The following is a 144,179-nucleotide window of genomic DNA, read 5'->3' as shown; positions in this document are numbered from 1 at the left end:
ATACTCAACTTTCTGCACATTCCAATAGCAGACAGAGTTTTGTCACTGGTCTGTCATATACACCAGTCTTCGTTCTGATCTTCACTGTTCTCACAAGCCCTTTGGAGTCTGGTAGAACATCTTCAATTCTTCCCAGAACCCAGGATCCACGGTGGGCTGTGCTGTCCACTACCATCACAATGTCTCCTATTGCGAATCCTCTTCTCACTCTTGTCCAATGTGGGACTACCACACTTCTGGATTGCAGCATTGCATGTGGCTGAACTCTTCACCTCAAGGTCATCTTCTGAAAGTGACAATGACTGTAATGGGTTCTGCGGCCACTCACCCTCTGATGTCCAAAGGAATTCTGGTCCATTCAGCCACTCTCTGCATTTCACAAAGGTGGTTGCCTTCACTCCTCTGCTTGCAACATCAGCCGGGTTCAGTTTAGTTCCAATGTATCTCCATTGCGAGATGTCTGTATTCTCTCTTATAACAGCAATTCTATTGGCTACAAATGTTCGAAATTTTGTTTTTTGGTTTGCTATGTATTTCAGCACTGACTGGCTGTCCGTCCAGAATGTTGAGCTGTTCAGCTCCATCTCCAATTCTCTTCTGAGCATCATGTCCACTCTCACTGCTACAACTGCTGCCACCAGCTCCATGCGAGGTATGGTCATCTGCTTCAGTGGCGCCACCCTGGCCTTGCCGAGCATGAAGGCGATGTTCACAGTGTGGGTCTCTGAATGTAGGCGCAGGTAACTGACTGTACCATAGCCTTGCTCACTTGCGTCTGAGAAGTGATGGAGTTCAACCTCCACAGACGTTCCAGCTTCACTTGGCTTCACACAGCGTGCCACTCTGAAGTCTTTCAGCTCATCCAGACCAGCCACCCATCTTCTCCATCTCTCCACACACGCCTGGGGTATTGGATGGTCCCAGCTGCACTTCAGTCTGCAAAGCTCCTGCAGGAGCAACTTGGCAGGCAGAGTTAGAGGAGACAGGAAACCCAGAGGGTCATATATAGAACTGACCATTGACAGTATGTTTCTCCTTGTGGGTGCTTTGTCAGGGATGGAGATATTAAACTTGAATGTGTCACTTTCCACACACCACAGCAAGCCTAATGCTCTTTCTGTGGGCAATTTGTCTCCGTCCAAATCCAGCTCTTTCATTTCAGTGGCTCTATCTTCTTTGGGTACATGTGCAAGTACAGTGCGGCTGTTACTCACCCACTTGGTAAGGTGAAATCCTCCCTTGTGGCAGACACAGGTAAGTTCTCTCATCAGCTCCACTGCTTGTTCTTCTGTTTCAAGAGACTTCAAACAGTCATCAACATAAAAATTTGATTCAATTGTGCTCACCACATCTGGACTACAAGTGCCTCTGTTGTCTTTAGCTGTCTGTCTTAGTGCAAAGTTTGCACAGCTTGGAGACACTGCTCCAAAGATATGCACAGTCATGCGGTACTCAACAGGGGGCAGAGATACGTCACCTTTAGGCCACCAGAGGAAGCGAAGAAAGTCAACATCACCTCTTGACACTCTGACTTGGTGAAACATTGACTTAATGTCAGCCATCAAGGCTACTGGATGTTGTCTGAATCTTGTAAGCACACCAATGAGAGTGCTTGTCAGATCTGGGCCTTGGAGGAGTGCAGCATTGAGAGATGTTCCATGGTATGTGGCGCCACAGTCAAACACCACTCTGATGGTGCCTTTCTTTGGATGGAAAACACCGTGATGTGGGACATACCAGAGCCTTCCAGCTTGTGGTACCACTTCTGCATGTCCATTGCTTATCACATTTTCCATGAACTCTGTGTAATCAAGTCTGAATTGTTCATTTCTTTTGAATTTCCTTTTGAGGCTCATTAGCCGTTGTTCTGCAACTTGGTAGTTGTTCGGCATCACTGGACAGTCACTTCGAAAAGGTAAGTCTATGCTGTAATGACCATTTTGCAGCTTGACTGACTGTTCAGCAATTTTCACAAACTTTCTGTCTTCCATTGACATTTCTTTGTCATCCACTGTTTCATTAAAATCATGATTGTACTGCTGTACAAGTAAGTTCTCCAATTTCTCAACAGATATTCTGTTTACACTCACAGCATGACACTCACCAGCATCTGCAGTGGGCGTGGCTTCTAGGGGACCGTTGATAACCCACCCCAGTAGGGTTTTCACTGCATAAGGTCCTTTTCCACAGCTGTTGATTACGTTCCATGGTTCTAGAGCCTTAGGAGCATTGTTTCCAATCAATAGCTCCACTTCAGCATTCACTGTTGGAATTTGCACTTCGTTTAGGTAAGTCCATTTTCTTAGTTCCTCAGTTTTAGGTATGTTTGTTGTATCCACAGGCATGGAGGATTGGGTGTATGTTTCTGGGAGTGCAATGAAGTTGTTCTCCTTTAACGCACTGACCTCCAGTCCTTTTACCAGGTAAGTATCAACAGGTTTTTCTTGGTTCATTGTTTTTAGCAGTATATTGGTCCTTTTTCCAGGGATGTTCAATTTGTGCATTAGATTCTCTGTGCAAAATGTTGCAGAGCTGCCAGGATCTAAGAAGGCATAGGTGTTGATGACTCTGCTATCCTTGTTGCACTTGACCTGCACAGGTACAATTGACATGGCACAGTTCGATGTTTTGTGTGCGCTACCGGCCCCAATATGCTCACCCACATCAGATGAAGACTTGATGGTACTGGCAAATGTCTGTTCTGATGTTGACACTGCGGATTTGATGTGTAATGCACTGGGGTGTCGCTTGTTGCAAATTGAGCAGGTAAGGCGCTTTGCACAGTCTTTGCTAATATGACCGGCTTTGGTCAGGCATCCAAAACAAATTCCACTCTGCTTGAGGAATGTGATTTTGTCCCTGTGTGGCTTTGTGTCAAACTGTGTGCATGTCTCCAGGTTATGCTCACCAGTGCAGAACAGACATGTGGTGGTTGATGGTACTGCAGTTGACGTCACATCCACTTTTGTAGCAAAGCTTCCTTTGGCAGGTGGTTTCACTGGCATTTTGGGTTTCATTTTAGTGCTTGAATCTTGGATGTCACCAAACACTGGGTCAGAAATAATGGTGGCTTGTTTTTCAATGAAGTTGACCAAGTCCTTCATTCTGACTCGGATATTCTGTTCTTGAATTTTGCATGCTTCCACACGCCACCTTTCTCTCCATCTATAGGGTAACTTTAGCAAAATGCTTTTCATGTTTGAGATGGTGTCCAGCTCCTCCATGTATTCCACATTTTCCATGGCATTACAGCAACTCCTCAAGAACAATGCAAAGTCCTGCAGAGCTTTCACATCTTCTGTTTTAACTGTGGGCCGTGAGAGTGCCTTTTCAATATAGGCGCATGAGATCCTGTACTCATTCCCAAAGTGCTGGTCTAACAGCTTTCTGGCCTTCCTGTAGGCTCTGCTGGCATCATCAATCAGCTGGCAACTTTTGACGAGCTCTTGTGCTTTCCCCCTAGTGTACTGAATAAGGTACAGCAGCCTGTCATGGTTATTGTCAGTTTTGACCTCAATGATGTGATCAAACCAGTGAATGAATGACTTGTACTGTAATATGTCACCATTAAAGTTCTCAATGTTGCCTTTGGGTAGAGTAGTCAATGTTTGCTGCTTTATGAGCAGACTGGTTAGCCAGTTTTGCATTTCCATAACTCTGGTGATGGCATCAGTGCCCTGGTTTCCTCCTGGTCGCTCTAGCGGCGTTTGAGGGAATGGGGTTCGGGGTGCTGGCCCATATAGCCTACCACCACCAATGGCTATAGGTGCAGCTGGTGTTCTGGCGGTTGCAGATGGGATTCTACTTGCTGTTCTAGCTGCTGCAGGGGTAAATGGGAACTGGACAGTTACATTTTCCTTGAGTCTCACTGTACTTTGTTCAAGGTATTCATTCATTGCATCTCCTGCACTGTCACCAAATGGTTTTACTTCAGCATCTTTAAGATATTGCAATTTGGCTGAGTTTGCATTTAATTCTGCTTCCATGTCAAGTTTTTCTTTCTTTTTCCTTAATTCATCTTTTTGCAGCTGCATTTGCACTTGTAATTGTGCTTCTTCATTTTCAATGCTGTGTCTTTTTTCTAAGGCTTTGGCCTTTTCAAGTAACGCAACCTGTTCAGCTTCAGCAACAACGCGCGCCGACTTTGTGGAGGACTGGCTGCGTGCAGAAGTTCGACTGCGCATTGAAGCTACAGAACTTCTGTCTTCGTCATCTAAGACGGCACCTGTTTGCAGTTCTAAAGGCAACACAGTCTCTGAGCTGGTTACATTGCTTTCCACAGCATAGATCCATTTAGACACGTTTTCCATAAACAGATTAATTTCCTCTATTCGCGGATTGTACCAGGCCTTTGTGTCGTCGGTTTTGTCCTTTGCGCTTAAAGTGTGTTGGAATGAGACATGCAATTCTTTGAATTCTACCAGCTGCTGATTAAACTTGATCATATTTTCTTTTACTTCATCTAAACCGTCTCTGTCAGCCATCAAAGTATCAACTATTCCCATTCGTCTCGTCAGGTGAGACATTTTGCCTTGGCGAGACAAGCGCATCTTTGCTGACGTATACTTCATTTCCAAATTTTCTTCCTCTAGCTCCAAATCCGCCATTTCGATTGCAAACAATTACTTTTTCGTTAAGGCAAAAATAATAAATCAAAAATGGGTCGCTAGTTTTCAACAAAACGTGTCCATCAAACTCAAAAATCCTTTTCAAAAAGTTTCAGAAAGGTATAATGGCGTTTTCTTCTCGAGCCGTCAAGTCAAACCAAAAGCGGAGCTTAAAACAAAAATATAGGCCTACTCCTTAATTCAAAACTCAAAAGTTTGTCCGTAAAAGGGTATTCAAAAGTTCAATATGTCTTCTTTAAAGTCCGACAGTTCAATTAACTCAAAGTTTCCATACCTTCGAAGGGGCTTTGCTTTTAAAATGTTTGTTCTCCGCTTTTTCCTTTGTTCTTCAAGTTTGCGCTTTCCAAGTCCAGCGAGTTCCTTTCCACATAAATCCAAAGAATGTTCAGTGTTCCACGAAGCAGTTCTTCTTGCGTTCATCAAAGACTATTGTATTGTCCAAACCTTGGTGTTATTTTGGTGTCCCATTGACCTTTGTTTGTTTGACAATTCCTGGGGTTCGGTGTGATGATCACTGACTCGTGTTAAACAGTCGAGGAGTCGAAAATAAAGTTGATTGTGGTTTATTAACAGAAATAATATAAATTACACACTTCAAGGGTTCAAGTGTCTTTGTAAGTTTCTAATGTTCTGGATTCCAATGTCCATTCATTCTTCCTCTCTTTGCCACGGTCTTTGATGGTGTGCGCATCACCGAACCCTCCTATTGGCATCCGGATGGCACACCTATATACCTGTCGGCATATTTCCCCCTTTGCCTGTAGAGGGCGTACTCATTCATTCACACTCACTCACTCACACATACTCAAAACAGGAATTATATTAGATGTAGAGAAACAAATGAAGTTCTGAATGTAAAAAAATGGAATTTGTAAATGATAATATTTAAAGACAATAAATGATAAACATAAACTATTCAAATGGCTCCTACATACTGCATACTACATACTGATCGATCAGACAGTATGCAGAGCGCTTACCCACAATGCATTTCGCTCCTGCCCGAGCTGAAATCAGCCGGCCTGAAGCTGATTTCTCTTAAGCTCTAAACTCTGTAAACTTTAGCAACATTTGAAACATTTTCAGGTGAGAAAGTAGTCGTTTAGATCCCCAACGGGTTGAAAATCTGACAAAATACCGGCTGTTTACAATTTACTTCCGAAGAATTCGGCGCTACTAAAGCTAGCCGCAGTGAGCAACGCACTTCCGGTTATTTTCACAAAATAAAATACCCGTTGCCTTTTATCATAGGGAAAGCCATTACCATACAATTGGTGCTTTTGTTTTGGAAACAGGAAGTGAACCCACCCTCGTTGTAGCTAACTTGAAACTGCCGTTTTGACAGGAAATGACGATCGGCGACGTCACGTTACGTTGCATATTGGGTAGTTTGAGTATGAGTAGTAACCTCATGATGCATACCCAACATTTCGGAGAATCTAGTATGCATCCGGGAACTTAAAAAAAGTTAAAGTTAGTAGAAGTAGTGGGAGTAGTAGGAGAAGTATGTGTTTTCGAACACAGCCAATGACTCATTTCTGATGTTGAAGCTTGAGAAAAATGTTGGTCAAACAGAGTTCTACCTCTGGATAAATCAACCAACAGCGGCAGGTCCAATCTGGAGAACATTACAGGAGAGCAGCATGTTCAGTTTAGAGTACAACAGAATCTATATTGATGGGCTAACCACTCCAGATGCTGGAGGTGAACCAGATGGTGTCTATCAACTACAGCGAGACACTGTATGATAGCTGTGGGTCTTTTAACTGATCAACACATTTTGGTTGCTCATATTGAATGACAACGTTTCTATTTTAGCTTTTAATCACTGAACTAAAGCATGGACTGTTAGCTTTGTGTAACGTCTACAATCTGCTGCACAACTTTCCTGAAACTGTGCTGAAAGAAACACGCCCGAGGCAAAAAGAGGGATTTATTTGTCCGAGCTGAAAATACGGGACCCAGATCATTCATGTGTGTCAGCTGGTTGGTTCGTCTTATGATCTTGTTCAAGCTTAAAATCTCATCAACACTAATGAATAACATAAAACAGGTTTGCCTGTTAGCCTGCAGCGCTTCCAACGCTGTGGTTCCACCCACAGACACCAGTTAAATTGATGCTTGAATGTTCCTTCTTAGTTTCAGGAATAATTCAGACAAACTAGTTCACAAAACTCCGGCTGTCATGTGAAAACCTTGTGTACCCAAAACATTAAATTATATGCAGTGGTGTGCTGAAGAATCATGTCTTTATATTTAGCTTCCGAGCAGCCAGACTTTCTTGTAATATTTTAAAGTGGTCATGAGCAATAGTTCTCCAGGCTTTCTGAAGGTCTTCTTTGGAAATTCAAGCATCATAAAATAGTCAAAAGTATCTTCAGGCACACAGACACATCATTAGTTCCCATTTCTTTAGCTGCATGTGTGAAAAACAGCAAAGATAACACAGTCTGACAGACAGAAAACAGGATTTCTGCAGCAACAAGGTGATTCCCAAAGAGCTGTTAGCTGAAAACTTGGCATATCTCAGCATGGTGTGCAGTGTGTCCTTAAAACATTTGAGGAAACTGGACAAGTGGAGGACAAAAGAAGAAGTGTCAGGCCTAAAGAACTATCTCCAGCAGATGAACAGGATCTGAAAGTGATGTCCTTAAGAAAGAGGAAAACATCCAGCAAAGACCTGACACAGGAGCTGAGAGATGCATCTGGACCTTCAGCTGATCCATCTGCTGTTGGCCCAAGCCTCATCAGAAATGGGCTCCATGGAAGGGTGGCTGTCAGGAAGCCGTTCTTAAGGAAGGGAAACAGGGAGAAAAGGCTGAGCTGTGCCAAAGGACACAAGAAGTGGGCTGAAAATCAGCGGCAGCAGGTCTGATGGAGGGATGAATCCTCCCCAGAGCCCGGAGCTCAACATTACTGAAGCAGTGTGGGATCATGTTGGCAGAGAACGGAACAAAAGGCAGCCCACATCCAAAGAAGAGCTTTGGGATGTCCTTCAAGAAGCCTGGAGAACTATTCCTGAAGACTCCTTAAAGAAAGGACAGAAAGCTGTCTGAGAGGGTTCAGGCTGTGCTGGAGGAGAAAGCAGCTCAGAGCAAATATTCACTTTAAAGCTGCTCAGAACTACGGAAGCCCAGAGCGGACGTGGGACATAAAAACTTTTTTCTGATGGTTTTCTCGAGATAACGAGATAATTTACAGATGGTTTTCGAGGCCACTTTTTCTCCCCAGTCCGCCCCTGTTTATATGTGTTTACATGTATTTCTGGCAAGGTTTTTACCCATCTTTACCCCCTTTCATTCCCCGTTATCACGGGGAAACGGAGGAAAATTATCTCGTTATCACGGGAATTTTTCACAGCAGAATTGTTACACAAACGCTCCACATTCCATGTTTGACTCATAGGCTACTTTAGGCTATTCAGTTTTCATTGAAAGGGGGTAAAAATGGGTAAAAACCTTTGCCAGAAACACATATAAACAAATATAAACAGGGGCGGACTGGGGAGAAAAAGTGGCCTCAAAAACCGCCGGTAAATTATCTCGTTATCTCGAGAAAACGAAAGAAAATTATCTCGTTATCACGGGGAAACGGAGGAAAATTATCTCGTTATCGGGAAAACGGATGGAATAAAATGTATGTACCTATGGCTGTTTAGGGCTTCCGTATAGAACTGAACTAAATGTAAAACAAAGCACTTCACATGTGAACAGTGCCGCTGCCTGTCCTGTAGGGGGCGTAACTCAAAGGAGGGAGTCCTGCTGATTTTCTGAAGCTGCCCGAGACCCTTCCCATCCCCCCCATCATCAGACGGAGGAGTGTGGGTGGTGTCTGGCCTCCCATCCGCACTAACTGTGGGCAGCATCTTGTTCTGGAGTCTCCACAATGTGACCGAACTGATTTATCTCCTCACAACATCATAATTACGCCCCCCCCCCCCCCTGCATAGTGTCTGTAGTGGTCCACAGATTACACTCCTGCTGTTTTCAGTGATTAATTAGCAGCTGCTTCCATTATTGATGCTGTGTTTGTGGGCAGCACAGAAAGCTTGCTGACGGTGCTGCTGCAGCTCGCAGGGAGTTAGGTGGAGAGGACGGGGGGGGGGCAACGATGGAAGGGGTCAAATTAGGAAGGGGGCAGCAGAGGAACGAAAGGTCGTGGGAAAGAAGTCGTGTTCCTCTTTATTTACTTTGCAAACAGAATGTGTCACTTCTGTCTGATTGAGATTCTTCTTGGTATTCGGTGGCTGGTTCAAAGACGTATTGCTGAGTCGATCCAAATATTAGAAAAGGACGATAATTAACACCTCCATGGATTACCATTTACTGATGGAGGAAAAAAGGAGTGGAGCCGAACCCCCCAAAGCCTTTTAAAGCCACCAGAGCTTTCTGAAATGTTTAATTTAAGGAAGTTTTTTAAGGGATTATTAACTTCTGCAGGGCTCTTACAGTCCTTTCCTATCAACAGCAATTAATTCAGGCATGGGTGAGGCCATTAAAGACAATAAAATAAGAGCTGGACTGGAGTTTAATTACACTCAGAGCTGCAGCAGACAAGCAGCTGACAGTTCAATGACACGCAGCCATCAGCAGAAAACAAAGTGTTACTGCATGAGAAGCCTGTTTGTCTGGTAAGCCCTGTGGTCAGATGCCGGTGAAGAGATTCAGCAAAGGTCCGAAGATCCAAAAAGGGTGTTTGAAAATCATCCAGGAACATTAAATCCTCGTATTAACTCTCAGCTCAAGCCAGAAAAGGAAAATTAACATGGTTTCCCTGAAGAAAAGACTAGACCAGGATGGTGCCTTGTGTTATTCCGACATTTCCTCAAATCAATTCAAAGAGAAAACAGCTTTGTTAGCCTGACAGCTGTGGCCTGCTTCTGCCAAAGCCGCCAACAATCTAATTTATCAAGTCTGACAGAGAGAATGAGAGTTCATCTGTGGAGAAAAGGCTCATTATGAGCTGCAGAGAAACCCTTTAAGGACAGTTTCCCCCACTACTCTGGGCTCAGTGCTCACTCTGATGTGAATCAGCAGGGTGTTGTCCCACCGGTTCACCGAGTGTTCACCAGTCCTCCAAATTAAGCTGGTTTCTCTTCTTGTTCACGACTTAGTGGGATGCAGCTCTAACGAGCTGACGTGGCCGTTTGATTTAGTGCTGGAAGCCTCCCAGCTAACTGCTACTGAAGGGTGGACACAGGTGACTCAGGTGTCTCCGTCCCTTTTTCTCACGAGGAGAAGCTCACAAAAGCCGCATTCAGACAGAGCAGTTCTAAGAATGATCCTCCTCGAATTTCGTTCTAATAGCTGCCCTTCTCCAGGGGAACGGTTTCAGTTTGCATTCCCACATAAGTCGGACCTGATAGGGACTGATGCGGCACAAACGTCTGCGACAGAGACGTGTTACTTTAGCACCACATTCAACAACAAAACAAAACAAAACAAAACAAAAAAAAGTAAGGAGAGAAGAAAAAACACCACCAAGAAGCTAACATGGAGAGCGGGGAGGCCACCATGATGGGGATATTAATCATGGACAATCACATCGGGCGTCTAACATGGAGGCTGGAAGAGCTCACAGAGAGAGTCAAGAGACGAAGGATCCGTGTCGTATGAGGAAACATTTCAGCCTGACAACATGACAAGGGGCGGAGCTACCGACCACCAAATACCTCCGTCAGATGTGTTGCTATGGAAACCAGAACAGACCCAGCTGAGGAGAAGGAGCTGAAATGGTTCCAGGAACTGAGGGCCGTGGTCCCTAGTTCCTGTATGTGCGAATGCAGGAAAAAACGGCCTCGTTCCTGAAAAGGTTCTAGGAACTGCAGAAGGTTCCTACAGGGGGAATGTGGCCATTCACTCTCTAGTCTTTTCCCCATGTTTTTAGTTTTATGTTTTATCATGTTTTAGGTTGTGTAATTTCTTGGTTTGTTTAGTTTTAGTTTTGCCATTGTCTTCCCCAAAGTTTCTGTTTGCTCATCCACCTTCATTCACTCCACCTGTAGTTTTCTCCTCAGCTGCACTCACTCACCAATCACCCTCCTCAGTATTTAGTTTCCAGGTTTCCCCGTGCACTTGGTCAGATCCTTGCACCTTGACCCCTCCATGCCACGCTAACTCAACTCAAGCCAAGCTAAGTCCTTTTGTTGTTATGTCAAGTCTTTTGTTTTTTTTGGTATCCGGCTCAGCCACGCTTTGTTTTGACCTTGTTTTAAATGAATAAATCAAGTTTGTTTTTTTGAAAGTCCGCACCCACCCATACATTCCCCACTGAGCTCACTCCCTGTTGTTATCTGAACTACTAAGCAATCCAACAAATCAAGGATATCCATTGGTTAATCTGGCTTAAAGTGACCATCCGGGATTTTGGACACAGGACCTCATTTCCAAGTCAGCAAGGGTGTAAGAAATGTGTCCAGGTGGTTTTTTTTGCATTCCATGCAGTCCTTGTGAAATCTCGTGTTCCTGTTGCTAAGCTAGCGCAAGTGAACGGCTATGCTCTAGCCTGCCCCGAAAACACTCTAAACCTATTTATTTAACACTGAAAGCAACTCAATTATCATGGCAGGTTATCGATGCAAATATATGTGTTGATGGGGGCGTTTAGGAAGTTAACCAACCTTGCAATTGTGTTTGATCACCATCAATCTCTCTTGCGGCTCCCTGTTGATGACAGTGTGGTTACATCACAACTGAAGACAGCGAGGTAAAATTCCGCTGACCTCGAGAAAATAGTCCCTCAACATTCTAAAATCCAGGCAGTGCTAGGTCGGTTTTATTTCAAACCTCATTATATGAAGACAAACATTTACATTCGGAGCCTGGCATAATTACGGTTTTGTTTTGAATGTTGTTTAAACTGGATAAGACTGTTTTTGGGACAGGCTAGAGCATAGCCGTTCACTTTCGCTAGCTTAGCAACAGGGATATGGGATTTCACAAGGACTGCATGGAATACAACAAAAAACCTTCTGGACACATTTCTTACACCCTGGCTGACTCGGAAATGAGGTCCTGTGTCCAAAATCCCGGATGGTCACTTTAACTAAACCTAAAAATCAGGATCAGCCCTGCAACACGATCCAACAAGGTTGGAAAAGAAAGCTTTAAATCACTTTGTGGTGATGCCAACAAACATCTGCCAGCATCCAATGAGATGTGCTGTAGTAACAGGGGACAGGCCAGTCCAGCACCGTCCTCTTCCTCAGCCAAGCTTTGGGATGTGTGGAGAATGTGGTTTTACAGCGTCTGCTTGAACAATACATGGACGTCCCTGGAAAATTTGTGGTCTTGAAGGCAGCATGTGTTGCTTTTCTGCATTGATGATGCCGTCAAACAAGTGGAAATGAGCTTTAAGGCTGATTTATGGTCGCCTACGGAGATGCTCTCCGTCGCTTGCGTGCGTCGGCCAAAGTTCCTATATATCTATCCGTTGAGGCGACAGAGACCACAAGGGTTGTGATTGGTCGGCTAACAACATCATTTCCGGAATCACTTTTCCGGTTTAGCTCCTTCCTCTCAGAACAACAACACCGCCATTTTTGAAAGAGTTTACTGTGTGTCGGTCAACATTTGGTCAAATTTATTTGCATTTCAACATCAACAAGCTCCAACTCCAACAACAGTCTTTCTCTCTCGGTCGCAATCGTTCACTGTGAGGAGTGGAATGGAGCCGGAAGGTGAACAACCAATCAAACACTTTCACGGTAGACGGCGCAAGATTGGGTCGTTTAACGTAGCGCCGCCTACTGATCGGGAGGTGAACTGCCTTGGGTATCCGACATCCCGACGGAGAACTTCGAAAGGACGGAGAGCTGACGGAGAAGCATACTGAGGCCTTTACCAGGAACACTGATGCAGCCTCGTACCATCCCAGAGCCTGGCTGCAGGGACTGCTCGCTGACAGCAGTCTGGATGCTCCTTCTGCTTGGCCAAATTACAATCAGACTGAGTTATTAAGTTCATGTAGACACCTTAATCTGACAAGAAATTGGATCAGATTAAGACCCCGAGATAACTGGGTTGAAAGTCAAATTAAACCTGCTTGTAGACGCTGAAGCACGTGGTGAATCAGACTTTGCGTTCTGCGCATGCTCCAGATGTTTTCCCGGGGTCGTGACCCGGAAGTCAAAGGAGACGATATTCCTGTTGTTGTCGCCGTCAGAAAGAAACAAACAACGCGATGGAGAACGCTCCGTTGGGCATCGAGTTTGTGCAACAAGCAGCTCACCACAGACCAAATGTAGAGGGACATAGCGTCATCTTGCTCTGCGTTCTCCATCTTTCTCCAATGCCTGAGTTTGTTGTTGTTGGTGGTGGTGAAGAGGTCAACAGGAAGCGGCTCTATTAGCAACAGTTGGAATGGGTACAGCGCCACCTATCATACCGGGGTATGACACGCTTTGTGCCTCTGATCCCATTCATTCACCGCCATATATCCAAGGAGAATCACCCTTGCTCAAATAAGGAGCATAACCCAACTATAGCTATAATCTAATTCCTCCAGATTCCTTGAATGCTTTCATGATATTCTGCTCTGTAGGATTACATCTGGATACATCTGTTAACAAACTGGAGACCCTCTGCCCATCTTTGCCCCCCAAAGACTCTTCAGCCTTTCATGGATGCTGCTTTTGTATCAAATCACAATTATAAGACAGAAAGTATTCTGGCGTCAGACTGTCTGTGACAACGTAAAGATTTAAGCAAATGGAAGAATCGGTGCAATTTATTTTAATTTGGATCATCTATGACATCACATTTTCTGACCTGGTGTCGGACTAAGCTTTTAAATGTGACCATCATTCAGACACAAGTAAATTTAACCGTAATAACAGTCGTTTGTTCTGTTCAGTTTTATTTTGCAGACTTTTTTTCAGACGCGGCCACAGCTGTGCTGAAAAGCAACAAAGAGCAAACATAAATCAATTCAAACACAAACTGTACGTGCATCTGGCAAAGTGATGAATGCGTGTTGTGAAGCAATTTGACAAAACCAAACTGAAACTGGAGCAAGAGTATGAGAGAACAGCGAGGAAATCTTTTTATCTTTTTATGTCCGCTCGGACCTGATGTAACCTGGTTCCAGCGTTCAGAGGGGGTCAGAAAAACCACTTACAGGTATTATCTTTGATTTGATCAGAAAATAGGTGAATTTAGGTGAGCAAAAAGGTTTTGAAGTTTTAGTTTAAGTCTGAAAATGGAACGAACGAAGGATTCGTGGAGTGGGTTACAACAGCAGCTGACAGTATGAGGTAACTACCACAGGTCTGATCCATAAATCAATACTGTGCCCATCAGCCGAGCCGTTTCTCAGCTGCTGTGGCTGTATTTATGGTCGATGTTAGCGATGATAGACATACGACACGTGTAAAAATATGCTTCATTACAGCACAAAAGGCTGCGTTCAACGACGTTACAAAACTATCACCACTTGGTGAGGTGACTCCCGCACTAAAGCAGCCACGAAGCGCGTCACAGAGTGCACGTGAAATGCAGGAGTGGCTGTTTTAATGGCTCTCTGAAAGATTTCCCCTTTGATGTGACATCGCAGAGTCGCATTGATCCTCAGATAAAAGCTCCACTGAAGTTATGTCATTGCATAACTTCACAAATAAGCAGTCTGATCTGTGTGCTCATGCATGTGCACATACATGGCAACGTGCACGTGCGTACCACTCAGATACTTTAACAAACAGCAACTACAGTCCTGAAGATAGTTAGTTCGATTCCACTGTTATTTTGGTACAAACTGGTTGATTTGAAATGATTTCAAGAATCTTTATTGTCACTATGCAGGCAAAATGAAATTTAGTTCAGGAGCTCTTGGCTTTGGATACACAAAAGATATAAGGCACACAGTATAAAGATATCTAAATAATATTAAAAATAGTAAAAGTTAAAGTAAAAAGTTTTATGACTATATTGCAGCATAAGTAAGTCATAGAAAGGGCAGTGTTTTTGTGTATTTGTTCTGTTCCGGTGTCAAAAAGAGAAAAACATAAAGGAGGAAGAGGTCCTTTAACCGGTAAGGTCACTTGTGTTTTATTTTACAGATGAATGTTCAGTTTAGACAGAAATTATTATCATAATTAGCCAAAATAGGAACACACCAGTCAGACTTTAAAACACCGGGAAATCGTTATTGGCCAAGCGAACTGCAGCCGGTGCAGCTTTGATGTTCAGACATGCTTATTTTGCTTTTCTTCTGTCACTTCCACATCTCTTCTGCAATTTTTCTCTGCAGCCTGACCATTTAGCTTCATTTCAATGTTAAGAGTCCCACACAAAAACCGTGCTAAATGTAAATGTACTTTATTTATACAGCCCTTTACAGACAATCCTTACGATGTACCAAAGTGCTTTACAGCAGGTAATAAATAAAGAGAAGAATAAGTAAAAACGAATAAAAGAACAGTGAAAGCAATCAAATACAACAAAATCGAATGAGATAAAAGTGTCATCATACTACTGGGTATTGAAAGCCATCCTAAATAAGTAGGTTTTTAGCCTAGATTTGTTGACCTCAGAGCTCTACCAGGACTGGTAAAAGCTCAGATAAATACGATGGGGTGAGGCCGTTAAGAGCTTTAAAAACAAACATTAAAAGTTTAAAATCCGTTCTATAAAGGACAGGAAGCCGATGGAGGGAGTTAAGAAAGCCACCGGTGTGTGTGTAATATCTGTAATAAGGCAGGAGAACGTGTAAAATGTGGCTCATAAAGACAAAAAAGATCATTTTGAAGCATTGCCTGGACCTTTTCAACGTTTTGACCTCCAGCTGTTTGCCGCCGCTGCCTCCTTCCCTCGGTTTAAATTAGGCGTGTTAGCAACTCCAACAAACCATTTTAGGACAACCAGAGGATGAATTCAGAAACGCTTCGTGTTTACGTGTCAAAAAGGTATTCCAGACATGCGAGTGAGCTTTGATTTGCAGTTTGTATCGAGGCTGTTAACCGGATCAAAGAGTCTCTGTTTAAGTGCTCATCATGGGAACTTGGAAGCCGCGAGAGAGACAAAGTGTTTCTCCTTCATGTTTCCCTGTCAGCCTTCCAGTCCAACGCCTGCTTCTTATCAAACTCATGTCCACATGCACTCTGGACTTCCAGGAACTCGCGGCCCATTCTTAGTTATGGCTTGATTACGTTTCATTTGTCTGCCTGCTAATAAAAGCTCAAGAGTTCGTAGAATTTACGAGCTCGCGGAGGAGAGACCGAAACAACAACACGGAAATCGCCAAAGTAAAAACACGAAGCTCTTAGATAAGAGTCTGAAGCCACGTGAAGTTACTTTAGAGCACAAACGGTTTTTATTCGTTGGAATTGGCCGTATCGTTCATCTGAATTAAAGTGGAAATTTTGCTTAGATTTACAAATGAGAGAACATTTAAGCTTAAGTGCCGTAAGAAACCCGGGTTTCTGAATGCCAAATCAATCTAAATCTAAATCTAAATGATAGATAGTCATTTAAAAAGGAGCACCTAAGAGAAGCAGAGTCTCTGAGACGACTAAAGAGGAGAGGGACCATTAGTGCATCAACCTGCACATCTGGAAAGGCTCCATCAATGGTGAAAGGCTTTTAGAGAAACATCGGCTCCCATGGAATGACATATTTTTGTTTATATTAGGGCTGGGCGAGTTAACTCGTTATTGTCGCGTTGACTTGTTAATTATTTAACGGCGATAAATATTTTATGGCGCATTAACGCAGGTTTTATCATTGTAAAAGTCTGTTGAATGCATCACATTCACACAGTTACAGCAAACACCACGAAGCATGGAGTGATAAAATAAAGATAAACTAGCAGGTAACATCACCGCTACAGGTGCTCCTCGGTCTCTGTGTGAAGCTCACGGAGCTAACCGTCGCTACTTCCTGTTTTACTTGTTTCAACATAAAAGCACGTATTTCAAACTAAATTTTTTTTTAAACTCCTGCATTTACAGCCAAGTTGAATTGTCTTCTCAGCGTAGTAGTTCCAGTCTAAAATATCACTTAAAGGCAAAACACACAACTGATAGCAGCAAGTCATTCAAGGAAACAGACAGTGGAGCGAGGCTTCTACATAAAAACTACAGAAAGATGCTGATGTTAAAAGTGTGTTTGCACAACAAATGTTATGAAACTTTCATCCATATGGCAGCACATTCAAAATAAAGCTAAATGCTAAAAGCTATACGCTACTTTTGGATTCATTTTTGGATTTTGCATACAAATGCGATTAATCGTGATTAATCAGGGAAATCATGTGATTAATTAGACTGAAAATGTTAATCGTTGCTCAGGGCTAATCTAATTCTAAATAACAGATTTCGATTAGCGTATCACTGCCTGCTGTGTAGACCGAGCAGCAAACACCGTAACAGGCGCGACTGTCAGCAGGCGGGAGCATGCAGTGATACGAAGGGAGAGAAAATAGGGCCAAGCCATTGTGAGGTCTGACTTTTTCCTGGAGAATGATTTTGTGATGCAAATGTATTACTCTTTTGAACGCATATTGTTTTTTAAACCCCAGCCAACTAGCCGGACTACCTTCATCAACACCAAAACGAGGCTGGAACTCTGCTCACAGGACGCAGCAGGGGGTAAGAAGATGTTCATAAATGATGTTGCTAATATGGGATGTCATACAGCTTCATGTCAAAAAAGACGAACTATCCCTTTAATGCGCATCATACAGAAAATAAGGAAATATTACATCGATTATGCATTCATCGTGATGATCAAACAGGTTCAGCACAGCTTTGTCTGCACAGCACACACGGACCTGAGATAACGTCCAGTTCATGGGACGAGAATCTTAATTCAGGTTTCATCCGAGCAAAAAATCTGAAAATGGAAAACAGCAAACTTTGGTGGTTCTTTCACCATAAAGAGAGCTGTGAAACGAACACAACTGAAGGCTAAAAAGTGTAAGTGAGAAAGCCACGGAGAGCCAGAGTGACTGAGGGAGCTGCAGGAGAATGACAGGAAGTGAGGATAAACAGCAGAAAGGGAAGCTGAGGAATTCCAGCGTTCTCCATCAGAGCTCTGACCAAACACTGATAAAAACTGGGCTGCACTGATCAGATTTAAAGATCTATGGAGTGAAACCATTTCTGTATCCAGAGTCAGAAATGTCCAAAGTTAGTTCAGCTGTTAACCTGTTTGCTGGAAATTCTACGACCGACTTCGGCTCAGAATTAATGATGCTCGATGTGTCGTGGTGATGAAATGATGTTATCTGTCCTGCTGGTGTTAACTCTCCAGAAGCCGTGGTTGGTGCCTGAACGGTGTGGACGCAGTGATCGTTGTGTTTTATAGATGCATTCATTTTGTACCCGATGGGCCACAAAGAAAAAAGATTTTTCTGCTTTATGAACACATAACTGCTTAATACAAAAAGCCGTCTCAATGCACTTTAAACTGTTCCAGCAACTACAAGAAGAACTAAAGGAAATCACTTCATATACCTCTTATAAAGAGAAATATGACGCAGCATTGTCTTGGGATTTCAAAGCTTGTGTGATGTCATCAGGAAGGAGGTCCCACACTGGAAAAAAATCAAAGTCTTACCAAGTATATTTGTTTAATTTCTAGTCAAAATATCTCATTACACTTAATATAAGACACAACTGCCTAACAAGTACCATTTCAGCCAGATATAGGGACTTGTTGGAAGACAATACATCTGGAATATCTTGTTAAATGAAAAAGTCTTGAAAACAAATTGTTTTGAGTCGGATTTCACACGAAACAAGCTTTTTTTGACATTTGAAGAGGTTTCGGAGCTAATTTCAAGATCACTTTTTATCTCAAAAGTCCTAAATATCACATCTTATTTCAAGAAATCTTGACAAGCCGATTTTCACTAGTTCCATTGGCAGATTTATTTTGCTTATTTCAAGCAAAAACGTCTTTTATTTGTTGTTTTTTTTACTTATTTTTGGAGGGGCATTATTTCCTGTGGTAAATGGGGAAAAAAAAAGAAGAACATGAAACATTTTGGATGTTTTGTGCTTGAAAAGGCTCCTGTTGGTTTCCAGCACATTAGCTGTCCACTCAATACCTCGTTCCTGTGGAGATGACTCACCGAGGGACGGGGCAGCCAGCTGTGGAAGGATGTTTTTGATTGTAGTGGCGATTCAAAATGATTATGCGTCGCATAAATACAACAAGCTGGAACAACACTGAGATAATATCTTATGACGTGTAAACCAAAAGTTTCAGTCCACTTCTTGTGTCATTTGGTCACAGCTTTCTGTCCTTTCTTTAAGGAGTCTTCAGGAATAGTTCTCCAGGCTTCTTGAAGGACATCCCAAAGCTCTTCTTTGGATGAGGGCTGCCTTTTGTTCCGTTCTCTGCCAACATGATCCCACACTGCTTCTCTCAGCTCCTGTGTCAGGTCTTTGCTGGATGTTTTCCTCTTTCTTAAGGACATCACTTTCAGATCCTGTTCATCTGCTGGAGATAGTTCTTTAGGCCTGACACTTCTTCTTTTGTCCTCCACTTGTCCAGTTTCCTCAAATGTTTTAAGGACACACTGCACACCATGCTGAGAGATGCCAAGTTTTCAGCTAGCTGCTCTTTGGGAATCACCTTGTTGCTGCAGAAATCCTGTTTTCTGTCTGTCACACTGTGTTATCTTTGCTGTTTTTCACAGAAATGGGAACAAATGATGCGTCTGTGTGCCTGAAGATACTTTTGATTCTTTATGATGCTTAAATTTGTAAAGAAGACCTTCAGAAAGCCTGGAGAACTATTGCTCCTGACCACCTTAAAAGAGAAAGTCTGGCTGCTGGAAGGAAAATATGTAAAGAAATGAATAATGGAATAAGATTTCTTGTGCACGATTAACTTTTATAGGCCTGACACTTCTTCTTTTGTCCTCCACTTGTACAGTTGGAATTTCATAAAGCATTAAAAAAAATGGCTTCGTAGTGAGCTACATAGAGAGCGAGTGAACACATCCAGTCCTTCTCTTGAATTTACATTCAATTCAATTAATCGATTTTGTTGATTTTATTGCTTTCACTGTTCTTTTATTGTTTTTATTTGTTTTTACTTATTCTTCTCTTTATTTATTACCTGCTGTAAACACCGTAAGGATTGTCTGTAAAGGGCTGTATCAATAAAGTACATTTACATTAAATAGACATATATAGTGAAAAACTAGGTATAGCTAAACATTAAATAGAAGTATCTAAACATAAAATATGCATTTAAAGTAAATAAAGTGCATTGTAAGATGGAGGATTAAGAAGGAGTACATACACCACATGAGATAAAATATTTGTTCTACACACTGGAAAAAATGCCCCTCCAAAAATAAGTAAGAAAAACAACAAATACGAGACGTTTTTGCTTGAAATAAGCAAAAGAATCTGCCAATGGAACTAGTGAAAATCGGCTTGTCAAGATTTCTTGAAATAAGATGTGATATTTAGGACTTTTGCGATAAAAGTGATCTTGAAATTAGCTTAAAAACCTCTTCAAATGTCAAAAAAAGCTTGTTTCATGTGATATGTGACTCAAAACAATTTGTTTTCAAGACTTTTTCATTTAACAAGATATTCCAGATGTATTGTCTTCAAACAAGTCCCTATATCTGGCTGAAATGGTACATGTTAGGCAGTTGTGTCTTACGTATATTAAGTGTAATGAGATATTTTGACTAGAAATTAGACAAATATACTTTTAAGTTTAAGTTAAGACTTTGATTTTTTCCAGTGCATCACAATCATTTTTAGTCCAGATGTCTTTCAGCTCAGGCTATTTTCATGTCATTGCTGTTTACTCTGAATTATGCATTAGAGGCCATGCAGAAAGAGGAGTTCAGCAGCATCTAAAATGGACCAAAGTGGAATTTGTCGATGGGTTTAATGGGCCGCAGCTGAGCAAATAATCGCCCCGTGCTGCCAGCCAAAACTGCAGCACAACCACGTATTCATGTTCGAATACGAGATAAGAACATATAAACATGCCTGTTACGCAGAACTGATGAGAGCAGGGTTAAGGGACTTACACAGCAGAAATATGCTGAAAGCATGAGCGTGCACTTTATTCTCAGTGGGACTTCTCTGTAAAGTCTGCAGAGTTACTGTTTAATGACCTTCAGCATCACAGCAACCCTCCTTGACTCATTATTCACATTCTCAGGCCTGTTTACACGGCTGGAGGCTTTGTGTATACGGTGTATATGCCTCTCTGTACATATATGTACGTCTGTGTGCGAGTCCTCTGGGCTCCAGGCTCATTTCCTCTGCTTCTAAGAATAACTGGCAGCACGAACAGGCTGTTTCCACTCGTTCTCCTTCGTCCTTCTGATGGCAGACAGGACCCCCACCTGCTTATTGCTTAAGTTGCCAAACATGCTGAGCAGCAGCACACACCTGCCAACAGTGCAGCCACTCACAGGACCACACTCCATAAGCATTCATATATATATATATATATATATATATATATATATATATATATATTCAGAATCAGAATGCCTTTATTGTCATTATACATGGTACAACGAAATTTAAAGCCACCAAAAACAGTGCAAAGAGAGTGCGAATATAAAAAATATATAAGTAATGTAAAAAAGGGAAGGGTGTAAGATGCACAGTTTTTTTACGGTAATAAAATACCGTAAAATAAGATTTTACGGGAATAATATATTCCTGAATATTATCCGAATAAATCAACAGTTTTTTCTTTTTAAAATGAAAAATTATCTGTCTTTGGCTTTAAGTCCCAATTATGGGGGAAATTCAAATTAGTCAAGTAGCTAAAAAAAAGTTTTTAATCATTGTAAATATTTAAAAAAAATTTGAGCTACTTGACTAATTTGAATTTCCCCCATTGGGGGATGAATAAAGTATTTTTCTTTTCTATTTCTATTCTATTCTATTAGTAAATGTTTCACGTATTTTAGCTGCAAAAAAACCAAAGCACCACCAAATCTGCTGTCAATTCCTTCTTCTTCTTTTTTTCTTTATCACCAAAACATCTTCTTTCATTGCATATAAAGAGATCTGCAAAGGGTGTCCACCTCAAGCTGTCCAATGAATGACAACCTCAGCATAATTTAAACGTGAAAATAACAGATCAGGACAAGGAAACGGCCCTAAATTTGGTCCATTCTTCCCCCATACATGCCCGCCACGGCTTAATCCATTGGAAACTACACAAATTAGCCAGAATTTACCGGATAATTATTTACGCCTGCAACAAATACAAACAATGTCCTGACAGTCATTTGTTTTGGTTTTGCCCCTGATTGGCAATGTTTTGGAAGTGTTTGGAGGGACTTCTGGTCATGTGATCCTTTCCAATCCATTATCAGCCATATGACCTCCCTTCTGACTGGGGATGGGAATTGTTAAGAATTTAGCAATTCCGGTTCCATTATCGATATCGCGTATCGATTCTGTTCCTTATCGCTTCTCTTATCGCTTCTCATTCTGTTATATATATATATATATATATATATATATATATATATATATATATAGTACAAATAAAGTACAAATAGCTTTGGTTGCAGTAACACTTTAATTTCAAGTATGCACCAACATTATGCATCAAAATATTTCAAATTGAAGATAAAATGAGGATAAAAATGATTCCTGTTTTACACGGTAATCTCACACACAGACAGGATTCTGAAGTTCATTTATGAGTTTTGCATTTTTCCAACTTTGGAACAAGATTTGTGTAAAAATATTAACTTTTCTGTATCCAACTCAACCAGCAGCAGTTGATCCTGAATACTCAAAAACCATAAAAGTCCACGCTTTAATCAAACATGGTCTAAAAACACGAACCAGAGCAGCCGGTTCTACGAACAAAGAACGTACATAAGCAGAGGGTAGTAACGAGTTACATTTACTTATGTTTTTGAAAAAATTGTACTTCTAGGAGTAGTCTAGGCGAGTTAACTTGTTATTATCGTGTTAAAGGTGGGGTATGAGATGTTTTCTGGAGCATTTTTTTATCATATTGTCTGAAAACCTCCTCACGACCCCATTGCACCCACTAAAATAGAATGTTTGGAGAAAAAAATGAATACTTTAGTCCATTGTAGAGGGTGTAGCAAGAGGAAATGTCTGACCAATAGAAGTAATGATGAGAGTTACTTCTATTGGATTCTATAATGCCAATCAACCGTCACCCCCCCTCCCCCCTCCTCCCTGCGCGTTCACAGACTCGTGACTCGTTCATGTGTTTTGAAGACGTGGTTTCGAGGGGTGGGCTGAAGGGAGAGGCAAGGTTGTGTATTTTCAAAAATATAGCTTGCAGGAACCGTTTTTCCAAGATCTCAGACCCCACCTTTAACCCGCCAATTATTTAGCGGCGATAAATATCTTATCGCGCATTAACGCAGGTTTTGGTAGTTATTTTATTATTGTAAAAGTCTGTTGCTCACAGCCTTTTATTTTGTATAAGTCTCTTGCTCACAGGCTTTTATTTTGTATAAGTCTCTTGCTCACAGGCTTTTATTTTGTAAAAGTCTGTTGCTCACAGGCTTTTATTTTGTAAAAGTCTGTTGCTCACAGGCTTTTATTTTGTAAAAGTCTGTTGCTGTCTGCTGAGGAACCGGAAAAGAAAGTAATCGGCGGATCCACCAAACATGGAGAAGGGTACGGAACTTTTACTCGGCCATTTTCATTTTAAAGTTCTTCCAGACGGCGGAGTCGACAGAACCAAAGTCATCTGTAAACACTGCCAAGTTGAATTGTCTTCTCAGCGTAGTAGTTCCAGTCTAAAATATCACTTAAAGGCAAAACACACAACTGATAGCAGCAAGTCATTCAAGGAAACAGACAGTGGAGCGAGACTTCTACATAAAAACTACAGAAAGATGCTGATGTTAAAAGTGTGTTTGCACAACAAATGTTATGGCACTTTCATTCATATGGCAGCACATTTAAAATAAAGCTAAATGCTAAAGCTATACACTACTTTTGGATTCATTTTTGGATTTTGCGTACAAATGCGATTAATCGTGATTAATCAGGGAAATCATGTGATTAATTAGATTAAACATTTTAATCGTTGCCCAGCCCTACTCTAAATGTTTTCTTTTTATTGAAAAAAGTATCGGGTACTTTCCAGAGTGATTTTGTGTCTTCTCACACTGAGCAGAGCACCAGACTTTTTTATAGTAGCACACGGGTGCTTTATGTTCTGCACACCAGTCTGCACAGGGAGTTCATTCCAAGTTCAGTGATACACAGAATGATATATGCACGTTTCCCTGAGTTATATTTAACATTTTAACTGGTGCAAGGTGCATCAGAACCAAAAAGAATGGATTAAGGCTACACTTCGCAGTCATAACTTCCCCTTTCCGTCAAGAAGAAATGAAAGGATTGAACATTTCAAATAAATGTGTCCGCTTTCAAATGACAGATGACTGTTCCAGGGGTTTTCAGGAAACTAAAAAGAAATGTCAAAGTACACTTTGAGACAGTCGATCCGTCTCATTCTGGTAATTCTTGTTTCCAGTGACATCCAGAAATAAGTAAAGAAGTTAAAACTGAATGATGTGTTATTATGAAAGAAATGCTGGGCGAGTCTTTTCCAGGAAAGGTGCCGCACAAAAAGCACATCTACATCACTGCATCCAGGACTGAAGAGCAAATGCTCGCCAACAAGATTACCGTAACCTCATTACAAACGGATAGCTGTATACTGTACTTTCCAGCTGTTACAAAAACACATACGGGACGAAATTAGAACCAGTTACGTGATATAACGAACTGAAAAGCACAGTTTTAGAGGAAAATATAAAAAATGTATCATTACATGAAGATAAAATGAGGATAAAATGATTCCCGTATCAAACTCAACCAGCAGCAGTTGATCCTGAATACTCAAAAACGATAAAAGTCCACGCTTTAATCAAACATGGACTACAAACACGAACCAGAGCAGCCGGGTCTACGAACAAAGACCTTACATAAGCAGAGGGTTTAGCACCGTGACGTCCAGAGGTGGGTAGAAACGAGTTACATTTACTTGAGTAAGTTTTTGAAAACATTATCCTTCCAGGAGTAGTTTTAAATCTTTATACTTTTTACTTTTACTTGAGTAGATGTGTGCAGCAGAAACTGTCCTCTTACTCCGCTACATTAGGCTACAATGAGCTGGTTACTTTTCTTCTTACCTCTTTGGTATTCTACGCCTCATTATTTTTATCCCCCCGCGTACGCCTCATTTTAATGTTTTATTCTGACAGAGAGAGAGGCTGTGTTCGAAACCGCCTACTACATACTACATACTTGAAAACGGCATACTCATCTATCTGACAGTATGCAGAGCGTTTACACACAGTGCACTTCACTCCTGCCCGAGCCGACATCAGCCGGCCTGAAAAGCTGATTTCGCTTAAGCTATAAACTCTGTAAATATATAACTTTAGCAACATTTGAAACATTTTCAGGCGAGAAAGTAGTCATTTAGACCCCCAAGGTGTTGAAAATCTGACAAAATACCGGCTATTTACAATTTTGTTCCCACGAATTCGCCGCTAGTAAACCTAGCCGCTGTGAGCAACGCACTTCCGGTTTCGCCGTTTTGACTGCTCTCGTCCCGTTAACTGAATTTGACCGTTCAAATGGTGATGGACGACGTCACGTTACGTTGCATCTTGGGTAGTTTGAGTGTGACAAGTAACCTCATGATGAATACTCAACATTTCGGCGAATCTAGTATGCATCTAGTGTACATCCGGGAACTTAAAAAAGTATGACTAGTAGGAATAGTAGGAAAAGTAGGCGGTTTCGAACACAGCCAGAGACTTCCGCCAAAGGCTCTACCACCTGACTGTGTTCCACCAATCAGACGCAGCCGTGCAGTCTGGTCACGTGACCATACTCAATCTCAGCGGCGGGACGGGTTAGCTTTAGCATTAGCAGTCGTAGCAAACAAACAAAGAAACAGATGAAAAATGTCAGAACCAACGGTGGGAAATGAAGACGCAGACGAGGCCTCATACTGAAAGCATGTTTACCTTACAAAGAGTGAGAAACAGCAGCTGCATTATGTGTCTTCTGTGTCAACCAAAACAAACGCACATTTCAGCAGAAACTCAACATCTAACTTGAGGAAACATGTAGCGCTAAGTTTCCTAAACTCGTTTTTTCCCCCGTGGATAGGTGAATGTTTGTTTTTTAGGTTACATATGGGTTACATATGTTTTAAACATTTCCTAAGTCTCTCTCTAAAGATGATTATTTAGTATTTTTGTCTGTCTGATTGAATGCTTGTGTTAACAAATAAATCAGACGTTACTCAACAGTTACTCAGTACTTGAGTAGTTTTTTCACCGAACACTTTTTTACTCTTACTCAAGTAATTATTTGGATGACACCTCTGCGAATCACCAGAACTATTGCCCTGTTAGTTCAGAGTTGCCTGCTGTTGTTATCGGGGGCTTTCTACACATGCATTGGCCTTGCCTCGTATTATCTAAATAGCGCCCGAACGACTCTGAGTGACACCAAAATGTTATCAATGAGTAAATAAACGTACAAACAGCTAGAAATAAGGTCCAGGTTTAAAACAACTGAACTTTCCCTTTAAAGTAAATTGGCATAAAGGGGTAGAAATTGCATGAATGTTCATCCTATAAAAATGGTGCCATATGTCTCCTGAAATATCTTTGTTTCTGTTGGGTGTCAGCTCTTTTATCTCACATTCACATTCTCACAAGTTGTAAAAACAGAGTGAGTTTTGCTCTTTATGCCAGCAGAAAGCTCATTTGTGAGCTCTCACATTGGGAAATGACTGCATGTGTGTGAAGGGAAACCAAAGCCAAAAAGTTCCAAGCAAAACACAAAAAAAATCTGATCCACCTCTAACCTTAAACCCCCAGCTCCTGCCTCCTCCCGCTCCCAGTCCTGGTCCAAATTTGGCACTGTTGGCCTCTGTGAACAGGCATTTCCTCTTGGGGACGGAGGCTCTGGATAACTCTCGACTGCGCTGCGAATCTGACAACATTGTGATTTTCCCACAGGAAAATAAAAACATAAACTCTGACATCGCGTGTTTTTGATCAGGGGATCAAAGCTGCGAGGGGGGCAGGCTTCGTGGGATCAGCGGGTGCCACACAACGAACCCAATGAGAAGGAAAAATGCCCTCCATTAGCTCTTAATGGAAATAACTCAGAGATACGATCGCTGACTCGCAAATCGTATCGTCAAGAGTTCACAAATCAGCAGAAAGAATCTGGATTAGTCTCATAAATTCAGGTTTAAACCTGAAGCATGAGCAGAATACAGGCCGAATAAATGAATAAATGATCTGCATGTTACCCAACTGGTGCAAACACCTTTTTCATCGATTCATTTTAGAAAGTTTGGATCAACAACACGACGTGTGTCTGTGACAGAGCTGTAGTACTCGAGTCCGGTCTTGGACTCGAGTCCGGACTCGAGACCGGTTCTTTATGGTCTCGGACTTGTCTCGGACTCGCTGGTATTTGACTTGGACTTGTCTCGGTCTCGGCCACTGGTCTTGCCAAATATGGTTCTTGGTCTCGACCGAGTCCAGGCGTCTTTATTTTGTTACAATATTCAAGGGAAAAGTAACCACTTGATAACCAGTCACACACCAGTTTATTTTCGCGAGCCCTGCATCTGAGCCTTGCCAACGTTCTTATCCTTACCGTTCATTTATTGATTCACACACACAGTGAGAAGATGTTGGCCAAATCCGCTATAGTGAAATTTGGTTTTACTAATCATAAAGAATTTCTCAGCACATCACTGAAAAAAAAAAAAAAACACAGGGCAGATTGCAGATTCTGCAAATCGACTATCTCTGAGACATCTGGGACGACTTCAAACTTCATGAGACACCTGCAGAGGCATCATTCATCTCGGTAAGTTAACTGCAGAGCTAGGCGGTGCTTAGCCTCATAGGCTAGGCTATGTGTTATGCATTAGCTAACATAGCGGAAGAAAAGCCAAGGTAATGTGTTTTTGGACATAGTTATCATCACTTACTGTACGTCTGGTATTACTGGTTTCATGAGATATAAAAAATGAAACGATTGTGAATATGGAATAAGCGATTGGTTGTCGTGAATTACATTTGTGGTTGTGTGTACTGTACTTGTGTTACAAAGGGTAGCAGCTACACGAACGCTCGAGCGTTCACTTTAGGGTAAAATAAACGGTAGGGTAAAGTAAACGTTGCATCAGGTTAAGTCAGCCCTAAAGTTATAAGTTTGATACTGTATGGTGGTAGCTGTGTGTCATATTTGCTTGAAAGGTGGTTCATTTTGGTAATGTTTATAATATCTGACATTGGCAATGATTTCCTCAGTTTTATATTGAGAGGCTTAGCAACAGCCAGCTACTGACATTACTCTAACTAGCAGGAGGCGCAAGCATGCCCTGGCTGCACGTCTCTGAAACGGAGCAAAGTTAATATATATTGCTGAGTTGCTGGTTAATTTATATAACTGAGTATATAACATAACTTTGTTGTTAACATGTTATACTGTGTGATCTGATCGTAATAAACTGTATGTCAGGCCACATGCATTTAATAGAATTTGACTTTTGAGGGAGTGAGAGTGGCTACTGTCATGCATACAACTTGTCCTTTTCTGTCCTGGACTCGGCCTTGACTCGGCCTCGGTCTTGTCTTGGACTTGAACCTATTTGGACTCGGTCTTGACTCGGACTCGGTCTTGTCTTGGACTTGAACCTATTTGGACTCGGTCTTGACTTGGTCTCGACCGGTCCTGGTCTTGGACTTGTCTTGGACTCGACAAAGGTGGCCTTGACTACAGCCCTGGTCTGTGACTCAACTGATGCTGACAATTCAGGTCAGGCTCAACGGTGTCACATCGCCGTTTTTCAATAAGGGTGGGGGGAAATTCCCGATTCATCGCTATTTGGACGTTAACGATTCTGAATCGATTCACAAATTTCGTTTATTTAAATAAAGGCAAGGCAAGTTTATTTGTGCAGCACAATTCAACAACAAGGTGATTCAAAGTGTTTTACAGAGACATTAAAACAGTAGAAATACTTCAAATTGATGATTTAAATTTTAAACAAAAAAGGAAAGAAATAAGAACAATAGATAAAATCAGGAGTTAAAATGTGACTAAGTGAAACTCAAGCTTCAGATTTGGAGCTTTATTCAAATGCAGCTGAAAATAGGTGTGTCTTCAGCCTGGACTTAAACACACTGAGTGTTTCAGCTTATATGAATAAAGTAATACAGATGGTTCTAAAATGCGGAACTAAGAACCGCGGTACGCGTCATCTCCGGGGACACAATGGGGAGCATCAGGAGCGGCACGCCGATTTTTCCCAGTGGCCACTCGTGGTATTGCAACAAAAAATCCCCTGTGGCCCAAAAATCATTTTTCCCATAGATCGCAACAGTAAAAGACATGCCTGTAAAACTGTTAACAGGACGCCTCCAGCTGTACTACATACTACATACTACATACTGCATACTCATCAATCAGACAGTTTGCAGAGCGTTTACCCACAATGCATTGCGCTCCTGCCCGAGCCGAAATCAGCCGGCCTGAAGCTGATTTCGCTTAGGCTCTAAACTCTGTAAACTTTAGCAACATTTGAAACATTTTCAGGCGAGAAAGTAGTCGTTTAGATCCCCAACGTGTTGAAAACCTGACAAAATACCGGCTATTTACTATTTTGTTCCCGACGAATTCGGCGCTACTAAAGCTAGCCGCAGTGAGCAACGCACTTCCGGTTATTTTCACAAAATAAAATACCCGTTGCCTTTTATCATAGGGAAAGCCATTACGATACAATTGGTGCTTTTGTTTTGAAAACAGGAAGTGAACCTACCCTCGTTGTAGCTAGCTTGAAACTGCCGTTTTGACAGGAAATGACGATCGGCGACGTCACGTTACGTTGCATCTTGGGTAGTTTGAGTAGGAGTAGTAACCTCATGATGTAGGAGTAGTATGCGTTTCGAAGATAGCCTTTGTATTCTATATTTTTAAGCCATGGACTTTTTATCTGTCAAAAAGTTTTCTAACGGCCAAAAAAGTCTCTTTTTCCAGTGTGATGTCACCGCTGTGTACGTCCTCATCGCCCCGGGGCATGATGGGAGGCCCCAAAGCATCATGGGGGGTGACTCTACCGCGCATGCTCTATGGGCCGCATGACGCGGAAGTCAGAAACTTTTTCGGCGTATGCGCCAGGCGAGCAACTCCATTGAAATCAACGGCAGCCATTTTGCAGACCCTTATCCAGTTAATATAATACATCCATGAGGAAAACAAACAAGGCTGACCGCAGCTACCCACCTCGCCGTGAGATCCGAACAGCTCTTTCTAATTGAAAAGCAGACGTGTGGAAACACTTCGGCTTCTACAACGTCGGCAGCGCAAGCCAACTGGACAAGAACCACGTTATTATGACGTTTTCAAGGTGTAGTGCGGGGAAATATGATCCTCCGCGAACACGTTGTTTTTTATTTTGTTTCTGCGCGCGACTTCCTGTCCCGCACGATCTGCTCTAAGCTGCTGCGTTGTGCTCCGGCGTTAGAAATAGAAGCTCAATATCTGCTGCCGAGGCTGTGACGCAACACACACACATCTGGTGGAATTTAGGTTAACTCGATTCCACCCGACGTGACTTTCCAGTTTGCACACATTTCCATTAGTTTAATAAAATACATTAACTAGGGCTGGGCAACGATTAAAATGTTTAATCTAATTAATCACATGATTTCCCTGATTAATCTCGATTAATCGCATTTGTACGCAAAATCCAAAAATGAATCCAAAAGTAGTGTATAGCTTTTAGCATTTAGTTTTATTTTAAATGTGCTGCCATATGAATGAAAGTGCCATAACATTTGTTGTGCAAACACACTTTTAACATCAGCATCTTTCTGTAGTTTTTATGTAGAAGCCTCGCTCCACTGTCTGTTTCCTTGAATGACTTGCTGCTATCAGTTGTGTGTTTTGCCTTTAAGTGATATTAAAAAATTACATTTTTTTCCCACTGAATTGTTGTTTTAGATGTTGAATTTTTTACACTGTTGGTTTTTCAAATTCAAAGTCTGATTTTGATGCTGTAAAAATTCAATATTAGAATTTTTTAATATAATGTAGAAGCATCATATCGGGACTCGGTATCATCAGATACTCAAAATCAAATGACTCAGAGGCAAAAAAATCTGATCAGGACATCCCTAATTTTGACCCAAAATGACTGAGTCAGGGCAAAATCCTGGAGCCTGTGGGCGGCGGTGGGGACTGGAGGCTGTTTCCTGGTGCTCATAATGCTGCAGGTGCACAAAAGACAAAGCAAAAAACACTCAGGAGGAGAAAACACTTAAGCTATCTCTAACAGTCGCAGAATATTTCTCTTGGCTCTTCGAGGCCGTGTTACATAATCCCAGCACTGCGAGTCTGTATCAACGCAACAACATTGATGTTGGACCTCTCCATGCAGGTGTTGGAAAAGCTCTGGAAACACGAAACCACTCTGGCTGAACTGCTCCACACTGCGCAGGGTCGTTCATCATGAGCCGAATAAAACTGCGCCGAGGGACACGGTGGAGACTGAACCGGGAGGGGGGGACGGGTTACAGACTTCACTTTAAAAACCACACCTCTCTTTTCACAGGCTTAGTTCTACAGTTTGGCCCCCGACCACCGTTTGAGCTGCAGCTCAAACACAGTTTGGGTCTTACTGGTTCCATAACCCCCCACTTCCACTTAGAAGTGGAAGAAAGGAGTTTCTTTGAAACAGTGGCTGGCACTGACGATCCATGCATCTGATGATAATACCTCCTGAATGTGTTCTTTTTGGAGATTTACTTATTTATTTGAGATTTAGGTGCAGGATCTGAGGTAACGCTCTCTTTCATGTCTGAGGTTTACCGTAACCTTTCCAAAGTATATTTTCTAACAAAGGCCGTGGGTGGCAACAGGTGGTTTTGTTCTTGCACGCACTTCAGAGTTGATTGTTTAAAAAATATATGCAGTTTATTACCGGACATTTGACAAACAAATGTCCGTGTGTTCTTAATTTGTCTAATTAATGGGAGGGTTTAAAAGTTTTGTTTAAATTTTGATTACAAATGAACTAAAGTATATTCTAACTGCCCAAAGAAAACTAAATTGATAGAACTTATGATTTACAAAACATAAATGGCCACAACACCAGTCCTACACTGGAAAAAATTCCCCTCCAAAAATAAGTAAAAAAACAACAAATACGCGACGTTTTTGCTTGAAATAAGCAAAAAAAAATCTGCCAATGGAACTAGTGAAAATCGTCTTGTCAAGATTTCTTGAAATAAAATGTGATATTTAGGACTTTTGAGTCAAAAGTGATCTTGAAATTAGCTTAAAAACCTCTTCAAATGTAAAAAAAGCTTGTTTCATATGATATGTGACTCAAAACAAGATGTTTTCAAGACTTTTTCATTTAACAAGATATTCAAAATGTATTGTATTAAAACAAGTCCCTATATCTGGCTGAAATGGCACTTGTTAGGCAATTGTGTCTTATATCAAGTGTAATGAGATACTCAATGAGACAAATATACTTGGTAAGATTTAGATTTTTTCCAGTGTAACTAGATGATGAAATTAGCTGAAATACAACCTCAGCCTCTTCTCTCTAAAAAGAACATGGCAGCTTAGGTTTGCAAAGCTGCATCTGAACAAACCACAAGACTTCTGGAACAATGTCCTTTGGACAGACCAGACCAAAGTGGAGATGTTTGCTCATAATGCACAGCAGCACGTTTGGAGGAAACCAAACACAGCATATCAGCACAAACACCTCATACCAGCTGTCAAGCACGGTGGTGGAGGGCTGATGATCTGGGCTGGTTCTGCAGCCACAGGACCTGGGCACCTTGCAGCCATTGAGTCCATCATGAACTCCTCTGGATACCAAAGTGTTCTACACTGGAAAAAAATCAAAGTCTTACCAAGTATATTTGTCTCATTTCTAGTCAAAATATCTCATTACACTTAATATAAGACACAACTGCCTAACAAGTACCATTTCAGCCAGATATAGAGACTTGTTTGAAGACAATACATCTGGAATATCTTGTTAAATGAAAAAGTCTTGAAAACAAATTGTTTTGAGTCAGATTTCATTTGAAACAAGCTTTTTTTTTTTTACATTTGAAGAGGTTTTTAAGCTAATTTCAAGATCACTTTTATCTCAAAAGTCCTAGATATCACATTTTATTTCAAGAAATCTTGACAAGCCAATTTTCACTAGTTCCATTGGCAGATTTATTTGCTTATTTCAAGCAAAAACGTCTTGTATTTGTTGTTTTTTTACTTATTTTTGGAGGGGCATTTTTTCCAGTGTACAGATAGATGTGAGGCCGTCTGTCCGACAGCTGAAGCTGGGCTGAAACTGGCTCACCAACAGGACAAAGATCCCAAACACAGCAGCAGATCTACAGCAGAATGTGTGAAGAGGAGAAGAATCAAGGTGTTGCAACGGTCCAGTCAGAGTCCAGACCTCAGCCTGACTGAGATGCATGCAACGAAGTAGTTGCATGGCAACATTTTTGCCTTGTGGGGAAACATTTTAAAAACTAAGAGAATGATTTAACTACACACTCGTGTTAACCTGAGAAAAAAGGGAAGAACTAATCGATGATAATTTGAAACTACAGTTTATTCCTCTCTGAAATCATTCAAACATGCTTGAAAAACACTAAACTGAGAATCTTTTTACGGTTTTGATTGAATGACGTGTCCGTGGCTGCGTGGCGACCGCAGCTCCAACAATAAGATATCATCTGGATTTTCACCGTCAAATAAATCCAAAAAACACAGAAAACAGAACATCGCAGGTTTTTTTTTTTTTTTTTTTAATCAATCAACACCTCCTTATTCACAATAATCTGCAGAAGAGTTTCAGAGTTCAGGTCACATGCAGATTATCACACAGCTCAGCCAGAGTTACAACATTGAAGCCCTTTCATTGAGATTTGGATTCTGCTGTCAGTGCTTTGCGGTGGTTTGTAAGAAGAATCACACAGCTGATTTTTGCTGTCAAGGAAAAGCAAAACCGCACGTAACCGCGGCTGAAACTGGGACCTCTGATCAGCCCGATTGTGCGAGCTCTGATTTCGTCCCCACAGCAGCGACAGAAGGAAGGCAGGCCGGAAGGTTTTCTGCAAGTCATTGTTGATTTTCTGACATGACCTGTGGAAAACAGGAAGTCTTTGTCTTCATTACGTTAGTTGTGCAACAGTGTTAGGATACAAAGACAAGGAGTGCAGTCAGTGCGTTCCTCTCAGTAGCATCACGAGACATAAAACTGAGCCAGACTGAACCAGAATCATGCACACAAAGTCTGCTGGTGGAGCATTTTTCACTGGGGGGGTCAAACATGACGACATTTTGCAGCAAGTTAACATTTTCAGAGCAGATTTTTGTACACAGAAAACATACATAGAAATACGGTGTATGACATCACATGTTGGAGGGTCTCCTGACCTCTGACCCCTGTGGTGAAAACGCATGCACGTGTCTCTATGAGACACCAATTCCTTACATCAACTTTCAGTCGTAATTACACGTAAATGTGACATTTATATCACAGTCCTGGCTGTATATGAGCAGCTGGATGTTTACTGCACGGCGTGTTTTATAACCAAATGTTGACGAGCTGCCGCTGAGAAAAACAACAAGGGATGCAACATGTTCAGGGCGGCCGGCTGAAAGTGCACCATCAGCCGATCTTTGGCAAACAAAGAGAATCACCTTTAATCTGTTCGTATGGCTGAAAAGGTCAATTTAGAAACCTTTTTTTTTAAAGAAAATAAAACTAAAAAACGGTAAAAATCACTTAAATATCGGATATAAGGAGGCGGAAAACACAACCACAGCAGACTTAAAGACAACAAAAACAAAAATCTGGTGTTTCGCTGGAGTTTCAGAAACCATCTGAAATGTTTTCCCAGAAAGGTTCTCCGATTGTGTCGCGTTGCCTTTTTCTGAAATCTCGAGTGTGTTCGAAACCGCATACTTCTCCTACTACTCCTACTAACTTTTTGAGTTAGTATGCGAGTTTGAGTAAGCGAGAAGTTCCCGGATGCATACTAGATTCTCCGAAATGTTGGGTATGCATCATGAGGTTACTACTCATACTCAAACTACCCAAGATGCAACGTAATGTGACGTCGCCGATCGTCATTTCCTGTCAAGACGGCAGTTTCAAGCTAGCTACAACTAGGGTAGGTTCACTTCCTGTTTTCAAAATAAAAGCACCAATTGTATCGTAATGGCTTTCCCTATGATAAAAGGCAAAGGCTATTTTATTTTTGTAAAAAATAACCGGAAGTGCGTTGCTCACTGCGGCTAGCTTTAGTAGCGCCGAATTCGTGGGAACAAAATTGTAAATAGCCGGTATTTTGTCAGGTTTTCAACACGTTGGGGATCTAAACGACTACTTTCTCGCCTGAAAATGTTTCAAATGTTGCTAAAGTTTACAGAGTTTAGAGCCGGCTTCAGGCTGGCTGATTTTGGCTCGGGCAGGAGCGAAATGCATTGTGGGTAAACGCTCTGCATACTGTCTGATCAATGAGTATGCAGTATGCAAGTATGTAGTATGGGGTTTTGAACACACCCATAGTGTTTAAAATGGCACTTTTTGTCCATCGGGGCCATCGTAGGGTTTAATAGTTACCATGTGATCTCATTTCCATCGGCAGTCGTTACCACTTTTATAACCTTTTCGAGTCAACAAGCCTGGCCTAGTTCAACAGATTCAATTCAGTTTAACTTAATGTCATTTATGCAGCATTAAATCATAAGTCAAGTCATCTCGGGGCACTTAACATTGTGATGTCTTCAACTTCCTCTCACAGGGAAATTCTTCAGCTCCCTCTTGAACGGTGTGGAAGAAATGCTCTCACTAACACTTTGTCACGGCAGAGTTCAGATGTCAATCAAGATGTCTCAAAACTCATCTTTTATAGAACAGATGGAAGAAAAAAACAAAGGAAAAGTATCTAAGTGCAGCTAGCTTTGTTGGCTGCAGCTAGCGATGCATCGAAATGCAGCGTTTGTTCTGGTTTAAACTGTCGGTAGGCACAAAAAGTCACAAAATGCCACGACTGGCGACGTCTAAACGGCCGCAGAGCAACAGCAAGGGATATCGTGATGGGCTCAGATTGGTTTCACATGCATCTGACAGCGTTACGGAAAGGATCTCGAGCAAAAATCCTCCTAATTTTTGTTTAATATGAATTCTCCCTGCGTAAGGAAGCAGTGAATAAATAAGACACACATCAAATTCTAACCATAGAGTGCAGAAACTGTCTTTAGTTCAAAGCTTTGCATGCCGTCTTCATGGAAAATACATATTTCAAAAGGTTAAAAAAGCACATCAGATATTAAACTTTTGACCAAATACTGCATTTTACCTTTGACAATATGATTGTAAGGTTCAGCAACGACACCCTCCCAAACCAAGCTATTCCAAAAGTCACCGACAGAGAGTGCACAGAAGTTTTTCTTTAGCCACGTTATCTTCCCATGCAGTTTCTTTTATTTTCCACTTCCTCTTCAACCACAGATGCATCAAAATAAGGAGCAAGACGCTCTTAGAAACGTCACTTTAAACACGACTTTAACAACAAACTTTAAGGTCCTTCAGTGTATGAAAACTTTGACTCAACTTTGAAACCAAAAAGCTGAATCGGTTTCAAGTGCAGCACGTCTCGGCTGCGACGAATCACCTCACACAACAACACTTCCAACAGATTATGACTTACGCTGGGGGTCTGCGGCCATTCTGGGGGCCAAAAATCTTCACAAAGGGCCCAGTGTTACCTTAAGGCGAGACACTACAGGTGAATAGGGTAATATTTTAAAATAATAGATATCACCATGAAACTTCCTCAGTTGATTACTTATACAAGTATGAAAAAAAATGTATTACAAGTTTTAGAAATTTGTACGTTTAATTAAGCAAATTAGGCATGATCTCATTCAATATGCGCACATTTGCACATATTTCTGGAAGATAGATCTGAACATATGATAAAGCCAGGTGCAAAATTCTTTTTTCATTTTGTTTACACACAAAATGGAAAGGATTTCAGGATATCTGCTTTAATTTCCTAGGAAATCAAAATATACTGTCCATAGTCTAAAAAAACATCCATTTTTGCCATATTTTTTTATTATATTGTCACATAAATGAGGTCAGGAATGATTTATCAACAAATCCTTCTGTACATATCTTCAGAATACTGCTAAGTGTATAACTGGATAGTTTGGTGCTAGTAGGTGCTCCATAAGCGATATTGATACTGGAAAAATACAAAAAACTGATTTTGAGAAAACAGATTAAAGATTTAAATAGGGGGGCGAAACGCACTGCTGCGAGTAAACAAAATGTGATGAAATAAAGATTTTCATTTATGTTTTCAACGTTTTCTTTATAGCAGGTTGAAAGAACACATAGAGTAGACTGGCCCAAAATCAAAAAATCTACCACTGCATGAAAAATCACTGTTTTTGCCTGCCGTGTCTCGCCTTAAGATCAAAATTCTTCAGCTTCCGAGGCTGAAAACAAAGACAGGAGCAGAAAAGTTACAATTCTAGTGAAGTTAGTTTTTGCACCGAAGCCGAATCCGAGGATCCTGGCAGACAGCAGATTCATCATCAGCACTGACTGATTATCGTATCTTTAAAAAAAACCAGCACAACGCAGCTCGTGATTTTAAGAATGACTCAAACTATTATCTACATCAAAGGCAAGCAGCTCAGAGGATTAATAAAAAACTGCCAATAAACCTGAGGATGAATGTAACCCAAAAAAAGAATATATCTCTCCAAATAAATACTATTTATTGTTTTCTCTAACAAGGATACAACACCGTCTGCTGGCAGGAAAACTTCCGACATCAGTTTTCCCCGTAGAAAGCAAAAAAAAATCAATTCACGAGTCAACATTTTTCATGTGAACTCCAGACTGTGTAAACATGTTTCCCCACTAAAAACCAACCTCCAAAAGAGAAGAATCCTTCAGAGAAATTAACGTTCACTCACACAGAAGGCCGATTGTCAGGATTGTCAGACGGTTTAAAGGCTGAACCATCTGGAGTTTCCTTCAGTAGCCTCTTTCAAGTCTTAAACTGTTTGTTTTTTTGCAACACTTAATTCTACCCCGAAAGAGACTTTATAGAAGTATCAGTCAGGCTAGAGATCAAATATTTTTTGCTTCTCGTTGGATCAGACAGCGCAGGTCACACTGTGCTTTTCCTTATTATTTATTTTTTGCATCTGGGGTTCTTAAACAAGTGCAGGCAGAAGAGTTCCTTTAATCTTCTGAATCTTTTGACTTCTTTCTTGATCAGAATCAAACTTCTCTACTCCACGTCTTCGGCTCGCAGCCATAAAGCAGCATCCCGCCGCGAGCATCCAAACAAAGTCCCAAGCAGGAACTTTTCCACAAAAAAATCTTCCTTTGAAGTGACCGACAGGCAGCAGCACGGGCACCTCTCTGCCATCCGTGCAGAGGGTCCTCGACACATTTCACCGCAGGACCTTAAAAAGACCCGCGCCATGAGCACCGAATGGATCCGAGTGGCGTCTCACACTTGGCATCGAGTGTCCGTCCGCAGACTGACGGGCGCCGGCGGCTTCTTGGCGTCCGTGCAGTCGAGGCAGGACGGGAACAGCGGGCTGAAGAGGCTGCCGAGACCTTTCCGGAAGACGCTGTTGGACAGGCTGTAGATCAGACAGTTGCAGAAGCTGTTGCTTATGGCCAGCCACGTGGTCAGGAAGGACGCCACCATGTGGTGATACAGTCCGGCGCTTTCCAGCAGGAAGTAGAGGATGTAGGGCATCCACAGCACGTAGAAGACGCTGGTGATGCGGAACAGCACCATGGCGTAGCGCTTGTCCGTGCAGCCCTCGCAGCGCTCGCCCCGCTCGCCCTTCTTGCCCTCCGTCTGCGTGCTGAAGCGGGCGTGGCGCTGCGTGATCTCCCGCGTGTGCTGCCGGCAGATCCGGAAAATACTCCCGTAGGTGAAGCAGACGGTCAGGGCGGCCGGCGCGTAGAGCAGCGCCACGATGAAGGTGCTGAACCCCGGGTTGGTCTTCCACGAGTCGGCGCACCACTGGAAGATGTCGCCGTGGTAACCCGGCTTCCCCCAGCCGAAGAAGGACGGCAGGAAAATCAGAGCGGAGTAAACCCAGATGAGCACGATGCACACCCGCAGCCGGCACGGCGTCACCAGCGTGGCGTAGGACAGCGGGCGGGTGATGGCGATGTAGCGGTCCACGCTGATGCACGCCAGGGACGCCATGGACACGCTCTTCAGCACGGACACCATGTAGCCGAACACCTTGCAGGTGAGCTCCTCGTTCAGGCCGCGCAGGTAGTGCAGCAGGGACAGCGAGGGCACCAGGCAGCTGACGCCCACCAGCAGGTCGGCGTAGGCCATGGTCTGGATGAAGTGGCTGGTGGTGTGGTGGTGCAGCAGCGGCGCGCAGTGGAACACGAAGATCACCACCAGGTTGCCGGCGATGATGAGCACGGTGAGGAAGAGGATGATGGCCACCTCCAGCAGGCAGGTGTCCAGGCTGCGGGGGTAACCCACGGCGCCCAGCAGACAGAACAGGGGGGAGCCGCTTTGGTTCGCATCCGAGGAAGAGTTCATGTTTGGACTGGACATGGGTGGGGGGGGGCGGTTTCAGCTCGACTCGGCCGTCATCTCCTCATCAAAGTCTCTCTTTTACTTATTTATCTTCTAAATCCTCAAGTTGTAGAAAGTGATTTTCACACTCGTTTTCACTCCGCCCCCATCTTTCCTAATTTCCTTGATTTATTTTTTTTTTACTTACGTTTATGCATTTAGCTTTTTATCCAAATGAAGATATAACATTTCAGCTGCTCCAGTAGCAAAGCGGGCCTCCTTTTTCCTCCTTAAATCAGCATCTTTTCCCCCCTCAGCCCGTCCTTAAATTAGCTTTAATCCATGGGTGCGTACCGAATGCAGCCAGGCTCTGCTGCTGCTGCCGGCTGGGACGGATTTGCATGAGTGCAACTGCAAGAGGAAAAAAAAAGAAAAAAGAAAAATGCCCACCATAGAAAAAGAGATGCCAGTCTGATGCTGCAGTGCAACCCGTCCTCCCCTCGCAGCTGCTTCTCATACCCGCCCTCCCTCCCTCCCCTTGTCTACAAATCCTGAGGTAAGCACTCTGCTGCCACCAAAAACACAATAGCCGTCCACTTTCACTCTCCAAATACCAGCCAAAAGGAGGGAAAAACAATTCCCGGCAGCTTCCAATGTTGTCAATTCTTCACGCCGACTGTGACGGCTCCCCCGGCGAACAGAGTCAGGTCAGTCAGACGTCTTCAGACTCCTGGAGAAAGATCCGTTCTGGGGGTGATGGGGAAGCAGAAGCTGGCCGACTTCCAGAGCGCGGGAGCGTGAATTTGTTGGTGTGAATCAGGGAGCAGGAGGCAGACGGTGGAGCGCCTCTCCTCTCTGCTGTAGTGGAGGTGTAGTGATGATGCAGCGCAGCCAGAGCTACTTTCCTCTCCTCCCCCTGCTCGCTCCTTCCTTCCCTCTCTCACACACTCTCTATGCTCCCTCCCCTCCACTAACTCTATAACACACACAAACCCAATTTTACTCCCTTCCCCTTTTGTCCCTTTTCTCTTTCTCACACTCGTTTTCACTCCACCCCCATCTTTCCTAATTTCCTTGATTTTTTTTCTGTTCCACATATGTTCATATATTTAGCAGACGCTTTTTATCCAAAGCGACTTACAAATGAAGATATAACATTACAGTTAACAATAAGCTACATAGAAGGAAACCACCAGAGGTGACAGAGTATCAAATCAAATCAAATTTATTTGTAATGTCATGTACAAAACAATTCAAAGTGCTTCACATAAAATAAAAGCATTGCAGCAGGGAGTGGAAGAAGCATTAAAAATACATAAAAGAATATAAAGAGAAACAAATAAAATAATTTGAATTAATTTAAAAACAGATAAGTTCAAAGATAGCGTGCAGATTTCACATGAGAACAGAAATGTCTTTAACCTGGATGTAAAAATGTCTCCATTTGGTGAAAGTTTAATCTCCACTGGCAGTTTGTTCCACTTGTTTGCAGCATAACAGCTAAATGCTGCTTCTCCATGTTTAGTCTGGACTCTAAATTTGACTTTAACTTTGATTGGACTGGTGGTCCGTCATTTGAACCGGAAGGAAAACACCGCAAGACAAACAGAAACAAACAAACGTGTCACAAACGTGAGAGCTGTGCACTTTATATAACATTTTTATGAACTAATGTTTTGTATAATGTGACCCCCTGGCATTGTATTGTATTATATTATATTACTACCCAATACTTTATCGGGAAACAAAATATCGATATATATATATCGCACTATCGATAAAATTGCTCAGCCCTAGTCTTGAGCGTGGTGTTGGCGTTGCCAGACGTCTCGTAATTGGCACAGGCCAAACAGAGGCAACTCTTCCTCGTGGAACCAGCTAAGGGACGGCAGCACCATTGGTTACGATTGATGCGTCCTTACCGGTCTGCTGAACGATGCGGTGAAGATGGAGGCTCACCATGAGAAGGATGAGAGGACGAGCGGTGTACTTCTTTGTTGTTGGGTTTGGTTGACAGGATACACGGTAGTAACCAAGCATCTGCACAGCAGGGAGAACATTTCATGAACAGAAAGAAGCAACACTTTTTCAAACATCCATTTCTTCTGCTATAATCAAAATAAATCTAAAAAAAAATCTCTTCTCGTACTGTTTAGGTAACAATGTGAGGTAAAGATTATAATAATAATAACACTTAAGTGTTATCAGGCCAATCTCTCATCATTCCGATTACCAAGATTTTAAAGGATTCTGACCATTTGCCTGGAGAGTCTCTCAGCTGATGAGATACTAAGCCTTCATGGGGTCAACTAAGTGCAACTAGCACTTAGTGTGACTTTTTCTTCCAGTGGGCGAAGACGTGAGGTCGACCCTCTTATCAGCTTCAGCCAGCAGCTGCTCATAAAGCCGAACAGCACTGTTAACCATCTGACATTTTTAGCTTTAAATCAGTTGCTTCAGATAGCATCTATGCATGCTGGGATGGTGTCCGACAACAGGAATCCACTTTCGTTTTCTCATGATTACCAAATGGTTAAACTGTTATCACAAGAAAAAATAAGATTTGTTATCCCAGAACGAGATAAGCCACAGCTGGTCTGAGATCACAGAAGAGCTGAATAATTTCAAGCACAGTCATCCCAGAGTGCTGGTGGGGAGAAAAGAAAACAGGGCCGAACACAAATGTAACATTAAACTGCTAATTCCATTGGTTTATTGAAACCATGCTGGGAACAAGTGATACGTTATAGTTACAATAAGAAAGGAAAAGCAGAAAAGGACAGGACACAAGAGGATGAAGCAGTCACTAAAATAAATAAAGATAATTATTTGAGCTTGGCAGTATAGCCACTCAACTTGAGTTTATCGTGTTGGACAAACAGTATGTCACCCCAACTACCCCGCTAGCACGAGCTAGCACGAGCTAGCACGAGCTAGCACGAGCTAGCACGAGCTAGCACGAGCTAGCACGAGCTAGCACGAGCTCACCATGTTCCTTAATCTGTCTCCGCCCATCACAGCAGCTTCTTATCTGATTGTTTTATTAATCGATAGAAGTCTCAATTACCTAAATATTCATTTCCTGCAGCCTTTGCATGTTGTTGCATACATCTAAAAAAAAAAAATTCAACAACGCTGGTCCTCCTTCCGTTTGCTGTACAAATGTGGTTCAAACTCTGTAGTTTTACATGCTGCAGCTGAACCATTTGTTTTTCAAACTGTAGGTAAATATGTGCTCCAGCTCACAAAGTAACTGTCTAAACTAACTGCCTCCAAAACAGAAAGTACCACCACCTCCCCAAACACTTCCATATAAATTTAGAGCAAATATTTCAGTGAAACATTAGAAGTCACCTTTTCTGAATTGGTGGTAAAACAGTGGTACTCACACAGGTACACAGTGGTACTAAAGACCAAGTCCGGAACCTCGGCGTGCTGATAGACTCAGACCTGACCTTCAACAATCATATCAAATCAGTCACCAAATCAGCCTTTTATCAACTTAAGAACATCTCCAGAATTAAGGGTTTCATGTCCCAAACAGATCAGGAGAAGCTGATTCATGCTTTCATCTCCAACAGACTGGACTACTGTAACGGTCTTCTGACTGGACTCCCCCAAAAGAGTCTCAAACAGCTGCAGCTCATTCAGAACGCTGCAGCCCGAGTCTTAACCAGAACAAAGAGATCACATCACATCACCCCAGTTCTCAAGTCTTTACATCGGCTCCCGGTCAGATACAGAATAGATTTTAAAGTTCTGCTACTCGTCCACAAATCACAGAATGGTTTCGGTCCAGAATACATGAATGACATGCTAGCTGAGTATAAACCCAGCAGAGCTCTGAGATCTGCTGACTCAGGTCAGATAGTGGAGCCCAGAGTTCAAACTAGACCCGGTGAAGCAGCTTTTAGCTGTTATGCTGCACACAACTGGAACAAACTACCAGCAGAACTGAAATCAGCCCCAACTGTAAGCACTTTTAAATCCAGGTTAAAAACATTTCTCTTTCCGTGTGCTTATGGTTGAGTTTATATTTTTCTTTTTCCCCTCTTCTTTGATTGCTTTTAACTGTGTTTTTAATTTTTATTCTATTTTTTTTCTCTTTAAATTGCTGCTTTCCTTGTCTTTATGTAAAGCACATTGAGTTGCCTGTGGTATGAAATGCGCTGTATAAATAAAGATGCCTTGCCTTGCCTTGCCTTACTTAAATAACACCCCTTGTTAAAGCTTTTGTGATTTTTCACTTTACTTTACTCCCTTTTATTCTATGCATACATGAAATTAAGTGAGTATAATCTCCCTTTTACTTACTTTTACATCTCTTCTTTACTGCCTGCTTCATAGCAGCTGATTTGGAAAACAAACTAAAGTTGCTGCTTCATGTCAGCACTGTGCCAGCTGACTTCACTGTGTAAGTTCCATTACCAATGCGTTTTGTTGGTATAAATAACAGGGTGTCTGTAAGGTAATTCACAGCAGAGGGCTGCATTAGGATTGGGGGAGCAGGTAGTAAAGGTCTGAAATCCTGCAGGAGCAGATGGGAGCAGGATTAAGAAAACAATCCCATGCAGGGCTCGAATCTCAACACAATTACAGGAGAAACTGGACAGTCTGGTTTGCAACAGTAACACTTCTGATTAACAGGAGAGTTTGTTCATATTTTCATTCTCTGGTGGTAAATTAAACAAAAGTTTATTTCTGCGTCTTTTTCTTTGCCGTCTGAAACATAATTTTGAAAAACCAGACTGGCTGACTTATTCATTTCAGCCTCCATTACGTCCTCTAATCCTTTGTCTTCCCTCATTCTTCTTCATCATTAGCTGTAACTGCACCTCCCACAGGTGCAGTTACAGCTACTCTGCATACTGTCTGATCGAGCAGTATGTAGTATGTAGTATGTAGTATGTAGTATGCGATTTCGAACACAGCCAAAGTCATCTTAAAGCAGAAACTCTTTAAGCTAACACTATGACCTGATCTGCTTAGCTGGTTTAGTTTACATGGATTATAATCTTGCCCTTTTTTTCTCTCTCTCTCAGAGTTTCGTGTAATTCTTTTGACACTATAAAAAAAAAAATGAAGCACAGGCTGTGTTCTGCAATGCGTCATTAGCCAATCATGGTGTCTGCTGATTCACAACATCAAACCACAGCATCTCCTGCGCTGGCTAATGGACGGGCCACATTGAGAGCATCTTCCCTTCCGGGCTTTTGGTGGGAAACAGACGCCCCATTCAGTCTTCGTTCATGCCTGCCTCAGTGCTCACGATATGGCTGCAAAAAAAAAGGAAGGTTCTTTGTCTGCCAAAGCGTGAGAAGTGCCACATGTGCATGACTTATTGGGCTGAACCGTTCAACCAGCCATAAGTTATCTGCCGTTATCAGTCAATTACAGAACCTCCACCACATCAACACCAGCAGCAGGCGGGCCGACAAAAAGCCAACTTGTAGGGGTAGTTGGTGACGTAGTGGGTTAAGCCTGATTCATGGTCGCCTACGGAGAGCCATGGAGATGGAGACTCCCGGAGACCGCAAGGGTTGTGATTGGTCGGCTAACAACATCATTTCCGGTTTAGCTCCTTCCTCTCAGAACAACAACACCGCCATTTTTGAAAGAGTTTACTGTGTGTCGGTCAACATTTGGTCAAAATTATTTGCATTTCAATTTCAACAAGCTCCAACTCCAACAACAGTCTTTCTCTCTCGCTCGCCATCATTCACTGTGAGGAGTGGAACGGAGCCGGAAGGCGAACCATCAGTAAACGACTTTCATGATAGACGTCGCGAGTTTGGGTCGTTTAACGTAGCGACGCCTACTGATCGGGAGGTGAACTGCCTTGCGTATCCGACATCCCGACGGAGAACTTCGAAAGGTTTAATAGCCTCTGCGTGACCACGGAGTCGGATTGACGGATAGCGACAGAGAAGCCTACCGAGGCCTTTAAGCGGACGCCCCTTGTACAGAGGCTATAGTCCTCGCTGCAGCTGGCCCTGGTTCGAGTCCCGCATCGGACGGCTCTTTGCTGCATGTCTTTCCCCCTCTCTCTACCCCCTGCTTCCTGTCTCTCTTGAACTATCCTGTCCATTAAAAGCCCCCAAAAATAATGAAAATTAAAAAAAAAAAGCCAACTTGTGACTGGAAAAGATAGCGTGTGATGGTGAGTCTGCTACGAGGAATTGGAGGACCTGAGGGTCCAAGCTGCTATCCCCACAAAAAGGCTAAATAAAAAGAGCACAAAGACATCAAAGACTGCGACGGTCTCAGTTCATCATGGCAAATGGGCTGAAAATTAGCTTTATTATGCAACATAACCACTATAAGCAGAGCACAACTCCAGTTCCATCACAAGTTTCTAAAAGCTCCCTCACAAAAAAATACTGATATTAAACATATTTCTGCATCACGTCGGCTGTAGTTATTATGTTGCTGCTGTACCACTTACAGCGTTAAAACCCTAATTTATTTGGTGCTGTAATTGATTTCCATTGCAACAGAGCAAGCATAACATTAGCTTTAATTACTGAGAAGTTACCCGTGCATCCATTAGCATAAGCTAACACTAAAGCAGTCAATTACGTCCATCTATACAGAAGCATTTACAGACTAAAGTCGTTTTTTAGACCTCAAAAAGTTTTCCCACAAAGAAAAAGTGGCAGCGCTCACTCTTTATCTGCGACTCAGTAACAACTGGCACACTCAAATGTTTTATAACTTCCATCTAGTCCTTTTTGGGGTTTTCTTTAGCACAGATAATTAGAAATCAACATGGTTCATTCAAGATCCCAAACCAGTGACTCAAAGCCTTTAGTGTTACCGCGGGAAATAAAATACACAATATTAAAACAACATGCCTCACAAAGACACTCTCTGAACTGCATGCACTGCAAAGATGGTTATCATGCTCTTACATCTCATTCTACTGACATTAAGGAATCATGAGTGTAAGACCTCTGTGTGTCCAGGACTGAAGGCATGAAATACTTAAGATGAGAGCTTGCTCTTTCAAACTGATTCAGTGTCAAAGAAACACTTCCAGAAGATAAAAAAAAAAAAAAGACACGCTGTCGCCCCCAAAATGGCCAAACACTCACTTTCAAGGGATATCACTAGGGATGGGATTAGATAAGATTTTTACAATTCCAATTCCCTTATCGATTCTCATTTGGGAGCAAACAGGTCTTTGTACTTAGGGTTGAGAATCTTTGTCATCTCTTTAGAAAAATATAAATTGGGAATGAATGACTGAGTGAAACATTTGGTTAACTTCGAGGAAAACATGCAACTTCGACATTCTCTGACTTAGCATTGAACGCATTCACCTACCGAAAATTCAGGGGCATCTACTGTGGCAAATGGGTGCAAGCCTTTTACCACAAACTTAGTCACTGCTCTGTGGCATTGATCTATCATGGCCTGGGTCATTTAACTCTTCCCTGCTCTGGTGAAAGGAGAAGCTGGAGGTAGAGGTGAACTGGGGGTAGTACCACCAGCCTCTGGCTCTGAGCCAATCAGACTCTGCCTCTCGTCTAAATGTATTACATCTAAATGTAATGCCTGAGAAGGCATTCATTTAACCTTAACCATTACTAACAGCAGGTTTTACAATGACGCAAATGGCGCTAACATGATAGGCAGTGTTTGTTAGTTAGTTACCTGCAGTGTTAGCCGAGGAAATGCTAATGTTGCTAACGTTGCTGCTGCCGCTGGGTTGAAATTCACCAACGTTAGTCCGGAGCGGATCGAAAATGCGACATTCAGTCACAGTTATTGCATGTTGGTAGTATTTCCTCCCTTATTTCCTCCACTATTAACTTTGCAAGTTGCCCTTTTGTCGTCTTTTTTAGGGAAGTGTAACCAAACTTTCGAATGTTTGTACCGCTTGGGCGCCATGTTCACTGTTGACTGCGCTGGACTCGCCACGCAACGTGCGTGGTGACGTCATTCGCGCCCACTGGAATCGATAAGGGAATCGTTTGCCAATTTCCAATAAATTGAAACACTGGGAACCAGATCTCAACAAGAAATATCACCCCGTACAGCATTCTGCACCCAACAGAGACTTCAGCACCGTGCAACCAATAAAACCAGAAACCTGTAACAGGTTGTCAATGAGGTGGAAATAAAACTTTGGAGATGCTCTATCAATGCAGGCATGCATGCTTGGGCTTCATGGTCAGCGAGTTTTAATGCAAGTGGGATGGTTTGCAGGATATACGGTAGACAACTGTCCTTCAACCCTGAACATTGTTCCAATCCACGAAGAACTTTGTAAGACATCTGCTCTGAGGATAGAGGAAGGAACTATAGGAGCACCTGAGCAAGGGAACATAACGCCAACCACAGAGGGAAGTCTTCTTCCAGCTGTTGGAGGCTACATCACAACTCTGCTGCATCGACACGTAACAAATTCCAGGGGACTGACAGTTCAAGTCAGGAAAAATAATCTAATCTAACCTTGAAAACAGGGCAGTTATCATCAGACCACATGATAATTGTACAAGCATTTGTGATAACTAATGATACGGTTGATGTCATATTTTCTTTCACAAAAATAGGAACCATTACTGTATCATTTGTGGATTATTAACAAAATGTCAAGGTTTCCTTTTTAATATCACAATCACCTTCAATAGCACTTTATCACCATACCCCTACTTGAATCTATCCATCCATCCATTGTCACCTGCTTCTCTAAGGTCAGATCATGGAGGCAACAGGTCCAGGAGCGAAACCCAGATCCTGAGGCTGGGTCTGACCTCAGGCCTCCAAAAGGGAGGCGACCAGGAGGCATCCTAATCAGGACCTCTAACCACCTCATCTGACTCCTCTTATTTAACTTATTTTTAGCATAATTCATTTAGCTTTTAGCCAAAAAAACTCAAAATACTGGAGAACACATGACGAAACTGTAGTGAAGCTCACTGGATTGTGTCCTCGCTGCAGCGGGCTCAGGTTGGAATCCAGCCTTCATTTCAGGTGAAGCGCTCTCTTCTGCTTCAGGATCTTCTGGTTGAGCAGATATGCCACACCTGCCCCTCTATCCGGACAAAGAGCTGCATCCAAGTGGCTCCAACCCCAGATGAGGTGCAGAGGGTGTCTGAATTTAGACAGCAGCTGTCTGGCAGACTGAGACATGACTCTGGTGCTTCTGCATGATCAAGTGTCTCTCAATCATTAATGTGCAGGCTGCAGTGAAAAAGCTTCTCTGCATACAATAATAGGAACAACTGAGGATACTGGGGGAACTGTACGAAGAACTGGTTTCTTCTCATTTAAAATTACATTTCATAAAACGTGTTTTTAAAAAAAAAATGCATTTAGCATGATTGTGCTGCTTCTATAGTTTCTATCTCTGTGGAAAGGCCACTGGAACATCCTTCTGAATCAAGTCTATCTGCAATCAAACAGCCTCACACACTGTTACGCTCCCTAAAATAAGCAAAGGATCAAAGGAACCTTAACTCACAAGACCACCACAAAGGGGCAACAATCAAAATAAGTTTAATACAAATAAATGCTTTGCAAACCAAAACCCAGAAGGGAAAAGGGGAACGCCGGCCAAAACCAGTGGGCTGTCGGACCTCCCGCTCCCCTAACAATAAACCCAAAAACTAACCTGAAAGAACCAAAAACTAACCTGAAACCCAAAAACTAACCTGAAAGAACCAAAACTAACCTGAAACCCCAAAAACTAACCTAAAAGAACCAAAAACTAACATGAAGGAACCAAAAACTAACATGAAGGAACCAAAAACTAACATGAAACCCCAAAAACTAACCTAAAAGAACCAAAAACTAACATGAAAGAACCAAAAACTAACCTGAAAGAACCAAAACCTAACCTGAAATAACCAAAAACTAACCTGAAAAACCAAAAACTAATCTGAAAGAACCCAAAAACTAACCTGAAAGAACCAAAAACTAACCTGAAAGAACCAAAAACTAACCTGAAAGAACCAAAAACTAACCTGAAAGAACCAAAAACTAACCTGAAAGAACCAAAAACTAACATGAAGGAACCAAAAACTAACCTGAAAGAACCAAAACCTAACCTGAAATAACCAAAAACTAACCTGAAAAACCAAAAACTAATCTGAAAGAACCCAAAAACTAACCTGAAAGAACCAAAAACTAACATGAAAGAACCAAAAACTAACATGAAGGAACCAAAAACTAACCTGAAAGAACCAAAACCTAACCTGAAATAACCAAAAACTAACCTGAAATAACCAAAAACTAATCTGAAAGAACCCAAAAACTAACATGAAAGAACCAAAAACTAACATGAAGGAACCAAAAACTAACCTGAAAGAACCAAAAACTAACATGAAGGAACCAAAAACTAACCTGAAAGAACCAAAAACTAACCTGAAAGAACCCAAAAACTAACATAAAGGAACCAAAAACTAACCTGAAAGAACCAAAAACTAACCTGAAAGAACCAAAAACTAACCTGAAAGAACCAAAACTAACCTGAAAGAACCAAAAACTAACCTGAAAGAACCAAAACTAACCTGAAAGAACCAAAAACTAACCTGAAACCCAAAAACTAACCTGTAAGAACCAAAAACTAACCTGAAAGAACCAAAAACTAACCTGAAACCCAAAAACTAACCTGTAAGAACCAAAAACTAACCTGAAAAACCAAAAAATAATCTGAAAGAACCAAAAACTAACCTGAAAGAACCAAAAACTAACCTGAAAGAACCAAAAACTAACCTGAAAGAACCAAAAACTAACCTGAAAAACCAAAAAATAATCTGAAAGAACCAAAAACTAACTTGAAAGAACAGAGTGCGTTACATTAATGCACTCTTCTTACAAATGCTTTGCACATATTTTTAATTTTTTTACATTTATTACTTTATTCTATTATTATTATATTTTTTGTTTTGTTCTTATGGCACGAAACAGACCAGGCCAAATTCCTTGTGATGTACAAATTATTTGGCAATAAAACCTTTTCTGATTCTGATTCTGATTCTGATTCTGAAAACTAACATGAAGGAACCAAAAACTATCCTGAAACCCAAAAACTATCCTGAAACCCAAAAACTAACCTGAAACCCAAAAACTATCCTGAAACCCAAAAACTAACCTGAAACCCAAAAACTATCCTGAAACCCAAAAACTAACCTGAACGAACCAAAAACCAAAAACAGAACTACCGGTTCCTCCTGACTCCACTTATAAATAAGCTGGTGATGGAAAGAGGCCAGAGCACTGGCCCCTCTGGCTTTATATACCCATGTGAGCCTATCCAGCTAATCACAAAAGGGGAAGAGGAGAGCCTGGTTAGTCACAGGGAAAGGTGAATTAAACACACCTTGACACACACACACAAACCCAAACAGTGTGCCCAGACAAGTATGCAGCCTGATTAGATCAACCAACAAGTCGCTCCAGATGTCGATGCCGATGCAGTTAGCCGTAATGGCCGTTCACGGTGCTTAGTTTCTGTGTTTACTTTGAAATAAGTGGGTTGAAATGATTCATGTAAAGCTATGATTAACTGGAAAGCCGTCAGAGGCATGTGCAGCTTGCCCCAACGTAAGATGTACCGCACAAGTCCTTCGTTCTCCAACTCGAAGCTAAAGCATCGGGCCCCATTTCTGAGAAATAGAACTCCGTTGGTCTATTTGTTCGGGGGAATTCTTCACGACTTCCGTTTAAAGGAAGTAAAATGCTACCAACGTAATATTTTGAAAATAAACAGCTGATAACTGGGAGAACTATACATTCTCACCATGATGCCTTCATCAGAGTTGCTGAAGGCTTGTTGATGTTTCCACCATCCAACACCGTGACCACAAAAACCAGTGGTTTTAAAAAGAAAGTCCAAGGCTTTATGATACGAGGACGTGATTAATAGATCACCTGCTACTTAGCAGGTCTCAAAATATGGTAAATAACAGAGCAAAGATAAAGTTAGATACATCAAAGGTTGTGTATCACAACCGTTGTCACGGATATTCACCCTAAATTTGATCAGCTGTCGCTAAAAAGCCTGATTTTTTTTTTTCCTTAATGAGAGCCGAACCGTCTCTAATTAGCAAATGGTTAATTAGCATTTGCATTCATATAGCATAACTAAAGCCATTTTTCAACCAATGTTGCAACATTTCTTCAAAAACACTTATTTTTCCTCACATTAAAGGGATAGTTCGCCTCTTTTGACATGAAGCTGTATGACATCCCATATTAGCAACATCATTTATGAACATTTTCTTACCCCCTGCTGCGTCCTGTGAGCCGAGTTCCAGCCTCGTTTTGGCGTTGACGAAAGTAGTCCGGCTAGTTGGCTGGGGTTTAAAAAATAAAGCGTTTTGTTTCTCAAAACAATATGCGTTCAAAAGAGTAATACATTTGCATCACAAAATCGTTCTCCAGGAAAAAGTTAGACCTCACAATCGCTTGGCCCTATTTTCTCTCCCTTTGTATCACTGCCTGCTGCCGCCTGCTGACAGCCGCGCCTGTTATGGTGTTTGCTGCTCGGAAGTAGGGGACTGCTCGGTCTGCACTTCGGTCTGCACGGTCTACACAGCAGGCAGTGATACGAAGGGAGAGAAAATAATAATAATAATTTTTATACCCCAGCCAACTAGCCGGACTACTTTCATCAACGCCAAAACGAGGCTGGAACTCGGCTCACAGGACGCAGCAGGGGGTAAGAAAATGTTCATAAATGATGTTGCTAGTATGGGATGTCATACAGCTTCATGTCAAAAGAGGCGAACTATCCCTTTAATGAAATAAAAGTAATTAATCAAATCACTAAATCAGTGGGACATGATATCGTTTAAGGACCTGTGGTGCTAACTACTCTTTTCTACAGTCCACACATATTCATCACCTTTTATAGCCCAAATAACTATACAATGTACTGTAGGCCAGAGGTTCCAAACCTTTTTTTTTTTTTACACACACACACACTGAAAGAATAATCTCCAGAACTTGATTTCCACCCATTTCAAGAACTAAAAGCCACACTTTTACTTTAATAAAAAAGGTCACTTTGAGCTTGCGGCCTCATGATTTATTTACTGGGACTCGTGTCACCGGCGCCCGCCAGCCTCCCCACATGGCCGGCTGTACATGTTTGATCGTGCACAAAAAAAACATGTGCATTATCAGTGACATATAGATAAAACCACAGGGGGTTGAGAAACGGCTTCAGTGCTGTGTGCATGCATCAATATGCTTATCAGACAGCTACTGTCACAACCCAAGACTGACCCTGACCCTAAATTATTACCTATGGGGACCGGATTTCTGTCCCCACATTCACAGGAAGTCCCCACGAGCTGGCAAGCAGTCGGATGCACACCAGATCAGACATGTGTGATCTATCATATCGCTGTCATGTAAGACCAATGTCTTATATTTTTGGCTCATCGATGACCATCAGCAGCCAGATTCCTGTTCAGGTTGGAGCTTCTAATTTGCACAGCACAGCAGCTCAGCTATAGTTAATATTAGGGCTGGGCGAGTTATCTCGTTATTGTCACGTTAACTCGTTAATTATTTAACGCCGATAAATATTTTATCGCACATTAAAGGGATAATCCGGAGTAAAATGCACTTTAGATCAATTTACGGGATGTTGGGAGTACATACGTTGAGTTGACATCAAAATCATGTCATTCGGATGTGTTTTGAGAAGTTCGATTTGACCGTTTTTAGCCAAAAGTCGTTAGCCTGGAAGTGAATGGGGCAAATCATGTCACCGCTACAAAACGCTATTTTTATACCTCTTCTACAGCTCCAAACAACATAACACTTACGTGGTAGTGTTATGTTGGTTTAAAAAAAAAAAAGACACCTTATTTCCTTATTGTGAATATCTGTCCAATATCCAATATCAAACCAACTTCACCACGGTCTGTAGCGGCAGCTGCAGCAGACACATTTCCGGAAAGGTACTGGCTTGATTAAATTCATTCTGGACTCTCTATCCGACCACACGAAGACCTCGGGACACTTCGGTTTGTCTTTAGGGACCCTCTACTCACTACCACGTAAGTGTTATGTTGTTTGGAGCTGTAGAAGAGGTATAAAAATAGCGTTTTGTAGCGGTGACATGATTTGCCCCATTCACTTCCAGGCTAACGACTTTTGGCTAAAAACGGTCAAATCGAACTTCTCAAAACACATCCGAATGACATGATTTTGATGTCAACTCAACGTATGTACTCCCAACATCCCGTAAATTGATCTAAAGTGGCTTTTACTCCGGATTATCCCTTTAACGCAGGTTTTATATTATTGTAAAAGTCTGTAGTTCACAGGCTTTTATTTTGTAAAAGTCTGTTGCTGTCTGCTGCAGAACCGGAAAAGAAAGTAATCGGAGGATCCACCAAACATGGAGAAGGGTACGGAACTTTTACTCGGCCATTTTCATTTTAAAGTTCTTCCAGACGGCGGAGTCGACACAACCAAAGTCATCTGTAAACACTGCCAAGTTGAATTGTCTTCTCAGCGTAGTAGTTCCAGTCTAAAATATCACTTAAAGGCAAAACACACAACTGATAGCAGCAAGTCATTCAAGGAAACAGACAGTGGAGCGAGGCTTCTACATAAAAACTACAGAAAGATGCTGATGTTAAAAGTGTGTTTGCACAACAAATGTTATGGCACTTTCATTCATATGGCAGCACATTTAAAATAAAACTAAATGCTAAAAGCTATAGACCACTTTTGGATTAATTTCTGGATTTTGCGTACAAATGCGATTAATTGTGATTATTCAGGGAAATCATGTGATTAATTAGTTTAAACATTTTAATCGTTGCCCAGCCCTAGTTAATATTATTAAGGCAGTGACAACGAAAACAAAGAGAGTGGTTAAACCGAGTCAGCACCCCGTATCTATTTCAGCCAAATGGTTTGAGAGAGTGAAAACACATCACTCTTTAACACCACTAAATATTTTGTTTCTGCGATTCAATGGGGCTACAACTCTTCTCCAGAGAAATTATCTCCAGCTGTGAATAATTTTCTCGCATCAGATTAAAGGCTGAGGGGTGGACCGAAGGTAACGTGCAGAGATGACCTACTTTTCTGGTTGCTTTTACAGCTCGTGTGCAGACTGAAAGGTTAAAAAAGCAGCCGAGGGAGAGAGAACGAGGCGCGATCACGTGGGGAATTTAGCCAGAAGATATTTATCAAAACAAAGATGCAAACTGTATTTGATCCAACTAAACGAGTAACCACGGACTCCATACCCTTCCCTGCACCATCTCTGTTTGAAGTCATTCTTTAGATTTAGTTTTTATTCCTTGCTTGTGCTCTTTTTTGGTTTTATAAAGAACTCACGGTTTAATTTGTGTAAAAAAAGCGTTAAATAATGATTTGAATCACTTGATCGAATTGATCAAATCACTTGTGAATCTCAGAAAATGTTTACCGATATATTTTTTTATGGACTGAGATATCACGAGGAGAGTTTGCTACTTCGAAACTGCCTTCAGATCCCATACACTTAACACCACAAATCTTATTATTACAAAAAAAGTGAAAATTCTCAGTTTATGTGTAAAAATATTACAATGTTAAAGGAGAAGTTCGGGTTTTTTTAAACCTGGACCTTATTTCTGGCATGAAATACCTTCATCTATTCACCGATAACAGTTTGGTGAAAGTCGGTGTCCTTCAGAAGATATTTAGATCACTGGAGATCGGCGTATATCCAGATAACGGGAGAGAACAGGGCAGAGACAATACAGCCTCTAAATAAGACATTATCTGTCTTTAGTTCACCAATACTTTAAGACTTTGGCGCTACTAAAGCTAGCCGCAGTGAGCTAACGCACTTCCGGTTATTTTCACAAAAATAAAATACCCGTTGCCTTTTATCATAGGGAAAGCCATTACGATACAATTGGTGCTTTTGTTTTGAAAACAGGAAGTGAACCTACCCTCGTTGTAGCTAGCTTGAAACTGCCGTTTTGACAGGAAATGACGATCGGCGACATCACGTTACGTTGCATCTTGGGTAGTTTGAGTATGAGTAGTAACCTCATGATGCATACCCAACATTTCGGCAAATCTAGTATGCATCCGGGAACTTCTCGCTTACTCAAACTCGCATACTAATTCAAAAAGTTAGTAGGAGAAGTATGCGGTTTCGAACACAGCCTCTGACTAAAGAGTTTACTTTCGGGTTTTGCGGCCCATAGAGCATGCGCAGTAGAGTCACCCCTCATGATGCTTTGGGGCCTCCCACCATGCCCCGGGGCAATGAGGGCGTGCATGTACGTACACATCACAGTGCACGTACACAGCTGTGACGTTGCGCTGGGAAAACAGACTTTTCTGGCCGTTAGAAAACTTTTTGACGGATAAAAAGTCCATGATTTAAAAACATAGAATACAAAGATTAGTAAATAACAGCGGTTACAGCTGGAGGCATCCTGTGAACAGTTTTGGGCCACAGGGAATTTTTTGTTGCAATACCACGAGTTGCCGCTAGGAAAAATCGGCGTGTGTAGAAAATCGCGTGTTAGTCGAGCGGCTACAATAAAAATCGTGCAAATTATGATACAAGCTTGTCAATTGGCAGATATGTGCTCAAGACCAATGCAATCAAATCTACCCGATTTGCTACTTGAAATGGCGGCCATTTTCCAAGATGGCCGCCAAAAAAGACCTCAGAAATTGATTTATTGCACAAAAATGACAAAGCAAATTATGATACAAGCATGAAATTGGACATACATGTGCTCAAGACCAATACAATCAAATCCACCTGATTTGCCAGTTGATATGGCGGCCATTTTCCAAGATGGCCGCCAAAAAAGACCTCAGAAATTGATTTATTGCATAGAATTGACCATGCAAATTATGATACAAGCATGAAATTGGACATACATGTGCTCAAGACCAATACAATGAAACCCACCTGATTTGCCACTTGAAATGGCGGCCATTTTCCAAGATGGCCGCCAAAAAATACCATAGAAATGGATTTTGTTGCACAGAATTGATCAAGCAAGTTATTACACAAGCATGCAATTTGGCATGAATGTGCTAAAAAAAACAATACAATCTAATCAATGTTCACATTCACTACATTTGTGATTCCTTCTATGATGAAGTCATTTTTCATATGGAAATTTAAAGTGGCAGCTCCATTTTTTCCAAAATGGCTGCCAATAAACTGACCTATGGATATGGATATGAATTTTCAAGCAAAAAGGCACATAACTGAGAGTCAGTGTTTCACAAATTACAAATGAACTATGTACAAAGACAACAAACCCTGAAAGAGCTAAATTAATCTCAGAAGCAATGAGGGACATAGAAGAGAGCGAGTGCAACAGAGAACAGCATCAGGACAGACAGAGCCATGCACCAACTTGCCTATCAAAAATCCGACTGTAAAACCAGAGAAGACGATAACAACATTCTGTTTTTTAGTTTTTGTTTTAGTTTTGTTTTGTTTTGTTGTGGGGGTTTTTTTTTGGAACTGTAACAAGGCACAGAACTTGGATGCCAAGAACAACAATATGACAGTAAGTATATCAGCATGGACAAATAATGGTCCGTTTCACAACAAATATGAGCAATTTTTCAATTGTGTTTTTAAGAAAACATCATCAACTTTGGGATAACTAAAGTCACTGTAACTGTTATCTAACTACATACTATTCACATGTGCAACCACATAGTGCTGAGCACAAAAGCCCCAAACGGAAGCACTTGCATCTATGGTTGCAACCTTTTTTGCATGAACACTTTGTAAGTTCTCGACAGCTGGCTGCAATTGGAGGCAAAGTTGTCCAACAAACCTGCCATGTGTCATTACATTTCATCCAACCCCATTGAGCAGGATTATCAATATCTGGCCTGGCGATTGTAGTCTGGCCCCAGATTATTCCAGCCTGATGGGCAGCGCGTTTCGCATGCTCTCTCAAGGCTGCTTGTGTTGGTGGAATCGAGTTGTATGACCTGTTCTTGCGAGCAAACAGATCCAATCTTGCCTCATCCACTGTGCAGGCTGAACTTGATCGGTCATACTTCAGGATAACAAATTTTTCCAGATTTGCCATGTCAGCATCAGTCACAGATTCTGGAACATTACTTAGTAGAGCAAAGGTGTCAGAGATCTCTGTAAAAATGTTCCATGTCTCCCATGCAGTTCTTTTGCCTTTGCCACGGAACGATGACACAACATCACAGCCAGTAAATGCATGGAAATATAGCAACCCCCTGGTTTTTTGGGGTCCAATGCCTGCCAAAATTTCCTCAATGGGAAGCCAGCGTGTACTGGCTGCTTGACCGAATTCAAGCCACATGTTTTGAAGCCCAAGAGATTGCAGTGATGGGAACACGGATATTGCAATTATTAGGATATCCGTATCATTTGCCTTGATAACAAGACATTTGCTTCCATCCATAATTGCATCCTTTGCATGAACAAATATGCGTGTGTCTGCCTCTTCATGGGAACAAGGAGAAACCTTATCCATTGGCTTTTTAGTGTTGCTGACTACATGTTCTCCTTTTGTGACAATGATGGTGCCTATAGTCTGAGCTTCACAAATGTTGTCAGCGAGGAAATGGAACAGCTCATTTTTATTTTTCATCATCACGCAGAAAGCTTTTCCAGTTTGTTGGAAGCCTGCCTGTTTCAGTAACTCTTCTCCTCATTCCTTGTCCCCTTCTCAACCGCCCTCTATTAACATGTTATTAGCATAACATGGCGATATCGAGTGGCATCATCACGCACCGCCCTCCGTTGACATCGAGAACTGGCGTTATTAGCATGTTATCACCATGTTATTAGTGTGTTATAAGGGGCTTATTTGTCACTGGCAAACATCTTTAATATCTGTATCCCTTCATCATCTATGAAAGCATTTTTAAGGAGAGTGAACAATTATTTAGACTACATTTGCAGAATTCTGTACAACAAATCAATTGCTAGGGTCTTTTTTGGCAGCGATCTTGGAAAATGGCCGCCATTTCAAGTGGCAAATCAGGTGGGTTTCATTGTATTGGTCTTGAGCACACTTATGTTGAATTTCATGCTTGTATCATAATTTGCATGGTCAATTCTATGCAATAAATCAATTTCTGAGGTCTTTTTTGGCGGCCATCTTGGAAAATGGCCGCCATATCAACTGGCAAATCAGGTGGATTTGATTGTATTGGTCTTGAGCACACTTATGTTGAATTTCATGCTTGTATCATAATTTGCATTGTCATTTTTGTGCAATAAATCAATTTCTGAGGTCTTTTTTGGCGGCAATCTTGGAAAATGGCCGCCATATCAACTGGCAAATCAGGTGGATTTGATTGTATTGGTCTTGAGCACATGTATGTCCAATTTCATGCTTGTATCATAATTTGCTTTGTCATTTTTGTGCAATAAATCAATTTCTGAGGTCTTTTGGCAGCCATCTTGGAAAATGGCCACCATTTCAAGTGGCAAATCGGGTACATTTGATTGCATTGGTCTTGAGCACATGTATGTCCAATTTCATGCTTGTATCATAATTTGCTTTGTCATTTTTGTGCAATAAATCAATTTCTGAGGTCTTTTTTGGCGGCCATCTTGGAAAATGGCCGCCATATCAACTGGCAAATCGGGTAGATTTGATTGCATTGGTCTTGGGCACATATCTGCCAATTTACACGCTTGTATCATGATTTGCACGATTCTTGCCATATTGGCCTTGTAGCCGCTCTACTATGTGTGGAAAGCTTCCTATAAGCCCCCCGATAGCCCCCAATAACAACAACAGGGCAGCTCTGAGCCAACAGTGCAATAGTACGCGTTCATTCATTCATTCCTCTTAAAGTATTGGTGAAATAAAGACAGATAATGCCTTATTTAGAGGCTGTATTGTCTCTGCCCTGTTCTCTCCTGTTATATGGATATACGCCAATCTCCAGTGATCTAATTATCTTCCGAAGGACGCCGACTTTCACCAAACCGTTATCGGTGAGTAGATGAACGTATTTTATGCCAGAAATAAGGTCCAGTTTTTAAAAAAAACGAACTTCCCCTTTAAGTATTTTCAGCAAATTTCAAGACAAAACATTTTCGTTTTGTTCCGTAGGATTTTGTGAGGAGTACTAACAGATTGACTTTTTAATACAGATAATCATCTTAAGCAGGTTCATTTCGTTTAAAGTTGTAAAGGAGGTTTAGACAGTCTGTATCCCATGAACCTTCTCAGGCCTGCTTACATTCTGCGCTGCAGGATTTAAAGGAAAGCAGAGACAAATGTGGAAAAAAAGCAAATGTGATGCAATTGATTTTGTGTCTCCTCTCATGCTGCAGCGTCACCGTCAACGTGACATTAATGGGCTGCATCCTCCTGGCATTGCATGTGCTACAGCCATGTCCTGCGTTTGTGGGTCTGTTCACGACAAGAACACATTATTAGCCGTGCAGACTCGCACCGTAAAAGCTAATTGCCACTGGCACCAGGCGGGCTTTCCCCCTAATGAACCATGTGCCTGAGGTTAATTCAATTTGGACAGGAGCTCTCGCAGGTCACAGAGTTTTGCTGGAATAAAACGCCCACGAGTGAGCACATGAATGATGTATGAGCACATCCATTATATGTAAACTTGTTGAACACTCAAGGACAGCAGCAACCATTTTTCTACATTTTTTTGAGCTTCACTGCTCTGAGTGTTCACACAGCTGTCCTGTTTTCCTTTTAAAGGAACCATCTGTAACCTCAAAGCAAAATGCTGTCACTTCAAAACTGATTTATGGGTATTCTGAAACCAAACTAACCTTTCAAATAACAACAGATCCTGCTAATCAGGATTCAAGATAATTTTATTTGTCACATACACAATCATACACAGTACAATGTGCAGTGAAATTCTTCCTTTTCCTGCTACCAATAAAAAAATAATTAAAATTAAATATGAAATATGAATACAAATATAAAATAAGAATTAAAAATATATATGTATATATTTTTTATATAATATATATATAAATTATTCCTTGCCCTGCTACCAATAAAAGATAATTAAATGAAATATGAGTAAAAATTAATACAAATATAAAATAAGAGTAAAAAACTATATATATATATAAATTCTTCCTTGTCCTGCTACCAATAAAAGATAATTAAAAGAAATATAAGTAAAAATGAAGAAAAATATTAAATAAGAAGAAAAATTAATTAAAAAAAATATATATATATAAATATAAATACACTTTACTCTCATAGATGTTCATTCATGAAAATAAGCAAATACATATCATTTACATTTAAGTCCAGATGTGGTATATCACAGTCATTCAGTGAAAAGGTTTTAGTGCAAAGCGGCTGAAGTTAATAAGCAGAAAACACTACAATGCAGTCACACAATGGAGTTTTCTTTAAATCTCATTAAGCCGCTTAATTTTTATAAAAAAAAATCTCCTGTTTTGCACAACCAAGAATGAAAGTAGCAAATCCTCATATTCTAAACACTGGTGCCAGCAGATGGCCGGTCATTTTATTGAGCATTTAACTGAAGCCACATGTATAAAATGCTTATTATTGGATTATAGATTTAACAGAGTAGTAACTTTTAATTAGCAATAAATTGTCAGAATTATTATTTTTGTCAATCAAAAAGAGGAGATTTTCTTTGTCTGCTTCGGGTGTTTGAAACTCAGAGACTATCAGAACTTTTTTAAGGCAAACACCCCCCCCCCCCCCCCCATAAAGAGTTAACATCCTGAGTTAAGACGTTTAACAACATCTGCTGACTGTTTTATCTCCCACTTTATTGGCGGCTCTGGAGAGGAATCCAGGCAGTCATACGCATAACTAATCATGTGATCAGGAGTTCAAGAGAATACGTTGGGACATGTACTTTGATGATACATTTTTCTGTGATTTACAGCCGACATTTTTAAGGTGAACTGAGGACAGGCATTTTTCTTTCCATAATTTGATTTTAAAAATATTCAAAGACGCCTCCGTCCAGAGGAGAAAGTACAGAATAAAAAGACGAGTGCACTCTTTCTACGTGTTTAAATGAGCTTCTGCTTTTTGATATTTCTCTGAATGTCAGCACTTGGTTTCACACATAAACACGCCGCTAACATTGTCAACCCGGTGCCGTCATCTCAGCTCGATGTGAAGAGAAACAGTCCGTGACCAAAACTGATTTAGGGATATTTCATCAACAGTTGTTTTCTCTCGCTGGACCAGAACCGACATGTTGTCTTCTCTCACATGGAAGAGGTTGGTTTAAACTCCTTTAACCCTCAGAAAGTCACCAACTTCTTTGGGTCCCAATCTTACAGATAATAATGAATATCTGCTGCGTCCTGTCTGATAATTACAATGATTTCAATCACACAGCAGCTTCCTTCACTAGAAAAAATGCCCCTCCAAAAATAAGTAAGAAAAACAACAAATACAAGATGTTTTTGCTTGAAATAAGCAAAAAAATCTGCCAATGGAACTAGTGAAAATCGGCTTGTCAAGATTTCTTGAAATAAGATGTGATATTTAGGACTTTTGAGATAAAAGTGATCTTGAAATTAGCGAAAAAACCTCTTCAAATGTCAAAAAAAGCTTGTTTCATGTGAAATATGACTCAAAACAATTTGTTTTCAAGACTTTTTCATTTACCAAGATATTCCAGATGTATTGTATTAAAACAAGTCCCTATATCTGGCTGAAATAGTGCTTGTTAGGCAATTGTGTCTTATATCAAGTGTAATGAGATACTCAATGAGAAAAATATACTTGGTAAGACTTTGATGTGATGCCAGAAAAGCTTTGCACTAAATCTGATGCATTTTATTCATTTATCCGCTATCCATGAACTCCTCTGGATACCAAAGTGTTCCAGAGTCAGATGTGAGGCCGTCTGTCCGACAGCTAAAGCTGGGCTGAAACCGGCTCACCAACAAGACAAAGATCCCAAACACAGCAGCAGATCTACAGCAGAATGTGTGAAGAAGAGAAGAATCAAGGTGTTGCAACGGTCCACCCAGAGTCCAGACCTCAGCCTGATTACTTCTACTAAACTGGAAAAAATCAAAGTCTTACCAAGTATATTTGTCTCATTTCTAGCCAACATTTCTCATTACACTTGATATAAGACACAACTGCCTAACAAGTACCATTTCAGCCAGATATAGGGACTTGTTTGAAGACAATACATCTGGAATATCTTGTTAAATGAAAAAGTCTTGAAAACAAATTGTTTTGAGTCGTATTTCACATGAAACAAGCTTTTTTTTTTTACATTTGAAGAGGTTTTTAAGCTAATTTCAAGATCACTTTTATCTCAAAAGTCCCAAATATCACATCTTATTTCAAGAAATCTTGACAAGCTGATTTTCACTAGTTCCATTGGCAGATTTTTTTTGCTTATTTCAAGCAAAAACGTCTTGTATTTCTTGGATTTTTAAACTTATATTTGGAGGGGTATTTTTTCCAGTGTATTCCCTTTCCAACATGAGATAGTTTATCTGATTTAATAAGTAATGAACCACCTGAGAATAATAACCAACTTCAAGAATATCAGAAGAAATGGTATCATCCATCTTAGGGGAGTTTGAGATTGTAAGACCAGCATTTCACTTCGCTGAAATATACGGTCACATTTAGCATTATAAGTAAGAATATATAAATGATTCCACCTCCCAAACCTGTTGTTTTTGCCTCTTTGGAGGGTTAAACCTCCTGTCATACCCCCTTTTAGGCTTCTTCTTCAGAACAGGAGCTTTCCCAACATGGGGGGGAAACCATTTGTGACCTCATCCTAACTAACAAACAGATCTCAGTTGTCATTTGAATCTCCAACGTAGACATCCGAGGCCTAACATGTCGTTCAGAATCCATCTGTACACCATCGTTTGTGGTTGTTTTCCACCAACTTCCATCCACATTTATTATTTAGGCCTCCTGACTAATTTCAGGCTCATCATTCTCGGTGGGACCGAGTTATCTGCTCCTCAAAGGGAGCGAAATAATCTGATAAAGAGATTATTCTACTGCACTTGCAGCTCGTGCTTTACATTTTTTTTTTACATTGCACTACTTCAAATGACATTTGAAGGGAATTCTGTGACTGGTGATTTAATATTTTTCTTGGCAACATGCTGACAACGTGACATTCCAGCGTAATTACCAGACTCATCATCATTTCTTTCTTTTCCTGGAGAAGCTTGTCTTGTGCTCTTTGGAAAAGGTCTCCGTTTTCTCTTTTTCAAAACAAGTTAATCCCTAAATCATGAATAGGGGGGGTAGCATCGAGCTAATATAATGCATTCCAGGTGGTGTGTAATCATATTTAAAGTAAAACATGGCAGAGATGGGGACTCGAGTCGCTGTTTTGATGACTTGTGACTTGACTTGACAAAAAATCAAAGACTTGAGACTCGACTCGGACTTGGAAGTTAAAGACTCGGCACTTGACTTGAGACACGATGACTTGAATGACTTGAGTGTTATTCAGTTCATGTTTTCAGTTAGAATATAAAATCAATAAATTAATTGAAAAATAACATGGATTACCCGGTAGGAGCGCAGGCTGAGAATGGCGTCATGATTGGATCCCTACCCTGTCAATCAGCCATGCCCTCTCTACAAACCTTAAGTGTTTATTGGAGAGAATAAACTCATATCAGATTTGCATCAACACGTCAGCGGGACCGAGATTCGTTGTCTTCGGCTTTCGTAATCACCATTTTGACGGCAAGAGGCAAGGCAAGGCAATTTTATTTATAGAGCACAATTCATACACAGGGCAATTCAAAGTGCTTTACAGCTACATAAAATCACAAGAAGGCAATAAAACCATTAAAAATGAATAAAAAAAATAAAAGAAAGAAATTAAAAAAGAAAGAAATTTAAAACCCATTAAAATAATCATTAAGTAATTAAAAAGTGAAGAGTGCAGATAAAACTCTTTCAGGTGTCATATTCACAGCTAAATAGAACTGTTTTCAGCCTGGATTTAAACATTGTCAGAGTTGAGGCCTGTCTCACATCTTCTGGAAGACTGTTGCAGATTTTAGGAGCATAAAACTGAAACGCAGCCTCACCTTGTTTAGTCCTGACTCTGGGCACCAGCAGGAGACCCCTCCCTGAGGTTCTCAGAGCCCGAGTTGGTTCATATGGCTCTAACATGTCAGAGATGTACTTTGGCGCTTGACCGTGAAGAGACTTGTACACAAGCAGAGCTGTTTTAAAGTCTATTCTCTGAGCGACAGGAAGCCAGTGCAGAGACCTGAGCACTGGACTAATATGGTCGTATTTCCTGGTTCTAGTCAGGACTGGAGCAGCAGCGTTCTGGATGTACTGCAGCTGTCTTACAGCCCATTTAGAGAGCCCAGTGAGCAGGCCGTTACAGTAGTCTAACCTGCTGGAGACAAACGCATGGATCAGTCTCTCTAAGTCTGCTTTAGACACTATTCCTTTGATTCTGGCAATGTTTTTTAGATGGTAAAAAGCTGCTGATGTTACAGATTTAATGTGGCTGTTAAAGGCCCTGTCACACTGTTGCGTATGAGAGAAGCGTATGAGTTGCGTATGAAAATTAATCATACGCACGAAAAGTCCTTGAAAATAAAGAATGACTAGCGTATGAATAGCATATGAACTGCGCATGCCCAGCGTACGTTTCAACGCGCCTATTGAGAATGAGGAGTCACGTGACTCCGGTCGGCCGGTCGGCCATGTTGGCAGAAGACGCTATTGGTTGCCAGGGGCAACGCCATTAACTCAGCAGCCTTTCCACATTGCTCCATTATTGCAGTAGACGACGCGCTATCAACATCTCTCGAGACATTCATCTCGATCATGCCTCCCAAGAAGCAATCGTCGTTTGCCCGGGCCCTGGGCCGAGGAAAAGGCAAAAAAACACAAGAATCATTCTCACCCAAACCTGCTGAAATGCCTGATGCACCTGCGGCTGATGAGTTACATGCTTCTGAGCGATCAAGATCCCCAACTCCTCCTCCTGACCGCTCCCGTGAATCGTCGGTTGCCTGCCGCCTCCATCTCCGCCCGTCTGGCGGAGATGGAGGCGGCAGACGGGCGGAGGCTATAAATACGCTAGCAGTACGGTACACCTTCATGCCAACATATGGCAATTTATGTCCAGCGTTCTCGACCTATCAGTAACGTACCTATATCGTACCTCTAGCGTATTCAGCGTATGCCTATCGTATGCTCAGCGTATTAACCATACTCACAAAAGTTTTGAGCATGTTCAAAAATTTATTCCTGCCTCAGCGTATGCCAACGTATGCCAACGTATGCCAGCGTGCTTGAAACGTATACAACCTATGCCTAACGTTCCCCTGGCGTATGTCAGCGTATACCAGCGTATGAGTGATAATTTTCATACGCTAGTGCCATACGCAACAGTGTGACAGGGCCATAAAGTTCAGGTCTGAGTCCAATATTACCCCGAGATTTCTAACCTGATAATTAGGTTTTAGAGAGAGTCTCAAGGTGACTGATAACACTTTCTCTTTGTTTCTGTGGGCCACAGACAATGATTTCAGTTTTGTCTGAGTTTAGCTGGAGGAAATTGTTTTGCATCCACACACTGATCTGTTCGATGCAGCGACGAACAGCTCAGTGCAAGACATGCGGCGTCAACATCTCAGACAGCCAGACGACAACTTTGAACTTTGTTCGTCATTTGAAGATCCATTCTGACCAGTAAGTGGTCGTCAAATTAGCTAATATTATCCTGTTAGCCTAGTCGGTAGTTAGCTAACATTAGCTTGATATGATACGTGGTGGACAGGTTGGACACATCAGCCAATGATGTTTACTGACAGTTACTTATATCTTTGTGTTTTCACTTTATTAATAAGGTGACTTGACTTTGACTTGCCCAAGAAAAAAATACTTGAGACTTACTTGAGGCTTGCACATGTGTGACCTGGTCCCATCTCTGATGCGTGTACACGTTTAGCAGAGTAAGGTAAAGATGGTCGAAGTAGCTTCTTTTGGCTGACTGGAACAGGCTGTAGGCTCCCCCTACAGCAATGGGATGTAACACCACTGTTGTAAAACCTCCGTCTGACCCCTGCACACGCACAGCCATGTACACCATCTTCCTGGCATAAGACAACACCCGAAGCCACAAAAAATGTCAGGCGACAACGTAGGTTAAAGGCTCTGGAGCCGACAAGAAAAAGACCAAAGCATATTTTTGTACACCATGAAACAAAACAACAAACCAAACCTAAAATATTTACTTTGTTTGTAATAGAGTTAGCTTGTTCTGAGTGTTTGAATGCGTGAAAACTATGATGCAACAAAATTCTATGTGTTACAGTGGCCGACAGCAGAGAGGATTAAGGCTGCAAACTTCAAAGACTTTGGGGTGAAATTTGACCAAACACTTTTACGTGAAACAAAACTTCTCGTGTTGGTCTGAATTGAGCCTGAGGCGGACAAACGAGGCTTCATATGTGAGGCAGAGACAATACCAATAAGGATAGAACACACGGCTTCTTTTAGATGTTATGCGTTTCCCGTTAGCCGTGAGTAAATAAACACATTTTATTGGTTTTATTATAGAAATCGATCAAAGCTTCGATCCCTTCGTTGGTGATGACGTTTCTAAAAACTTCTGACAAGTGATTTGCTGTCGCTAACAGTTCCCGATGTTCACTTGCTGATACGCGGTGCCTCGTTTGGGCAGGTAACAAGCTAGCAGGTGAGTCCACATTTACTGTTGTAAGAAAGTAAGACAGCTGCTTTGTACAAAGTCAACAATCGACCTACATTCATCCCTTTTCGTTAATAGCAACATCCGCTTCTTTTAATGAGAGGCTAACTAGCATGAATGAACCAAAGAAGATATTATAGCGCCCTCTGCAGGCTCACAAGCAAACTACTCTCTGCAGCACTCACAGACCATAATTTTTTCATCTGAAAGTAACAGACGTCCCTTCACATTCATACACATTTGCAAAATTAGAATAAAAAGTCCCAGGGTGGTCCGTGGCGTAGTGGGTGGAGCAGGCACCCCATGTACAAGAGGCTATAGTCCTGGTTCGAGTCCCGCATCGGATGACCCTTTGCTGCATGTTGTTCCCCCTCTCTCTGCCCCCTGCTTCCTGTCTCTCTCCACTGTCCTATCCAATAAAGGCATAAAAAGCCCCAAAAAATACTTTAAAAAAGAATAAAAAGTCCCAGGTCTTCTGGGCGTAACTTTAAAAGTGGGACAGGCAGCTATCTGCACTGGGAAAAGATTTAATCATCTAGTTTTTACAGGTGTACTTGCTTAAAAAATACCAATAAATATAAATACCAGTATCACTGTTATTAGCTGGGAAAAAGTTAAAAAGAGCGTGGAATTCCTCAAGCAGGGAGTTTGTTGCATTTTCTCTTTTTACGACACAGAGCATCTGTTTTCATTTGCAAAACTGCAAAACTGCAAATTCTGCACATCATGTTAAACCCGAGGTTTATGAAGAAAGTATCTGTCCCGTTATCGGGTGCACTGAGAAAAAGGTTATGACTCATCTCGTTTGAGACCAAAACAGCAATCCGTCTTTTAAAGCAGAATTTCATGCGTGTAAAGTCTTCATCTTTGATTCTCCGGCCACAGAAAAAGGGAAGAGGCAGCTGTGAAGTCAGTTAAAACTAAATTATTCTTATTCTTTGACAAAGGAAATAAGAGTAAATGTTAAAGTCAGCGCAGCTCAAAGTGAAAATAACAAAGCACTCAAACTTCATGAGCCCCAGTGAATCATTTGATATGGAAGCATGCAGTGAATGTGTTTAATTCGATTTCATCCAATTGGAGTTTCTCTTCCAACGCAGCTGCTCACTGAACCATCATATTTAACTTAATAATCGTAATTACATTCCATCATTTAAATGGCAGGCTGTAGATTAGATGTCTCCCTGCGGATTAAGCGCACATTTTTCAGAACAAGCGTTTCAGCTAATGGCTCCCAGGAAAAACCGCCGTGTTAAAAATCAGACCTCCATTTACAGAATGCAACACACACACACACACCAACAAAAAAAGCATTCGTTTAAGCTTTTGATTTAATTCACAACCTCTTGAAATCATCTCTGGGTTGGGATCAAAAACAAAGCAGCAGGAAAGAAGCTCAACGTGCTGTCAGACACACCTCAGTCACCGGACCTCACATGAGAGATTTCCTCAGTTAAGGCAGCAGGATGAAGTGGGAATGTGTGTTTCTGGTGACTTCAGACTGCAAACACGCGGCATACTGCATGCAATAAAGTGCGGTTGGTTCAAATGTCTTTAATGTTCACGTATGTGTCAAAATCCCTGAACACAGCTGGAGCTTTCAGCTGCCAATTCTGAAGGTTTCAACCTTAAAGGGATAGTTCGCCTCTTTTGACATGAAGCTGTATGACATCCCATATCAGCAACATCATTTATGAACATTTTCTTACCCCCTGCTGCGTCCTGTGAGCAGAGTTCCAGCCTCGTTTTGGCGTTGATGAAAGTAGTCCGGCTAGTTGGCTGGGGCCACAAAAATGAAGCGTTTTTCTTCTCAAAACAATATGCGTTCAAAAGAGTAATACATTTGCATCACAAAATCGTTCTCCAGGAAAAAGTCAGACCTCATAATCGCTTGGCACTATTTTCTCTCCCTTCGTATCACTGCCTGCTCCCGCCTGCTGACAGCCGCGCCTGTTACGCTGTTTGCTGCTCGGTCTGCACGGTCTACACAGCATGGCTTCTACATAAAAACTACATAAAGATGCTGATGTTAAAAGTGTGTTTGCACAACAAATGTTATGGCACTTTCATTCATATGGCAGCACATTTAAAATAAAACTAAATGCTAAAAGCTATACATTACTTTTGAATTCATTTTTGGATTTTGCGTACAAATGCGATTAATCGTGATTAATCAGGGAAATCATGTGATTAATTAGATTAAATATTTTAATCGTTGCCCAGCCCTAATAGAAATATAACTTAATAAGATGATAAATGTTTTAAAATGTTTAGAATAAAACACAAATCCATAGAAGGTGAAATAAATTATAAATTATTTCCCTGCTTTAATTTCCAACTGCCCTGATTTACTTAATATTCCATTTTATTTATTAATTGGACGTTTTTCAAACCTCCATGTTTTTATATTATCCTCCTTTTCCATTTACTCCCTCCAAATGAACTGTTTTATTTTAATTTCACAATACATTTATAAATCTGAGACCATCATGGTCGGTCCAAAGCAAATCATTTGCAAAGAAGCTTTTTTTTAAGGACTGTTTCAGCTCTGGTCTCGAGTTTAAACTAAAGACAGGCAGAAATAAGCTTAGACTCCTTCTAAACTTTCACTTTTGAACCCAGTTTAGTTGTAGCACAGACATCAGTGGGAATGTACTTCACACAACCCCAACTCTAAGAAAGATACATTCCTTAAAGTTCCATTATTTATAGAATTAAAAGTTAATAGTTGAGATTTAAGGAACATTTTCAATGCTTATCAGACAGATATAATAAAACACAGCGGTAACAAAACAGCAAACACGGGAATTTTAGCTCCAGGGCAGGATCTTTATCTCCTCCGCTCACAACTCAGATGTGACGAACTTTCACACCGTGAACAGTAATAATTACGTTAAAGAAATAAATCTTCCTTACAGTTGACACATCATTTGCTATTTATTGAATTTAAAGAGGATATTTGAGATTCAAGAGACGTTTTCAGTCCTTATCTGACAGAGGTAATAAAAGCACGAGGTGATGAGAGGATGGAGAGGCCGCCAACAGCAACACAACATGCGGGTGATAAAAGGGGGAAATAAAGCCTGCTGAACACATTAAAACGTAGGTGTGTGAGTCTGTGATAATCCAGCCGGAGGTGAGACATGAGAAACACAGAAAACTGACAAATTAAAGGAAAACGTCGGAAAATTTAAATTTTCCTATTTTCCCTGACACCTGTCCTCCAAAATCGATTTCTCACACTGTTTTATATTATTCAACCCATAACCTTGCGCTCCCAGATTTTTTCACTTCTGGCCATGGGCGCAGCCATGTTCAGCCACATCCGGGCATATTTTACGTCAGAAATGCAATTCTACTTGTGCAGCGGAAATAAAATTCTACTTGTGTGGCGGGAGTGTGCTCTAACAAAGTGTAGAGTGTAACTTGGAAATACACAATGATTGAATACTACCTGTATATAGTAGAATTAGAAATTATTTTTATTTCAACATGTATGTTCACATATATCTGTAGTGATAGTCTAACACTGCCTCGTCGGCGTGAAGGAAACCCTTGTAGGTCCCGTCCTGCGACTCATATTTATCCCTGATCGCCCACACCGCACAGGAGGGAATCACTCTTCGGAAGCGCTTCCCAAGTCTCCCATGGAGAAAGTAGGTCACCTGCCGGTAGGCCTGGAAACGGTAAACAAGGTTGGGTATGGGGTCCGGAAACGCCTCACGGCTCGTGGATACAACCGGTGAGTCGTTAGCATTTGGCGGCGGTGCCGCGGCTGCTGCGACAGCCACTTGTCCGTCCTTATTTTTAGCCTTATCCGACCATCTCGGCTGATGGCTATAAGCTAACATAACTTGGATCGAGAGGCTGATCATGATCTGACTCGGACTCAGGCGAAACTTCGCATTCTATCTCCGGGTCCGAGTCAGACCAAGACAGTTCATAAGTGTCTTCCATTGCTGTAGAAAAAAATGTTTGCATTTCTGACGTCATGTTGAGTGAACATGGCGGCGCTAGGGAGGGAGAGCCAGAGCGGTATAACTTGAATTTCAAACATTTGCGAATGTTACTCTCTCGGGCTGACAAATGTAAACAAGGTGAGAAATCGATTTTGGGGAACATGTACAAGGGAAAATAGTAAATTTGAAACTTTCCGGCGTTTTCCTTTGACGCCTGAAACTTCAGCTTGGAGCTGAAAAACCTGTGCGACTCTGGTTCACGCCCCTTACTACCTGTGGGACTCTGGTTCACGCCCCTTACTACCTGTGTGACTCTGGTTCACGCCCCTTACTACCTGTGAGACTCTGGTTCACGCCCCTTACTACCTGTGGGACTCTGGTTCACGCCCCTTACTACCTGTGGGACTCCGGTTCACGCCCCTTACTACCTGTGAGACTCTGGTTCACGCCCCTTACTACCTGTGGGACTCTGGTTCACGCCCCTTACTACCTGTGGGACTCTGGTTCACGCCCCTTACTACCTGTGAGACTCTGGTTCACGCCCCTTACTACCTGTGTGACTCTGGTTCACGCCCCTTACTACCTGTGAGACTCTGGTTCACGCCCCTTACTACCTGTGTGACTCTGGTTCACGCCCCTTACTACCTGTGGGACTCTGGTTCACGCCCCTTACTACCTGTGGGACTCCGGTTCACGCCCCTTACTACCTGTGAGACTCTGGTTCACGCCCCTTACTACCTGTGGGACTCTGGTTCACGCCCCTTACTACCTGTGGGACTCTGGTTCACGCCCCTTACTACCTGTGAGACTCTGGTTCACGCCCCTTACTACCTGTGGGACTCTGGTTCACGCCCCTTACTACCTGTGGGACTCTGGTTTACGCCCCTTACTACCTGTGGGACTCTGGTTCACGCCCCTTACTACCTGTGGGACTCTGGTTTACGCCCCTTACTACCTGTGGGACTCTGGTTCACGCCCCTTACTACCTGTGGGACTCTGGTTCACGCCCCTTACTACCTGTGGGACTCTGGTTCACGCCCCTTACTACCTGTGAGACTCTGGTTCACGCCCCTTACTACCTGTGGGACTCTGGTTCACGCCCCTTACTACCTGTGAGACTCTGGTTCACGCCCCTTACTACCTGTGGGACTCTGGTTCACGCCCCTTACTACCTGTGGGACTCTGGCTCACGCCCCTTACTACCTGTGGGACTCTGGTTCACGCCCCTTACTACCTGTGGGACTCTGGTTCACGCCCTTTACTACCTGTGGGACTCTGGCTCACGCCCCTTACTACCTGTGGGACTCTGGTTCACGCCCCTTACTACCTGTGGGACTCTGGTTCACGCCCCTTACTACCTGTGGGACTCTGGTTCACGCCCTTACTACCTGTGAGACTCTGGTTCACGCCCCTTACTACCTGTGAGACTCTGGTTCACGCCCTTACTACCTGTGAGACTCTGGTTCACGCCCCTCACTACCCGTGAGACTCTGGTTCAAGCACGGGTGTTTTGATGCGTATATGTGTCTCGTGCTCCAATTATGATTGGCAGTCCAGCCACGGCATGAAAGTCCCTCTTAATTTGTACTTGTTGGACAGCGGTGTATGGGAATTTGATGTACCATGGGTGATAAACTGATGAGAGCTTTGATGACCAAGGGGAGCGCATGACTCACAGAGGACTGGGACACCCCCGATCTGTCTCCAATCTCGCTCTGAAAGGTTCCAGTGGCCAAAAATCCAATGGTGGTGAGGACCTGGACGTGTGGTGGAATTGGGTTTGATCGGAGTGTTTTTCTCTGGAGTCGTGGCTCTAGCAAGCTGCATATTTGCAGCAGCACAGTCCTTGGGAATCTTAATCGCGATGTCAGCCATTCGTCTGTCTCCACACGGTCTCTTCCAAGAGCCTGAGGCACTAAGGCATCCAAAAGTAGCAGGACAGCCGCTGGTTACGCTTCCCGTTATATACAAATTCAAATTAACCTTCAATTAGTGCACAATTTAAGTCAAGCAGAATAATGTCAGCATAATTATGGGGTATAATGTATATTTATTTATGTTTTCTTCAAAGTAATTAAATATACAATCCATTAGTCAAGCAAACTTGATTGGAATAACAGCTGACTATTTTAGGAAACTCCTACGACAGGTCTGGATCACTCGTAAATTCTGTTCGTACCTGAAAGAAAACGTAAAATACGAAAAGATTGGCAACTGCTCAAATTCTCTTAAATCCCTCGTACGCACGATTTAAGAACAAATCTGTGCGTACGAACGCTTCTTGCATGAGGCCCATTGTACTTATTCATATTAACACCATGAAGTTGAATATAATGAAACAGATGAGGAATGACTTTCTGCTCCAGCTGAAGTTTTCTCTGGTTTACTTCTGTACATTTACTGGCTCCTCTTGTTTCAAACATTAGTGGGAAGTCAGAAATCGTGTCATTTCCAATTCCCAAGTTCAATATTTAAAGAAAAAAAAAGAAACATGGCTGCCTCCAGGTTGTGTTTTTTGTTATTAACAGAATCTCATCAGCAGTTAGATCAGAAGCCATTGTTCATTGAAGGAAGAAGGGATCTTTAATGCTCTACCAGAAGTTCATCTAATGCTTTACTCGATTAAGATGGCATTTAAAAGGTTTTACATTTACTTGGGAAGCTATTTATTTTAAAATGCAGAAGTCATGGGTGAAAAACATCAGCTTACAGCCAGGAAATCTGATTTATGGTGGAGTTTTCTTTGATTTTTCAGAGTTACTGAACTTATTGCTGTTATTGAATTGTTTTGTCAGATTTTTATAAGCAAATTTATCAGCAGGGACATCTCACACTTCCTGTTTTACTCGAACTCAACCCTTAACAAAAGATGAACATAATTTCATTAATATAACTTAATTTAATGTTTTCAGTGAATCACGAATGCTCACACTGGTATAAAGTTGTTGGTGTTGACGTGTGTCTGTGTTGACTTTGGGAGGAGGGGGATTTTTTTTATTCCTCTGAGGACACACGGCTGATAAAAGTAAAGTCGTTGCCGTGGAGCCGTTCATTTTATCAACAGAGTCACATTTAATCGGTTATGAGCCCGAAGGGGACGACGAGGCCGCGTTAACTGAGGACAGGAGGGACGAGCCCGAGATGAACAAACAACTGAACCAGCTCTGTTTCAGAGGGACTGACTGAGACTAAACTTTTACGACATTCATGTGACAGTTTCAGCTTCTCAGATTTAGATTTCAAATGGAAAACCATGGCAGTCTTTAACCGATTCTGGGGCGTTTTTCTGAGGTTTTCAATCATTTTGACCCCACAAAAAAACAGCGAACTTGGGTCAGATGCTCATGGATGTTGATGAATTGATTGAATTAATGTAATAGAAATTACATTTCACTTTGGTCATTTGAGAATATTTATTTTCTTATCTCAAGCTTGCCTTATTTTTCCCCGAAGTCATCATGTGCTCAGAGGAAGAACTCGGTGCAGACAGACGGAGGAGGCTGCCAGGCTTTAGAACAAAAGCAAACTTCATTCATTTTACAAAACTGCTTCATCCTATTCGGGTCGCAGGTGGGATGCAGCCCACCCTGGACAGACTGCCAGCTCATTACAACATGCCAACACAAAGACCAGAGGTAAAAGTAAAAGTACCGTTACTTCGTAATAATGTGACTCAAGTAAAAGTAAAAAGTAGTAATAATTACTTGAGTAAGAGTAAAAAAGTGCTTGGTGAAAAAACTACTCAAGTACTGAGTAACTGTTGAGTAACGTCTGATTTATTTGTTAACACAAGCATTCAATCAGACAGACAAAAATACTAAATAATCATCTTTAGGCAAATTAGAGTTCATCCAATTGATAAGATAAATTAAAATGAATGAATTAATTACAAAATAGCTTAAATTAAAATAATCCAGGTAAATTCAAGTACTTCAATAAAAAATAAGAGACTTAGGAAATGTTTAAAACATATGTAACCCATATGTAACCTAAAAAACAAACATTCATCTATCCATGGGGGGAAAAACGAGTTTAGGAAACTTACCGCTACATGTTTCCTCAAGTTAGATGTTGAGTTTCTGCTGAAATGTGCGTTTGTTTTGGTTGACACAGAAGACACATAATGTAGCTGCTGTTTCTCACTCTTTGTAAGGTAAACATGCTTTCAGTATGAGGCCTCGTCTGCGTCTTCATTTCCCACCGTTGGTTCTGACATTTTTCATCTGTTTCTTTGTTTGTTTGCTACGACTGCTAATGCTAAAGCTAACCCGTCCCGCCGCTGAGATTGAGTACGGTCACGTGACCAGACTGCACGGCTGCGTCTGATTGGTGGAACACAGTCAGGTGGTAGAGCCTTTGGTGGAAGTCTCTCTCTCTGTCAGAATAAAACATTAAAATGAGGCGTACGCGGGGGGATAAAAATAATGAGGCGTAGAATACCAAAGAGGTAAGAAGAAAAGTAACCAGCTCATTGTAGCCTAATGTAGCGGAGTAAGAGGACAGTTTCTGCTGCACACATCTACTCAAGGAAAAGTAAAAAGTATAGAGATTTAAAACTACTCTTAGAAGTATAATTTTTTCAAAAACTTACTCATGTAAATGTAACTCGTTACTACCCACCTCTGGCAAAGACACAACCAACACCCTGTTGTTGACCTGCAAGTTTCTGGACTGCTGGAGGAGGCCGAAGTATCCGGAGAGAACCAGCACATGCACAGGAAGAACATGCAACTCCACAGAAAAAGGCTCCAGCTGAGATTTAAACAGTGTTAACCACCACATCAAATGAGCTTTAATTATAAAATGAGCCCTCAGGCGCTATGGGGCAGGAAGCTGAGAAAAATCCAACTGAAATCCAAACCAGATTAGTCTTAAAGTTAAAGTAACAAAGCTGAAAAACACAGATGGTGAAGATGAGGAGAACACAAAGGACTGAGCAAACCAGGAGGCATCTGGACTCAGGGAGGAAAAAACTAACGGGAATAAATTTCAGCCAAATGACAGACTTAGTTTGAAAGATAATTTTAAAAAAAAGGTTAATTTCCTTTAAGAGAACAGATACTTTCAAGAAGAAAATACAACATATGCTCAGGGATTCTCACTCAATCCTCCTGTTTGATGAAAATACAGGGACTATGGGGCCATTTGACAAGGAAAGAAGAACCTTATGAGTCACTGGTTGCTTTGGTGATTCAAGCTTTTTCTCCGTAAGGGGGGGGACACACGTCGCACCACAATTTTAAGCCAACAGAGCCAGACTCAGACAAATCTAACAAATTCTTAAATCAAATCTGGTAGAATCTTGCCTAAGACACACAGATGTATTTGTTTTAACATTGTTTTGGTGACTGCAATGACTCATTTTGGGTCAAAGACAACAAAAATGTCTTTGTTTTGATGTTTAAATGACCAAATAAATCTTAAATTCTAAACGGTGATTGTGTAGAAACCACAAAAGATACAAAAATACTCGTTCAGTCTGGTAAAAGTCCAGCTTCCTCTTAACTCATTTAAACTTTGAATGATATTCTTACAGTAAAGGATGAGCTGTGGGGTTTCCTCGCTTGTTTTGGCAAAATCCTTCAGTTTTTTTTAACATTTAAATTTCTGAAACATCATAAGAGGAAGAAGCTCACCGACTGAGCTCTTAAAGCAGCGGGATGCACCAAATCTTTAATGATATATCTATTTATCTTTTAGTAGAATAGCAATAAGTGGGTCAATGTTTTTACATTAGTGCCCTTAATTAGTGAAAATGTGACTGTAATCAACTGAAATCAGGTATGAAGCAAACAGAGAGTAAACAGGACTGAACTTTTAAAGTAAAACAGGGATTAAAGCAGAACAAAACACAACCAAAAGCACAAATCCTGCCACAGATAAAGCTACACACTTGGCTGGACACTGCTGGCTGCAGCCTAGTTAAAACTGGCTCCATCTCCAAACACGACTGGATCAGTACAGTATCACAACCTACTAAAGACACCTTAATCATATTTTCTGTCTGCGTATTGAGTGGAAAAGCAGAAAAACGACAAAGAATCTCAAAATATTGCAAGACTTTATGGAATTAAAAGCAAATGCTGCATAAATCGTGCTCATTTCACCTTCTTTTGCCAGCTCAGGGCTCCGTTCTACATACTCTCGTACAGTTAATGTTCATGTTATACTCCTGTAAGTGGTTAATATTTACCTTTTGATTATTTCTTTTATACTACTGAGTTTGTTTCGGGGTTTTCTTGTCTGTGTGATTTATTTTTTTATTGTGTTTTGGGCTCGCCGCCATCAACAAACCATCCTGACAGATTGGGACTCAGCACGTGTTTTTGTGAGGAACACGTTCAGTCCGTGTTTTTATTGTGCCGAGCATCGATCCGTAAATCCATCGGTTTAACATATACCTTGTTCATCCATCCATTAAAACATCTGCTGATGTCCATCAGATCATCCACCCACTTCACTCCCAGCAGATATAATCCATCCACTGTGGCCTTGACCCGGCTTACACCCCACATGCATCCGCTCGCAGTGGGCAGGTCTTAGAGAGGCAGCTTAGAAATCACAAAACACGGCAGGAACTCGTCTATATTTAGCTGTCGGGGCTCCGTAAAAGCATGCATGTCTCATATGCATGTAAAGAAAACACATTTTCAAAATGTGTTCCTTGCAGAGAACATAGACTGATCTCATTCACTGCAGCCCAGGCAGTTAAAGGGATAGTTTGCCTCTTTTGATCACTGCCTGCTGCCGACAGCCGCGCCTGTTACGGTGTTTGCTGCTCGGTCTGCACAGCAGGCAGTGATATGAAGGGAGAGAAAATAGGGCCAAGTGATTGTGAGGTCTGACTTTTTCCTTGAGAACGATTTTGTGATGGAAATGTCTTACTCTTTTGAATATTGTTTTGAGAAGCAAAACGCTTTATTTTTTAAACCCCAGCCAACTAGCCGGACTACCTTCGTCAACGCCAAAACGAGGCTGGAACTCGGCTCACAGGACATGTTCATAAATGATGTTGCCAATATGGGATGTCATACAGCTTCATGTCAAAAGAGGCGAACTATCCCTTTAAGACCTCCTAAAAAATCTGGCAAAAATCCATCTTTTTATTTTTCCACCCGTGTCCCTTAGGGGGCTCCGTAGTAACAAGATGTGAGAAAGACCGCCTTAAAACAGCCTGGATTGAGTTTTATGGCCACCTTAATGAAACCAAACGACAGAGATCACAGGATTCTTCCTGATTTCATCGTCTTTTTTCATCTTCAACCTTTTTTGAATTGTTTTTGTTGCCATTTTTAAAAAATACAGACCAGTCTTTCTTTAAAACTTGCATTTTTCCTTTGTAAAGCATTCCGAGTTGCATTTTTCCTTTTGAAAATGTGCGATATTCATAAAGATTGATAAATCAAACGGCTTAAGATCCTGAAAAACTCCAGTTTGATGCACAATGTTAAATCGAAGGAACAAGTTAGAATACCCTAAAAATAACCGTGGATAAAAAAAAAAAAAAGCAAATTAAACAGCGACAAGAAGAAATAAAAAGCCGACATAATTCATCTTACTCAGATTATACTGGCCCAAAAAGTGTTTGTCTCACTTTTCAACACTTTGAAATCATTACGACATAAAGCGGTTGATGTATGACCTCCTCCTCCCCGATCTCACTGAAACCACATCCTCACTTCCTGATAAATGAAGCCTCTTATCTTTGTGTGAAGACACGTACTTATGTTGGAACGGTAGGTGTGTTTTTTGTTTTTTTTTCCTTTTCTCAGCCAGAACTGTCAACATGGATGCTTTCAACACAAAGAGATAAACAGTTCATCCCATCTATAAAAAAAACAGTTTGGAGATGTAAAGATGGGGAAAAATGGTGACCCGAAGCAGACAAAACATATGAAATAATAAGAGAAAGCTTAAAGGAACAGATTCATAAACTCTGTATCTTGGTTTCTCTCAGCTTCATATCTGTATATGAAGGTCATGTGTAGTTTCACTTTTAGTACAAAATGCTCATTTATTTGTTTAGATGGATGGAAATGATGGACTGTTAAAAATGTAAAAGCTGAAAACAGAAGAAAACAGCCGGTTGGACAGTGTCCAGAAGAAATAAAAGTCCACATGCTGTACCAGCACCTATAAATCTTATTTGTTTGTCCAAAAGCTGAAAACTAAAAGCCACGACTCACTAGATCTACATATATTACTTCTATTTTGCTCCCAGGAACACACGAGTCACAGAAATGTAACAAACTATTTAGTATAATAAAAAGTCAAAGGACGGAAATCAAAGGAGTTTTAGATCTTCCGCCCATCGTTCCCTTTAGCAGTGTCGGCAATCTGGTGAAGGTGCTCGTATCGTTTCCATGTTCGCGTCTGGTTTTGTTGCTTTGAATTCGGATAATTCTCTCCTCCCTGAAGAGGCGAGTTTTTATGCGTCACTTCTGTTTTAGTACAGAGAAGAAGAAGAAAAAAAAACTACGGCTGGACGAGTTAACTCGTTATTATCGCGTTAATTATTTATCGGGGATAAATTTTCACTACATCTAACAAACTAACATTTTCTTTTGATTCCTAGAAAGGGAAGAAAAAAAAAAAAAGAGAAAATTCCTTCAGTATTTTTTTTTTTAGGACGGCTTAAAATGGAGTAACAGTGACAACTGTGATCCGGAGCACAGCTCAGACTCTAATCCAACAAGAACCAGCTCGTCATGTGACCCCCCCCCCCGGCGCAGACTGATCAAGATGCAGCGTTTGTGTTCTCAGAGGTGCTGATGGGAACGTTATCAGGTCGGTATCAGGTCTTCAGCACAACGAAGTGACAGTCTGAGCTTTGATCCGTTTGGGGTTTTAGTTTTCTTTGCCCCCCGTTGGATCAAAGCTCTTCATCTTCCCAGATGATATGATGGATGTGAACACCTTCCTGGCAGCTGAACTCCTCTCTGAGCCTGATCAAAGCAGCTTTCTGCCCAATAAAGGCAGAAAGCTGCTTTAAGACGGTGAAACTCGGGGAAAAACTGCAGCCAAGCAGCCCAAAGACTTGTCAAGTGACGTTAGAACAGCAACGGATTTATTGACTTAGTGAGGCTTTTCTTCACGGCCTTCTGACCAAACACAGACTGACAAACTTTCATTTTATGCCAAGCTAAGCAACGTTACTGCAATTACTGGCTTTGTTACGCAGGTTTAACAAAAAGACGGACGGACGGTGAGGGTGTTCCTTCATATCAAAAGAGGCGAACTATCCCTTTAAGACCTAAAAAAAAAAAATCTCGCAAAAATCTATCTTTTTTGTTTGTTTTTCCCATCCGTGTCCCTCAGGGGGCTCCGCAGTAACAAGACAGCCTGGATTGAGTTTTATGACCACCTTAATGAAACCAAATGACAGAGATAACAGGATTCTTCCTGATTTCATCGTCTTTTTTTATCTTTAACCTTTTTTGTATTGTTTTGTTGCCATTTAAAAAAAAAAAATAAAAATAAAATACTGACCGATCTTTCTTTAAAACTTGCATTTTTCCTTTGTAAAGCATTCCGAGTTGCATTTTTCCTTTTGAAAATATGCGATATACATGAAGATTGATAAAGCAAACGACTTAAAGGGATAGTTCGCCTCTTTTGACATGAAGCTGTATAACACCCCATATTAGCAATATCATTTATGAACATCTTCTTGCCCCCTGCTGCGTCCTGTGAGCCGAGTTCCAGCCGAGTCCCGGCTGGGGTTTAAAAAATAAAGCGTCTTGCTTCTCAAAACAATATGCGTTCGAAATACATTTGCATCACAAAATCGTCCATACAGAAAAAGTCAGACCTCACATCGCTTGGCGCCATTTCTCTCTACCTTTGTATCACTACGGGCTGTGTAAACTGTGCAGACCGAAGAGCAGACCGAGCAGTAAACACCGTAACAGGCGCAGCTATCGTCAGGCGGCAGCAGGCAGTGATACGAAGGGAGAGAAAATAGTGCCAAGCGATTGTGAGGTCTGACTTTTTCTGGATGAATGATTTTATGATGCACATGTATTACTCTGTTGAACGCATATTGTTCTGAGAAGCAAGACGCTTTATTTTTTAAACCCCAGCCAACTAGCCGGACTACCTTCATCAACACCAAAACGAGGCTGGAACTCTGCTCACAGGACGCAGCAGGGGGTAAGAAGATGTTCATAAATGATGTTGCTAATATGGGATGTCATACAGCTTCATGTCAAAAGAGGTGAACTATCCCTTTAAGATCTTAAAAAAAACTCCAGTTTGATGCACGATGTTAAATCGAAGGAACAAGTTAGAATATCCTAAAGATAACCGTGGATAAAAAAAAATTTAAAAAAAAATTTAAAAAAGCACATGAAACAGCGACAAGAAGAAATAAAAAGCCAACATAATTCATCTTACTCAGATTATTTTTCATATTTTGGCCCAAAAAGTGTTTGTCTCACTTTTCAACACTTTGAAATCATTACAACATAAAGTTATGATTACAACGGACGGACGGCGAGGTTGTTCCGGAGTGGAAGCGACTCTCACAGCTCTCCATTGGAGCAGGCCTGCATGGACGCCATCGTGGCGGGCGTGAAGCCGCTGTACTGTCCGTCCGGGCTGGGGAACTCCTCCCTGATCCTCCACACGCAGCAGCTGGGGATGACGGGATGCGCGTCCTGTGGCGGGACCCCGAACCTCCAGGTGATGTACTGTCTGTAGGCGCAGTGACGCAGGGCGGCGGTCTGAAGCTCCCCGACAGGAAGAGAGAGGGGGTCCCGATACAGGAGAATGGCCTCCAGCAGGGAGCGCCGCAGCGCCAGCTGCTCGAACAGAGGAGACGAAGTGATGCAGACGCCGTCGCTGCGCCTGCAGCACAGCTGCTCCTGCAGGAGAGAAGAAGGAGCGCAGACGCCACATTTACACCAGGCCGGGCGACGAGCTTTGGGGTTCCGATCCGATTTATGGGCGAGGGGCGGCGGAGCGTCGGGATCCACGCTGCCATCCGGCTGCAGGAGACAGAGAACAGCTCTCAGGTGCCCGGCGTCCTCCTGAAATGACGGAAAAACTTCAATAAGCGCATTGGTCCACAGTGTGAGAATGAAGATATATGCACAGAAAACACCTGAAACAGCGAAAAATGTAGAAACACCACGTCTGGAGGACGTTTACTCAGCTTTCTTTATTAAAAATAAATACTAAAAATAATAATAATAAATAAAAACACAGGTATATACAGCTTAAATTCTTCCAGAGAAAATTATTAGAATTGTTGTAAATAATGGTCATTTTTTTGTAGATCAGATCACTTCCCCCATCTGTTCTGACAGCTTAAATTCACGTAGAACTTCTGAATAAAAAAAACTGAATAAAAACAAACAAAAAATAAAAAACAATATTCTTCATAAATCAGGCTCCAACTGCTGACGGATCAGCTCTGCGAGATCGAGCCCCGTCATGGACCTTTCTTCCACCATAAATTTAAACTGGGATCAGATCTCAGATCTGGACTATTTTTGCTGGTCATCTAGTCCAGTGGTTTTCAAAGTGGGGGCCGCCAGGGGGCGCTAGGGGGGCCTCAGAAAATTGGAGTGAAGATAAGAAAGAAAATGCAAAAATAAAAAAATAGAATTCAATTTTTTTAAACATTATAAAAAAAGTCTTTTTTTTTTTTTTTTTTTTTTTAAATCAGTGTTGTAAAATACAATTTATAATAATGTATCATATCGAAATGTTATTTGCCATGCTTGTCTTTCCGATTGGCTGCCAGTCAAAACATCGTAGACCTGGCGGTTTGCGCCTGTTCTCAAGCTGCTCCGCTCCTCAAGCTAGCGTCTAGCGAGCTAGCCAAAATGGACGGATTTTTGACTACGAAGAGACCGAAAGAACTGGCCGACTAAAATCAGAAAGTATGATGCAGCATACATTAAAGCAACACTATGTAACATTTCTACCTTAAAATAACAGCTTGAAAAAAATTGTGCGGCTAGAATGAGTTTTAATATTACGATTGGCCTGTCTCCTATGCCCTTCGGGGGTCTGAGTTGGAAAAACTGCGCTATGTAACTTTGCTGGACCGGCCCGGGAGCTGAGCGGAAGTACTTCGACTTGCTTTCTGGCAGACCTACCGCAAAAACAAATGGACCCCTCTCACGCTCCCAGGTACATTTGATTACTCTTACCTTCTCGATCGACATAGCTTGCACCTTCTGACTCCTCGCCGGTTCGTCAACAAACGTGAAACGTGAAAGCGAAAGGGTGTTGTATTTACGACAGTGTAACCGTACATTACCTCCAAGCCTGTAGGGGGAGCTCCATAGTGGGCTTTTTGAGAAGTTAAATTGTATCGCTTTAAGTTTGGCTTTACAGCCATACAGAAAAATGGCCACGATTGCCCGAAATGCGTCCTCTGTCTGGAGACCCTCTCAAATGAGTGTTTAAAACCTTCGAAACTTCAGCGTCACTTGATACAAAAACATCCGGCAGAGTCCGAAAAAACGGTTGACTTCTTCAGACGTAAAGAAGAGCATTTAGTCAGGCTGCATTCACACAGCGAGCTGCTGTCCGTCAATAAAAGAAAGAAAATACCTTCTAAAAGTTGATGTTTCTTTACATATTTTGTAGCATTGTCTGTGGTTTGCAAAGGGGGTCCCAGGCCAGAAGCTAACACTGTTTGGGGGGCCTTGGCATGGAAACGTTTAGGAACCCCTGATCTACTGTAGTCTATGAGTTTGTTACTTGTAGGTTGGAGCAGTGTGGTTCCTTAATATCAGGATGGCCAAGTATAACTCTAGAAAGTGTCCAGATCATTGCAAATGAAGCCTTTTTTGGCGGAACTTAAAAGAGCTCGTAGTACCATGTTGTCTGAAAACAGAAAGGGAGGCAGAGAGCCTTTAGGATCCTTTCCCGTCGAACCGGCCCCAAGTTTGGTTTCTACTTTTAAGAGGAAGCTAAAAACTTTGACTCAGGTGACCTTGAACCCCCCTTTTATTTATTTATTTATGCTGCTACAGGCTCAGGGTGTTGGGGGACCTTCCATGATCCCTCCTCTACCCTCTTTTAATGTCACAGCCTTTGTCTCCAGTAGTTTTTCTTCCCACTGTCGCCAAATGCTACCCAGAGAAAACTGTCAAGTTTTCTTTTGAGTAAAGTGCCCTGTAGACTTTTTGTTTTTAACTATAGAAATTACATTTTACTGAAGAAAACCTAAAGATTCTGAAGCATCTTTCTTCTCTGTTTGGCTTGTTCTTGAATATCCCGTCGCACTGCAGCAGGGTTACCTTGCGTGGTTGGACATTTATTGTTTTGACGTCTTGTAAACTTTTCTTCTGCGATCTCTTCACCAGTCGAAGCTTCTTCTCATCCACGTAGGAAACACAGAGGATGCACTGCAACGCAGACATTTAAAAAGGATGTTAATCCTAACGCTGTCGTTCAGTTCAAACACCCGTCACATCTACTGTTTTCTTCACCTGCTGACCGTCTCGGACCGACTCCACTTTCCTCTCAGAGTACTTTTGTCCGACGTCTGCAGCGTAGCAGCTGGTTTCGATCAGCCAATCGAGGAACACAGTCGTCTGGAGGTAAAAACAACGTGAGAGAAGGGGCACTCATTTCAAAAGAGACAGTTTATGAGTTCTAAAGCAATATCTGTGTTTTTAATTCCTAATTTCAGTTTAACTTCTGACTTGACATATTTATTAAATTTCTTTAAATAAGCCTTTTTTTCTGATGGCTCATTAATACTCTACGTTAAATACGCAGACGGGGCCTTCTTTCTGTTCATTTTGTGCATATTTTGGTACGTTTTCAGAGGCCTTGCAGATGCGGAGCAGTACCACCGGGAATCGTGGGGGGGGCAGTGTTGCGCAGCATCGCTCACATGCGACCAGCGAAAGGAACAAACAAGAAGAGGACCAAAACGGAAATGGCGGAAACTCCATCCACATGCTGAGATGTATTCAATCACAGACATCCGCTGTGTTCGAAACAGCATACTACTCCTACTAGTATGCATCATGAGGTTACTACTCATACTCAAACTACCCAAGATGCAACGTGACGTCGCCGATCGTCATTTCCTGTCAAAACGGCAGTTTCAAGCTAGCTACAACGAGGGTAGGTTCACTTCCTGTTTTCAAAACAAAAGCACCAATTGTATCGTAATGGCTTTCCCTATGATAAAAAGGCAACGGGTATTTTATTTTGTGAAAATAACAGGAAGTGCGTTGCTCACTGCGGCTAGCTTTAGTAGCACCGAATTCGTCAGAACAAAATTGTATATAGCCGGTATTTTGTCAGGTTTTCAACACGTTGGGGATCTAAACGACTACTTTCTCGCCTGAAAATGTTTCAAATGTTGCTAAAGTTTACGGAGTTTAGAGGTTAAGCGAAATCAGCTTCAGGCCGGCTGATTTCGGCTCGCAAGAGCGAAATGCATTGTGGGTTTCGAACACAGCCATCATCTTTATAATATCTATGTATTCAATGGCCTCACAAACCACCGCTGTCCACTGCGCTGCCTCCTTTAAGGTCTCTTTCATGATCTCCTCCGCCATCACCATGTTTGTTAATGTCTGAGACTGACGTCAGAACTTGGAAGTGAGCTCTGCGCTGCCCTCTGGTGGCTGTATTGCCTAACAATTATGCCAACGTAAAGCACACAACTTTAGAAAAAGACGCACCTATTTACGTATGTAACGGGAGTATAAATGAGCCTTTAGTCTGAATAAAGTTTCTCTTTTACTTTACACTTTAAAAGATCATGCCGTCTGCTGGATGTCATTCAAAGGCAGTGGCTCAGCTACTCTCCCTCTTGTGGCAGAAAAGGGTACTACAATAACAAACAAGCCTAATTTTTATTCTAGTTTAATTTATTCAGTTTTCCTTTCAGGGATCAGAGGGTGAATTTTAAAAAATTTTTGTCAGACTTACAAAAAAAAAAAAAAAGGACGACCACAATTTTTTCCTTCTTCATTTGCCTCTCAGGGCTTCCGTACAATTTCCACAAGTTAAGAAAAAAAAAAAAAAAAAAAAAAAAAATCCAGATCACAACCTGAGAAACTCTGCTGGGTTCTAAAAATATGAAATGTGCAAATCTGAACATGGCGGATTATAAAATAGTCAAAACAAGTAAAACAGCAACAGTGCCATAAACATTTTTACCTTTAAGTTTTTTTAATTAAATGTCCAGGTTACTGATAATGTATGAAATATAACATGTATAAACATGTGTACATTTGTTTAAAACTGCATTTAAATAACAATCGCGATGTTTTTGTTGACTTGGAGAATGAACTTTATATCCTTAACCAGGCTGCCTACTGTAACCCAGAAGGGACAAACCAAACAAGGATGTTTTTCATGGAAATTCTCTTGCTTACAATTTGCAACTCCGCCACTAGATGTCAGCACGTTTTAACCACCGCTCATTTCAAGTGAATTTTTAAGCATTCAGTCATTTTGATGGAGTAAGTCTAATTTATATTCAATAGCATTAAAATTATGAGCTGAATCTTGGCCTTGAACCATGTAAAAACAGTGAGTTTCTTCTATCAGCTGCAGCTGAACTGTATTCAGTTTGTCTGCAGAAGCCTGGATTAAAGCCTGCGTTTTAACACTGAGAGCCACTGTGTTCAGAGGCAGGATGACCGCATGAATGGACACTTGTGTGCGTGGTTCTCTCACCAGAGCGTAGTACGACAGCGTTGAACCGATGTAGATGATGAGCTGAACGAAGCTGAACTTTCCCGCCTGAAAAACAAACCAAAGTGTTGGTCCGATGAGATTCACCGACGCAGAGGTCAGAAGTTCCTCAGGTTGAAGAATGCAGGCAGAAATTAAGTTACTGCTAAAGTACAACTTGTATTGCTAGTCAGTAATTGTATTTTACTAATCATATAAGCCCACATTTATTGAGTCTAAAAATGTTACAATCACACAGATTCATTCTGGTGACATTAGGCGTCTCGATTAAACCATCCTGAAGGAGAATTGATCCTTTTTTATTTATTGAATTTTTCTAATGAAACAACTCGTCTTTTTATGAATCACATCTATGAAACCAGTCAAAAATTTCTAATAAATGCAGCTTTTATCAAACACTGCAATTCCTCAGCATTAACCACACAAATGAGTTAAATTCCACCTCACTTCAATGTTTCACATTTGAATTTTTACATCCCTGAACATTAACACTTTGAAAATATGTATAATTGAGGAGTAAAATGCCAGAAACACAGAATATTCAAGTAACTGTTCGGGGAAGATTCTACATTCAGATTAATTGGTGACGGGTGAGGGTGTCAGGACTGATATAACAGGAGCATCCACCAAAGGTTTGGTCTTTCCAACAAGGATGAGCCATAGCTCACCACTTTGTGTCAAACTCTGTTAGAGAATCAGAATAAGTTAAAAATTAGGGCTGGGCAACGATTAAAATGTTTAATCTAATTAATCGCATTTGTACGCAAAATCCAAAATGAATCCAAAAGTAGTGTATAGCTTTTAGCATGTAGTTTTATTTTAAATGTGCTGCCATATGAATGAAAGTGCCATAACATTTGTTGTGCAAACACACTTTTAACATCAGCATCTTTCTGTAGTTTTTATGTAGAAGCCTCGCTCCACTGTCTGTTTCCTTGAATGACTTGCTGCTATCAGTTGTGTGTTTTGCCTTTAAGTGATATTTTAGACTGGAACTACTACGCTGAGAAGACAATTCAACTTGGCAGTGTTTACAGATGACTTTGGTTCTGTCGACTCCGCCGTCTGGAAGAACTTTAAAATGAAAATGGCCGAGTAAAAGTTCCGTACCCTTCTCCATGTTTGGTGGATCCGCCGATTAGTTTCTTTTCCTGTTCCACAGCAGACGGCAACAGACTTTTACAAAATAAAATAAATCCTGCATTAATGCGCGATAAAATATTTATCGGCGTTAAATAATTAACGAGTTAACTCGCCCAGCCCCATTAAAAATATATATGTCAGAGTAAGACTGAAGAACTTTGTTCTTTCAGCATCTACAGAGCAGAATGTTGTGCAAAGATTCAGGGAGTCTCAGTGGTTAAAGGCCGAGGACAGAAACCTCTGCTGGATGAGGAGCCCTCAGGCAGCGCTGCATGAGAAACCGTCATCACGCCACCATGATCCATACAGCCACATGGGCTCAGGAGGAGCTGAGAGAACCATTTCGGTCCAGAAATGTGAGCTGAAGCTGCACCACACCAGGAAGAAGCCATATATCAGCTCTGAGCAGGAACACGGCCCAGTTCTCTGGACACCAGCTCATCTCAGATGGAAAGAAAGACAGTGGACACGTGTTCTGTGGGCAGAGGAGTCCACATTCATGTTTCAGCTGCTTCAGGGAAAAACTGCTGAGAAAGAGCATCCAGGCTGTTCTCAGAGAAAGGTTTAAAGCCAGCATCTGTGATGGTGTGGGGGGGCATCAGGGTCCATGGCAGGGAGGGCTTCATCTGTGTGAAGGTGCCACTGATGCAGAGCTGGATGTTGGAGTTCTGGAGAGATAGATGCTGCCATCCAGGTGACGTCTTTACCCGGGAGCTCCGTGGTTATTTCAGCAGGACGACGCCAGACCTCATTCTGCTAGACTTCCAGCAGCTTCACATTCCAGCTGAGCAGCTGGAATGTGTTTTTCCAAATTTAGGTCCATTTAGAGTCCATCACTACACCCAGATTTCTGGCCTGGTTGGTAGTTTCTAGGCGTATAGATTGAAGTTCTGTGGTGACCTGTAATCGTTTCTCTTTGGCTCCAAAGACAATTACCTCAGTTTTGTTTTTGTTTAGCTGGAGAAAGTTGTGGCACATCCAGTCATTAATCTCCTCAATGCATTTACCAAGAGCCTGCACAGGGCCTCGGTCTCCTGGTGACATTGTAATATATATCTGCGTGTCATCTGCATAGCTATGGTAGTTTATTCTGTTGTTTTTTTAAAAATCTGTGCCAGTGGGAGCATGTAGATGTTAAACAGCAGAGGTCCCAGGATGGAACCTTGGGGAACTCCACATGTGACTCTTGTGTGCTCAGATGTAAAGTTACCTATTGACACAAAGTACTTCCTGTTCTCTAAGTATGTTTTGAACCAGTTTAGTACAGTTCCGGAAAGACCCGCCCAGTCTTCCAGTCGTTTCAATAATATATTGTGGTCAACTTTATCAAATGCAGCAATGAGATCTAGTAAACCTAAGACTGACATTTGTCCACCGTCTGTATTCAGACATATGTCATTAAACACTTTGGTCAGAGCAGTCTCAGTGCTGTGGTGCTGTCTAAAACCTGTGGACCACATCAGTCCAGCTCTGAGGTCTTTACACCGGCTGCCTGTCCATCAGAGGATAGACTTTAAAGTTCTGATGCTGGTCTATAAAGCTCTGAATGGTCTAAGACCAGAATGCATCAGTGACCTCCTGACCCAGTATGAACCTTCCAGACCCCTCAGGTCATCTTGATCCGGTCTTCTATCAGTTCCCAGAGTCAGAACCAGACATGGAGAAGCTGCATTCAGCTTCTATGCTCCACGTGTCTGGAACAAACTCCCAGAAAGCCTCAGATCAGCTGAAACACTCAGTGTGTTTAACTCCAGGCTGAAGACACACCTATTTTCAGCTGCGTTTGAATACAGTTTCAAAACTTAATCACATTTTATCTATTGTTCTTCTTACTTTCTTTTGTGTAAAATTTAAATCATGCTTTTTATTTCTACTGTTTTAATGTATCTGTAAAGCACTTTGAATTGCCTTGTAGTTGAATTGTGCTGTACAAATAAACTTGCCTTGCCTTGAAATCTGGGATTCAGCAGGAATGGAGCCAGATTCCTCTGAAAAACTGCAACAAGCAGTGTCCTCAGTTCCCAAAGCGTTAAAAAGTGTCATTAAAAGGAAGCTGATGGAACACGATGGGAAACAAAGACTACAGAACAACTTCTGAGTGTCCCTCAGATGATCCACAATGAAAATAATAAATAGTGAAGTGCTCAAGCTGCTGTCCCCCCTACCCGACCCCCAGATAACCGGCAGATAATGGCTGGATGGATGGACGGTGAACCGGCAGTGGATAATAAAACTAATTTCATATTTACGGGGACGTTTGTTAAATTGCTGTATAATTGTAATCAAATTAAAGGCGACGCAGCTCACTCCCACAGCAGGGTTATTAGTTTAAATCAAACAAACTGTAGCTGGAAAAATGAATCTAATGGCTCAATTAATCAATGTGACTCTAAGTGACCCACTTTTCCTCCCGTCAGTTCACTCACACAAGCCTTCCCTCAGCTCTCTGGAGCTGCTTTATCTTGCCTTTAGCTTCAATAACAACTCGTTAGTCTAATGGATGTGAAGCAGCTACAAGCAGCGACCAAGACGGAGGAATCAGCTCATTGGGCCGCTCGTGTGAGAATGTTTTGGCTTCGACGAATACAACACGGATTGTGGCAAAGCCGTGAGAAGAAAAAAGCTGGGAACCAACATCTGAAAGACGATCGGGATACAGACGCCAGAAAAGTCCAGGAAATCTAAAATAATAAAAAAAGCAGCTGGAGTCTTAAATTATAATCAAAGACGCCATTTCTTCCCACGTTGATGGACATAAAGTGATATTTGACACCTAAAGACATAAGAAATGAGGCGTGGCTCAAAGCCTCTGCACAGCACCGCACATCCGTGACTTTCTCAGCATGAAGAAGCAGGCGGCGCTCCACCGGGACACCTCAGAGCTGTGTACCGAGCCCAGTGTGACTCCACCAGCCCCATTACTACTTACCTGAATAATCCACATCCACTCAACCAGTACCTCACACTACTTCCCTCTGAGCTGATCCCAGCTGCCCCGATGACTCTGTATGCAGTTTAAAGGGATAGTTTGTCTCTTTTGACATGAAGCTGTATGACATCCCATATTAGCAACATCATTTATGAACATGTTCTTACCCCCTGCTGCGTCCTGTGAGCCGAGTTCCAGCCTCGTTTTGGTGTTGACAAAAGTAGTCCGGTTAGTTGGCTGGGGTTTAAAAAATAAAGCGTTTTGCTTCTCAAAACAATATGCGTTCAAAAGAGTAATACATTGCTTAGATGGAAGGAGACTCTTGTTTTCTTCTTTTTGTGTTCCCTTTACTTAACCTCTTATAAGACTGGGGGGGGGGCGGGGGGGGTCAGGTCAATGTTCTACCTCAAGATTTCTGTAAATCTTTTTTATTCTTATATGTAAATGTTGTACTTTTACAAAACTTTGATACCATTTAGAATTACACCAGCCCAACCTTGGGGTTGTTTTGTGGAGGGCATTTTTGTTATTGTTGAGATACTCATCTTCAATGTATCATTGTTACATGTATATTCATGGTGGAAATAATAATGAAAAAAAGATTTGAAAGAGTAATACATCTGCATCACAAAATGGTTCTCCAGGAAAAAGTCAGACCTCACAATCTCTTGGCCCTATTTTCTCTCTTCGTATCACTGCCTGCTGCCGACAGCCGCGCCTGTTACGGTGTTTGCTGCTCAGTCTGCACTTCGGTCGGCACAGTTTACACAGCAGGCAGTGATACGAAGGGAGAGAAAATAGTGCCAAGAGATTGTGAGGTCTGACTTTTTCCTGGAGAACGATTTTGTGATGCAAATGTATTACTCTGTTGAACGCATATTGTTTTGAGAAGCAAGACGCTTTATTTTCGGGGCCCCAGCCAACTAGCCGGACTACCTTCATCAACACCAAAACGAGGCTGGAACTCTGCTCACAGGACGCAGCAGGGGGTAAGAAGATGTTCATAAATGATGTTGCTGATATGGGATGTCATACAGCTTCATGTCAGAAGAGGCGAACTATCCCTTTAAGTGTCACCTTTCTGTCACAGCGTCAACTCATGACGTTACATATAAAAGTGTCTGTGGGGTCTAAATCCATGCAAATTATTAAAAACTATTTGTGTGGTGAGTAGAAAGCAGAGAGGCTGAACGAGGACAAACAGGTGGTCAGAGCGCATCGATGGATCACTATGGATCCGCCACAGAAGTTTTACCCTTAAAACAACCCTCCTGCCGGCTCCTGAAACGAAAGACGGATCCAGGGAGAAGGTGAAGGCGTCTGCACCCACCTGCCCGAACACCATGACGTCAAATCTGATCCCGAATGCTTTGTAGAGCGTCCGCTCCTCCACTCCGTTCACCGTGTTGTACCTGGCATACCTGATCAGAGGACAGTCACATCAGGTCTGAAACACGAGATAAAACCTTTATGGGTCTCACAGTTCCTGCAGAGGTTTCGTTTCCGTGGTTTCCATCCACACCGATCCACAGAATCTGACCTCGACCTCTGACCTCCTCACCTGAAGTTGAGGCCGGGGTAGAGCGTCTTGTTGCTCTCCTTCTCGTCCAGCCGCCTGAAGGAGTATTTGGGGAGGCAGCGGTGCATGAGCCGGTCCAGGTTGCAGTCCCATTCGATCAGAATGCCGATGACGCCCCCCTGTGGTGAAAAGTGGAACCGCAGAACGTCACTGATGATCAAATCAAATCTAATTTATTTGTATAGCATATTTCATGTACAAAACAATTCAAAGTGATTCACATAATATAAAAGCATTGCAGCAGGGCGTGCAAGAAACATTAAAGATACATAAAAGAATATAAAGAGAAACAAATAAAATCATTTAAATGAATTTAAAAACAAGCAACAGTCCAGATAAGTTCAAAGATATCATGCAGATTTCATGCATAGACACATGAGAACAGAAATGTCTTTAACCTGGATTTAAAAATGTCTACATTTGGTGAAAGTTTAATCTCCACTGGCAGTTTCTTCCACTTGTTTGCAGCATAACAGCTAAATGCTGCTTCTCCATGTTTAGTCTGGACTCTGGACTGGACCAGCTGACCTGAGTCCTTGGATCTAAGAGCTCTGCTGGCTTTATATTCTCTGAACAGATCACAGATTGTAAACCATCAGCAGGCTTTTAAAATCTATTCTGTGATGATGCAGGAGACGCTTTTAAAAGTAAACTTTGTCGAAAAATAAAAACAGAAAAAGAATGTTTACATCAGTCTGTGTTTCTGAGGGATGTTTAAAGTGGTAAAAAGATGGATTAAAGAAATAAGAACACAATAAAAACAGCAGAAAGCAATGCAGGGAGTGAGGGGTCAATATTTCATTTAATGCCACTTTATACTTCTGCTTGCTACTGCAGTTTTAACCACTCTGCATATTTCCAACGGGAGCAGAAAATATCTGAAACTGCACAATCTGCAGGCACAAAATAAGGAGTTCAGAGCTGGTTTCTGTTGGTAGCTCTGACCAATCACACGGCTGCATGCAGGTAAACGGTCCGTGTGGAGAACAAAGCCAGGTGGAATGTGTAAAAACACAGCAATAAGAGCTCCAAACCAACATTTTTAAATTCTGCCTGCATTCAGACAACCTCTGCTTCAGGGAGCTGAGACGTGTCGCGTTCAGCCTGCTGGAGGGAACGGACGAGCTCATAACCCTTCACCAACAGTCAGTGACTCAGAGTCAGAGAGGAACTCACCGTCTATGTATCAATTTTGTTTTACCATTTTCTAAAAGCACCGATTGGAAGTTTTAACACGCGCTGGTCTCTCATCATAGCTGTATCTCCATCCCGGGAAGAAGTAAACCAGCTGTTTGACTCTGAAAATCCAGGGTTCAAGCTGAAGTCTCCTCACAGGAAACCCTCACTCTGCCAGCAGAGAGTTTTGTTTTACACGGTCTCTGAAAATGCTCAGATAGCTGATAAAGAACATTTTCACACTGTTCTTCTTCTTTCCCTTCATCAGGGGTCGCCACGGTGACTCGATCTCGCATCATTGATTTGCTACATGTTTTACACCGGATGCCCTCACCATTTATCTGGGCTCGGGACACTAGAAATCAGAGATGGGAACTCGAGTCACTGTGACTTGGACTCGAGTCGCTGTTTTGATGACTTGTGACTTGACAAAAAATAAAAGACTTGAGACTCGACTCGCACTTGGAAGTTAAAGACTCGGCACTTGACTTGACTTGAGACACGATGACTTGAATGACTTGAGTGTTATTCAGTTCATGTTTTCGGTTTGAATATAAAATTAATTAAAAAAATAATATGGATTACCCGGTAGGAGCGCAGGCTGAGAGTGGCGTCATGATTGGATCCCTACCCTGTCAATCAGTCATGCCCTCTCTACAAACCTTAGTGTTTATTGGAGAGAATAAACTCATATCAGATATGCATCAACATGTCAGCGGGACCGAGAGTCGTTGTCTTCGGCTTTCATAATTACCATTTGGCGGCTAAAGACGAACAGCACAGTGCAAGACATGCGGCATCAACATCTCAGACAGCCTGACGACAACTTCCAACTTTGTTCGTCATTTGAAGATCCATTCTAACCAGTAAGTGCTTATCAAATTAGCTAATATTATCCTGTTAGCCTAGTCGGTAGTTAGCTAACGTTAGCTTGATAGGATACAGAGTGGGGGTGGGGGACAGTTACTTATATCTTGTGTTTTCACTCTATTAAGATCAGATTCTGCAGGTTAAATTGTAATAATAAGGTGACTTGACTTGCCCAAGAAAAAATTACTTGGGACTTACTTGAGACTTGAAAGCTAAGACTTGAGACTTGCACATGTGTGACTTGGTCCCATCTCTGCTAGAAATACACCGGCTCATGCTCCCCAGTGGCTGGGGGACCATTTAGAGTCACCAGTTCACCTAGCAGGCATGTTTTTGGGGGGTGGGAGGGAGCCGGAGTACCCGGAGAGAACATGCAAACTCCCCACAGAGAGGCCCCAGCCAGGAATCCAACCTGGAACCCTCTCGCTGTGAGTTGACGGTGCTCACCACCACATGCACCACCCTGCAGCTACACTGTTCTACAGATTAAAGTTTGTTTATATATCAACCTTTCCGAATCTGTAGGACGAAGCTGAAGTGAGACTCTGTGGCTTCTTCCATTTTCAGTTTTAAAGGTGGCAACTAGGGAACCTTTAGAGAATAACTTCTGTCTATAACAGACCCTTAAAGATAATGTAGCAAACAAAAAATTTGTAATTCAAGGAGAAGATGTGGAACCCAAAGAAATATTCAACCCTTCTGGGCATAGAAGGCTCATTTATATTTTATTGTTACTCACATGCTGACTCACACACAAACTGCAGAAAGTTTGTTCCCGTTTGTGGATGTCAGCTCCGTTTCATTTCTCCTTTCGAGGACGACACAAACGTCAAAGTAAAAGTGACGCCTTGCTGCATCCTGACAGCGTAACAACATTTTACCGACTCAAACTCGAGGAAATAAGATCCACGGAGGAGACCCCACCTCCACTGCCAAGGTGGAGAACTTCTCCCCGGCCTCTCGGACGACGTCTCCCAGCTGGAAGATGGGACACAGCGGGTCGTTTCCCCTGCTGCAGCTCCTCAGGTAGGCCTCGTTCATCTGCGGGAGGATGTTCCGTCTGCGGAACAGATCGGGAAAAGTCTGAGGAAAAGCCGGAGTCGTCCTCTCAGCCCGGACGATCTGCAAAAACCCTGCGAGGCCGCAAGCCTCGACAGCACCGAGAAGTCACAGAGAAGTCTCACCGGATGAAGTTGAAGGCAGGAAATCTGATGTTGTTTTTGATGAGAACGGTGAAGTTCTCAGCAGCTGCCAGCAGAGCAGGCCTGCAGCACAGAAACCTCAAGTTATCACAGACACGAATACTCAAACATCTGGCTGCATGGATGAGCAATCACAAGGCTTCACTGAGACCTTCAGGACAGTTTAAAAAAAATAAAAAAGCTCTAAACTCTGTAAACTTTAGCAACATTTGAAACATTTTCAGGTGAGAAAGTAGTCGTTTAGATCCCCAACGTGTTGAAAACCTGACTAAATACCGGCTATTTACAATTTTGTTCCCACGAATTCGGCGCTACTAAAGCTAGCCGCAGTGAGCAACGCACTTCCGGTTTTTTCACAAAATAAAATACCCGTTGCCTTTTATCATAGGGAAAGCCATTACCATACAATTGGTGCTTTTGTTTTGAAAACAGGAAGTGAACCTACCCTCGTTGTAGCTAGCTTGAAATTGAGGTTTTGACAGGAAATGACGATTGGCGACGTCACGTTACGTTGCATCTTGGGTAGTTTGAGTATGAGTAGTAACCTCATGATGCATACCCAACATTTCGGCGAATCTAATATGCATCCAGAAACTACTCGCTTACTCAAACTCGCATACTAACTCAAAAAGTTAGTATGAGTAGTAGGAGAAGTATGCGGTTTAGAACACAGCCACTGTTTTATTCTGACAGAGAGAGAGACTTCCGCCAAAGGCTCTACCACCTGACTGTGTTCCACCAATCAGACGCAGCCGTGCAGTCTGGTCACGTGACCGTACTCAATCTCAGCGGCGGGACGGGTTAGCTTTAGCATTAGCAGTCGTAGCAAACAAACAAAGAAACAGATGAAAAATGTCAGAACCAACGGTGGGAAATGAAGACGCAGACGAGGCCTCATACTGAAAGCATGTTTACCTTACAAAGAGTGAGAAACAGCAGCTACATTATGTGTCTTCTGTGTCAACCAAAACAAACGCACATTTCAGCAGAAACTCAACATCTAACTTGAGGAAACATGTAGCGCTAAGTTTCCTAAACTCGTTTTTTCCCCCATGGATAGGTGAATGTTTGTTTTTTAGGTTACATATGGGTTACATGTGTTTTAAACATTTCCTAAGTCTATTTTATATTGAAGTACTTACCTGGATTATTTTAATTTAAGCTATTTTGTAATTAATTAATTCATTTTAATTTCTTTTATCAATTGGATGAACTCTAATTTGCCTAAAGATGATTATTTAGTATTTGTGTCTGTCTGATTGAATGCTTGTGTTAACAAATAAATCAGACGTTACTCAACAGTTACTCAGTACTTGAGTAGTTTTTTCACCGAGCACTTTTATACTCTTACTTAAGTAACTATTTGGATGACTACTTTTTACTTTTACTTGAGTTATATTACAATAAATGGACCCAAGTCAACAGGTACGTTTATCATTTAGCACCTACAGCTATTTCAGCCTATAAAGTCCTACGAAAGCTGAAGTTAGTGACACGTTTGTGTCGTCTCAGGGTCGACCTGGGGGGAAATAAGGCGGCATCGGGACTGTTTGACTGACAAATAAAAGCAAAGTTACCTCGGCGGGGTCGTCTTGGTTTCTATCGGGCACCACGCAGACACCTCGCAGGTTTTCTTCATCACGTCAAACTTCACACACGAGCCCGTCTGAATCCCTGCAGAAGATGGGAAAAGTCTAAGTGAGTCACAGCACTGACACCTGACAGCTGCAGCAGCTGAACTCAAGCAAACTGCAGAGTTCCAGCTGGCCCACACCAAAAAGTGTCAGAGCGGGGAGAAATTCCTCAGGAGGCGGAGCCTGCTCGGTCTCCCTGGCAGCCGAGGCCTTCTTACTCCTCGCTCTCAGACAGTAGCAGCTTGTTCCAACTCTGCATTTAATCAGTTTTAATGGGCGGCCCAGCCTCTCTCAGAGGAAGAGGGAAATATTCCAAATGTTTTGTTTATCATTTAACTGCACATTCCACCAACATTTGGCCTGATGCACGGTGCAATTTATCAAATCAAATTTATTTGTAGCACATTTCATGTACAAACAATTCAAAGTGCTTCACATAAAATAAAAGCATTGCAGCAAGGAGTGGAAGAAGCATTAAAAATACATAAAAGATATAAAGACAAACAAATAAAAGCATTTAAATGAATTTAAAAACAAGCAACAGTCCAGATAAGTTGAAAGGATATCGTGCAGATTTCATGCATAGACACATGAGATACGATTATCTTCAGAAGTGCTTGAAATGAGCGCATTTAAAAGAGTAAATGCAGCATTTTCCTCATTTTTAACCGCTGAATTTATCAAATAAATAGGGCTGGGCAACGATTAAAATGTTTAATCTAATTAATCACATGATTTCCCTGATTAATCACGATTAATCGCATTTGTACGCAAAATCCAAAAATGAATCCAAAAGTAGTGTATAGCTTTTAGCATTTAGCTTTATTCTAAATGTGCTGCCATATGAATGAAAGTGCCATAACATTTGTTGTGCAAACACACTTTTAACATCAGCATCTTTCTGTAGTTTTTATGTAGAAGCCTCGCTCCACTGTCTGTTTCCTTGAATGACTTGCTGCTATCAGTTGTGTGTTTTGCCTTTAAGTGATATTTTAGACTGGAACTACTACGCTGAGAAGACAATTCAACTTGGCTGTAAATGCAGGAGTTTCTTTTTTTTAAATTTATTTTGAAATACGTGCTTTTATGTTGAAACAAATAAAACAGGAAGTAGCGCCGGTTAGCTCCGTGAGCTTCACACAGAGACCGAGGAGCACCTGTAGCGGTGATGTTACCTGCTAGTTTATTTTTTATTTTAATGCGTCAAATAATTAACAAGTTAACTCGTTATTATCGCGTTAACTCGCCCAGCCCTACAAATAAAAACAAAAATCGTGTCAGCTTCTCTTTCTGTGGCTCTCAGCTCCAGACTCATTGAGTTCCTCCAGAAGAGGCCATTTTGAAAATGTGAAAAAAGACAAAAAACACTGCATGAATATTCTAAAAAACAAAGAAAAGTGCATGTTTTTGGACTATTCTCAGCCCAGAGTCAGAGTACCGTGGCTCTGCTGTTCCCAGGCTCCTCTCTCACAGTCCTTATCAGAGCGACACAGGCGGCCTTTCCGGGGAACCTGGAGGAAACAAACACAACACCGTGAGCAACCCTTTCTTTTCATTCGTCTTTTTAAAATCAACTGATGACGATGAAAGCACCTCTGGGCATTTCCCCCGCTTCTGATTCTTGGTTACGATGACATTGGTCACCACAAAGAAGGAGTTTCTCTCCTAAAAAAGAAAAAAAAAAAAAAAGAAGAAAGACGTCTTTAAAGTGGCCGAACACGGAAAACTTCACAGCAGGGGGGCCGAGCTCCCACCTGTGAGGGTCCGCTGTAGTCCACCACATCCCAGACCACGTCCCCTCCGCCGGACAGGTGGCTCTGAGCTACACCCTTAACCTTGGTGGTGACGGAGCTCACCACCAAGTCGAACTCCTGGTACTGCCTGTTCCACAGCATCATGACACTGGGAAAGGAAAACAAACCGTTAAATCTACGTCTTCAGAGGCAGAGCTTGGGTTTGTTGCTTAAAAACTGAAGGGTTTTTAAAGATGTGGACCAGGAAGGGTCTGATGGAAGACCAGCTGGACCCACTTCAGGCCCTCCTACACACCTCAGTGCCACATCAGTGTGTGCTTACCTCCCAGTTTAGAAACACTGCAGCCAGTGCTGGGCGGTATACCGGTGCACACCGAATACCGGTTTATAATTTCGTTATGATATGAATTTTTAATATACCGCCATACCGGTGTATTTGATTACACAACGGGGGGGGGGGGAATGCTGCGTCGCACGACATTGTTTGAGACGGGACTAGGGCTGAACGATCTATCATTTTCGACCGAAAATTGTGATCTCAGACAACACGATTTTGCGATCGTCAAAGCTGCGGGTTTTTTGGTGCATACTTTTTTTTTTTTTTTTTTTTTGAAAACATGCCGTCGGCAGGTTTTCAAAATTCCGAGTCTAAAGTCGGAAAATTCGAACTGATACAACTTTCAGGTCCCTCCCCCAACCTCTAACAAGCTCCGAATCGCCCCCCAAACCCCTCCCCCTCTGGACGAGGTTGTGCACGTGAGTTCACACCAGTGTGAGCGCACACAAGCTGGGGCAGACTCACGTTCAGCAGCGTGTGCATAAGCTGTGATTGACAGGTAGGATTCCTCCACCCTAACGTGATTGGTTAAAAACAGCCGGGAGCGCTCGGTTTTTGCAAGCATGATTACAGGCTTCAGAGGGAGCTACTGATTTCGCTATTTTTCCCAAACAGCCTATTTAATATTCTACTTCCAGAATCACATGACAGTTCAAGCTAATATGACTAAAAAAAAGTTGCCGACTGCAGCTATTTTTTGGGTTTTTTTATGCCTTTAATGTTAGGACAGTTTGAGAGAGACAGGAAGCAGGGGGCAGAGAGAGGGGAAAGACACGCAGCACAGGGCCGCCCGGTGCGGGAGTCGAACCGGGGCCAGCCGCAATGAATTAATTTACACTGAAACTTGATTTAAAGAAAATAAATCGTGGTTGAAATCGAAATCACAATCTCTGCCAGAAAAAAAAAAATAAAAAAAATTCGCAATTTCAATTTTTTCTTAAAATCGTTCAGCCCTATACGGGACCCTTTTCAGTGTTGCGCTTCTAAACACGCATGTTTACTGTCTATGGGTGCGAGGTGGTAATAAGCACTTGCGTTACGCGAAGGTGAAGGTGGATAGGATAGACATGGAAAGTTCCGAAATCGAAGCTGCAGAACTAGTAGAACATGCTGACACAGAAGAATTTGTCCCAAAAAAAAAGGAGCCGTGTCTGTAGTTTGGAAGTTTTTTGGTTTCAAAAAATCCGACGTCGACCAAACAACCATTTTATGCAAGTGTTGTCAGGCTACAGTTGTCGCTGGAGGCGGCAACACGAGCAATTTGCTCCATCACCTTAGCCGTAAGCATGTCTTAGAATATCAAGAATGCATGAAGTTAAGGACAGCACCCGCCACATCAGCAGGTGACACGGGGAAATCAAAAGAAAAGTCGAGCCAAATGTCACTTCAAGACGCGTTTGCTAGAGGGACTGCCTACGACAGGAAAAGCAAACGGTGGAACGAGATTACAAATTCGATCACTGTCCACATAGCCAAAGACATGGTCCCGCTGAATACTGTCAAAAAGAAAGGCTTCAAGAACATGCTTAAGACGCAATCTATGACGGTAAAATAGACCATCCTAAATTAATCTACTGCAGTAATTCTGTTCTCAATCTGTAGAAAATGCTGTGAACACCTAATTATGCATGAAAAAAAAAAAAAATACCGTGATATACCGTGAAACCATGAAAAAAAATACCGTGAAATGCATTTTAGGTCATACCGCCCAGCACTAACTGCAGCTGATGTCTTTTTACTCGGCTTTAGAAAAGATGAGCTACACCACGAAAAATAAGCTTGACAAGTTTTGGAAAATCTGGAAGGTTTTCTGTAATTTCCTTGAGAAAAATGATATTGAAGTAGATGAACTAAAGATTTATCCATCTTTTCATACCATCTTGATTTAATATACACGTTTATACGCATTTATTTATTCACATATTTTTTAATTTATTTATCTTTCTACCACCATGATTCCTACACAAGCAATGATATTTTGTTTTGTGGTTAAAAATGTCCCTTTATTTTCCTCTTTCCAGTTATTTATTTATTAATTTTAATAAATATTATTGCTATTATTATTGTTGCTTTTTTTTTTTCCTTGTATGTACCTTCTTGTTCTATGTTGTTCACCATTTGTAAATTAACAAAATGTGCAATAAACATACGTTTAAAAAAAAACAAAAAAAAAAACACTGCAGCTGATGTCTTTTTTACTCGGCTTTAGAAAAGATGAGCTACACCACCAAAAATAAGCTTGACAAGTTTTGGAAAATCTGGAAGGTTTTCTGTAATTTCCCTGAGAACAATTATATTGAAGTAGAAGAACTGAAGATTTATCCATCTTTTCATACCATCTTGATTTAATATACACATTTAGACCTTTACATAAATGTACAGTATGTGTGTATATATAGATATACGCATTTATTTATTCACCTATTTTTCATTATTTATCTTTCTACCACCATGATTCTTACACAAGCAATGATATTTTGTTTTGTGGTTAAAAATGTCCCTTTTTTTCCCCTCCTTCCAGTTATGTATTTATTAATTTTATTTTAATAATTATTATTGCTATTATTATCGTTGCTTTTTTTTTTTCTTGTATGTACCTTCTTGTTCTATGTTGTTCACCGTTTGTAAAATTAACAAAATGTGCAATAAACATACGTTAAAGAAAACAACAACACTGCAGCTCTGTGGCCTCCGACTGTACCGCCTCACACACCAGAAGCACATCAACTTTCACCCCCATTTCCACATCTGTACTCACAAACAGGACACCCTGCATGTGCCGTGTGAAGAGGGTTAGCCAAACTGGCGTGAGCGAGTAAATATCGTTCTGTTCAGCAACACAGTGGACACTCAGCTGACTCCATAATACCAGTTTTCTTTCTGTTAGAACACACCGATGCAGCGCTGATCCGGCTCTGTTGATCACCTTTAATTAGGAAAGGAGGACAATGGCAGCCTAATGCGAGAAACTGCCCAGCTTGTTCATGTTTTTTAGCAAACACATTATGGATCATTCAAAAGTGAGAACACTTTTAAAAAAGCAAAAGGGATGTGAATATATTACATATCATAATAATCAGGCCCCTCATTCCTTTATATTTCCCTCCAAGGAGTCAGACTTTCTTATAAACTTTTGAAGTGTTTTTGAGCAACAGTTCTTCAGGCTTTCTGAAGGTCTTTCAAAGGTTTTCTTTGGACATTTGCTTCCTTTTCACCATTTTTCGGTCCAGTGCTTATTACCTGACCGTTTTCAAAGGAATGTGTCACTTAACTCTGACCTTTGAATCCTTTTTGAAATCCTTATTGTTGGTTCAAATTCGGTATCTGGAGGAGCAGTTGGAGAGGTAAGACTGCACAAAACCCTGTTTAAACAGTCCCATATAAACGTAAATATGTGTCATATTTGTTTCCCACCATTTTAAAATATTAGAGTATTTCATATCAGTTAGAATAAATAAATTATGTTAGCCTTGCTACTGTTAGCTCTGTAATATTAGCCAACGTTAGCAACCGATTAGCTTCTATTTTGCGCCTTTTGAAGATTTACTTTAAATGAATACACAGGTTGTCATAGTAACAAGGTTTGGCTGTGTTTATTAAAGTTTATGTCCTGTTTTGGGTTGAATATGTCTAAATATTATGTTGCTTACATTGATTTAGGTCGTACAATACTGTGCAGAAATGTTCAGTAGTCATTTCTTTATATTTTCTTCCAAAGCAGCCAGATGTTCTTGTAATATTTTAAAGTGGTCCTGAGCAATATTTCAACAGGTTTTGAAGGCTTTCAAAGTTTTTGTTTGGGCATTGGCTGCCTCCTCACTTAAATAATTCAAGCAGAAAAACGGCTCCTAACTCAAGGGATGAACCAGTGTTGTGTCCACACAGAACAGACAACTTTGTTCCCAGCAGCCTGTCACACAGACACATCATTTGTTCCCATTTCTTTAGCTGCATCTATGAAAAACAGCAAAGATAACACAGTCTGACAGACAGAAAACAGGATTTCTGCAGCAACAAGGTGATTCCCAAAAGAGCTGTTAGCTGAAAACTTGGCATATCTCAGCATGGTGTGCAGTGTGTCCTTAAAACATTTGAGGAAACTGGACGAGTGGAGGACAGAAGAAGAAGTCTCAGGCCTAAAGAACTATCTACAGCAGATGAACAGGATCTGAAAGTGATGTCCTTAAGAAAGAGGAAAAAAATCCAGCAAAGACCTGCATAGAAATAGAGAGTAGAATGGCCAATGAGCCTCTGGGCATGCGTCAGAACCGCCGCCATCTTGGTACATGGTTCCAATCCTAGCATGCTAGTCAATAACAGCATTCCGCACACCTCGGCTGTTGTACAATTTACGTTAACATCTCGCATTAAAAGTGAGTTTCATGTGGTATATAATGTTGGCGTGTTTGTTTATTGTTGAACTGGCCCTTCAGGAAATAGTTTAAGTGGCTAAAACACGGTAAGAATAACTTTAAAGTTAGCATAGGCATGCTATTTGCAACAGTGCTTGTTGCAGCACGACAACATTCCGTACACCTCCGTTGTTGTTCAAATTACTTAAACATCTCCCATTAAAAATGATTTTCATGTGGTATATCATGTTGGTGTGTTTGTTTATTGTTGAACGGGCCCTTCAGGTAAGAGTTCACGTGACTTAAAACACGATAACGGGCCCTCCAAGAAAGCATTTAAGTGGTAAGGATCTTGTTTGAGCGAAGTGCCCGATTTGTGACAGAACAGCTGACTTACGTATATGTTTTTTTTTTTTTTTTAACACCGTAGTTTGTGAATAAATACCCGCGGAGCTATTCTGTAAGCTGAGTTTTGCACTAGAAGGGTAACGTTTCGGCCAGTGTACGAAACGTTCTTTAAATAAATTCAGCATTGGACAAGAGTGTGCGGTATCTTCCAAAAGACTGTACAGTAACATTTTAGGCTTAACCAAGCTGATCTGTCATTTTAGGAGTTCGTATGAATTAAAGAAAAGGTAATCAGGCCTACGTTATGAGCAGAAATATAGGCTATGTTGACCAACATTGGCTTATTTATCATTTTACCCATGTAAATGCTCAACATTTGTAATGAACGAGGATTTAAAAAAAAAAAAAAAAACACCGGCTGTCAAATATGTCAATTTACGCCGATTTGATTACGTATGTCTGCTTAGTTCCGGTCGATGTTCATTAATTTCAATGCAGCGCTCGGCGGCGCTAGACATGTTCCAAGATGGCGGTCTGTTGACGCCACCGTTCCAAAGGCCGTTGCGTTCATTGGCCATTCTACTCTCTATTTCTATGAAAGACCTGACACAGGAGCTGAGAGATGCATCTGGACCTTCAGCTGATCCATCTGCTGTTGGCCCAAGCCTCATCAGAAATGGGCTCCATGGAAGGGTGGCTGTCAGGAAGCCGTTCTTAAGGAAGGGAAACAGGGAGAAAAGGCTGAGCTGTGCCAAAGGACACAAGAAGTGGGCTGAAAATCAGTGGCAGCAGGTCTGATGGAGGGATGAATCCTCCCCAGAGCCCGGAGCTCAACATTACTGAAGCAGTGTGGGATCATGTTGGCAGAGAACGCAACAAAAGGCAGCCCACATCCAAAGAAGAGCTTTGGGATGTCCTTCAAGAAGCCTGGAGAACTATTCCTGAAGACTCCTTAAAGAGGGTCTGTTTTTACCAGACCAAGTCAATATCATTCAATTCAATTCATTTTTATTTATATAGCGCCAAATACAACAAATGTCCTCAAGGCACTTAAATAATAAAGTCCAATTCAAGCCAATTGGAATTCAATTACTTGTAATCATGATTATTTATAAAATAATCCAATTCATTCATATAGAGCCAATTCAAAAACAATTTCCCAGCTAAGGAAACCAACAGATTGCACCGAATCATTTATGTTTGCACATTTTTCAAGAAATTGCTGCAACTACACCCCGTTTTCCTGGAAATGCATAATACATGAGGAATGGATTAAGACTTTTTTACAAAATTATTAAAAAGAGTCCTGTAAAATTTTATTTTTTAAAAATTTCATTTAAAACAGGGACAATGCACAAAAGCATTAATCTTGAGAGAAAAGAAGAGATGCCTTGTGCCAGGTTGTAGCAACATTTGCTCATTTCCACCTGGAGTCGCTCTGGGCACGTAAGGTAATATGTAAGATTGTAAAATATGACAGATAAAAGTAATATGCAGATCATAATATTCTAAAAAAATAGATAAAAATACACTGGCAAAAAAGAAAAAAAGAGAAAGAAAAACAGGAAACAAGGGCGCCAAAATCATGAAGTGCACAGTAGGGATCAACAGCACATGCTCTCTCTTAAGCCCGATTTATGCCCTACGGAACCGGACGAAATTCGTCTGTCCGGTCCATACGTTGCTCCCGGAGCTTCTGTTTATGCCTCCGTCCGTATTGCGCACGTCCCTAAGAAATCCTCTAGAGGGCGGTATTATATATTGAGTCATTGTCGGCCGCGGGTTTGAGAAACATGGCGTCAATTAAGGAAGTTGCAGTCATACAAATGTATATACACCCTGACCATCTCACAAATCCTCTCCTCCATTACCTGGCATTTTTAAATCTTAAATTTTTAAATCTCCTACTCTTCGTTCTTCTTCTTCCTCCATAACTTCCGGAGCCAACACGCTCCTGACTCTCTACTGCCCCCACGAATTCCTCTGGTATTGCTCCGTTTCGCCCGGAGCTCACCGGATTGCTAAGCTCTTGACCTACGGACAAACTGACGGATGAAACGCCCCCCGGAACCGGGTGAAAGCGTCCGTTTCCGTAGTTAACGTAGGGCATAAATGGGCCTTTACTCTCATCTCACAGATAACAGTCCAACTTTCCCCATCCTTACTAAATAAATAACTGTCCTAAAAAAAAAAAAAAAAAAAAAAAAAACTCATCTTTCTTCAAAAATGTTTATATAATTGAGTAAAAAGTAGGGCTGGGCGCGTCAACTCGTTATTGTCGCGTTAACTTGTTAATTATTTAACACAGATAAATATTTTATCGCGCATTAACGGAGGTTTTATTATTGTAAAAGTCTGTTGAATGCATCACATTCACATAGTTACAGCAAACACCACGAAGCATGGAGTAATAAAATAAAGATAAACTAGCAGGTAACATCACCGCTACAGGTGCTCCTCGGTCTCTGTGTGAAGCTAACGGAGCTAACCAGCACTACTTCCGTTTTTACTTCCTGTTTCAACATAAAAGCACGTATTTCAAAATAAATAAAAAAAAAAACTCCTGCATTTACAGCCAAGTTGAATTGTCTTCTCAGCGTAGTAGTTCCAGTCTAAAATATCACTTAAAGGCAAAACACACAACTGATAGCAGCAAGTCATTCAAGGAAACAGACAGTGGAGCGAGGCTTCTACATAAAAACTACAGAAAGATGCTGATGTTAAAAGTGTGTTTGCACAACAAATGTTATGGCACTTTCATTCATATGGCAGCACATTTAAAATAAAGCTAAATGCTAAAAGCTATACACTACTTTTGGATTCATTTTTGGATTTTGCGAACAAATGCGATTAATTAGATTAAACATTTGAATCGTTGCCCAGGCCCAGTGAAAAGGCTTTCCACAGCTTTTTTTCCTCATGTTTTGTAGCGTTTGTGCAGTTTCTTTACAAAGTTTAGTACAAACTGTCTGCACAGGACAAACTTAATAAAGAAAAGAACTCAGACAGAATATGTGGAAACCGGAAAAGACCCCAAAATTTCACATTAAACGCACCTGGTTAACACAGACGGGCGGTTCCTCCACAGTAATTGATGGATTTATTTCACAGAGCACTTATTGATTAGTTTTTTCCTCACAGGAGAAACGGGAAGCAGCACCTAACCCTGTGCAGAACTGCAGACAGATGCGGGGGCTGAGGTTTTCCACATGTTCACTCACCAGATGACCAGCAGAATCGCTCCGTTCAGACTCCACTTGAGGGAACCGAGCCGGACGCTTTGGATGCGGACCAGCTTGTTGGTTTGGTACTGGCACAGACCGAGCGGGTCGCAGCACGGCATGCTGGAGGCGCTCCTGTCGGGACTCTCTCTGCCGGACTTTAAATTGTGGAGGAGGAAGCTGTGACTCAGTGGGTCCGCTTCCTGTGCGCGCGGTCACATGTCCTGCAGCTGCTCATCACCACAGCTGATCCAACATCCACACAAACACGCACTTTGCCTCACTGCAGACCAAACAAACCGGAACCAACTGTGTTTTTTACAGTTTAAAGTTAAAGTTTTAAATCATACGTGTCTCAGAGCTGATAGATCTATTTAATTACCACAACATAGAGAGGATTTTTTATGGTTTATCATGAAAATTCTTCATTAAATCTCTGTAATTCATTCCTTTCATACATGCATCAGATCCTGGAGTAAATAAAAAATATGAACGAACCAAACTATGTTATGTATTTCTAGAGCTGGGCGAGTTAACTCGTTAATTATTTAACGCTGATAAATATTTTATCGCGCATGAACGCAGGTTTTATTATTATTATTATTTATTTATTATTATTATTTATTATTTATTATTATTATTGTAAAAGTCTGTTGCTCACAGGCTTTTATTTTGTATAAGTCTCTTGCTCACAGGCTTTTATTTTGTAAAAGTCTGTTGCTGTCTGCTGCGGAACCGGAAAAGAAAGTAATCGGCGGATCCACCAAACATGGAGAAGGGTACGGAACTTTTACTCGGCCATTTTCATTTTAAAGTTCTTCCAGACGGCGGAGTCGACAGAACCAAAGTCATCTGTAAACACTGCCAAGTTGAATTGTCTTCTCAGCGTAGTAGTTCCAGTCTAAAATATCACTTAAAGGCAAAACACACAACTGATAGCAGCAAGTCATTCAAGGAAACAGACAGTGGAGCGAGGCTTCTACATAAAAACTACAGAAAGATGCTGATGTTAAAAGTGTGTTTGCACAACAAATGTTATGGCACTTTCATTCATATGGCAGCACATTTAAAATGAAACTAAATGCTAAAAGCTATACACTACTTTTGGATTCATTTTGGGATTTTGCGTACAAATGCGATTAATCGTGATTAATCAGGGAAATCATGTGATTAATTAGATTAAACATTTTAATCGTTGCCCATCTCTGTTTATTTGATAAATTCAGCAGTTAAAAATGAGGAAAATGCTACATTTACTATTTTAAATGCGCTCATTTCAAGCACTTCTGAAGACAATCGTGCAAATTGCACCGTGCATCAGGCCAAAAGTTGGTGGAATGTGCAGGTAAATGATGAACAAAACATTTGGAATATTTCCCTCTTCCTCTGAGAGAGCCTGGGCCGCCCATTAAAACCGATTAAAGAAATGTGATTGTTGCTGTAGGAGCTATTTGTTATTTTGTATATTTGGCTCACTTATTATTTAGTTATCTTTTGGGGGTTTAGTTTGGGGAATACACCTTTTTTGGTTGTTTATGATATTTAGTGTTGTTTGAGTTAATTTGGGTATTTAATTCTGCTTTTATTTTGAAAGCACGGGTTAGCTGAGGCACCTGGGAGGGCTAATAGTTTTTTACCAGGGCAAGAGAGGCCATTGTTCTTTGTGTGTTTGCTTGTGGTTGGAGAAATAAACCTAAAGAAACCTAATTTTTTTGCCTGGACAATGGACTCAATTTACCTGCATAAATTCACTCCCTAGGTGTCTCAGTGGCCGTTTGATTTCATTTAGTTTATTATGGTTTTGACATTTTTTAGTTTTGATTATTGACACAAGAGGACGAATAGCCACTACAGTTGCCCAGCCCTACATATTTCAGATACCTTCAAAGAGCCACTAGATGACAGCTTTGCACACTGTGTGTTAACCGGCTTCCAGAGGCCGTTGACTTGAATGGTTCCCAGTTAACAGCTCAGATTAGTCAGAATTCATCTAGCAGGATTTCTTTTATCACAATGAGACCTTCAAATGAGTTTTTTAAGTCAAATAAAGAGTCTGGAAATCTGTAATCAATGCGAGTGTGAGAATGTGGGAGAAATTTATGGAGATTTGGGACCAAAACCTGAACTTTTAAAAGTAAAAAGGACTATTAAACATCTCTTTTCTGGTCTATTAACAGGAATCATCAGCTTTACACACATTTCAACAATAGAAACACTAGAAAAAATGTGTCTAAAACTGTCGATATGTCCGAATGAATCGTGTCCCAGTCCCGACTGAAAACCAAGAATCTGAATCTTACATGTTTCTGCTTTCAGATAAAGAGCTCTTTTCTCCAGGAGGGACAAGTGGATTGTTGTGTGGAAAAAATGGAGCACACCAACAATGACTGAGTCAGTCAAGACTGTGCAGCTTTCATCAGATTACACACAGCAGGCCTCAGACAACAAGAGAGGCAGCACAGTACATGAATAATACATCTCACATCAGGGAAGGCGTCAGCAAATACAAGGAAAGTTCTAATGATCAGAAGTAAATGATTAAAAAGGCCGAATCAGTGCTAGTTTTAATAAAAAGGTGAATAAATTAAAGGAGTTTAGGTTCAGGCTTCTGTGTTTGGCCTTATTCGTCCTTTGGTTTTCTCGTCTTTTCTGTGGTTTAATGATTTCTGAGCTCTTTGATTTACTCTGTTTTGTGTTGTTGGGTTGGTATTTTTGTTTGAACTCTCTTTTTTAAGCTCCTCGCTTGTGCTCGCTCTGTGTCAGATTCAAAAGAAGCAAAAAGATCAGCAGAATCTTTCGTGTTTTATTGATGGATCTCGTTGTTTTGTTGACACAACTTCCTGCTGCCTTCTCTCCCGAAACCTTCAAAGTCAGAAACCAGAGGAAAAAACGCCATCAGTCAGTGGGGTCACATGGCTCTGAAAGGATCGGATTATTGGCTAAATTACAATAAGAATGAGCTGAGCGAGGGTAATTCTCCTTGGATATATGGCAGTGAATGAATGGGATCAGAGGCACAAAGCGTGTCATACCCCGGTGTGATAGGTGGCGCTGTACCCATTCCAGCTGTTGCTAATAGAGCCACTTCCTGTTGACCTCTTCACCACCAACAACAACAACAAACTCAGGCATTGGAGAAAGATGGAGAACGCAGAGCAAGATGAAGCTACGTCCCTCTACATTTGGTCTGTGATGAGCTGCTTGTTGCACAAACTCGATGCCCAACGGAGCGTTCTCCATCGCGTTGTTTGTTTCTTTCTGACGGCGACAACAACAGGAATATCGTCTCCTTTGACTTCCGGGTCACGACCCCGGGAAAACATCTGGAGCATGCGCAGAACGCAAAGTCTGATTCACCACGTGCTTCAGCGTCTACAAGCAGGTTTAGAGTGACTTTCAACTCAGTTATCTCGGGGTCTTAATCTGATCCGATCCAGTTTATAGTCAGATTAAGGTGTCTACATGCACTTAATAACTCAGTCTGATTGTTATTTAGCCAATAATCCGATCCTTTCAGTGCCATGTGACCCCACTGAGTGATCACTTTGTTCAGATTCTGTTTAAAACCAAACAGCCATGTGCAGATGTTCAGACTGAGTTAAAGGGATAGTTCGCCTCTTTTGACATGAAGCTGTATGAAAAACGAAGGGAGAGAAAATAGGGCCAAGCGATTGTGAGGTCTGACTTTTTCCTGGAGAACGATTTTGTGATGCAAATGTATTACTCTGTTGAACACATATTGTTTTGAGAAGCAAAACGCTTTACTTTTTAAACCCCAGCCAACTAGCCGGACTACCTTCGTCAACACCAAAACTCAGCTGGAACTCTGCTCACAGGACGCAGCAGGGGGTAAGAAGATGTTCATAAATGATGTTGCTGATATGGGATGTCATACAGCTTCATGTCAGAAGAGGCGAACTGTCCCTTTAAACGATGGTCATACCATTTGTTCTGGCTTCACTTGTTTATGTCTTTGGTGATATCTTAAACTCTGGATGAATCTGCTGGTTTAGTCTGATCAGAATACCAGTCGTGGCGTTGGGGAGTGTGTGGGCTGTGCGGCGTGGAATCAGGTTACAGAAGACAAAAAGAAGCAGAAAACTGTTCAGTGATTTACATGCAGCTGCTGCTGTTCGCGTTCACTTTGCAGCGTGTTTAACGTGTTTGTGCAAACTTGAAATCTTCTTAAAACTTCCCTTTCAACATTCAGGACAAATAATCAGAAACATCTGCAGTGTCGTGACTATGTGTCTATGAAAATAATAGATAAAACTTTTGACTTGAAGGTGACCAAACTAAAATTAAACAGACTAGACACGCACTGTGGGGGGGTTTCCGGTTTACGCAGTACAAAAGGTCCAAAACGTCAAAAATATAGGTCATCATGGATTTATTCCAAGTTTGCAGGCAAAACCAAACATGGCGAGCTTCACAGGATCCCTTCCTGCCTCCTCCTGCTCTTTCTGCCTGATCGCACCTGTTCAGCCACCGATTCACTGACGACAGAGAACTGGTAAAAAAAAACATGTGACCACCCAAGTGCGTCCAGAGCTCCCTAAAACCCGAGTATTTATGTGTGAAACGCCCATTTCACAAAGAAAAAATGTATTTAATTAATTACAAACCAATTTATCCTAAACAACTAAAATTAAACTAACTAAATACTAATTATCAACCGAAAACTAAGTAAATAATATAAAATAAATCTAAATTCTAAGACTTAACTAAAAATAGTGAAATAGCTCCTACATGCAGATAGAAAGTTTTACGCTGCCAGAAACCAACGTTTGCCTTCTGCAGTCGGCTTTTACCACAAAATGTTTATGTTTATATGTTTTACTTTGTGATGTTTTTTGTGTCTAAGATGAAGGTGATAAAGAAGTTACTCTCTGGCTCATGCATCATTTTTTAAATTTATTTTTTAATTTAATTGTTTGTATTTTATTTTATTTATTCATTTTAATTTATTTGTTTATTTAGTAATTTATTATTATTAATAATTAGTAGTAGTATTTTTACTGGAATTGGTATAATTATTGTTGTTGTTAATATACAATCATTGTAAATATTTGTAATTTTTTTGAGCTACTTGACTAATCTGAATTTCCCTCATTGGGGATGAATAAAGTATTTTTTTATTTTCTATTCTATTCTATCATGCTTAAATAATATATTGTTGTTAAATTACTGATGAAACTAAAGATGTTTTTCATGTTAATGTGTAACACAAGAGGCTCTTCACAGCAGCAGTTTTGCAAGCAGTTTATTCCCCAACCTGCACAGGAATTCTGCTAAAACAACAGAACCAAAACGTTGTTTCTTCCTCAGCGGAAAAGCCTCTGGAACTTTGATTTGAACTGCTCCAGCTGCTCGCTGCTGTTCTGCATCTTCTGCTGCATCCCGCTGGCGTCCATCAGATACTCGTGAGCTTGCTCGAACAGCTTTTCCCCGAGCTCCTTCTTCACTCTGTCTCTCCAGGCCAGCAGCGCCGGCCGACCTTCGAACACGTCCACGCCGACGCCGAGAGGCTGAACGTCCGCAGAAAACGAGAGGATACCGTAGTTACGTTCACTTTAGACCAGAGTTACGGGCTTTATAGGAGCTTCAACTCCCTAAAAGTGTTCTTTTAAATCAAATCTATTTTCCAAACACATACCAGTCCTGGCTTCACGAATCCCACCAAATCACAAAGTTTGAATGAAAAAACAAGTGTTCCCTGAGGTGTAATCGGTGTAACATCTGCCTGTTTTCCTCTCCTCGTGTTTCCAGAACATTCCTCTTCTGTTAAAGCTAAATTTCCACGTGGCTAACGTTGAGCTAAACAGCGTTATTGTGATATTTAGCATGAATTCAGAGGCTTAATGACTGAAAGATTCAGACCAGAATCCCATCATTAACAGCCACAGATGTTCACCAGTCAGCCATAACATTAAAACCACCTTTCTAATACTGAGTTAGCTTTTTAAGGTGAGCCTACATTACAGATGTTGCTGTCATGCAAACACATCTTACTTCTTAACTCCCTCCGTTGGCTTCCTGTCCTTTATAGAACTGATTTTAAACTTTTAATGTGTGTTTTTAAAGCTCTTAGCGGCCTCGCCCTGTCGTATTTATCTGAGCTTTTAACAGTCCTGGTAGAGCTCTGAGGTCAACAGATCAGTTTCTGCTGGAAGTGCCCAGGTCAGAATACAAACCCTGGGGTGAGCGAGCCTTTTCCCAAAGCTGCCCCCAGGCTCTGGAATAAGCCCCCCGTCCAGCTGCGTCTTATTTCTGACCTGGGCCTCTTCAGATCTGGGCTAAAAACCTTCTTATTTAGGATGGCTTTAATACCCAGTAGTATGATGACACTTTTATCTTGTTTGATTTTGTTGTTTTTTTATTGCTTTCACTGTTCTTTTATTGTTTTTATTTGTTTTTACTTCTTCTTCTCTTTATTTATTACCTGCTGTAAAGCACTTTGGTACACCGTAAGGATTGTCTGTAAAGGGCTGTATAAATAAAGTACATTTACATTAATTTCATGGGAATATTAAAGGGGAACTCCGGTATTTTCAAGTCATGTGCATGTCTTAAAAGGTCCGTAAAAGCACCATAAACGTCCGTTTTCAAAATCATCAACTCACCGGAGTGGTTACTGGTGTGCACTGGTAATCCAAATCAAATTTCGTGGCGAAAAGTTGCTTCTGTCGTGTTTTATTTGGCAGCTCGTTCATGCTCGCACTATTTTCTTAGCGGTGGCGGAGTAATATCAACGAACATCCAGTACAAAATGTCAAACAAAACACGACAGAAGCAACTTTTCGCCACGAAATTTGATATGGATTACCAGTGCACACCAGTAACCACTCCGGTGAGTTGATGATTTTGAAAACGGACGTTTATGGTGCTTTTACGGACCTTTTAAGACATGCACATGACTTGCCGTTCTGAAGCAGGTTGAGAAGAATCAAAATTAGGCAAAAAGCAGCATCTCTACCTGCATGACTTCCACCACAGCCACCACATCAGCCAGAGAGATTTTGTTGCCGGCGATGAACGGCTTGGTCTGCAGGAACTTCTGCTCCAGCAGGTCGAGGGACTGCTTCATTTCCTCCAGAGCAAAGTCCACCCTCTCCTTCGGGGCCTCGGAGCCCATGGCGAACGGGAACAGAGCCTGCGCACAGAGATCAGGGACACTTTGCTGATAATCAGTTTAAAGTGGAATTCACCCTTTAAACAACATCGTGCCCAATCACTATATTTGACCATAATATAATAGTGAATTGTGCTGCCACTGGGTATTATGTCTTCATTTTAAATATAAAACCTTTTCATTTTTTAGAAATGGTGATTTGACGCGTCATGAAATCACCGGAAGAAAAAATAACAAACTACAACGGTTATGTCACTTTGATGACACAAGAGGGCGCAAGAACACATACAAATGATGGCAGTATGGATGTACATAATGTATTTTGACACACTGGACTATCCGTAGTCGGATATTTGTGTGTGCAATTCGCATTGATGCGTGTATAGTCCAACTGTTGTGGTTGTGGAGGATGACAATGGTTCATTTTTGCCTCAAATAAATAAGCCGAAAATGGCTACAAGATCGCGAACCGGCATTACCCAACAGCTGAGCTGAAAAGCAGTCATCGTAGTCTTCCTGGCTGAAGTGTTCACTGCATATACGGATCTTGGCGTGGTCCGTGTTATCTATCTATCTATCTATCTATCTATCTATCTATCTATCTATCTATCTATCTATCTATCTATCTCGCTGTCTCTCCGCTCTGCAAGTTGCTTCGGCTTGTCGCGTTGGTATGGCAACGGCCTGGTTACACGCAATGCATTCTGGTTAGTTGAGCCAATCAATACAGTAGTGAAAATTACGGCTCAAGACGCAATTGTATACAATTTTACAAAATAACGCAAAATCGTTTTTTTTAAAAGTAAAATACCAAGTAAGAGTACATTATCCATGTTAATAGTGCACAATGGCTAAAGGTGAATTCCACTTTAAGCAAGCATTGCTGTGACAGCTACAAAAGGAACTTGATGGATAACTGGCTCTGCTTTATCACCTCCATCACCTCCATCACATCCATCACCTCCATCACCTCCATCACATCCATCACCTCCATCACCCGATCACATCCATCAACTCCATCACCTCCATCACATCCATCAACTCCATCACCTCCATCACCCCCATCACCTCCATCACCTCCATCACATCCATCACCTCCATCACCTCCATCACATCCATCAACTCCATCACCTCCATCACATCCATCAACTCCATCACCTCCATCACCCCCATCAACTCCATCACGTCCATCACCCCCATCACCTCCATCACCTCCATCAACCCCATCACATCCATCACCTCCATCACCTCCATCACATCCATCACCTCCATCACCTCCATCACCCCCATCACCTCCATCACCTCCATCAACCCCATCACCCCATCACCTCCATCACCCCCATCACCTCCATCACCTCCATCACCCCATCACCTCCATCACCTCCATCACCTCCATCACATCCATCACCTCCATCACATCCATCACCTCCATCACTTCCATCACATCCATCATCTCTATCACATCCATCACCTCCATCACATCCATCACCTCCATCACCTCCATCACCCCATCACCTCCATCAACCCCATCACCCCCATCACCCCATCACCTCCATCACCCCCATCACCTCCATCACCCCATCACCTCCATCACCCCATCACATTCATCACCTCCATCACATCCATCACCTCCATCACCTCCATCACATCCATCACCTCCATCACCCCATCACCTCCATCACCTCCATCACATCCATCACCTCCATCACATCCATCACCTCCAGCACCTCCACCACCATCACCTCCATCACATCCATCACCTCTATCACATCAATCACCTCCATCACCTCTATCACCTCTATCGCCTTCATCACCTCCATAACCTCCATCACTTCCATCACATCCATCACCTCCATCACATCCATCACCTCCATCCCCTCCATCACCTCCATCATCTCCATCACCTCCATCACATCATCACCTCCATCACCTCCATCACCTCCATCACATCATCACCTCTATCAACTCTATCACCTCTATCACCTCCATCACATCATCACATCCATCACCTCCATCACCTCCATCATCTCCATCACCTCCATCACATCATCACCTCCATCACCTCCATCACCTCCATCACATCATCACCTCTATCAACTCTATCACCTCTATCACATCCATCACATCATCACATCCATCACCTCCATCACATCCATCACCTCCATCACCTCCATCACATCCATCACCTCATCCCCTCCATCACCTCCATCATCTCCATCACCTCCATCACCTCCATCACATCATCACCTCTATCAACTCTATCACCTCTATCACATCCATCACCTCCATCACATCCATCACCTCCATCACCTCCATCACATCCATCACCTCCATCACATCCATCACCTCCATCACCTCCATCACCTCCATCACATCATCACCTCCATCACCTCCATCACATCATCACCTCTATCAACTCTATCACCTCCATCACCTCCATCACACCATCACCTCCATCACCTCCATCACATCCATCACCTCCATCACCCGATCACATCCATCAACTCCATCACCTCCATCACATCCATCAACTCCATCACCTCCATCACCCCCATCACCTCCATCACCTCCATCACATCCATCACCTCCATCACCTCCATCACATCCATCAACTCCATCACCTCCATCACATCCATCAACTCCATCACCTCCATCACCCCCATCAACTCCATCACGTCCATCACCCCCATCACCTCCATCACCTCCATCAACCCCATCACATCCATCACCTCCATCACCTCCATCACATCCATCACCTCCATCACCTCCATCACCCCCATCACCTCCATCACCTCCATCAACCCCATCACCCCATCACCTCCATCACCCCCATCACCTCCATCACCTCCATCACCCCATCACCTCCATCACCTCCATCACCTCCATCACATCCATCACCTCCATCACATCCATCACCTCCATCACTTCCATCACATCCATCATCTCTATCACATCCATCACCTCCATCACATCCATCACCTCCATCACCTCCATCACCCCATCACCTCCATCAACCCCATCACCCCCATCACCCCATCACCTCCATCACCCCCATCACCTCCATCACCCCATCACCTCCATCACCCCATCACATTCATCACCTCCATCACATCCATCACCTCCATCACCTCCATCACATCCATCACCTCCATCACCCCATCACCTCCATCACCTCCATCACATCCATCACCTCCATCACATCCATCACCTCCAGCACCTCCACCACCATCACCTCCATCACATCCATCACCTCTATCACATCAATCACCTCCATCACCTCTATCACCTCTATCGCCTTCATCACCTCCATAACCTCCATCACTTCCATCACATCCATCACCTCCATCACATCCATCACCTCCATCCCCTCCATCACCTCCATCATCTCCATCACCTCCATCACATCATCACCTCCATCACCTCCATCACCTCCATCACATCATCACCTCTATCAACTCTATCACCTCTATCACCTCCATCACATCATCACATCCATCACCTCCATCACCTCCATCATCTCCATCACCTCCATCACATCATCACCTCCATCACCTCCATCACCTCCATCACATCATCACCTCTATCAACTCTATCACCTCTATCACATCCATCACATCATCACATCCATCACCTCCATCACATCCATCACCTCCATCACCTCCATCACATCCATCACCTCATCCCCTCCATCACCTCCATCATCTCCATCACCTCCATCACCTCCATCACATCATCACCTCTATCAACTCTATCACCTCTATCACATCCATCACCTCCATCACATCCATCACCTCCATCACCTCCATCACATCCATCACCTCCATCACATCCATCACCTCCATCACCTCCATCACCTCCATCACATCATCACCTCCATCACCTCCATCACATCATCACCTCTATCAACTCTATCACCTCCATCACCTCCATCACACCATCACCTCCATCACCTCCATCACATCCATCACCTCCATCACCCGATCACATCCATCAACTCCATCACCTCCATCACATCCATCAACTCCATCACCTCCATCACCCCCATCACCTCCATCACCTCCATCACCTCCATCACCTCCATCACATCCATCAACTCCATCACCTCCATCACATCCATCACCTCCATCACCCCCATCAACTCCATCACGTCCATCACCCCCATCACCTCCATCACCTCCATCAACCCCATCACATCCATCACCTCCATCACCTCCATCACATCCATCACCTCCATCACCTCCATCACCCCCATCACCTCCATCACCTCCATCAACCCCATCACCCCATCACCTCCATCACCCCCATCACCTCCATCACCTCCATCACCCCATCACCTCCATCACCTCCATCACCTCCATCACATCCATCACCTCCATCACATCCATCACCTCCATCACTTCCATCACATCCATCATCTCTATCACATCCATCACCTCCATCACATCCATCACCTCCATCACCTCCATCACCCCATCACCTCCATCAACCCCATCACCCCCATCACCCCATCACCTCCATCACCCCCATCACCTCCATCACCCCATCACCTCCATCACCCCATCACATTCATCACCTCCATCACATCCATCACCTCCATCACCTCCATCACATCCATCACCTCCATCACCCCATCACCTCCATCACCTCCATCACATCCATCACCTCCATCACATCCATCACCTCCAGCACCTCCACCACCATCACCTCCATCACATCCATCACCTCTATCACATCAATCACCTCCATCACCTCTATCACCTCTATCGCCTTCATCACCTCCATAACCTCCATCACTTCCATCACATCCATCACCTCCATCACATCCATCACCTCCATCCCCTCCATCACCTCCATCATCTCCATCACCTCCATCACATCATCACCTCCATCACCTCCATCACCTCCATCACATCATCACCTCTATCAACTCTATCACCTCTATCACCTCCATCACATCATCACATCCATCACCTCCATCACCTCCATCATCTCCATCACCTCCATCACATCATCACCTCCATCACCTCCATCACCTCCATCACATCATCACCTCTATCAACTCTATCACCTCTATCACATCCATCACATCATCACATCCATCACCTCCATCACATCCATCACCTCCATCACCTCCATCACATCCATCACCTCATCCCCTCCATCACCTCCATCATCTCCATCACCTCCATCACCTCCATCACATCCATCACCTCCATCACCTCCATCACATCCATCACCTCCATCACATCCATCACCTCCATCACCTCCATCACCTCCATCACATCATCACCTCCATCACCTCCATCACATCATCACCTCTATCAACTCTATCACCTCCATCACCTCCATCACATCATCACATCCATCACCTCCATCACCTCCATCACCTCTTGTCTTTAGCTTTGGGAACAGCCAACAGGAGCTGGTCAGCTGACCTCAATGCTCTGAGTAGAGTGTAGGGCTGCAGCAGCTCACTGAAGTAAGACCGTTTTGGACACCCTGCAGACGCTGCAGAGAACCCTGGTCCAACCCTACATATTTACAGAATTACAGTAATCCAAACGCCATGTTATAAATGCGTGGATTGCTCTTTCAAAATCAGCCCAAGGAAGATAAGATTTAATCTTTGCAAGAGTCCTCAGCTGGAAGAAGCCGGCCTTGATGCCAGCACTGATCTGCTTATCACATTTAAACAGAGGGTTGACCATCACACCCAGGAGGACAGAGGACCAATCACACTGTCATGTCCATGCAGGGGCTTACTCTGTCCCAACACCAGAATCTCAGTTTTATCTTTATTTAGGTTCAGAAAGTTCAGTTTCCACCAGACACACTGAGAAGTGAGGAGGCTTCAAAACAGAGTGCTTCACATGTGGAAGTCCTCCATTAAGCAGCAGGACGTAGAAACCTTCATGTGCAGCATGCATTTTGACATCATATTAGTCTGATGCACATTTCTTTCCATTTGGCAGCCTCAGCTGCTTCATTCCCGTCTTTTCCCCTCATCTCTTTGCTGGAAGGAGATGAGACTCGAGGGAGGAACTGAGAGGACATGTTAGCATAATGAAAATCCTCTGATGTCTAATGCCTCAGCAGCTGCTGCTGGATACTCGGGGTCTCAAAGGATGCGTCCTAACAGGCTCTCCAACTTCTCTGTTACCCAAACCAGCAGGTCAGAGCTGTTATCCTCCAAAATATTTCAACATTTACATGGGTGTTTACCAGCTTTCCACAGAAATTCATGGTCTCCAGATGATCCACATTCTTGGACTTTGGTGGAATTTTTAGGATTTAGGAATGGAAAACATCACGAGGTCAAGAAAGGACCGACTAGGGAATCATTAAGGACTCTAAAGAGAGCCTAATGTGCAGGGAAGGGTGTGTTCCAGAAAGAGTTTCAGATATTTCACCTGTTGGGATCTCACACGTCGTTTCATTTCAAGAGAAAACACGACTTTGTTCTAAACCAGTCGAATAAAAGTTAAATAAACTGGAGTCACATTAAGAGCTGCTGCTCACACACAACCTGCCTTTAACTCCGAACAGAGACCGCAGACTGAGACCGCAGACAGAGACCGCAGACAGAGACCGCAGACAGAGACCGCAGACAGAGACCACAGACAGAGACCGCAGACAGAGACAGCAGACAGAGACCGCAGACAGAGACCACAGACAGAGACCACAGACAGAGACAGCAGACAGAGACCGCAGACTGAGACCACAGACAGAGACAGCAGACAGAGACCGCAGACTGAGACAGCAGACAGAGACCACAGACAGAGACAACAGACAGAGACAGCAGACTGAGACCGCAGACTGAGACCGCAGACAGAAACAGCAGACAGAGACCGCAGACTGAGACCGCAGACAGAGACCGCAGACAGAGACCGCAGACTGAGACCGCAGACAGAGACCGCAGACAGAGACCGCAGACTGAGACCGCAGACTGAGACCGCTGACTGAGACCGCAGACAGAGACCGCAGACAGAAACCGCAGACAGAGACCGCAGACAGAGGCCGCAGACAGAGACCGCAGACAGAGACCGCAGACAGAGACCACAGACAGAGGCCGCAGACAGAGACCGCAGACAGAGACCGCAGACAGAAACCGCAGACAGAGACCGCAGACAGAAACAGCAGACAGAGACCGCAGACAGAGACCGCAGACAGAGGCCGCAGACAGAGACCGCAGACAGAGACCGCAGACAGAAACCGCAGACAGAGACCGCAGACAGAAACAGCAGACAGAGACCGCAGACAGAGACCGCAGACAGAGACCGCAGACAGAGCGGTAACAGGAAAGGAGGAGGATCACAGAGCTGGTTACCAACAGATGCACCCCAGATGTTGAACTGCTAGCTGAGAGTTTATGTCCTACTGAGAGAGTTCACCTGAGTTACCTGCTGACGCTGTGTGTGACATCATCAGCTAAGTTGTTGCTAAGCTACATAAACACCACCCCAACCCAGTGATGGCGACCTCTGAAGGTTTCTACCACACCTTCCTCTCTGCTGCCCTTCCTCTGCATGCAGCAACATAACATCCCTTCAAGAATGATGAAATCAAAACAATGGAGCGTCTCTTTGAATGTTGATACCTCAGTGGGATGTTATAATCTCATGTCCTTTCATAGAAGAGGCTCCAGAGTTTCCTTTTTGCTGTTTTCTTTAGCATTAAAGAGTCTAGCCAGCTCTTATCAAAGCTGCTATTAGTTCACTTCAATCAGTTAGGAACACTTTGGGGTCAGACAGAGCCTGTGACTTATGTTCTTACAGAATTATCTGAGATCTGTTCCTGTTTTTTCATCCATTACAAGACTTTGTGAATAAATAGAGTAAATATTAACAGAACTTTTCATTTAGCACCATGATCAGGTCATAAACACTACAGTGTTACTCAGACGGCAGGGGACGCTCTCTCTTGTGAAAGTCTCTTAGATAACCGGCTGTCGAAATCTAAATTAAATATAATGACAGCAACATCAAACGATTGTTCATAGATCTTAGATCCAAGGACTCAGGTCAGCTGGTCCAGTCCAGAGTCCAGACTAAACATGGAGAAGCAGCATTTAGCTGTTATGCTGCAAACAAGTGGAACAAACTGCCAGTGGAGATTAAACTTTCACCAAATGGAGACATTTTTAAATCCAGGTTAAAAACATTTCTTTTCTCATGTGTCTATGCATGAAATCGATGAAAATCGCATGAAAATTATATCTCAGAGGCAAACTATTCGTTCATGTACCAATAACTGTGGTTGGAGGAGTTAACGTCGAACTTCTAGTTTCAGGAACAAACCAAAGAGCTGAACAGATGTGTGTGATGAAATCAGTGACGGGGTCGATCTGGGACACGAACCCTGAGCAGGAAGACCTTTGAGCAGTGAGATCTGAGGTTCAAGTGCTGCCAAGACAAGTACTCATTAACACGAGCTTGCTGCTGGAGGTCGGCTGGAAACCAGTGGTCCGCCACCGCCGAACACTTCTGCGCCAGGTACTTCAGGATCGCAGTGCTGCAACACACAGGGTGAAGAAGAGGTGAGGAAGAGGGAACCATGCAAAAAACAGACACTTTGCAGGGATTTCAGCGTAACCGTCCGGCTCATCCCGGCTACGATCGCACTGAAAGATCAAACAGAAAGCGAGTTTGCAGTTTTTTTCAGATGTTTCCCCTCCCGTTTAAATCCACATTTAGGATAAAACGTATCCAGCATTTAGCTCGCAGGGACTTGTAAAGAGTCCTTGCTGCTGACTGCAGCCCACAAACAGTCACAGCTGTTCCAGCTCCACAGCTGGAGGAGGAGCGCCTCTGCTGCCATTACTCAAATCATCCCATTTCCACAGGGTTGCACGGGGCTGTGGCTGCTTTTAATTTGCACTTTAGAATGTAACTGCCCTGAAACTGTTAGAAAATAAACATTTATTTTACTAAACCCACAAAAACAAGAAAGCAATAACAGACAGGCAATGAAATATAGAAAAAACACTAAATTAATGGGATAACTGAACCATAAACGTAGCATCTCAATATGTGGGAGGGGAGGCGAGTCTTTAGCAACAGTTAAGTTCACTGAGAGGTAAACTGATCCACAGATTCAGGGCAGCCGCTGCAAAAGCTCCATCATTTCTATAATTTAATCTGGATCTCAGGATATCTAAAGAAAGCTGACTGGCTGAGCTCAGCACTCTCACTGTTATCAAATATTAAATCAAACTTTATTTATATAGCACTTTTCATACTAAAAAGCAGCACAAAGTGCTTTACATAATCAAATCAATAATCAATATTCTAACATAAGCAATGATATTTTGTTTTGTGGTTAAAAATGTCTTTATTATTATTATTATTATTATTATTATTATTATATTTTCTTCTTCTTCTTCCAGTTATTTATTTATTAATTTTATTTTAATAATTATTATTGCTATTATTATCGTTGCTTTTTTATCTTATATGTACCTTCTTGTTCTATGTTGTTCACCGTTTGTAAATTAACAAAATGTGCAATAAACATGTTTAAAAAATAAATAAATAAAAAATAAATCAAATCAATTCATGCATAAACTCACACACAACATCACACCGACAACCACACTGCACACATACCAACCCCCCCAGCCACCCCAAACCAGGGCGATCACCACAGCGGTGACCCCACAAACCGAGTAGGCATAGTCCCCGTTGAGGAAGATCCTCATGAGGAAAAACACTGGATAAATAAGTGTTTAATAAGTATATAGTGAAATAATTAGAAAAATAAATATATATTTAAAATAATGGATGAATAGATAAAAGTAAACTAAACCAAAAAAATAATAGTTTAGATTAAAAGATTAAATAAAAAAATATGTATATATATATATATATATATATATATATATGTATATATATATATATATATATATATATATATATATATATATAAAATAAATAAATAAAATAAAATTCAGCTGTAAGCTAAACTAAAAAGGTAGGTCTTGAGCCTCTTTTTAAGAACATCAACATTCTCTGCAGCCCTGAGGCTCTCTGGCAGGCTGTTCCATAATAGTGGAACAACGTCTCACCGTAAGTTTTTGTTCCAACTTTAGGAACAACTAAAAGGCCGGTACCAGAGGACCTCAGCGTCCGCGAGGGCTCATAATTTAAAAGCAGATCAGATAGATAAGAAGGCCCAAGACCATTAAGACATTTATAAACAACTAAAAGAACCTTAAAAGCAAAGTTAAATAATAAGAACAGTAATAAATAAATAATAAATGCATTTAAAGTAACAAGTTAAATCTCATAAATTGACACTTTTATCTTCTTTAAAAGATGAAATGTTGTATTTTACGACACTTTGATTAATAATTAATTAACCAAATAATGTCTGATTTTCACACGAGTTGAGAAAGCTGAACGTCATCCAGGTTTTACGATAGCTTACTTTATTAAAGGCTGCGGTGGCTAAATGAACTGGTAGATAGACCTGAATAAAATCTGAATATTTCCTAAAAAACAGACCCCAAAGGCAGCAGTGGACCCAAAATGGGCCCCACAAGCTGGACGGGCTGCAGAGGACGACTGCTCCCTGAAGTGACTTGAGCCAAACTCTGAACTGAACTTTAGACTCCAGCAAACTGCTCAGATTGTGAAAGCAGATTCCTCTGATCCATCAAAGCATCAAAAGGCAGCAGACAAGCCAAAAATCAATCAAATAGTTCCCGAGTTTAACACTCTGAGAGGAGCTGTTTCTGTGTCGTGATCTGATTTAAACCCAGACGGAAACCTTTCACATGTGTCATAACTTCAGGTTCACACATGAACAGGATGATTTTCAGCTCCTCTGTTATCAGGGCGGCCACACTGACGGCGTGAGACACGGCGAGCCGTCTGGAGTTTCAGTGTCGGGCCTTTTTTCCACACTGGAGGCAGCAATCTTGAATATAAATGTACTTTATTTATACAGCCCCTTACAGACAATCCTTACTAATAATAATAATAATAACTTGGACTTATATATAAGTCCCAAGGTCGCGTACTGTGTACCAAAGTGCTTTACAGCAGGTACACTGGTACTTACCAAGTATATTTGTCTCATTTCTAGTCAATCTCATTACACTTAATATAAGACACAACTGCCTAACAAGTGCTATTTCAGCCAGATATAGGGACTTGTTTGAAGACAATACATCTGGAATATCTTGTTAAATGAAAAAGTCTTGAAAACAAATTGTTTTGAGTAACATATCATATGAAACAAGCTTTTTTTTTTTTTTTACATTTGAAGAGGTTTTTAAGCTAATTTCAAAATCACTTTTATCTCAAAAGTCCTAAATATCACATCTTATTTCAAGAAATCTTGACAAGCCGATTTTCACTAGTTCCATTGGCAGATTTTTTTTGCTTATTTCAAACAAAAACGTCTTTTATTTGTTGTTTTTGTACTTATTTTATTTTTTTTTGGGGGGGGGGGCATTTTTTCCAGTGTAATAAATAAAGAGAAGAATAAGTAAAAACAAATAAAAACAATAAAAGAACAGTGAAAGCAATAAAATACAACAAAATCGATTAAGATAAAATAAGATAAAAGTGTCATCATACTCCTGGGTATTAAAGCCATCCTAAATAAGGAGGTTTTTAGCCCAGATCTGAAGAGGCCCGGGTCAGAAATAAGACGCAGCTGGACGGGGGGCTTATTCCAGAGCCTGGGGGCAGCTTTGGGAAAAGGCTCGCTCACCCCAGGGTTTGTATTCTGACCTGGGCACTTCCAGCAGAAACTGATCTGTTGACCTCAGAGCTCTACCAGGACTGTTAAAAGCTCAGATAAATACGACGGGGCGAGGCCGCTAAGAGCTTTAAAAACAAACGTTAAAAGTTTAAAATCAGTTCTATAAAGGACAGGAAGCCAACGGAGGAAGTTAAGAACAGGAGTGATGTGCACACGTCTGTTGGTGTTGGTTAAAAGACGGGCAGCAGCGTTCTGCACCAGCTGAAGGCGACTGAGAGAAGACTGGGAGACGCCCACATAAAGAACAATCCAGCTGCAGTTTCAGTGAGCAGGCAGCGAGTCAGAGCTCTCTGTTATGATGATAATCAATCATTTTCACTTCATTTCATCAGCTGGGGTGTTGCTGCTCTGCAGTCACAGCTGGGCAGCTTTCGTAACTCATCTTTCGAGTCATATCAGCCAGGAATTTAGAAAACTTTGCGCAGTCAGCAGTTCAGCACAGCACACATGAGTCTCCTGGTGTGAATCTGACCCAGAAAGCTGATTAGAAACGACTCTCAGAAAGGGAACATCTAGAAAAAGCCGATGGTTTGAGATAGAGTCAAACTTGTTTCGAAGCAGAATGATGTTGGAGACGAATCAAATTAAACTGGGATCCCTGAAAAGGGGCTGAGGAACACGGTTCAGAAGAAGCAAACTGCAGATGATTGAATCAGGAATGAAGGGCTGGGCTTGAATGCTGTGTTTGCACAGAGTAACACCTGTTCTGCAACTTATATCCATTAATGGGATTCAACAAAAGATAAACTCAGACATAAAGGCATAAACAAGGCCCCGGGATGACTGGTCCACCCTGATCTAATACCTTTTATCCTTACCTGAGTTTCCAATAAGCCTTTTATAATGTGTTTCTCCTATCATCGATTCATATTGCATATTTCACTTTTCTCTAAATTCACTCAAAAATTAGAATATCGCGCTCAATGTGAGGTTCAGTGTCTTACCCCAAAATCAAACTCTGAAATGTTTAGCTACAACCTGAAAGTACCAGGTGCTCACAACAGTTTTGGGAGGTATTTGAATTTTTTAATTGAATTTTACCTTGGTCTGGTTTGATTAGAGAAAAACTGAAAAAAAAGAGAAAAAAAAGCAGAAAAAAAGGCAGAAAAAAAGAGAAAAAAGCAGAAAAAAAAACAGAAAAAAGCAGAAAAAACAGAAAAAAAGCAGAAAAAAGCAGAAAAAAAACAGAAAAAAATCCAGGTTTAAATCGAAAATTGTCCATTAGTTAGAAAAAACAATCAAGGTTTTATTTTTAGGCCAAATCGCCCAGCCCCACACCTCATACCTCTCTGTCAGGATAAAGCTTCCATCCTTCAGGACGGGAACCTTCCTCACAATGCTGACTCTTTCAAACTCCTCACTGTACTGCTGTCCTGAGACAAACACAAATGAAACACACAGAATAAAGAAAAGCAGGCCGCTCACTTTGCTGAAATCCCTGTTAAATAAGACAAAATGGTGTAAAAATGGTCGTCCCACACGGCTGAGAGTCAGATCACGAAGGGTTAATGTAACTCTACTCCTCAGCTGGATGGGTGGGACTGAGTTTTCTGGGTGAAGCGTAAAAGTGTAAACTGATAGCCCAGAGGAGATTGTTTTTAATTCTCAGTGCTTGCAGAAAAGGGTCAAAGCCTGCAGGACATTCAACTCTCAACTCAATAAAAGTAAAGCAAACGTTCACAGATTCAGACTTAAAACAACAGGAAATAAGACAAACTCCCTGGGCTGCACATGACTGTGTGTAAAAAGTGTAAAAAAGTTGAAGTTCTGGTGACTTTGTCATCATTTTTTAAATCTAAAAGAGGAACTGAAAGCCTTTCTGAAACACGCACACACGAGCCTGATGCATGAAGACAAACAGCTTCACCTCCTACCTGCTGTGAGCTCAACAGACTTGAACTCAAAGGGGATCCCGAGCGCTTTGGCAAACAGGTAGACGGCGCGGCACGGCGGGGAGATCAGGTCGAGGTAGATCTCCATGGTGTCAGAGTGCTCGGGGCTGCAGCTGCGCTCCTCTGTGTGTTCAGCGCTCTCCTGCAGGACTGTTATCCTCCAACAGAACTCCGCCTATCCTCGCTCCGGCACTCGCTGAGTTTTAAACGGTGGCGACAGTTCAAAGTAAACAGGCCCGTCTTGGTTGAGCGGTCCAACCTTTGACCTTCGGCTGTGTCCAACATTTTGTAAACACCGCTGTTGTAATCACGTTTTTATCTGCTTTGACGTGCCTCTTGTCTGCGATGCACTGTCCTCTTTCACAGGGAGTTAACTGGAGCAATCAGGCCTCGGTCCAAAGAGGGCAGAGCTCGACTCATTATCGGCGATCACACTGTTTTTACCGCATTCTTCATCATGCTGCATTGTTCCAGATCAAACAGTAAAAATAATGTCAGGTTGTTTAATTTGTTTCTCTCATTCTGCACGTCTGAGATAAATCCCTGTAATCATTAGTCCAGACTTCAGGTGAGCCGGAGGAGGGAAACACCTCAGACGGGCCGGGCCGGGGAACCCTGGTTTATACTGTACAGGCTGTTTAAACTCTTACTTTCTGCTCATCGGTGCTGTGTTGCCTCTCACTTTGTCCTTCTAATATCATGACACTGCCTGACATTTACACTCAGCTAACCTCTGGAAAACTGACCACTTACATTTGTGTTCTCCACATGTTAGGACACGTCTATCAATGGTGAGAATGTGGAGACAGAAGGAGGAAGGGAACGGCTGCCTCTTTGTTCTTACAGCAGTGGTCAGGAGCAGGGCCGCTGACAGGTTTGGCTGGGCCCGGGACAAAATTCTCTGAATGCCCCCTGTAGCAACCCACCCACACCTACCTCTACTTTCCCAGTCTCTAATTTATTCCGGATAAACCAAAAGGATTATTTACCACTTTGCCTGAATATGGATATGGACTGAGTGGAGTTATGGCTTTCAGAATCCTACCACAATAAAACTCACGCTATTTTATTCATTAAGAGCTCATAAACTGCACATTTCATCAACCATTTTTCACTTGACCAAGGGAATCATGTTAAGGGTACTTTTATTTATCGCGTGTATGTCCGCTGAACTTTCTGAGAATGTTCGGGGAACAAGGCGGAGCCCATTCATCTGGCGAGTGTCAAGTTAAATCAGTCTAAACGAAAGTTACAGGCTACCCCAAAACGTCACGTTTATAACCCATTCGTTACATTCAACTCTATCTAAATGGCAATTTCACACGTTGCCATGTCTATACTGGCTTATTTTAAACAAAATAAGGTTAAACCAGAGCAGCGTTACACTGGCTTTCATTCAGCAGACCGGGGATGATTCTCAAATCAATTCAGCCTGATTGGCGTGCGTGCCTGAAACATTTGGACATATTTGCAGACTAATGCGCATATTCCTTTTTTTTTTTTTGCCCCCCCCCCCCCATATCTATCCGTATGTAGAAGGAGTGAAAACAAAAGGCCTGTTGGTAGCTGTGCACGGAGCCGTATATAGAGAGAGTTCGGCCAACTCGAATCATGGGCGCCATGTTCGCAACCAACAGCGAAGATTCCACAGCGTGAGCCTATGGGCCGCATATGTCAGAATCGCTGAATTTAAAATACAAATAGGGCTCGATATATCATCAAAATTCGCTTGTAGTATTATCAAGATCCCTACATATGAACTCAAACATTAAGAACATCGTTTGTATACAAGGAGTTTGCTTAAAAGAGGTTCTTGTTAACACAGGACCTAAGTAAGGCAGTGCATTCAAAAAGGCAATTGAAGAAATGTGATAGGTCCTACAAAGGCAAAGTGTAGTAACTACGTCTATGTTGAAACTGAGAAAAATGCCTTCAATGCCTTGGTATTAGGTTGGCTATTGTAGTTACTGCAAATTTGACACAGCAATATCTCTAAAACAGGTCACATTTAATATCCCAGCCTCTACTTACCTTGAATATCTTAAAAGTACTGTACATGCATTGTAGTCAGCCTAGTCACATCTCCATCCGTTACAGAGGAATTATTAATATGTAGAATTAGAATATGTAGAATAATTATTAATTGAATTATAATTATAATAGAAATAATACAAATAAAACTTGTGTTACCGTTTGTGATCATTATGGTCCTTAGTATTATTCCCTCCCAAAAAAGAGAAAAAACGAGTCCATCCGACTTTCCCCGTGCAGTTCTTTTTATCACACAGCTTAGTTACAATCAGCATACGTAAAACAATCTTGTGAGCAAGATGCAACAACTGTTTCACTGGGACATCTAGTTCCTCACGTGTTGAGTTGTTGCACATTCTCCTACGTGGGAAGACCAGAGCACCCTGTTTCTCACAGTTCCCTTGAATTACTTTGTATCACACTAAGCAAAGTTCACACACTTCATGTCTGTCTATAAAATGTTGTTTACTCAAAATGAAAATCTATACACAGTTTTCCCACATTTCCCTCCTGTTTTTCATTTTTAGATACCACGAGTCAACATCAACCTAGTACCATTCACATAATGTGTTTTCAGTATAGGTGTCACTTAGACTGTAGCATCCTTGCTGAGCTACTCCGGGTCATGTTGGAGAAGTAAGACATAGTTAGAAAACAGCCCTGCCATCGTATTGTTAATCATTGATTTAAGACAAGGAATAATGCACATTGTAAATAGGCAAAGCAGAAGCATGACACAGAGAATAGGTATTGCAATTCACATTAGGATGTGCCACCATGGTCTCAAGTCGAGACCTTGAGCATTATTGTCTTGACCTATGGCCTTTTGAAGGTTATGTAGGCCTTGCATAGCTACGGATATGTTAGTTCCGATTTCGTCCGGAATGTAGGTACAACATGAAGTAAATATCATCACACAAACGCCACCAGAAGCTGCATCAAAAAGTTTGTTGGTAGCCTCTAAAAATTCAAAACACACGAATGGAGTGACAGCTGACGTATGATTAGCTCAGTTCTCAGTGGTGTTATTAACCGTCCGGCTCCTTAAAGAGTGATCAGCTGTATCTGAGGAACATGTAGGTATTTTGGGAATAAAATCTCCAGTCTGGTGTGTGGTCTGAGCTGAGGTTATTTACTGTGTGCTCTTTAATGATGCATAACGTCCTCAGAGGGTTATTAAGTTCCACAGATGTCAAAAGAGGCGGAGCCTGAGGAAGAGATGGGCAGAATGGAGTGGGTCACTTGGACAGAAGAGGGCTGTGTTCGAAACCGCATACTTCTCCTACTACTCATACTAACGTTTTGAGTTAGTATGCAAGTTTTAGTAAGCGAGAAGTTCCCGGATGCATACTAGAGTCTCCGAAATGTTGGGTATGCATCATGAGGTTACTACTCATACTCAAACTACCCAAGATGCAACGTAACGTGACGTCGCCGATCGTCATTTCCTGTCAAAACGGCAGTTTCAAGCTAGCTACAACGAGGGTAGGTTCACTTCCTGTTTTCAAAACAAAAGCACCAATTGTATCGTAATGGCTTTCCCTATGATAAAAGGCAACGGGTATTTTATTTTGTGAAAATAACCAGAAGTGCGTTGCTCATTGCGGCTAGCTTTAGTAGCACCGAATTCGTGGGACCAAAATTGTAAATAGCCGGTATTTTGTCAAGTTTTCAACACGTAGGGGATCTAAACGACTACTTTCTCACCTGAAAATGTTTCAAATGTTGCTAAAGTTTACAGAGTTTAGAGCTTAAAGGGAAATCAGCTTCAGGCCGGCTGATTTCGGCTCGGGCAGGAGCGAGATGCATTGTGGGTAAACGCTCTGCATACTGTCTGATCGATGCGTATGCAGTATGCAGTATGTGGTTTCGAACACAGCCGAGGTCTCCTGTAGTGTATCGCAGATATTTCACGAGGACCTCAGGATGCTGAAGGATCGTTGCTTTAAATGTGGAACAGCTATCTGCATTTTCAGTGGAATTCATGGGATTTTTTTGGAAATCATTTGCCGCTCCTCGTAACTGAAGCCTAAACAAACTGGATGGATGTCAAAAGCTACTATTTCTGAGATATTATACAATCAAGAATATTGTGTGAAGCAGTCCTGAGAACACGTTGGAGTTTTTATTTTCCCAAACCCTCTTCACGCACTTTCCAAACATTCATTAGCGCTTCTTGTAAATCTAACCTTTGGAGAACCACAGACTAATGTCGGCTGAATGTTCTGCGTCCACGTGGCACCGACACGCCGCGGCGCTCGCTGTCGCTGCTTCACCAAAACGCCACCTGCCAACTTTCATTTTAACCTCGCTTCAGCCTCATCGACGTCGCGTTATTAGGAGGCCACTTTTACAATCAGCAGTTAGGGTCCGACCGGCTGGTGGTGGTTGTTTTCCACCTCGTGGGTAAACCATAAACACTGTAAAATGTGGCAAAGCAAACTGGGAAGTTTTGGTAAGAAGTAGAGCAGAATCAGCAGTTTGAAGTGAATAAAAGCTTTACTTTGACTTTGTATGGAATAAAAAAACAGTTTCTCACAGCTGACTGGATTTGGTTCGGCAGTCGGCAGAGTCGGAGGGTCCTGCCTGCGGAGACGGGTCAGCCGGGTGGAAGACGCTGGGCATCCCCTCAGTCCTCCTTCTGAGCCTCCTAAGAGACGCCAAACGGCACCAGCAGAGTAAACATCACAGCATATCTGCCGGCTTATGGATTTTAAACTCTAAAACTCTAAAACTCTAAAACTCTAATTTTTAATCTAATTAATATGATTTCCCTGATTAATCACGATTAATCGCATTTGTACGCAAAATCCAAAAAATGAATTCAAAAGTAGCGTATAGCTTTTAGCATTTAGTTTTATTTTAAATGTGCTGCCATATGAATGAAAGTGCCATAACATTTGTTGTGCAAACACACTTTTAACATCAGCATCTTTCTGTAGTTTTTATGTAGAAGCCTCGCTCCACTGTCTGTTTCCTTGAATGACTTGCTGCTATCAGTTGTGTGTTTTGCCTTTAAGTGATATTTTAGACTGGAACTACTACGCTGAGAAGACAATTCAACTTGGCAGTGTTTACAGATGACTTTGGTTCTGTCGACTCCGCCGTCTGGAAGAACTTTAAAATGAAAATGGCCGAGTAAAAGTTCCGTACCCTTCTCCATGTTTGGTGGATCCGCCGATTACTTTCTTTCCACAGCAGACAAACAGACTTTTACAAAATAAAAGCCTGTGAGCAACAGACTTTTACAATAATAAAACCTGCGTTAATGCGCGATAATATATTTATCGACGTTAAATAAAAAATTAATTAATAATAATAGTTAACTCGTTATTATCGAGTTAACTCGCCAGCCCTAAAAGAAACATTTCTACGACGAGGAAAACCAGTTTATGAATGTTAAGAAACACATTTTTAACTGAAAGCCTGCGATTCTGAATCTTAAAAAAAGATGGAAAACCAACTTCAACCTGCTCGTTTTCTCATTTATGGTTCCTGACATTTCAAACCTTTGATTGTAACGTTATGGTGTAACAGAGTGGAATGAATGCCCACATCCCTCGGGTTCAAGTCAAATAACATCAAGTGTGTTTGGATTCATTCTTCTTCATATTTCATCGGCCTTAAATCCTTTGAAATATGGATTTCAGGAACTGTGGTTTTGGCTCAGTTCTGTGGTTCACCACACAGAACATTCTGCTTCAGACCTGTTGGTTGGATGGAAACGTTCTGACTGCAGATTCTATATTTTCCCTTAGTTTGAATTAGTGGCGTTGAGTGTGTCTCCAAATATCAATAAAAATCTGAACATCTTCCTCCTTTACGAACTAAGCATTTACGTTCTTATTCTACTTTTAAGTTTGATGGGAGATACAAAAGGTTTTTGAATGTGTGGGGGACCTTTCCTCGAACACTTTCGGGATCTTTCTTCACAATAAGGTCTCATTTTCGCAATCCTATCTGCTCTCACATGCCATGTAAACCTTATTCACCTCGACGACTGATTACAGATAAATTCTTTTTTCTCAATTTATCCCTGCTCACCCCATTACTTCCAGCTAAGATGTGTTAATCAGCTCCAGTGTGCTAGTGTCCTGATTTAATTAAATGTATGCATGTATATATATATATATACATACATATACATATATATATATATTCCCTACCCTTGTGTATTTATGTGTACAAGAATGTATGAATGTGACTATGTATGTACATATGATTTCATTATATGGGGAATAAGGGCTCGACAGGGTTGAAGGGGTTTTGAGTTCATATTGTGCTTCCACTGTTAATATTGTGTAGAAATGAACAGATGTATTATGTTTAAAACAAAAAAAAACAATAAAAAACAGATGAGAGAAAATTTGATGGGATATTGATGGGTGTGGGAGATCAAAGCAGCAGAGCCAATAATCAGGAATAATCAGATATGTCTGAACGACTGATGAAGATCCACCTTTAAAGTATCTTATCTGCACTCTTCACTTTTAAATTAATTACTTAATTATTATTTTTAATGGGTTTTTAAATTTATTTTTATTATTTTTTTTTTCATTTTAATTTTAATTTGCATTTTTTATTTCTTTTTAATGATTTTATTGCCTTCTTGTGATATTATGTAGCTGTGAAGCACTTTGAATTGCCTTGTGTATGAATTGTGCTCTATAAATAAAATTGCCTTGCCTTGCCTTTACAATCTAATTTAACGCTTCATACTCAGACCCTACTGGTGGAGAGGGATTCCAGTACCTGACTGCTTCGGAGTGAGAGGTGTGCAGCTTCCCGCTTTCAGAGCTTTTCTTAGAGGAATCACGAAGGGTCGACTCTGTTGCCTGCGGGGCGCAACTATGCAGGATCTCCAGAAGCCTCTTAATCATCCACTGACGGTCTTCCTCTTCCTCTGTGCCCTGCAGAGACGGAAAACACACGATACACAGCAATTACAAGCTGCATAAACAACACTGAACACCAGATTACAACAAACGTCATCTCACAGACACAGATATTCGTGTTAGAAATGTAAGCTTCCTCTTACAAAAGAACCTTTAACCTGACATTTTTGTCCCCTTTTAAAACGACCTAAAAACATCATACCTTAATATTTTTTTCCACTTTTTTTTCCATAGCTCTTTTATTCCACTTCAGTTCTGATCATAACTACCAAGTTTTCAAGTATTTTTAAAAATTTAACCCTTTAAATACTGGTTCATGATGTAAACGCCAATTTCTGTAAAAAAATTAGGGTTAAATTCATTTTTTTTAAACTGTTCAGGGAAAAGTTTTGTCTCATATCTGTGATTTGTTTATTTGTTTACGAAATAAACAACCCGAAAGAACATCCACCAAGAACGATGATTCCAGAACTTTTTGCCAGAGATGTTAGGATATCTGACCTCCCGGCTGTGAATCATCCTTTCTTTCTGGAAGATCTTCACAGATATTACAACATCTCAGCCCTCTGTCTCCAATCTGACAACACAGGGAACAGTAATGTTGTTTTTTTTACCGAGCAGATGTGTCTTAAAATGATGGCTGCATCGTGCTTCACAACCTCCAGCTTCCTGCACCTGTTCTCTTCCTTCTGCAGCTCAGTTTCCAGCTGCCTGATGTTGGCCAGCTTTTTACGGCACTCCTCAGATGACAAGCCCACATGCTTGCTGAAAACCCAACAGAGACAAAGAACACAATGTCAACAATCAGCGTCACTCAAAGCTATTGCTCAGCCATCTCAAGGCACCACAATGCGCAACAAATCACTCAACAATTTGTCCGTTCTCTCTCTGAGATGTGCAAAAGCACCCCAGAAAAAAGCTGATGAACTGACTGCCTGAGGTTTTCAGTAGGGCTGGGCAACAATTCAAATGTTTAATCTAATTAATCACAACATTTCCCTGATTAATCACGATTAATCACATTTGTACGCAAAATCCAAAAATGAATTCAAAAGTAGTGAATAGCTTTTAGCATTTAGTTTTATTTTAAATGTACTGCCATATGAATGAAAGTGCCATAACATTTGTTGTGCAAACACACTTTTAACATCAGCATCTTTCTGTAGTTTTTATGTAGAAGCCTCGCTCCACTGTCTGTTTCCTTGAATGACTTGCTGCTATCAGTTGTGTGTTTTGCCTTTAAGTGATATTTTAGACTGGAACTACTACGCTGAGAAGACAATTCAACTTGGCAGAGTTTACAGATGACTTTGGTTCTGTCGACTCCGCCGTCTGGAAGAACTTTAAAATGAAAATGGCCGAGTAAAAGTTCCGTACCCTTCTCCATGTTTGGTGGATCCGCCGATTACTTTCTTTTCCTGTTCCACAGCAGACAGCAACAGACTTTTACAAAATAAAAGCCTGTGAGCAACAGACTTTTACAATAATAAAATAAATAATAAAACAGGGGTGGTCTGTGGCGTAGTGGGTTGAGCAGGCGCCCCATGTACAGAGGCTATAGTCCTCGCTGCAGCTGGCCCCGGTTTGAGTCCCGCATCTGATGGCCCTGTGCTGCGTGTCGTTCCCCCTCTCTCTGCCACCTGCTTCCTGTCTCTCTGAACTTTCCTATCCATTAAAGGCACAAAAGCCCCAAAAAATAATAATAATTTAAAAAAAATGCATTAATGCGCTATAAAATATTTATCGGCGTTAAATAATTGACGAGTTAACGCGATAATAACGAGTTAACTCGCCCAGCCCTAGTTTTCAGATTAAGACTTTTCTGGGGGACGAAATAACCTGCCGAGAACCGTCTCAATCAGCAACCAAGGAGCTTAAATACAGAAGGACTGGTGAGAAAAGTGGAGCTGAGGACCAAACAGGCAACAAACAGAGAACACAGAGGGGTAAAGACAGGATCTAAACACAGAGCAAAAACAAAGGATCGACTGAAAAGACCAAACAGAGTAAATCGAATTACTTTGAAATAGTTAAGACCACAGAAAAAGCCAAAATAACTCAAAGGACGAGACAAATCAATACACAAATAACATGGCTCCTTTAAAAAAGGATGAAGTTTAGAACGAGTCTGTCTGAGGCTGAATGTATTTTCTGTTTCTGATAAGAAAAGCACAAACAGATGAGCATAAAGGGCTTATTTTCACCAATTTCCCTCATTTTACAGCAGCACTCTGAAATAAAGTTGGATAAATTACGCATCCATTTCAGACTCAGGACAGAGAGCTTCTGTAATAAGGTTCCCAATCTTCAGCTATGGACAGTGGAACGATGCAACATCCACCTGAGAAACTCGATCTGGGCCAGTGAAGTCTGCTGCTGGCTGTGCAAATCCTTTCTCTCCTCAACAAGCTGCTGGAACCTCATCTGGAGCTGCTCCACCTGCTGGAAAATAGGAGAACCTGAATCATTTACAGATATTTCTTTTGACTCTTAAGGACGGAGAAGCTTCAGTAACCTCTTGTGCTTATTCGGTTTGACAACAAATGTGTTTTCTCTCCACTTAGCCTCAGCTTTTAACTAAGTTTCTTCGTCAAAAACAACAATAACTTCCTCTTTTATCTGTTGCCGGTGCTCTCAGTGCAGGTGCAGCAGAGAATCCTGCACAAATAAGACGCTTTCTTCATGTATAAAACAGAAATATGAATCATAAAACCCTTTTTTTTTTTTACTTATTCTGTGCCAACAAACTGGATTTGGATCTGTTTTATTCAATGCGGACAGAGCCTGGACTCTTCTGAGGCTAAAGAAAGATCTAAACAGAAAACACTGTAAAGAAAATGTTCGTCTCAAAGCATCAGCTCACACTTTTCTTTACTGAAACAAGCTCAGAGAACCCAGGCGCAGACAGAAGCCGTGAAAAAAAAAGCTCCAATGTTCGTCTGGTCGCTTATTTTTTAGAGCGAATGTGGGAGAAGAGGCAGCTGTTTATCAGGTAATCCTGCTGGATGTTTCCTTATGAGTGTTGTAAAAGCCTTGTGGACATGTGGGGGTATAGCTCAGTGGTAGAGCATTTGACTGCAGATCAAGAGGTCCCCGGTTCAAATCCGGATGCCCCCTGAAATTATTTTTTTAACCAGTTTACGTGAAACGCAGTTCTAAAATGTGGTGAAAAACATCTAAAAATAGCCTCATTTACTGAGATGATGTCATCGCAAACAAAATAGAAAAGATTCAGTAATGACTTTCAATGTTTGGGGGGCCAATTTCTAACAGCTCTACAGCCCTTCTTCTCTTTATTTTGACTTTGTTAATTAAAAACACATAGTTAAGACGAGGCTTTAAGGCCTTGGCATCTACACTTTGGATATTTTTTTAAACCTATATTTTTTCCATATTCAAACGAATTCATCTTTTCTATCCAGATAAAAAATCCCACCTCAAAAAACCTCAGTAAACACAGACGCATCTCATCTGGAGCAGCTTATGTGCCCAGCATAAAAGCCACAATAGTGATTAAAAAAAGAAAGCCACCAGTAAAACACTGGAAAGCTTTGACTTAAAGGGGGTCAAACACATAACGCATATGGTTTGGGTGTCTGACAACCAACTCAACAACACAACCCTGGCTGAGTTGCTCTGAAAATATTCAGCGAGCTGCTGAGATTTCTCACCTTTACTCACCATCAGACTCTAAATATAGATCCTGCTGCATGTGCTGTAAGAAATGGAAACTCAAGACTCTCTCAAACAATTTGCTTTTGGCTTTGCTAAGAAGAGCAAATTCTTATCGCCGGTTATACAGTTCAGCTGAGAAAGAATTTGGAAAAGGTCTTTGGGTATAATATCTTAAATATTAGCTCCAGAACCACTAGAATAAACTTCTTACAAAGGGGTAAAACGTTGCCCATATAAGCAACAGTTCCTGATGTTAGCCCTTCAAAATTTAACCCTCATACCTGATTTAAAACACAACTTAATTTCTGAAAAGGGACATTTTTGTCCTCTTTTAAAACGACCTAAAAACATCATATGTTAATCTTTTTTTCCACTTTTTTTTCATAAATCTTTTATTCCACTTCAGTTCCAATCATAACTACCAAGTTTTCAATTATTTTCAAAAATTTAACCCTTTAAATACTGGTTTATATGATGTAAATGCCAATTTCTGTAAAAAAAAAAAAAAAAAAAAAAACTGATTTTTAGGGATTTTTAATTTTTTTGCTATGTCTGATTTAAAAAAAAACTCCTTAATTTCTGAAATGACAAAAATTGGCATCTAAAGGGTTAATTTTTTTTTAAAATAATTGAAAACTTGGTAGTTATGATCGGAACTGAAGTGGAATAAAAGATTTAAGAAAAAAAAGTGGTAAAAAATATTAAAGGGGAACTCCGGGGCATTTGAAGCGTGTTTCCATTGCTAGAGGTTGTCAAATACTGATAGTAGGACACAGACAGGTGCAAATCTGCGCTCCCTGTGTGGAGATCGCGCTGTCCGCACAGCCTGTCATGCGAGGCTAATACGTGGTGGCTAAGGGGCAAGCGCTAACCCTTCCACGTAAAACAACAACTTGCACACTGCAGAAACGTCACACCACTTTATAACCCATCCGACAATAAAGTCACAAGCCTTACCATCAAAACCATATGCATGGTTCTCACATTACTGGCATGGGGACGTTACAAAACAACTTTATAAACAGCATGTAACTCACCGGCTGGTTGTAGGCTCGCGCATGTGAAAGCCCAAAAGAGTCGATGGACGATAATCCCATATACAAAACAATTATTTTCTCTAGAAAAACTGCGTTCAAGTATTTAAAACATTACAACAATATTACTGGGCATGTATTGTTGTAATGTTTTAAATACTTGAACGCAGTTTTTCTAGAGAATATAAACCAAACCATCTCTGGTGAAGCGTTGTAGTTATAACCAGTAAGAAACAATATTATACACCAAACAAAAAAAGTAAGCAACAAAATCGCGCTGTTCGCACAGCGTGTCATGCGAGGCTAATATGTGGTGGCTAAGGGGCAAGCGCTAACACAACTGTTAAGAAAATTCCATGATATTCCATGACTGTGCATGCAAAATGGTCAAATTCCATGACTGGAAAAACTTTTATGAAATTCCATGACCCGTGGGAACCCTGTAGTATGTGGTTTCGAACACAGCCGATCAGTTCGGCGTGTGGTAGTCTGAGCTCGGTTTGCACAAGCTTTCAGACTTTAAATAAATAAATAAATGATGCATCTTTAAAGAAGTGCCTTTAATATCTAAGTATCTGTGAGTCAAGCGTTGAAGAAGCCTAATTTTCCATTGACCTCACCTTCTTCAAGCTGGATCTCTGCTTGTTCTTTTCAATGAATTCCTTCTCCATGTCCCGCTCGCTGCGCTGCATTTCGGTCTCGCTGGCGAGCAGCTCATCTATGTCCTCACGCAGGGTCCCAGCCACAGTCAGGGCGACCTGCAGCTGCTTCAGCTTTTCGCTGTGCTCAGCCCTCTCCTTCTCCAGGATTTCTGAGGCTCTCTCAATCACACAACTCTCCATGTATTCCTGCAACTTCATAGAACGACTGTCGGAAACGACAAAGTAAGGGTGAAGACCGGCATGAAAACCTTAAGCAGGTAACTGTCAGTTTAACTCTTTACTTTTCCCTCTTCGAGTCGAACGCTGTCCTCAGACTCTGAAGGTGAACTTTTTTCTCTTCCCTCTTAATGGCCAGCTGCTTCTTCTTCCACTTCAAGTTGGATTTCTGCTGCTTCAGGTGCTTCAGTTGCCTCTCCTGCTTCTTCAGAGGCCCAGCTGAAGGGAGGAGAGGGGGGTAAACGAGAAAGAAAACCTCCGTTTCACCCAAACAAGAAGCATACACGATACCATCAGCACTGGAGAAATGGTGTAGCACCAAATATATCCAACTAACTGAAACACTGGAAAATGATCAACACTTAAATAACTAGCAACTTTGCAAAGCTTTACTCGATGAGTCTTGAGTGTATTTTAAACTGAGAGAAACAGAAGTTAGTGGTTCTTTGGTAATATGAACCTCACATTGCCCCAGATGTGAATCAGAGGTGTTTTAAGCAGCTTATAGATGTCTTTAATGAAGACTTTTATCACTCTCTCAGTCAGTGGGGTTACTTGGCACTGAAAGGATCGGATTATTGGCTAAATTACAATAAGAATGAGCTGAGCGAGGGTAATTCTCCTTGGATATATGGCGGTGAATGAATGGGATCAGAGGCACAAAGCGTGTCATACCCCGGTATGATAGGTGGCGCAGTACCCATGTCAACTATTGCTAATAGAGCCACTTCCTGTTGACCTCTTCACCACCACCAACAACAACAAACTCAGGCATTGGAGAAAGATGGAGAACGCAGAGCCAGATGAAGCTACGTCCCTCTACATTTGGTCTGTGATGAGCTGCTTGTTGCACAAACTCGATGCCCAACGGAGCATTCTCCATCGCGTTGTTTGTTTCTTTCTGACGGCGACAACAACAGGAATATCGTCTCCTTTGACTTCCGGGTCACGACCCCGGGAAAACATCTGGACATGCGCAGAACGCAAAGTCTGATTCACCACGTGCTTCAGAATCAGAATCAGCTTAATTGGCCAGTTTTGACTAAACAAACAAGGAATTTGACTCCAGTAAAACTTCCCTCGCAAAGTACAATCATTCAACAATAACATAAAAGAATAAAAATTAGAAATACAGAACGGTAAGAATGGAAGAATGGAATTTGAGTACGGGTGGTAAAATAGTCTACAACCACGTTTAGTGTGACTTTCAACCCAGTTATCTCAGGGTCTTAATTCGATCCAATTTCTTGTCAGATTAAGGTGTCTACATGAACTTAATAACTCAGTCTTATTGTAATTTAGCCAATAATCCGATCCTTTCAGTGCCATGTAACCCCACTGACTCATACGGGGGCTCATTGTAGAGCCCGGTGTGAACACACACACTGAGGGTTCTGTCCACTTGTGACCAGATCAGCCAGGACACGTTTGGCCCAAATGTGAGGTGTGTCACCGTCTCACCCTGCATGGTTTTCTTGGCGTAAAGTTTGTCGAACTTCTCCTGCAGCTCCTGCTTCTGCTTGCTGTGTTTCAGCTGCAGGGCCTTTTTGGCGTGTTTGAAAGTGTGCTGCTCAGCCTCCAGCTGATCCAACAACTCCTCCATCCTTTTCTCTTGGGCAGCCACAAAGCGTTTCAGAGGCTCGGCCTTTTCATTCTCGCTCTTTTCCAGGGCGTCGTACTGCTGGTTGAGGTCCTCGTGCTGCTTCTCCAGCTCATCACATGTAAGCTGACAGCTGCAGCAGGAGGGACATGAACGGTTTATAAGCAAGAATCTGTGCAGAAATCACCTGTACTTGATCGATGTTGAAACAGAGTTTTCATCAGTCAACAATCAATCAATTAACAATCAATTATTAACTTTTACTATTTGGATAATTCCTCCATTGTTTACGACAGTTTTTAATCAGTAATGGCAAACATTCACCAGCTCCAGCTGCTCAGAGCTGGTCACACCTAAAAAAAAAAAAACACACATTTTTCATACATCACCACCCGATTATAATTAATAGAAAGTACTGTTCCATGAAAACAGAAAACAGGTGCAATCAGTTTTTCAAACATGTACAAATATAAATGTAAATACAGTTTCAAACGCAGCCTGAACCCTCTCAGACGAGCTTTCTGTCCTTTCTTTAAGGAGTCTTCAGGAATAGTTCTCCAGGCTTCTTGAAGGACATCCCAAAGCTCTTCTTTGGATGTGGGCTGCCTTTTGTTCCGTTCTCTGCCAACATGATCCCACACTGCTTCAGTAATGTTGAGCTCCGGGCTCTGGGGAGGATTCATCCCTCCATCAGACCTGCTGCCACTGATTTTCAGCCCACTTCTTGTGTCCTTTGGCACAGCTCAGCCTTTTCTCCCTGTTTCCCTTCCTTAAGAACGGCTTCCTGACAGCCACCCTTCCATGGAGCCCATTTCTGATGAGGCTTGGGCCAACAGCAGATGGATCAGCTGAAGGTCCAGATGCATCTCTCAGCTCCTGTGTCAGGTCTTTGCTGGATGTTTTCCTCTTTCTTAAGAACATCACTTTCAGATCCTGTTCATCTGCTGTAGATAGTTCTTTAGGCCTGACACTTCTTCTTCTGTCCTCCACTTGTCCAGTTTCCTCAAATGTTTTAAGGACACACTGCACACCATGCTGAGATATGCCAAGTTTTCAGCTAACAGCTCTTTGGGAATCACCTTGTTGCTGCAGAAATCCTGTTTTCTGTCTGTCAGACTGTGTTATCTTTGCTGTTTTTCATAGAAATGGGAACAAATGATGCGTCTCTGTGACAGGCTGCTGGGAACAAAGTGCCTAAAGATCCAATTTAAAATGGCTTCTTTGCTAAGTTGTCTGTTCTGTGTGGACACAACACTGGTTCATCCCTTGAGTTAGGAGCCGTTTTTCCTGCTTGAATTATTTAAGTAAGTGAGGAGGCAGCCAATGCCCAAACAAAAACTTTGAAAGCCTTCAAAACCTGTTGAAATATTGCTCAGGACCACTTTAAAATATTACAAGAACATCTGGCTGCTTTGGAAGAAAATATAAAGAAATGGCTACTGGACACTTCCGCACAGTATTGTACGACCTAAATCAATGTAAGCAACATAATGTTTAGTCATTTAGACATATTCAAACCAAAAACAGGACATAAACTTTAATAAAAAAACACAGCCAAACCTTGTTACTATGACAACCTGTGTATTCATTTAATGTAAAACCTCTAAAGGCGCAAAAAACCTTGTTACTATGACAACCTGTGTATTCATTCAATGTAAATCCTCTAAAGGCGCAAAATAGAAGCTAATCGGTTGCTAACATTGACTAATATTACAGAGCTAACAGTATCAAGGCTAACATAATTTATTTATTCTAACTGATATGAAATACTCTAATATTTTTAAAATAGTGGGGAAACATATGACACATATTTACGTTTATATGGGACTGTTTAAACAGGGTTTTGTGCAGTCTTACCTCTCCAACTGCTCCTCCAGATACCGAATTTGAACCAACAATAAGGACTTCTCTTTGTCGCCATAACTGTTTTCTTCTTCCATAGTTGTTATTTTTTTTAGTTTTGATATTTTCTTCAGGTTATTGGTTTTTATCTTTCGTGGTATTTTCTATTTTAGAAATATAATCTTATCAGAAGAGTCGATTTTGTCAGTTGGACTTCCTTCCGTTAGTCGTTGCCATATATGGTAGTTGCCAAGGAACGCTACCTTCAGGGACTGCTCCGAAAATGTTTAAAGATCAAACTTCTTAGATTTCTC

General features: G+C 41.7%; 4 protein-coding genes and 1 non-coding gene across 5 annotated transcripts; 1 reads left to right on the top strand and 4 right to left on the bottom strand.

The window, feature by feature from the left end:
• Positions 1-33,480: 33,480 nt before the first annotated feature.
• LOC142381880 (putative G-protein coupled receptor 21) lies at positions 33,481-39,756 on the bottom strand. Its single transcript, XM_075467173.1, has one exon. It carries the CDS (start codon positions 39,285-39,287, stop codon positions 38,202-38,204), a length of 1,086 nt encoding a protein of 361 aa, XP_075323288.1. The 5' UTR covers positions 39,288-39,756; the 3' UTR covers positions 33,481-38,201.
• A 41,475-nt stretch (positions 39,757-81,231) lies between these two features.
• Positions 81,232-107,261, bottom strand: p2rx7 (purinergic receptor P2X, ligand-gated ion channel, 7). Its single transcript, XM_075468905.1, has 13 exons — positions 107,118-107,261; positions 98,860-99,007; positions 98,699-98,770; positions 98,544-98,616; positions 97,049-97,145; positions 95,454-95,534; positions 95,194-95,329; positions 92,206-92,342; positions 91,975-92,065; positions 86,555-86,620; positions 84,340-84,444; positions 84,148-84,255; positions 81,232-81,918 (listed from the first exon to the last, which is right to left on the bottom strand). Exons 1-13 carry the CDS (start codon positions 107,237-107,239, stop codon positions 81,412-81,414), a joined length of 1,743 nt encoding a protein of 580 aa, XP_075325020.1. The 5' UTR covers positions 107,240-107,261; the 3' UTR covers positions 81,232-81,411.
• Positions 107,262-112,364: 5,103 nt separating this feature from the next.
• Positions 112,365-128,097, bottom strand: gstt1a (glutathione S-transferase theta 1a). Its single transcript, XM_075467172.1, has 5 exons — positions 127,893-128,097; positions 127,304-127,391; positions 122,607-122,760; positions 114,094-114,270; positions 112,365-112,645 (listed from the first exon to the last, which is right to left on the bottom strand). The coding sequence occupies exons 1-5, from the start codon at positions 127,996-127,998 to the stop codon at positions 112,442-112,444; spliced, it is 729 nt and encodes a 242-aa protein (XP_075323287.1). The 5' UTR covers positions 127,999-128,097; the 3' UTR covers positions 112,365-112,441.
• A 4,379-nt stretch (positions 128,098-132,476) lies between these two features.
• On the bottom strand, positions 132,477-143,963 carry LOC142382710 (uncharacterized). The gene is made up of 8 exons (XM_075468832.1): positions 143,881-143,963; positions 141,885-142,156; positions 140,489-140,642; positions 140,166-140,412; positions 137,178-137,278; positions 135,451-135,601; positions 134,694-134,851; positions 132,477-132,591 (listed from the first exon to the last, which is right to left on the bottom strand). The coding sequence occupies exons 1-8, from the start codon at positions 143,961-143,963 to the stop codon at positions 132,477-132,479; spliced, it is 1,281 nt and encodes a 426-aa protein (XP_075324947.1).
• Positions 137,882-137,953, top strand: trnac-gca (transfer RNA cysteine (anticodon GCA)). Its single transcript has one exon. It is a non-coding gene; the product is annotated as a tRNA-Cys (tRNA).
• Positions 143,964-144,179: the final 216 nt, after the last annotated feature.

The sequence above is a fragment of the Odontesthes bonariensis genome, chromosome 6, assembly GCF_027942865.1.
Source record: "Odontesthes bonariensis isolate fOdoBon6 chromosome 6, fOdoBon6.hap1, whole genome shotgun sequence".
In the NCBI taxonomy this organism is placed as follows: Eukaryota; Metazoa; Chordata; class Actinopteri; order Atheriniformes; family Atherinopsidae; genus Odontesthes; species Odontesthes bonariensis.
The sequence above is the reverse complement of the archived record's forward strand: the minus strand, read 5'-3'. Positions and strand labels throughout refer to the sequence as shown.

Excerpts from the sequence above, each read along its gene's own strand:
- gstt1a (XM_075467172.1), bottom strand. The coding sequence starts at position 127,998 with ATGGAGATCTACCTCGACCTGATCTCCCCGCCGTGCCGCGCCGTCTAC. Across the intron at positions 127,392-127,892 it reads GTCTGTTGAGCTCACAGCAG|GACAGCAGTACAGTGAGGAG; the intron begins GTAGGAGGTGAA and ends TGTTTGTCTCAG. Across the intron at positions 122,761-127,303 it reads AGCTTTATCCTGACAGAGAG|CACTGCGATCCTGAAGTACC; the intron begins GTATGAGGTGTG and ends TGTGTGTTGCAG.
- LOC142382710 (XM_075468832.1), bottom strand. The coding sequence starts at position 143,963 with ATGGAAGAAGAAAACAGTTATGGCGACAAAGAGAAGTCCTTATTGTTG. Across the intron at positions 140,643-141,884 it reads CGCCAAGAAAACCATGCAGG|CTGGGCCTCTGAAGAAGCAG; the intron begins GTGAGACGGTGA and ends TCCTCCCTTCAG. Across the intron at positions 137,279-140,165 it reads AGAGATCCAGCTTGAAGAAG|CAGGTGGAGCAGCTCCAGAT; the intron begins GTGAGGTCAATG and ends CCTATTTTCCAG.
- LOC142381880 (XM_075467173.1), bottom strand. The coding sequence starts at position 39,287 with ATGTCCAGTCCAAACATGAACTCTTCCTCGGATGCGAACCAAAGCGGC.
- p2rx7 (XM_075468905.1), bottom strand. The coding sequence starts at position 107,239 with ATGCCGTGCTGCGACCCGCTCGGTCTGTGCCAGTACCAAACCAACAAG. Across the intron at positions 95,330-95,453 it reads CCTGCCTTCAACTTCATCCG|ACGGAACATCCTCCCGCAGA; the intron begins GTGAGACTTCTC and ends TCTGTTCCGCAG. Across the intron at positions 81,919-84,147 it reads TAAATGTCCAACCACGCAAG|GAGGACGCCGGGCACCTGAG; the intron begins GTAACCCTGCTG and ends CCGTCATTTCAG.